Genomic DNA, 134,286 nt, shown 5'->3' with positions numbered 1-134,286 from the left:
CTGAGGATAAAAGAATACCTGATGTCAAGCAAGTAGTAAATGCAGGGGAATTTGCATGTAAACTGGTTCTGTGCATGTAGCAAACTATTTGCATGAATCTGTCCTCCCTCTGTATTGTAGCTCCATCAGTAAAAAAAACAAGAAATATGGAAAACCGAGACAAAGGAAGTCGAAATGACAAAAATAGCCAAGCTTGGAAGCACAGAAGGCCAGAAAATAAGCATCTAAATGACCAAAAGAGTAAAAAACAAAAGGTAGTGGCAGACAATTGATTTAACCTTTTAGCTAGATGATTTAACTCCTTGGTCAAAATTCAAGAGTAAAATCTATGTGATCTTTATCTTGATCCCAAGATTTATCTAAAAATATCATCACTTATTGTATATATATATATATTATTATATGTATATACATCTTTATGTATATTATATATATATCACATTTGTCTAAAAATATAATTACTTATTGTGTATATTATTATTACTATTATATATATATACATCTGTGTGTATTATATATATCACATAAATCTAACATTTCTAAATCTATGACTTCCAAATTATTATGTTTACAATAATTCTTGAATTTTTTTTCATGATTGTTAGGTCTATCATAAAGAGTAAAATCTATGTGATTTTTATCTTCATCCCAAAATCTATCTAAAAATATCATCACTTATTATATATATTAGTATTTATATATATACAGATCTTTATATATCATAAATTTAACATTTCTAAATCTATGACATCCAAATTATTATGTTGATCATAATTCTTGAATTTTTTCCATGATTGTGAGGTCTATGATCATATAGTTCAATAATTTAGTTGAAGTTTATTTATTTTTAATTTTTCCCAAAAGTTTAATTTTGATTTTAATTCAGAAGTTTAATTGGAGTTTAATTGTCCATCTTTAATTTAGAATTGGAGTTTAATTGGAGTTTTAATCCATCTTTTGATTGGAGTTGAATTTTAATTTTAATTCAGAAATCTAATATTTCTAAATCTATGAGTTGCGATTATTATGTGTATGATAATTTAGTTGAAGTTTATTTTTAATTTTTGCCAAAAGTTTAATTTTAATTTTCATTCAAGAATTTAATTGGAGTTTAATTCTTCAAAAAATTTTATATTTTTTAATTGAATAATTTGGGAATATCCATTATCAGCCTGAACTATACATACAATCAATGTGGGCTCCACGGTCCAGAAGGAAGGAAGCAAAAATCCTAGCCTGAAGCACAATGAGAAACACAACGTTCCAGTGTGATGGTAAAATGAGGTCCACATTCCAAAAGCAATAAACCAAGCGTGCAACGCATCCTCAAGGACCGAGGTGCAGTCGAAATCCCAGCAACAGTAAAAGGGTCAAGTGTCTTATATATATAAAAGGACCATAATTCTTGAATTTTTTTCATAATAACCAGGTCTATCATAATTAAGAGTAAAATCTATCTGATCTTTATCTTCATCCCAAAACCTATCCAAGAATATCATCAATTATTATATATGACTTCGAAATAATTCTTGAATTTTTAGGTTTATCATCATATAGTTGAATAATTTAGTTGAATTTTATTTTTAATTTTTCCCAAAATTTAATTTTAATTTTAATTCAGAAGTTTAATTGGAGTTTAATTATCTATCTTGAATTGGAGTTGAATTTTAATATTTCTAAATCCATCTTTTATTATGCCTATCATAACTCTTCATTTTTTTTTCATGATTGTTAGGTATATCATCATACAATTCAATAATTTAGTTGAAGTTTATTTCTAATTTTTCCCAAAAGTTTAATTTTAATTTTCATTCAAGAGTTCAATTGGAGTTTAATTCTTTAAAAAAATTAATATTTTTTAATTGAATAAGTTTAGGAACATCCATTATCAGCCTGAACTATACATGCAATGAATGTGGGGTCCACGAGCCACAAGGAAGAAGGCAGAAATCTCAGCCTGAACCACAATGAGAACCACAAAAGCAACGTACAAAAAACAACCATCAAAAAGTGCACTCCAATGTACAACATCCTCAAGCACGGAGATGCACTCGAAATCCCAGCAACAGTAAAAGGGCCAAGTGCTTCTTATATATATAAAGGATATATATATTACTCAGAGTGCTTGGAAACCTTAGGCCAGTATTTGAAATGAGGGATTTGGCAAAAATTTGAAATTCTTTCAAATTCCTATAATTATTTATATTATTTAGGAGATATTTAGTATTTAAAATATATTGTTGATGGTTGCAAAACTATATGGCTCTTCACCCACCACTCATCGCATTAACCACTAGTAATCACCACCGCCCCTTCTCCTCTCTCTTTTTTTCTCCACCATTGTCACCATCACTACCACCTCTGTCACTCGCTAGTATCAAATTTGCCACGTTCACATAGCTACCACTTCTCCCTTTTCATTCTTACTTCCTCCACCACTTTTCTTTTCTCTTTTTCAGTTACCCTATCTTTCCTCCTCTCCTCTTTTTTCTCATATTGATTAGGTTATAAAAAACACTTTACTAAAGTTGTATATTTAAAAGTTTCCATTATGGATGTATTTTTGGGATATTTAATGTTGTATTGCAAACATCATCCTCATTGTACTTTTCCAGTCACTCACCACCACCTATCGTCAGCCCCCATTCCTACACCTCATTTTTTCCTACTACTTCATCTTTCTTCTACCTTTTGCTATCTCTTTTCTCCCTTTCTCTTCTCTCTTCTTCCTTGCTACCACCTCTTCTTTTCTCTTTCTCTCTCTCACATCACTTTTTTTCTCTCTCATTTCTTCTCTTCTCTTCTCTATTTTCTCTCTCCCTCCCTATATCTCCGTCCCTCAAATGCTATTGAGCTACTCGTAAGCTATTTGTGAATAGCTTAATCAATTACTAGATTTGGCCGATCATTGATCGAGTTCGAATTGAGGTCGAGCATACTCAATTACTTAAATGAGAAGACAAGTTTGAATATTAGAATGCTATGCTCGAATACTCGATGAGCTTATTCTACCATATAAATTTTGTGTCTCTTTTGTATTTATTTTTTACTTTGTTATTTGTCTATTGGGGTTATCAAGAACCCCTTCATCAATTTCCTGAAATCAAACCTAACAAACTAATATTAGAGATTCAGACTCTAGCATCTGTGGCAACAATTATGATAACAAACTATCAATATCTAGTCTAAGATGTCGATTTAGCACTATAGAAAATGGAGAAAGAGCCCATTGGAGGTCAGTTCGAGTTTTGGGAAGAAGGGCAATTTATCCCATTAGAACTCGTTAAGGGTTTTTATGCAAAAGATGGTATAAGATTATTATATTCGTGTTGTTTAACCCGTTGGAATCTGTTGAATCGTTTATGAGTTTTGACCTATTGAAACCCGTTGAACTTTTTGCATCTTTGTTCATTGGTGGTTCATTGGGCTCCATTTAGACTTTTGTGATTTGTTGAAATTTGTTGGGACTTTTATGGAGAAAGTGAAACATATTTGTCATTTATCGATGTTGGATACACGTCAAGATGGAGATTTGTTGGATTTGCCTTAGTATCATGAGTTTTTTTGCCAAAATAACACTTTTGCTAAAAAATATTTTCAATATGATTCACTTTCAAAATTTATTCCCATAATGGTATTATTGTTGTCATCTAGTTATCCTGATTATCATGTAGGATAACAAGAAAGGAAAATTCTAATCTAGTTTATAGCTTTTAACATGAACTAAAAATTTAATTTTTTTTATTATAGAGGCACAAGAAGATTGCATAACTTTTATAATTTTCTTATAATTATTTAAAATAAATTCTACCACAAGAAGCTCGGTCAATGACTTGGCTTGTACTCGATTTGACCGAATTCAACCAAGTCTCGAGTAAATCGATTATACATTCAAGTCGAGTTTGAGTCAGGATTACGCAACTTGTGACTCGACGAGCTACTCGTCGAGTAGTATAATTAAATAATATATATGTATTATAATTATAAAATGACCATTATGGGTATAATTTATACTGAATTTACAAGATACTCTTCTTTACAATAAAATTTCATAATAGCAGAAAAGTAATAACATAATTGTAAAAGTACTAAAAAGAAAAAATGTCGGGAAAAAACGAAGAAAAGATGGAAAATTCATCAAAAATTTGTGAAATGCTTTAGTCTCTTCTTCTTTGTTCGAACCACCGAAACTAAACTTCTAAACCCCATCTCCGTCACTCTCAATCTCTCACTCGCCGCCGTTGCTCGCCACATCTGTAAGCCTCTATTGCCATTGTTGCAGAGCTAGTTGACCGCTAGGGCTGTTCAGCTAAAATCTAAAGAGCAAAGCAAGAAGAGTAAGGTGCCATCAGAGCTACTTTTGGGCCGATCGCAGACTAGCCACCAGAGCTGATTTGAGTTAAAGGTAAGCTTTTATTTGCCAACATAACTTCTGAAATTAATTGTTACTTAGAAAATATTTGTCAATTAAAGGAAAATTGGGAATTTGAAACAATATTATTGAAGGGTCAAAACCCTAATGCGCGAATTTCTGTGAAATTTGCTAAATGCTACTGTAAATGGTTGATTGATCATTGGTTTTGTGGAAGTTTTCTTGAGTTAATTTTACTTTTGTCAATGGCCGAAACCCCAATGAGATTGGTCACTAGTGCATATGAATTTATCTTGATTAATGAGTTAATTTTATCCACAGGAATTTTTTTTTTTTTTTTTTGTCTTTCATGGATCATTTTAGTTTTTAATGTTAGGGAATTTAGGTAAATTGGCAATTGGCAAGAGGTAGATATACTGCAAATTCACAAGCTAATGGATCTTAAATTGTCCAAGTGATGAAATGTTTCTACTTAGTACTTTCGGATGGCTTATGTTGTGGGTGTATGTATACATTCCACAGATTATATATTGCTTGTTAGGGAATAGTTTTAAAGTTGTATGAGTAATTGATAAAAAAATATTGTATTCTTGTATGGCTGACCATTATCAACTTGGGATGTTTTGTTAAAGTTGTAATGGTAATTGCAGCATAAAAATTGCAATCTGGTTGACACTTAAAATTTGTCCAATTGGACACTTAAAGAACCTTTGACAATTCTTTAGAAGAACCTTTGACTCACTCCCTAGAAAACTTTCAAGAAAATGCAAAGCAACACTAGACATTCAATGAGTTGCTCAAGACTAGAAGCAATGCCAAAGGAGTTGTTAAGCTAAATGTACTTGATTTTAGGCAGTTTTTGGTGGTGATATGCTAGTACTAATGAATGTTTATAATGGTTGTATGGCTGACACAAGTATATATATATATATAAATATTTACTTTTTTGGATAAATTGTAGGTATGGTAATTAGTCCTCCCGAGGTATCTTCTATCCCACGATTATCCGCTATAGATTCATCTATTCCATTCATGCTGGATACCACTATTTTTATAAGTAATGATACAACACTAACAGCTGGAGATCAAGCAATTGCTCCTATCTCAACAACAGGGTCTGTACCACCCGAAGAAGAAAAAGAACCAGCTATCCAAATAGGAGGAGACACACGGGAGGTGATTGAAGTTGAAGATGAATTCTGCATCCCTAAAAGAAGTAAAACATTTGAGGCTTGGGATGATTTTGATGAAATTGAGTAAAATGGATTGTACTATGTCATTTGCAAGCATTGCAAGAAAAAAATGTCAAGAGGCAAGACAAAACAAACAAGTAGCCTGTAGAGGCATCGGAATAGATGTTCAGCTCGAAAAACAAGCATTCGAAAGGGGAGTAGCAAACGAAACTAAATTTTCAACCAGCTGATGAATCTTTTTCAATTTTGCCATCCCTGAATGGAAAGTTTGACATAGAAAATGTTGGAGAGGCAACTGCATAGTGGATGCTAATGCACGAGTATCCGTTCACCATATTAGAAGAAGAGGATTTCAATCTTATGATGAAACTAGCGGTGCCAGAGTGGAAGAGAATCTCTCAAGCAATAGCAAAAAATGATTGTATACAAGTATATGAGGTTGAAAAAATTAAGCTGAGGAGCAAGTTGAAAAATGTGAAAATAGTGAGCATTACAACCAATTTTTGGAAGTCAAAAAACCAAAAGATCTAACACATGGTCATCACCGGACATTGGATTGACTTTGATTGGAAACTACAAAAACCAGTCTTGAGTTTTGTGCACATACCACCACCTCATCTCGGAGTTTAGATAGCATATTCAATTTTCAAAAGTACAAAAGAATGGGGCATTGAGCACAAGATTTACTCCATATCAGTTAATAATGCCTCGAACAATGATGTTGCTATTAGAATATTACAGGATGACATCTCTAGGTCCAAAAAGCTTTCTTGTAATGAAAAATTGTTCCATGTTCGATGTTGTGCACATATTTTGAACCTTGTGGTTCAAGATAACATTTCTGAGATTATGGACATCAACAAAGCCATTAGGGATTCTGGAATTTGTGAATCAATCAGAGGGTCAAGCCTTAATATTTGCTGAGATCGCTTAACAACTCTAGATACCAAGAAAAAGTTGCTTTACGATTGTAAGACAGGATGGAATGACACCTTCGAGATGTTGAATTGTGCCATCAAATTTAAGGATATTTTTCCCCGTTTCTAAGATAGATAGCAAAGTTACGATTTTTGCTGATCTGCTGAGGATTGGGAAAAAGCAGAAAGGGTTTGTTCGGTCTTGGAAAAATTTTGGGAGTGCACGCATATAATTTTTGGCTCAGATTATCCTACCAGCAATCTTTTCCTTCAAGAGTTGGTGAAGATAAAAAAAAGTGCTAGATGCTCAAGTCAATAATGAAGATCCTTTTATTCGGGTCATGGTTCGAAGGATGAAAGCTAAGTTTGACAAGTATTGGAGTGAATGTAATTTGATGTTGGTTGTGGCTGCCATTTTAGATCTAAGATAGAAAATGAGGGTTGTAGACTTCACCTGCCCTCAATTGTATCCACCTTCAGAGGCTTCTCATAACATTTCCACCATTCGCCAAGTGATCTTTGAGTTATACGATGAGTATGTTGCTTTAGCGTTGAATCCAATTGGAGGGTCAATGGCTTCTAGCTCTTCACAAAGGCAAGGAACAAATGTGACCAAAAGGACTGGATGGGATGACTTTGATCAATATTGTGACGAAATCGAGACCAGCGAACCCATAAAGTCAGAATTGGTTGATTATTTAGACAAGTCTCACCAAAAGATTGGAGAAGACCTCGATGAATTTGATTGTTTGGAGTGGTGAAAAATAAATCGAATCTCATACCCAGTATTTTCTGGAATAGCCTGCGATATCTTGGCCATTCCGATAACTATAGTTGCATTGGAGGTCACATTTAGTCTTGGGACTTGAGTAATTGACATGTATTGAGCAGCACTTCACCTATATAAGTGTTGATGTGTGTAGGAGATTGGTGTAGGAATCTTCATGGGGGCAAAAAGAAGATGAAGGTCAGCTTTATTGTTTTACTACCAAACTTCCATATTTGAGTTATTGAGTATAAGTTACTTTATTCTTTTGGGAAGTTATGTAACTTTTTTGTGTTTTGTCCTCTTTTCTTTTGGTAGGAAACTAAGATAATCAAAGAATTTGACTTGCCAAAGTTTTGAAGATTTATGCTACTGTTCATTTCTTCTACTTATATTAGCTCATAATTTGGAACTTGTTAGTTTATGAGACATGTAACTTATTATGTATTGTGGAGTATGTTTATATTTTGGAGCCTTTTTCTTTTATTTGCAATTTGAATGACTATTAACGGGGATGTGTGAACAGGTTGTTATCTTTCTATTTTCCTCCAGTTTGCCGAGTCAAGAAGCTCGATTGATCAGATTACTTGATTTGATAAGGCTTGATCTTCATTCGAGCTTTATTGAGTCGAGTCTCAAGCTTTTTAAGCATTTCTCGAGTCAAGCTCAAGTTCAAATTCTCCGACTCGATCGAGCTCGAGCTCGAGTCGAGTATAGTAATATTATAGTCAGAGCTCGATTTGATTCGAGTACATCTCTATTTAGGACTGTTGATGGAGGTTGGTCCAACCCGAATTTGGCTCGTCTGGCCCAAAAAAAAGGCCGATGAGTTTGCAGTCATTTGTACTTATATGCTGTCCAACCCGATGAGCCTAACCTTTTCAACAGCTAATGTAGTAATGTATAATGTACTTACATGCAGTCATTTGTCTTTGGCTATCTTATCTCAAAAACTCACATTTTAAGTCTTGCGATTGCATTTAACATTGCTTATTCTATTCCTCAATTTCAGATTTTGCCTTCTAAGTTTGCACTGTTGCTTAGTCGACACCAATATAGTACAATTATTCTCAGATACGAAACCTACCGATGGCCTATCACAGTCACTAATCATTCATTTGCAAATGGATGGGATGAATATTGCCATGAAAATATCATGAAAAAACATGACATGTTGTTCCTTTGACACAGTAGCAATCTCATCTTTGATGTAATCTTTTTTTGTGAGCTTCAGAAATAAGTTTACTTACGTTTTACAATTCTATTGCCAGATCTATTGTAGGATGGTATTGAGCAGATGCAAGGCAGGTATGTGCTTCATTTTACTCTATATATCCATTTTTGCTCTTCTTATTCTTAATACAATATCTACTGAATGAGTGCAGCTTGTGTGCGGTCAGTAGTATCCAACAACTCATAGGTTTATCAATGAAACTAGATTTAATCCAAAATCTAACTAATTCGGTTTGCTTTTATCAAATTTTTTCTTCGACTACTCCTAACACATTGGGAAGCTAACTTTACACTATCTTTTTTTGCTGCTATTGTTCCATTTCTTTTGATTGAATCTATGTTTTTCACTTCTACGATCTAACTTTCATTAATCATTATCAAAAAATTCCAAGGTTTGTCGATCACTACGTCAATGGTGATGTGACTCCAACTCTTCTCATCAAGACAGGAAACAAAGCCATCGAAATTGGTGTCAAAGGGAAAAAGTTCAAAAAAATTGGAGAAGTTCGAGCATGGACTACAACATAATGAAATCATTGTATTTATTCCCAAATCAAATACAACCTTTACGATTTTAATCTTCGAAGATAACGGAGTCGAAAAAAATATTTCCGTGGTATTACACCTTTCATGTTTATTTTGATGGTTAGAGTTCTGATCAACACATTCAGCCTGCATTCCTGATGCATCAGTATGGTATTTTATGATGCTAGATCAAGTACCTATGCACCAAAATATGCTCAATTTGCAAATTACCATAGGAAACTAGGGATATTCAGCTTGCTTCCTATCTTTTCATTTCTTCTATTTTCCTAACAAATGTACTAGCCATGTTTCCCTTTTTTTTTTTGTATCTTGCTTTTGATACCTATAAAGATGAAATGCTTTGATTATCTTCATTATCTTTTATCCTGAACCATTTCTTATCTAATTTTTTCCTATTTTATGTTATACTCTTTTAACTATACACCTTTCCTTGCTACTTTGATTATTTTCGTTGCTTGGCAAAATTCTATATACATTACCATGTATACAACTTATTATCTTTCTATAATATAAGCAAAGGTCCAATGTTACTATAACAACTTTCCTTGCTGACACGTGACATTTATGGGTGAATTTTGAGCTTTCTCTATAGACTTGACATTGCCTTGTGGATTTAGCATTACTCTATAAGGTTGAGTAGGGGAGTAAGTCCTTTGTCTACGGTTATAAGGCTGAAATATTTTGAATAGATTTTTTAAACTCTAGATTTTGGAGAGATATAATTCAATTGAAGTATCATTTACATGATTATTTCAACTTATATTTGACAAATTAACTTAAGTTTTAATCGGATTGCAACGTTATTATCATTATTATTTGAATTTATATTTATATTTATTTCAATATGAATTATCATTTAAAGTTATATTTGACAAATTAAGTTGTATTTGTTAAAATTCGTCGAATTGCATGGATTTCTTCAATTTTTTATATTTTTTGACATTTTGTTATTTTGTTAATGCAACAAAAAAGATTATTTAAAACTAATTTCATCTTATTAGAAAAAAAAAGATTATTACCGCTACTTAATGTAATGTGCATTTTTCTATTTCAAATTTATTTTAATTTGTTCATATTTAAATATTTGGTAGCATTTGACTTTATGTTCATATATTTTTGTTATCAATTTTATTTTAATTCATTTATACCTTAATATGTGTTTTTGTATTACAATTAATTTTTTCCTTTCTTAATCAAACGAATGCATTAACGTCTTAATGACAAAAATATGTGTATCTCTATTATATTTCATTAAAATGCTCTTTGTTGTTGTTTTCATGGTAATCATTAGGTTTGCATTTTTTTCTTATTTTCTATGTTGTTAGATTATTAAATTATTCAATAAAGCTTATTTATTATAAGTTTTAATTTGGAGAGAAAAACATTTTTCCAACCTTATTGCATTATTACATTATTCAATGAGCCAGCTTACAGATTTCTTGGTTCTCTTATTTTTCCTCTGCTTTGCTTGTAATAAGTCAAAAGTCAAATAATGCAATTATTGTTCAACTATTCAATTTTTTCTCAATTACCTAACCAGATTAGGTACTTATATTTTTTTTCAAAGTTAGGTTGTCCTTCACAAGAAAATCAACCTTTTGATGAATTATCAATTGTATTTCATCGTTTATAACCATTATATTGAAGACAAAGTACTAGCTTAATTTAACTTTCATAGACTAGCTTTTTAGATGAAATTATTATCAACAAACTAACCTTGAATAGTATACTACACACCCTTACATACACTACCAACCTTTATTGTGTTTCATTTTTTTCCTTTTTTATTTCCTTCTCGTTCTCACATAGCAGAGAGAAAGCTTCCTTCACTTTCTTGTTTTTTCACGTTTGGTAATACAATTTTTCTTACTTTTTACTTCAACAAATCTATGCATTTATATATTACTGTAGTAAGTAGTAACATATACTTTCTTTTACTAGTTTTGTGTTTTCCTTTTGCTGCATTACTTTTGGTACTCAAGATTTTTGCTTTGCCTGTCACTTTACTTTAGATTAGTCACTTCACTTATTTTATTTAGCACCAGTAAAACTTGTATAAATCAACTGGAATTGCTACCAAACATAATATACACTTTTCCTATCAATTTTATTTTATTTATGCTTTAATACTTACTTTTTATTACAACGAATTTTTTCCCTTTGTTAACCAGTAATATATTAAGATACTCTTTATAAAATATATTTGCGACACTCAATTCATAAACAATCATTCAAATTTTGTTACCCTTAAACACTTTAGGGTGGGCAGTAGCCAGGCCTTACTGGTATTCAACTAGTTAATCCTCTGAGCCAGCCCCGTTGCACTGTAAATTTGCAAGTGTCGACTCTCCTAAAAAATTACAGCTGCGTACATCGTTATTAACATAACACTCTAACAGCCAAAGGGTGTTACTGTTCATTTGCTTTTTTCGTCGTCGTCGTGCACCTTTGGCTGTTACTGTTCATTTTTTTTTTTCGTCGTCGTCGTCGTCGTCATTCTTTTTCTTTTTCTTTTTTCTTTTTTATTCCTTTTTTTTTCTATTACTACAAGGCCACGCGGCCTACTCCTTCTTTTTCTTTTATTACAAGGCCACGCGGCCTACTTCGTTAACTGGATCACTTTTTCATCTGTCATTTTTCTGTCCTCTTTTTCCTCTCTTGTGTATCATCTTCGCATCTCAATGGCCTGTGAACAACTTTTCCAGCTTCATTTTTTCCTTAATGAAGTTTCGTCTCTGCCGCTCATTACCCTATGGTTTACTGTTTTCTCGCTTTGCCCGTTTCGCTCTCTTTTGCTTGCTGGATATCTCGCTGTTGTTTCTTCTTCAACTGCCTTTTGTTTTCATTTTCAGCTGGCGTCTCTCAAAAAACTTCATCGGAATCCAAAAGGTGTTACTGTTCATTTGTTTTTCGTCGTCGTCGTCACGTGTTATAAGCATATCTTTAGTGCTTTTTTATTTCCATGCGATGCGCGGGTTGTCGGCTGAGGGTTATCTACACAAATCGCATTTTCTCTCCTGGCTTTCCTTTCCAAAACCTCCCATCCGCCGCTTCTTTCTCTTCTGCCTTTCCTCTCCTGGCTTTTCAACTTAGGGTTTCCTCTCTGCTTCCTATTCTCTCCGCAGCCGCCTCTGCTTCCTATTCTTCTCTTTACGAAACAAAAAACTCGATCATTTGCTTCTCCTTGGCCACCACTTCAAAACTTTTGATGTTTTCGCTTTCTTTTCTTCTTTTGTGTCTTTTTCTCCATTTTTAGCTACTTGCCTCTCAACTCCCGAGTCCAAGATTTCCATTAATCCCTAGCAATCGGCGTGATTCTTCTGGTTAGTTACATTATTTCCAGATCTCAAGATTGTTCAATTATTTCTAGGCTTTTGACATATTCATCTTGTCTTCTCTTTATTATATTTGGATAGGTCATTCTGACTTCTGTTTTTTGCCCATTTTTGTATATTTACAGTATTTTTATATATTTGCATGTGTTTTCTGACTGAAGCTTTTTATGATTTTTTTGTGTAGTCTTTCTTTTTCATCCTATAGACTATTCTTTACCGGATTACTGAGTCGATCAAGCCCACCATATTTTATTTAGGACCTATTAGCTGGTTTATCGTGTCTCCTATAATTTATTTTCCTATTTTAATGAATATTCTATACCATATTAGAAACAAAAAAGTAAAAGAAATGGCTTAAGATAATGCGATAAGATAAATTGAAAGGTGACGACCAAGGCTGTGTATGCCAAAAATTTATTATTGCGTATCAATGCCTTGTCAGTATGCTTTGATAGATACAAATGGACATATTTATGCATTTTTATCAGTATTCCCGCTCTAATTGCTGCATCTTCTAGATTGCACTATCCTACCATTCGTTTACTATGATGCAATTTACATGTTTTAAATTTGACGGTTGGATTTTTTGTATATGACATTTTCTGGGTCTTTTTTACCCCATAAATGGTTAGTGTTGCTAAATCTTTTGAAGCTTCTATCAAGACAAGTGTGTCATCTTGTGTTCTGTATATCTTTTAAAAATTCTTGTTCTTGGATTCTGTCTATCATAGTTTGCAACCAAGTGTGACAATAAATACTTTCTACAGCTTTTGTTCCCAACGGTTGACTCTGCACGTCCATTTTCAATGCTGGGTCTTAGGGATACAGTATTTCCTGGTATAGCTTATATTCTAATTGTTCTAATAGTTGTCAGTTTGCCATCCTCATTTTGGCTTCTGTGTTAGGAGTCCATGGCTGAGTTTTTTAATTTGATGTTTGATTATTTTTCATCCTCGACTGCTTATAAGTAGCACATGTATCTGGTGATGAGAGTCGTCATTTTGAATCCAACCCTCTCTAGAGCATTGCATTTTTTACAATCTAAAATAATTGTGAAGCTTTTCGTTTTCATCTCTAAGCTTCTTATTTGGTTTGTTGGTGATCCCTTGTGATGTGCGCATGATTTTAAATTGTATGAAGAAATACTCGGAAGTGTGCTAAGTAAAATCTGCATCTGTAATTTATATATCTCAGGGCTTTTGGCATTGCACTTTGATGTTTCTCAAGGGAAGCAGAACCAATATTTCAAGAGTGCTTTTGTAGGATACTCTGTTGGTTTGATCCTGAGAATAAGCGTTATGAACTGGTTTCAAGCTGCACAGGTAGGTGTTTTATGCATGTCCTTATCTTTGAAAGTAGATAGATACATTTGAGAAGTGTAAATTTGTTCCAGTGAGGAGGGTCCATACTTCTCATTTCGTTGATCCTTTTAATGGTTGTTTATTTAGGCTGCGCTCTTGTATATTGTACTGGTTGTCATCAGATTTTTGGTTGTGCACATCGCTTGGAATAGGGAAGTGAAACCAGTAAGTCTTTTGTGATCATGAATTTATTTTATAACTGTTTTTAAATGCTGAACTTCTTTCTTTCCTGGTGTATTATAGTGAAATGACTTTATGCATGTCTTTGGCAGATACTTTTAAATGGCCGGCTAGCTGCCTGGCTTATAGCTACTTGATTCTAAACTTTGCAACTATGACAATGAAAATGAAACTAGAGGTAGCAACCAGCAATACAGAATACATGAAGGTATTATAGTTTAATTTTTTGGATTATGAAATTTTTTCAGATGCTCTTCTCTGAAGGTTTGAGTTTTGCTTGCATATTTCTTATGTATGATTGAACGATATTCTGTAGATGGAAAGGGTTACCAATAGAATGTTTAATTTTTTGACTGAATTTTTTTATGAATTCTTCTCTGACGGTGCGAGTTTTGCTTGGCATGTGCATGAGTAAACCACATTCTATAGATGGACTGGGTTACCGATTGAACCTTTTAATTATAACAACTTTAAACAAGAAGAAAATTATAGTCTGAAGTTTTGAGTTTTATAATCTGTCATGCCACATTTTAGTTCAATCACAGTACTGGTTCTGAGTGCCTTAATCTTGTACATAAGTTTAATTTTATTGCTTACATGATAAGCTGTCATAAAAGTGAAGTCTGGAACAGCCCAACAGTATGCAAATTTTAGTTCGATCATCGAGCACTGGTTCTGACTTCTGAATACCTTCAGCTTTAATTTTGTACTTTTATTCTATAACTAAAAGTAGTTTTTTTTTGGCACTTTAATCCTTCTGCTTTGGTTGCTTTTATTCTGTGATTAGTGCGTTTTGGTAAGCTTGACAAACCGATCCTCCTGCCTTATCTTGATGTTGGCCATTTTACATCTTTTCCAACATTTAGTTGATGGTCGTGCCTCTATAATTGAGTCACCGGTTTCCTTTCTTTGCCCTTTTTTTTTATACGAGTAGTCATTTTGTTTCTGAGCTGATATTGTGATATATTATCTCGTCTTTTGGTTAACTGATTTGTAATAGATATGATGGGAGTTGTTTTATATGCTTTACCAGTGAGAAATGCGCTTTTAGATGGTGTTCCTGTTATTGCTAGGATTATGCTGTTGATCAAAGGTGATTCCCCCGTGTTGCTTTTGTTGGCTCCTGTAATTTTTTGAGATTGCTGACACCTTGTTTTTGTTGCTATAGTAAGAAGCCTGTTCTGCTGACATTGTTCCGTGATTTTTTAGACTGAAGTGGGATGAACCAAAGTAGATGCTACGGGGTCTGTTGAGTCCAATCCAATTATTATTGGTACTAGATTTAGATTGAAGCATTGATAAATGTGAGATCTGTTTCTATGTATATTCATGGTTTCTTAGTTAATTTGTGTTAGGCTATTGTATTACTGGTCACTGTGCTATCTTTTTTTCTTGGTACTTTTCCCTTTTGGACTTTAAATCACGGATTGTTTGCTAAGTCATAGCAAGCTAGAATGTTATATTGATTTTTTGAAAGGTGACATTTTTTATTAGGCATTTCTGATGGATGGTTAACCTCCTTTTCTTCAACTGATATACTTGAATTTTTTTTGAATTTTTTTGAATCGTCCAGAAATTTCTTGTTTTTGGTAGAGGATGGCGCCAACATTTTCTTGGCTTAATATTGCATTAAATAGTGCGATCCAGGTTTGAATTTGCGTATACCAAATTGTGAATTCAGTGGTTGGTTGATAAGCATTAATTCATTGATCTCCAAGGAAAAAAAATCCAAGGATATGGATAGAATTGAAACACTTATTCAGACAATGCTTAAGAGTGCGCAGTCTAAAAATATAGACATTGCCTGGGATTGCTTTAAGGTCCGTGAGATTACCTGCTATGTTTTTTATTCCTTTCTTTATTTACTAATCAATTTAATAATGCCAATTTCATCAAATAAGCAATTTGAGAAAAAAGGTTCAATTAGTCACCCTGGCAATCAAAGAATTATTTTCTCTAGGAAAAAATAATAGTGACCTTAAAATTAGCAAAGCAGCAAAGGCCGCGCATGCTAAAGGCCTTCCAAAGAAACATCCGGTAAAGCGCAAAGGGTACTCTCCAACTCCTAGCTGCTTCATAATTTTGTACGACTCCAAAACCTCTTCATATAAGACCAAAATAGAAGGAAATTTTTAAAAAAAGTGCAAAGGGCTGGTTGTCAAATACATGCAAAGTAAATATGGTCCTAAATATATAGCCATTTTGTTCATATGTAATTTCCAGCTATTAATCTTGAGCTTTAAATGAATAAGCAATTTTCTCATTTAGCATTCCCGGCTATTAATCATAAGGTGGGCATACAAGTTTTTATTTCTACCGCGCGAAGCGCGGTTTACCTCTCCTAGTTAATCCTTATCCATGTAGCTGACTGCAGAACAGCAGGAAGCCTTTGGCCCTTGCCGGCGACAAAAGCATTAGGGTTCTTCCACTTCAACAAAACAAATGAATAAATAATTCATACTACTATTACAGTCTCAGGAAGTAAAAGGACATGGCAAGTTTGGCGGGGACAGGGACGCCGTTGTTGAGAGCGAGGGTGATTCCGCTACAAGAGATAGCAGTACTTCCTATTCCTATGCTCCGGTCATCATTCTACTTGCTTTATAATTACAACAAAGATATTTCTTCTGGTAAGAAGAACTGTGGTTATCCTGGAAACGGAAGATTAACAAGAAGGTGTTTGTCAATCTCGGCTGCCCACGCAGGGTCACCACCCGGGGATTCCCAAGTCCGTGTGCGTTTCGCACCGTCGCCCACTGGAAATCTTCACGTTGGAGGGGCCAGAACAGCTCTCTTCAACTATTTGTTCGCTAGGTCTAAAGGCGGCAAGTTTATCATTCGGATTGAGGATACTGACTTGGATCGATCCACAAAAGAATCTGAAGAAGCTGTTCTTCGAGATCTTTCTTGGCTTGGCCTTGGATGGGAAGAAGGTTTATTTTCCTTTTCCTCTTCGTCTTCTTAATTGTCATCTGCCCTCTGGTCACCAACTTTAGTCGTTTGCTGTGTATTTTCTTCGTTGGTACTGTAAAATGCATAGGTTAATCTGCTAAAATTCTGATTCCAAGTTTTATTCATGGTTGCAAATACCACTTAACACTGATAGCATATGGGGGTGGGCAATGCAGGCCCTGGTGTTGGAGGGAACTATGGTCCCTATCGCCAGTCTGAAAGAAATTCTCTCTACAAGCACTACGCTGAGAAGCTTTTACAGTCTGGTCATGTTTATCGCTGCTTTTGTTCTAATGAGGTACTTTTTTATCGTCACAAAATTGGTTTTGTACTTTTTTCTTATTTGAACTGTCACGGGCTGGAGTTTTACCCACGTCACCCTAAGCTATTCCATTATCTTCTGACATAAACCCTCCACTATTAACCCATTGAAGATTATCTTGCAAGTTACAATCCTTTGACGAGATGCTCCATATCACGGGTCCTTAATAGGTGTCTAAGGGAAATGTACGCCATATCAGGAATGATTGATGTTGAATTTCATTACCACTAATGCTAGATGCAGTTATAAATCCCATTGAGGTCCTGGTTTGATAAGCCTGAACATGGAGGTTGATATTGCGCTCATAAGTTTTCTACAGTCCCTTTGTTTAGAGACGGGATAAAGCTTTGATGCTAAATGATGCTAAAAGAGCATTTTAGATTTTTATGGTATAGATGCTCGTCATATTTGCTTCAAATGGGTGGGGGTTTTTTTTTGGCAAGGTCTTGTTGACACAGGTTAGCTATATGTGTGAGACTAAACCTGCTATAGACTTCTTCCTGAAAATAGATCTCTGTCATGGTTTATAAACCACAAGCAGCTTTCTTCTCCCATGACCAAACTGATTTAGTGGAGCATCAATTTCAATGTCATTTTGTGCAAGTATTTTTTGTATAACAAACTGTAGGTATTTTCTTAGATTCTTTTTTCTTTTCTTTTTGCTACAGACTTTATAATGGTAAAGCATCAGTACATAAGTTTAACAAGATGGCAACTTTGGCTTTGAAAGTTTAGTACATTAATGAAACTTTTAAGAAGGGATTGTAAATTGCTTATGAAGCATGAAACATAATACTGGCATCTAAGGATGCAAGTATTAAAGAAAGTGAACTCATCTATTGAAGGAAAGAAGTTAACAGAAGGACTGAGATTTGCTTAGTGAAGTATCAGCTTCATAAAAATTGAGAAACTTTAAATTTAGGCAAGTTTAAGTAGTTAACTAAATAATATTTCTAGTGTTTTAGATTTGAGAGAATTGGCTCATTTGTTAGATGAAGTAAATTTTCAAAAGGCTGCTTCATGAAAATAAATTATCGAAGTGAATGCGGAATTAAGGCGGAGTCTGGACATGCGGACATGTCCCTAACCTATTCGACAGTCCTTCCAATGATGATTTGAGCATCAAACACCTAATACCTATTCAGTTATTCCCCAGTTGAATAAGCAAGGCTCTGAAGGGGACAATGGCCTCTCACTTAAAATTTGTCCTTAGTTGTTAAGATTATGAAAAACTTAGCTGAAAACTTACCAGTTGAGTATAAGCAAATAGGATACAAATACTCTATCAATTTCAACTATCAGTTAGTTGAAAGGGATTATAACTCTTTGAGCTTGACTTTGTTCCAAGAAGAAGCAGGAATAGGAATTGTTATTCATGTCTCTCTTTGTTTGACTTATTAGGAACTAGAAAAGATGAAGGAGATTGCGAAGCTAAAGCAATTGCCACCAGTTTACACTGGGAAGTGGGCCAATGCCACTGATGAGGAAGTGCAAGAGGAGTTGTCGAAGGGGACACCCTATACATGTAGGTTTCGAGTGCCAAAAGAAGGAAAGTTGAAAATAAATGACCTTATCCGTGGTGAGGTAAGTGATGAATAAAACTTACTTTTGCATGTCAACGGCTTTATTTTGAGTTCCTTTGGAGTTGTTGCTGAAGCAATTGATAGTGCATTTTATTTTTTCCCCCAATTGGGCCATTTGGGCATGTTGCAGTTTTGGTCCTCTATTTCATTGGCTAGTCCTAGCCGGACACTGATATTTCAACATGTTATCTCTTAAGCTATAAATCAAACTTGTGGTTGACATGTTACAGCAAATAGAAGTGCAAAATTTCATGAACATGAGGACCACATAGATTAAAATAAAAGATGTGGGGAAACTTGCTAAAATTCATTATGTATATATAAACCCATTCATTAGAACTGAAACATGGAGTGAGATGAAACTAGTTCAGGACTAAATGCACAAAAATTGTAATTTTTAACCTTTTGATTTAGACTATATTGGTTTTAAGTGTCTAAGGATTCAGCATTAATGATAAATCTATACTTGACCAATGACCATAATCCTTTTCTTCTCCTTCTACATTTTTGTTTTGGTTCTCTTTTCCTATGATGGTCTATTTGTTTTGCATCATCATTCTTCATTTCTAATCTTGTTTGATAGTGTAATGAAGGTTAGTTGGAACTTGGACACATTGGGAGATTTTGTCATTATGAGAAGTAATGGACAACCTGTGTACAATTTTTGTGTCACAGTTGATGATGCATCTATGGCTATCTCTCATGTTATTAGGTGAGACATTGCTTATTCTAGTGGAGATTTTCTACAATCAAAGCTGTTCTTATTTCTCTTCTTCAGTTGCTTGCTTGTTTATTTGCTTATTCTGGGAAGATTTCTTATTAAAACTTTCAATACAGAGCAGAAGAACATTTACCCAATACTTTAAGACAAGCACTAATTTACAAGGTACATTCACCTTCCATTGGTCCGCTTGATGTTTCGAACTCATTTACTCTATCAAAGTAAGTTCTTTTGCAAATGGTGACATCTGATGGGGGATGCTGTGTTTGCCGTTGTAGGCTCTGGGTTTTTCAATGCCTTATTTTGCACATGTTTCTTTAATTCTTGCTCCTGATAGGAGCAAACTCTCCAAGCGTCATGGTGCAACTTCAGTGGGTCAGGTTGGCCATTTTGGCTTCTTTCTCTGGTTTTTGAATGCCTTGTAATTCTTCAACCAGGCCTTGAGTGTTTGTGTAGTATTCCCCTGTCACAATTGTACTTTTATCTGGCAGTTCAGGGAGATGGGATACTTACCTCAGGCAATGGTCAATTACCTTGCGCTGTTGGGCTGGGGTGATGGCTCTGAGAATGAATTTTTCACCCTTGAACAACTTGGTGAGTCATATCTCCTTGACTATAGTTGGTCATTTCCATACATCTGGCAGCTTCATTTTGTGCTGATGTATGGCAGGATTTTGTACTTCTTCTTGTGCTTCCTTGATCAATCTCATTTACTTCCTGAAAGTCATACACTTATATGTTGCAAATTGAATGTTCCTCCAGCTGTCCTTAACTCTATTAGCTAGACATGTCTGATGAGTTGGACCTTCTCATGCTGTTTACAGTTCAAAAATTTACAATTGAGCGTGTTAACAAAAGTGGGGCGATATTTGATGTGACCAAGCTCAGGTAATATTTGCTTTTGGATTACTGATGCAAATAGCAACTTGTGCTATTATAGTTCAGGGGATGTCTTATTTATAATAATCTGGTTAAACACCATTTTATAGCTTTGCAAATTGTTTTGATTATTGTTTTATGGTTTTCCATTCAATATTTGTGGAATCTAAAGGTGGATGAATGGTCTGCATTTGAGATCTCTTCCAACTGGGGAAGTAATCAAACTGATTGGTGAACGTTGGAAGAGTAATGGTATCCTCACTGAATCAGAGGGGCTCATTGTGGAAGTAAGGGCTTCCTATCTTTCTGGTGCATTTTTTGATGATTCAGATCAAGTGTTTGTCATGTGCAATTTCTATGGAGTGGTATGATCAACGTTATATCTTGTGAATCATATTGTGTAACTTTGTTATTTATCCTAAAATTTTGTTCCTGTGTGCAAATTTAAAAGCAACTCTGTGGTCAACCTGGTAGCTTTCTAAGACAGCAATGTGTCGCTACCAATTTTGCATTATGGAGTAGTCAAACAAATGAATTTATTCTGATTATCATTGTAAGCTATGGTTAGTGAAAAGTAAGTGTGCATTACTATCAACTGCATGTTTAGTAGTACAAGTAGCTTCTCTATATCTATTGTGTTTTTCTAGGGATTGCATCATAATGGTTGCAATGTGTATTTGTATAAGCAGGAAGCTTTTCACCTCCTGAAGGATGGAATTGACCTGATAACAGATTCAGACAAGGTTCTTTCAAGCTTGCTGTCATATCCTCTATATGCAACATTAACAAGGTAAGTTGAATTCTTGCATGTATGTAATGAAGCTTTCTAGACATTGTAGTAGTATATGAATTCTGAATTTCTTACCTTTTGCTCTTATTTTCTTCCCAGTCTTTGTGTTTCCTATCCTGAGGATTGTTTATACGTTTCCTGTACTAAGTTGATAAACTCTATTCGTTATTAAAATGTTTTTTAGTTGCAAATTCAATTCGCCAACTCAGTAAAAATAAAATTGAATAGCCAGTTACTGAGGGTTAGGTATTGCTATCATGAAGTGTTGTGTGACTCAGATATTTGATGGATGCTATGACACTCATCCGGGCGATTGTGAGTGGGTCCTGAGCAAATTAGTTTGTAGCATGTGAAAGCAAATATTCTGTTTTGAACATATCAACTTGGATGGTGCTAATATATGGATTCAAAAAAGAATAATCTTTAGGTAAAAGGGAAACAGTATGTGAACTGCAGAGATGTGTTGATGTTAAGGTTATAGTTATATATTGGAGAGCCTTTAATAATTTTACGTTTAGTAGTAACAGGTCAGGAGCAGTGTTATTGATAGTCTTCTTTTCCATTGGAAACAAAAAATTGATTTCCTCTTTGCCATCTGCAGTGCTGAGTGTAAATCTGTTATCGATGATGGGCTCCCCGATGTTGCTGCTAGTTTGTTGGCAGCCTTTGATGGCGGTGAGCTGCTTGGTGCCTTGGAAGAAGGCCAATCAGGGTGGCAGAAGTGGGTAAAGAGCTTTGGTAAATCACTGAAACGCAAGGTTTGTTTTTACTATTGCATTCTTGATAAGAATTTACTGGTTACTGGTATCTTTGGTTGCCCAAAAAGTTTAATTTCAATATTTATGCGCCATGCCAGGGAAAATCTCTTTTTATGCCCCTCCGGGTGTTGCTAACTGGGAAGCTCCATGGACCTGACATGGGATCTACAGTCCTTTTACTCTACAAGGCGGGGAAGTTTGGTGCTGTAGCATCACAAGTTGAGTTTTTGACATTAGATCAAAGGTTTAATTTGCTGAGAGAGATTGAATGGACGTCCTTTCAAAGGGATCAGCCTGTGTTGCAGTCGGCTACCGGTGTTCCTTAAAGTCTACTGATCGATTAGTTTTGCCATCCATCTCTTGCCTCTGTTGCCTGTTCTGAAAGCCTGTGCTGTCTGCTCGGCTATCGTACTCTCTGCACGTCTGAAGCATTATAGCCTAGTTTCGGTCAAACTGTGCTTCATTTGCTGATAGGAGACATTCATCTCTCTTGAGCGCGTTATGTGGCTTGTTTTCTGGATTCCTCAACTTTTTCTTTCGTTACGTTCTGAAGAGGATGACGGTATTAGCACATGAATGAGATTCTTAAAGGCCTATCCATCTGTATGACGTGCACATCTGTCTGGCAAGTATAATAACAGGATTGTATTCCGTGCGCGCTCTACCTTTCTTCATTACTGCATAACCTTGATGTGCAGTATACGACGACCGCTTATGCCCACCTATAAAATTCTGGCTAAAATTCATTATACCATAATTTGCTTTCAAATAAAGAGCAATTATAATTGCCAAAAAATGAGCCTAAAAAATAAAGTTTGCTTTTACTGTAATGTTCCAAAAGTTTGCTCCAACTTGCTTATTTTGACATAGTAGAGGTATATCTTGTTGTATTGTATGGACAAATAATAGCAAAAAATTGAAAAATCAAGCACGTGAGAAATACAAAATCAATTCAATATTAACATAAACGATGTATGCTTCATAAAGCTCAAATATCATGCTATTATAATTACGAATGCATAGAATTTATCACCATTATTTCTTTTTCAAACAAGACATCATCATGTAAAAACTTTCATCTTACCAATTCACAATAAAACTTGCAAGAAATTTGAAATAGAAGGCTTTTCAATGCATAAAAAAAGCACAAAAATTCAGTACCAATGAATTACTAAATGAAGTGCAAGATTTAGTTATGCATTGAAAGTGAACTAAAACATCAGAATTGCAAAATACAAATTTTGCATTTAAATTTAAGACAAACCTCACAAAAGGAGAATTGACTTGCTGAGCCAAAATAATGGAAGGCTTAATGAATATCAAGGAGATCAAATCAAAATAAATAAATACACCTAGTAACAGAATGAAGAGGCAAAAAAAAAAATGATAAAGGCTAAATTAAATACAATTAATGAAAAAATTTTAAGTCCATAATTGGCAGTGTGAAACAGGGGAAAAATAGGAATGAAAAAATGGAACATACTAGATAGCAAGGTTAGGGAGATAAAAGATCTATTGTTTATATTTCTCTTAAAAAAAGAGATGATCATGAATCATGATTTTTGAACAAAGGAAGAAAAGAAATATCTATTCTTAGGCAAGAAAAACATACATTCAGTTGATACAGAGGAAAAAGGAAAAGATGTATTTGATTGAGTGGAAAGAGGAAAGGCTGAGAAAAATTAGGATGGAGGAAAAGAAGAAGGGAAAAAGCAAAATACTGAATTAAAGAGTTAAAATTGATGGAGCTGGAAGTGGCATTATAAATCAGTTGATTGTTACGATATCTCTCCATGATTAATAATAATCACCTAAAAAATAGTAAGAAAATAATTTTAGGATAATTAATTATAAAGAAAAAATTGGAAGGGAAAAAAGAAAGATGAAAAAAAAGGGAGATGAGGGTTGAAGGTAGAGGTAAAAAGAAAAAGAAGAGGAGAAATTGGGAGGGGAAAAGTTTATGACTTTTTCCTAACCAAAGAAAATAGTGGAGTAAAAATTCAAATTGTCACTTGTCAAAAGAGGAGTCTATATATATGGCAAGAGTCATCTACAACTACTTCTACTCCCTACTCTAACCTATTCCAATTAATTATGGGGGAGGTGACCCAACAGAGTAACGGGTAACTGACGGAAACTAAATCGCCATCAGACATAGGGGTCCATTATGCATCTTTTCCACTTTGTCCCTTACCGTCATTTTTTAATTTTCATTTTATCATCTAAACCATTAATCAACTATAACATTGTTAACATTGTGGGATGGTAATGTCGAAAAAGGCATTATACACTTAAGAGTTGACTGTACCAAATTCCTATAAAATAGTTTGTTTTGCTCTTTATCCCATAACATTATTTTTTATTAATTTGTTTGTTTGTTACTAAAATTATTAGTAAACTCTTATAGTATTTGATAATACAGGACAATTAATATCTGAAAAATTAATATTCCTAACATAATAAAAAAAATATTTTTATATATATGGGACCTGTTTGGCAAGCAAATTTTTTTTATCAAATTTGTCTGTTACAAGTTTTTTAACAATTTGAACTACAATAATCTCAAAAAACTTTTCAAAATTTTTAAACTATATACTTCAAAATATCCAAAAATTTACAAACTTAAAAAATTTTCCCTGCAACTTTTAGTGTAAGTTATAGTACAATTTTAGGTTAAATGCAAAAAACCCCCACAAACTATATACCCAGTTGCAGTTTACCCCATAAACTATAATAATAGGCAATTTACCCCCTTGAATGATATGTTTGGACAACACTACCCCTACTATCTTAAATCCTTTCTTCTTTTTTTTTCTCTATTAGATTTTTCAGTTTTTCCTTTTATTTATTTTCTCCTTCTCTCGTGGAACTAGCCAACTTCTCTCTCCGATGTGAAAAGACTTACATAAAAAATTTTAATATTTTTTAAACTGTTTTTAAATTTATTTATCTGTTAAATTCATTCTTAATAATTTGTCATAAACTCTTTATTATTACAAAATATATGAAGCTTATATTGTAAAGTGTATTAATCTAGTAATTCAACAATTTAAGCACCTATAAACTAATTAGGAGTTCACAGTTACTCAACTACGTATAATAAAAGTAACATATTATATATCACATAAAAAAGAAAAAGTTAGCAATTGTTATTTGTAGTGAAATAAAAAATAAGAATAAACAACAATAGTAGTTAATTTTTTTTTGTTATTGATACTACTAATAATTGATTAATCAATTTCTCTATTTTGTTGTTATATATTTGAAAAGTTCAATTTCTTAAATGACATTGGGTTTGTTTGGATTGAGCATTATTTACCCAGTTTTATTTGCTTAAATCATCATTACAATTTCCAATTTCTTATTGACTTCAACATTTGGACAAAAAATCTTGTATTCCATAGATTTTTTTTTTATAAAATATTGACATACAAAATTAAGAAATAAACAAATTTTGACTAATCTAGTCTACTTATTTAAACAATGTTTAAAGAAAAAAAGGAAGAATTTAAAAAGAAAATGATAGGGAAAAAAGAAAAAAACAATGTTTAAAATAAAAGGGGTAGATTTGTCCCAACATATCATTCAAGGGGGCAAAATGCCTATTATTATAGTTTAGGGGGTAAACTGCAATTGGGTATTTAGTTTGTGGGGTTTGGATTCCTGTTTTTGCCTCTGTTTTTGAAAAACGGTTTTTCACGTTCCAAATGCTAAAGTAAATGTGTATTTCAAAAACAATTTCAAAAACACCCATATCCAAACATTATATCAAAAATAACTCCAAATATACATAATATCTATATTTTGTATATTTCAATTATGTATATTATATATATATATTATATTAATATAAATTGAAATATACAAATTGTAAATTATATATTTATATATTATATATTATATAAATATTTATATACATTAATATTATACATAATATTGTATATTATACATAATATAATATAATATACATAATATGTAATATTGTATACATAAATGTATAAATATTTATACATAATATATTATGTACATTATATTATAATATATACATTATTAATGTACTTTCATTATTATGTACATTATTGTGTATAATAATGTTATGTATAATATATAATATACATAATATGTAATAAGGTATAAATGTATATTATGTATAATATATTATATTATGTATATTGTATTATATATATACAATATTATGTATATTATACAAATTGAAAATTTTATATTATATATTTATATATTATTTAAATATTTATATAATGAAATATACATTAAATATTACAAATTGAAATATTATATAAACACCATATTTATAATATTATAATATTTATAATTAATATTAATGTATATTATATATATTAAATAATTATATATTATATTTTTTTTATTCATATTACAAATATTTTATTTTATTTAAAATATATTTTTATATATTTAAAATATATTTATATAAATATTATATATTATAGAAATTATATATAATATATATATATTATATATTATACATTTATATAAATGTACATTTAAACATAATATATATATTTATGTATATTTATAATATACATTTATATTATGTATTATATATAATATAATACATTTATACATTTATATTAATATACATAATATTAATTTTACATTTATACATAATATTAATTTTACATTTATACATAATATTAATTTTACATTTATACATAATATTAATATATTTATACATAATATTAATTTTACATTTATACATAATATTAATATATATTTATAATATTTTAATTTATACATTTATATAATATTCATTTATAATTTATACATTTATAATAATATACACTTATACATTTCTAAATATATTTATATTATGTATTATATATAATATAATACATTTATATATTTTTATATAAATATATAAATATATTTATTTATAAATATTTGTAAATGTATTATAAATGCATAAATATATATTTATATAAAAATATATAAATTATTTATTATAATTTATAATTTATACATTTATATAATATTCATTTATAATTTATAATTTATAATAATATACATTTATGCATTTATAAATATATTTATATTATGTATTATATATAATATAATACATTTATAATATATTTTTATATAAATATATAAATATATTTATTTATAAATATTTATAAATGTATTATAAATGCATAAATGTATATAAATATAAAATTATAAAAATTATAAATTATAAAAATATTCAAAAATATGTTTTAAAAATACCTCTAAAAATAATCCAAAAAACATCTACAGTAAAAATTTTTCATATAATTTTTAAAAAACAATACGAAAAATAACTAATCCAAATGAACTAGTATTTTAAAAATAAAATATTACAGTATTATTTTTAATGGACTCTCTAAAATTTTAAACAAACACGTAAAAAGCTCAATTGCCAGACCGCAGACGGACCTTCATCGCAGAATTGCACTTATTTTTTCTTGCAACAATCAGCTGTACAGTAAAAAGAGAATCAGAGACGGAGGAGGCGGTCTTTTCCCACCCTTCTCCTCCTTGTGGGCTGTGGCTCGGCTGGTGGCTGCGTTGTGGGACAACAATGAATTCAGGTATGACCCAGATATCGCACTCGCCCACTGCCAGCAGGCTTAATTCCGCTTGGATTGGGAATGGGAATTTAATTACGCATGGGCTAGGGCTAGGACTAGGGGGAGAAGCAGCAAACAATAGCAATAGTAGAAAGAATAGAAACAATGCACTTGTAACCATCATGAGAGACAGAAGCAATAACAGGAAGCCGCTGCAGAAAGGCCGGAATCTCAGCATCGAAGCCATTCAAACGGTTCAGGCACTCAAGCGGGCCAGAGCCACTAGTAGTTGTCCGCTGGAGCCTGCCCTTGAGACCACTTTTAGGCGCTTGCTCAAGCTCGATATGATAGCCGTTCTACGCGAACTCATTCGCCAGAACCAGTGTTATTTGGCTCTTAAGGTTTGCTTCTTACTGCCTATCCCTTTTTCCCCTTCCCCCTTCTTTTTTTATTTTGTTTTGGATTTTTGTTGTTGTTGTTGTTGGAGGGGGGGGGGGGGGGGGAGGAGGGGGTTTATGCCCCTTACTAAAACGTGCCTATCTACTTTTTTCTAAGTGGATAAACAAGGCTATACTTGATAGAGGATGCACCATACAGATGATCAGATAGCATAATCTGGGGCCGAAACCAGAATAACTGTATTTATTATGTTGTGGTTGGAGGTATCCTTTATCCCATGGCGTGAGATAAAAATTTAGGGATCAACTTGTCTTATATTTCCAATTCACTCAAGTTTTGGGTAGCCGAGTTGGATCAGATCCCAAAAGTACTTGCATTTTATGCATGGAACCTCTTAATTATTGCTTGCCCGAGATAATATAAAATTTTACTGCCCAAGTGCAAAACAGCAACCTACAATTTTGGAAAAGGCTCATCGATTGAATATGATTTCACAATTTTTAATTACTCTTTAAGCTGCTTGTTTGGTTCAACCATAATATATTGTTTTTCAGCCAAAACAAGATCAAGCAAGAAGAAAGAATGTACTGACTCATCTCTCTGTTTTATCAGCCGAAAAAAAGGGGCCTAACTTGAGGCTCAAATTTGAGTGAAAACTGGTTTACCTTCTTGCTCATTTGCGCAAAGAAGAAAAATTACGAAGACCAGTAATTTTTCCCCCCTTTCTTGGTGTGAGATTCTGGGGTTTTTTTTTTTTGGGGGGGGGGGGGGCTGTGGGGGTGGGGGGCTTAGACTAGTATTGGGTGCCTTTGTTTCTGAAAAATGGTACATTTAGCCTACAGTGATATTGTCTGATCTATTAGTGTCCTTCGTTTCCTGAATTAGGTTTTCGAAGAAATTCAGGAGGAGTATTGGTATAGGCCTCAAATATCACTGTATGCTGAATTGGTCTCACTTTTGGGAAGCAATGGTTTGCTTGAAGAGGTTGAACTGCTTTTCATTAAATTGAAGAAGGAACCTTGTTTAGAGCCTGATATTAACGGTTTTAATGCATTGCTGGAGATTTTAGCAAATTTCAACCTCACTGGACTTGCAGTTGAGTGCTTTTACCTGATGAAATCTATAGGCTGTGACCTGGATAAGTTGTCATTCAAGATATTAATCAATGTTTTAGAGTCAAATGAGGAAGCAAGTCTTTCAGCTTTTTTTCGACTGGAAGCCCAGAAATATTTTGGTCAATCTCTAAATTTTCAAGAGAAAGGAGAGGGAGAAGGATATTCTTTGAGCTCAAACTGACTTGGTTACTCTTGCAGGAGCTGCTAGATGCAATCTGATAGCACCTCCCATTGCAAGTGTTTAGCATGTTCTACCCTGTCAGGAAAAAGTTCTTGCACTTTTTTTTTGTTTAGCGGCTAGGAGCTATTTAAATATTTGTAGCCAAATTTACCGGTGACTTTAAACTCTTTACTTATGGAGACAAGTGCAATGGTTATGCTTTGCGGCTAATGCTTTTCAAACCATGAAATTTAATTTGGTATTGGTTGCAAGTGCACGAAATGATGCATGGCATCTATATCTTGAACAATAAGTGCCTGAAAATACTTAAATTTCAGGATGCAAACAGATCAAAATGATTGTAGAAAGAAGAAATGGGAAAATAATAGAAAATAGCTAACCCATGGTTATGTGAGCAATATATGCCATCTCCCCCACAATGGTCACATGATGGACAGTCATGAGGTTGACATGCATATGCCCTTCCTGCCATAAAATACACTGCATTTTTTGGTCTTTCTTTGCTGTATCTCTACATTGATCTTGACGTACACTTTAGAGTGGGTGGGATACGACTTCTGAACATAGCTTACCTCCGTTTGATAATGTCAAACTCAAGACCATTTGTCTGACCAAATCTCTGTTTTATCAGGGAAAAATTGTAATAAGGGCTGCCCATGAGTCTGATGCTGCATCGCTGATTCTATACCCAGTTTCTACACATAGTTATCCATCCTGTTTTTGATCCTTTCATTTTTCCTGCAGAGACTTCACCATTCACCCCATCATTGGTGATTAGGACTTGCACAAAGTATGAACTTCCTGTCAACTCCACATTTTTCCCTGGATTAAGATCCACCTACAATGGGCATTGCATCTGAGACATATGGTGTAGACTAATTCAGTCCAAGAATTTGTTAATTGAATTGGTTAGTAATAAAACCAAATAATTGATACCATTAATAGAATTGGAACCACGTTTTCTGCTATTGCTGCAATTTTTGTACCAGGTGACATCCCGCATTGTGATCAAGGAACTTCCACCAATGCCCATCGTAATTTGGGGCAGAAATCAGTGGCAGTTATAGTGATAGGTGGGCCACGTGGCAAACACCACAAGACATGGTTCAAAACATCTCACCTGAATACAGCCTCCACAGGTATTTCCTCTATTCAGCATGCTGCTTGGCCCAGCAATACACTCTCCCATAGCTGGTTTTCTGGAAATCTTTGTAGCTGCAAAGCTGCTGGTATTACATGGAGTATACAATGTAAAGGGAGTGATGAGTATACAACCCTTGCGATGTTCTATGGCAGAGAACCAAAGACCTTATCCATGGACTATGTTCCATTCTTAAGTTGATCGTTTGAAAAAAGAGGAAGAAGGATTAGATATTCGACATCTCTCTCAACTAAACCAGGCAACTCTGGCTAAGGTTGGTTGGAAGTTATTGATTGAGGATGGGTTGTATGGAAAGAAACTTCATTTTAGAAAATATTGCAAGGAGGATGGGGACTCTTTGAGTATGTTGATGTCATATACCTGGAGAAGCATAGAAGGTAACGCTGAAGTAGTAACACGGCAAGGAATGAGGTGGAGACTTGGTAATGGAGAGACAATAGGATTTTGGATTGATTAGTGGTTGTTCAATGTACCAATCAGTGAGTGGATGTTTCAATCCCAGAAGAACAGTGCAATAAAAGGGCGGTGGAATAAATGATTGGAATTGGATAATGCTGCAGGGACTACTCCCTTCATGTATCAAAGATGAAGCTCAGATCCATTATTCTCATCCAGAATCCTGATATTTTGGATTTTCTTCGATGTTGCCTGTCTGAATCAGGAGCATATACCGTCGAATCAGCTTATGATCAGCTTAATGGATCTAATAGGAATCTAAATGAAACTTAGCGTTGGAAAAGAGTGTGGGAAGGAAGGGGATCAGAAAGGTGCAATGTGTACTGCTCTGGCTCTAGTTGCACAATCGATTGATGACCCGTAACCTTAAATTTCATATGCATTTGATTGATACTGATATTTGTCCTAATTGTGCAGGTTTGGAAAGCAGGTCTCCGTGGGAATTGTAGATGGGCAGCCAGTGTGCGGCAAATGCTGGTCAAGAAGAAGGATCGGCAACAATTCTTTGAATTTTTAATTACTAACCTTTTGTATAGTGCTCGAGTGGAAGTGGAATCTAGATTTTCGTCATGTCATTCACCATATTCGGCGGTGGAAGTATATTCATGAAAACTAAATATGCCGTCTACAGGTCATCCGGAGTTGAGATTTTCGTCATTCTTTTTGGGGGTTCTGCCGTCCGCGCCCACACGATGCATTTTCCAGAAAGCGTGAGTCATGCTTAGCCCATGAAATATCAACAACAGATTCAAAAAAGCTGCTATTAGTTGATATCTCATATTGATATTCCAAGGGTTTTCGGCCATATATAAAAGTTGTTAGATCACTTCACTCATTGTCAATTGATTTTGAAATGGCAGTTCATGTTCTCTAAAATGGTATTAGAGCTGGGCTTTGAGTTTATTTGTTACCTTGTGAGTTGTAGTTTCACTCGTGATTCAGTTATCTTGTTTATAGTTTCTCTCGTGACTTGGTTTTAAGCCCATTTGTCAAGTCACGATTGTAAGGGGGTGTTAGTAGAATTTTTCACATTGATATTCTAAAGATTTTCAATCATATATAAAAGTTGGTGTTAGTAGAATTTTTCACATTGATATTCTAAAGATTTTCAATCATATATAAAAGTTGTTGTTAGACCATTTCACTTGTTATCAATTGGTTTTGAGATGGAATTCTAAGTTTTTCAACAATTAAAAACCTACTCCACTTAGATGAAAATTTTCAAGCATGGGAAGGAAGGAATCAAGTTAAAAGTGTTAGTAGAATATTACACATTGATATTCTAAAGATTTTTAATCATATATAAAAGTTGTTGTTAGGCCATTTCACTTGTTATCAATTGGTTTTGAGATGGAATTCTAAGTTTTTCAACAGTTAAAAACCTACACTACTCAGATCAAAATTTTCAAGCATGGGAAGGAAGGAGTCAAGTTAAAATATGGATGGCTCGGCAGTAGGAAATATTGTTGTGGCGGAGTATTTTGTATTGATTAAAGGTAGATGGATATTTTACTTTTGCAATGCGTATTTGAGAGACACAGATAACCTACTTTGGGAAATCAAACGGTGTGTTAGCTTGGGATCTTATTGGCATTAAACAATCAAAGTATTTTGTATTGATTTAAGGGTAGATGGATATTTTACTTTTGCAATGCGTATTCGAGAGACACAGATCACCTACTTTGGGAAATCAAACGGTGTGTTAGCTTGGGATCTTATTGGCATTAAACAATCAAACTTTAGAATGCCATATTAGTCGCTTCTTTAGCGAAGCAGACTAGGTGTTGATGCTCTTGCAAAAACATAATAAATGTTGGGAAAATTGTTCAAAACCATTCTCATATTTCGTTGAATGAAATTTTTCATCATTCACTTTTAAAATATTAACTTTGTGTTCCTTAGAAATTTAATATCGCAAAATTTGATTTCAACTTAAGTTTTTGATCATTTTTTAGTATAAAATTACCATGTAATCGATATGCAATCATTTTTTATGTACAAAAAGGTTAGATTTCACTTTTTTTTAATGGCAAAAATTGACTCAAATCTCACTTTTTTAAGAGAAAAATGAATATGATTTAGGCCAAATCCTACTCGTTTAAGGGTAGAAATGAATATAAATTAGGTCATTTGTTTAACCATAAATGAGGTCTAACCTTTTGTCCCTAAAAAATTGATTATATGCGAGTCACGTGATTAATTCAGGGTAAAAAGTGGTAAAAAAAAATTAAGTTGGGACCAAATTTTATTGATATAATTTTGCAAAGAATATAAATTTATCATTTTAAAAGTAAAGGATGAAAAAATTCATTTAACGAAATATGAGATGTTTTGAAAGATTTTTCCATAATTGTTTTGAGTCCCTGAATTAGATTGCATCTTTTTTTTGATCCAGTGGATTTATTTAGTCCCCGTTGTTACTAGAAGACCTAATGGGGTGTTACATTTAGAATTAATTAACATGATGGTTGATGATGCGGAAACTAATACATCACTCGGTCTATGAGTGAGTCACAGATTGGGTCCATCCAAGTTCTTGCCTAACTATTTTATTTTACATTTGTTTAACAGAAGAACTCCTACAAAAATAGCTTTTCTATAATGGATCTGAGGAAGAAGAGGATAACACCATGCTTGAAAAGGGAGAAATAGATGAAGCCAGATTTGCAGAGAAGATTAAATTGAAGTTCCCAAAACCAACGGTACCCATGGGGGACATACTTGAGATGTGGAAACCGTGGAGGAAGGCACTCATACTCAAGAGTACTGGGTAGAAACGTTGCTTTAGAACTTTGGCGCAAAAACTTTAGGAGATGTGGTTGCTAGACCAAGAGTTTGAAAGCACAGATCTGGAAAAAGGATTCTACATTGTTAGAGTCAGGTTAAAGGAGGACTACCACAGAATCCTAGATGGAGGGCCATGGATGATACAGAGGCTCTACGTTACTGTGAGAAAATGGAGACCATATTTTCTAGCAAAACAAAAAAGAGATAACTTTGACAATGGTCCATATTAGACTATTAGGTTTGCCGGTTGAGATTATACCGAGAAATTCCTTAAGACAGTAGGCAACAACATAGGAAAGATGGTCAAAGTGGATGAGAATACTCTAATAGCTGAGAGAGGGAAATTTAACAAAATATGCATAGAGGCTGATCTAACCAAACCCTAGATTCCATATGTCTGGATAAATTAGGATCTTCAAGTTGTAGAGTACGAAGGGCTATACCAAATCTATTTTGGATGTTGGCAATATGGCCACATTACAGAGCTCTGAGGCTAAAGCCTGGAAATGAAAGAGCAGAAGGAATAGAGAACCAGAGTCCGAAATCAGAGAGGAAGGTGGATGGAGATGAAGGATCCAAAAGCCTGCCATTTGGGCCGTGGATGGTTGCGAATGGAAGAAGAACAAGAAAGGAAGTAAAAGGTCCAGCAAACCACGCCGAAAGATCTAGGCTCAAAGTAAAGGCCCAAAAACAAAGAGAAAGTAAGCCTAGACCGTCTGGAATGAAGAAACATACCCAAATGCTAGATTGGATGAAGGCAGCTAGTGGGAAAGGGAGGAGAAGAGATAACAGAAAAAAGGATCAGGGAATGGAAACTACTGAGCAGATACTGGGGCAGGGGTCATGTTTTAAAGCTCTATAAGCAGAAGAAATAGAAAAGGAGCAACAAGAAGAGAGTGACCCCCAGGGAAATTTTATGAACTAAAGTAATTAATATACCGGGATCACCACAGAATTTCTCCTTCAATAAGGGGAAAAAGAGGAAGAATACAGTGCAAGGAAGTAGCTCAAGAAAAGGGAAAGAAACAAGGAAAAGTGGAGAACAGGGGAGTCAAGGCTTTTGGATGGGTAAAAAAACACTAAGCCCAGTCAAGATAAGTGGGCTAATGAATGTAAATGGAGGGATTATAGCACCCAAAAAGCTTTTCAAAGCTCGGGAAGGAAAGAAGTGTGAATTAGAAAGAACAAAAACACCAATAACGAGGAGATTAATGGGGAAAACAGTAAAACCTAGATGTGCTAGTAAAAGAGATTAGTGGAATATTCCCAATGGAAATGACCTATGGCATAGAAGAATTAGAACTAGGAGGAAATATGGCGGTTAGCCTGGAGCAATAAACAAATGATAGAACATTAGCATAATAGTTATAGCGGAAACTCCTTTGGAGGAACAGGTCCATCCGTCGGGAATGGAAGAAGAACAGAGCTATGAGACTATTGAGTAGGACACTACAGAGACGGTGGAGTTGGGCTGCTGACCTTAATAAAGTAAAGCAATTAAAATGAAGCTGCTGAGTTGGAATTGTAAAGGAGCAACAAAATAGGATTTTAGGAAGAATTTGAGAGAAATCCTGCAAGTGTATGATCTAGGGATTTTAATTCTTGTGAGGATCCGAAAATTCGTTTCTTATGTTTTTATTAGTTTAACTTACTTGCCTTGTATTTGTGATTGATTTGATGGTTGAATCATGATTTTTATTCTATTGCCTTATTTAACTTGGTGCATGTTGAGTTTCATAATGCATTAAGCTATGTGAACAATTAGTGAGATGTGCGCAATAAATTGGGTAAACAAGAGAAAGTTTTGTGTAAAAGGGTTATGGTGTTATAAGGTGTCAAGAGATAATTAGATATGGGTTTGATATTTTAGTGATTTAAAAACAATAAATAAGGATTTCATCTTGTGTTGCCACATGTCAAGCATCCATAAAATCTTGACCAAGACCAAGTTTGATTTTTATTCAACCCAAACTTCCATTTCATTCACATTTCTTCTTCTTTTGGGTAGCCTTGGATGAAATTTTGAGGAGAAAAAGAGGGAGAACAACATTAAATTTCTAGTCTTGATTTCTTGTCTAATTAGTAAGAAAATAAGAGAGGAAACCCTAATCCACTTCGTAAATCTTTGAGACAAGTTTGGGAGGAAGTTTTTGGAGAAGTTCTTGAAGGAAAGAAAACTTTCCAACTTTCTTGATTTCCTTTCCATTCTAGATTTTGGAGGTAAAGATGTGAAATTAGTTAGGTACCTAATTTTTCTTTCCTTATCTTTAAGTTTAATTGATGTATGATGTTATAGAAGATAAAAGAAGGATCTTTATGAAAAATTTCATATTTTTGTCAAATTATGTTGTAATTTTTAGTTTTGGTGTGTAATCTATTTAGTTTAGTTTAAAACTTTATATAGGATTTCATGTTTTTTAAGTTATACTCTAAATTTTCAACTTTGATGCATAAAACATATAGTTTAATTTAGAGTTTTTATCAGTGAATTTTTGATGAATTTTTTTACTAAGAACATGAGCCAAATGCTTCTTGACATGTTAGTTATGATTTATTGAATTTTTGCCATGAATCTAAATAAGAAAAGTTAGAATTTTGGAGAAAAGATTGTCAAGTCCTTGTTGAAAATTTTGTTAGGGTTAACCGAGAGAGCAAGAGAGAATTTCAACTTTATTGCTAAAATTTGTGTCGTAATTTTGACATATTTTGTCTCAAGGCACTTGACAAGATTTTGATTTTCACATATATGTTGGATTATTGAAACAACGAAATTTACAAGGAAGAAACTGATTTGCTCCAAAATGTTTTATTTCTCAAAATTTTTAATTTTGAATCTCAAGAGTCTTGCCACGTTTTTTTTTAAATTTCGTGACTAGAATTGACCTACTTTTACTCTATATTTTGCATGAGGCATTGATCTATCATGTACGTAATTTTTCACTGAATTTGAACAAGAAAATCTTGTGAATTTTGAAGAAAAATATGAGATATGTTTGTTGAAAATTTGACAGCTTGAGTAGTGATTTAAAAACTCAGGTTTAGTCACTTTTGATCTTAGATCTTGATGTAATTTAGAGGCCTTATTACTTTTAGCATGCTCTACTATATATGATCGCAGGATTCAAGAGTGGCCAAGGAGGCAAACTTGTGATTGAAGTGTAAAGATTGCGATAAGTCGGTGAGTGTTCCAACTGCATGTTAGGACCATGTGATTTACTTGATTGATGTTTCATGTGGCTTGTTGTTTGAAATTGTTAGATATCTTGACTTGTTATTGAAAAGTCGAGTGTATACTTTATCGCACTCGACTTACTATGTTTGCTTGACTTGATATTGAATAGGTCAGTGTGTACTTTATTGTACTCGACCTAATTTGACTGAACTCTTGTTATCCTGTTTACAGTGAACTGATATACATGTGCATGATTTGAAAGTCGGTTGAAAATGTTATCTCATCGACTATACTCGTGATTAAGATCCCAAACCTTATCGGCTAGTTAGTCAAATCGAGCCAACAATAGTTTGATCGAGACAATTGACAAACCATGGATCCTATTTCTTGTTTAATCCACTGAATGTGTCCTCTGAAATCAATATACTCAATTATTACCACTCATTTGACTTGAGGTGTTTGGGCCCAATAAAGGGGGATGATCGATGGATGAAAATTGGCATCAAGCAGTGATCTACCGGCATTATTTATTATTGCATTTCAAACGTTGATGGAGTGTCAACGGACTCGAAAAACGCTACTGCTGAACTAGCTTGCAAGAGCCAACTGTATCCTTTTAAATTACAAGTGAAATACTGAACGAGACTAAGCGTTATGCCTGAAATCTGGTAGGAGCCACCGTATCGATTGAATCTGCACTTGAATCCTGAATGGGACTAAGTACTCTATCTAGAATCTGGCGGGAACCACCGTATCAGTAGTTGTATCCTTTTCTTACTGTGTTAAATTATTTATTTGAATATGTAAATTGTTAATGACTTCGCTTGTAATTATTTGTTTTCTTTGTTTTAAGATTTTGATATATGTGATTGTTATCTTGTCAATCTGATTGCATGTTTTTCTTGAAATTTCACTTGATTTTACTCATTCTTTTAGTTTGTTTTCCTTAACAGGAGTTGGAATTATGGATCCAAAAAATAGTAAGTTCAAGAGTTGCAGTTTTTGATTTAAGTAATTACCACTGTAGTTGTACTTAGTGAATTGATTGAACAATTTGTATGTCGATCCATTTAGTTATGCACATAAGTTTGAATGTTTTGAAAAGTTGGATGATTTGTAATGTTTGATTGAGAAGTTTCATGTTTACTTTGGGATTAATATTATTTTTTAAGATAATGTTAGTGAGTAAGTTCTGACGAGAGTTGGATAAGCGGTTCGCTAAACTTTAGGTTACGCTCTAGGGGGTGATTAGGTGGTCACAATCCTTGTAGAGACTAGAACACCTAGTTTCAAAGCAGGGAGGATAATCCATATGTCTAGACTGAGTAGAAGATCCTCTGTAGAGGCACAAGATTTCTCAGGTGGAATTTGGCTATTTTGGGATCTTGAGAAGGTAACAGTTGAAATTCTAACAAAAAATAAGCAAATCACTAATGCAGTTATTAAGGAGAATAAGAAAAATGGCTATTGTCTGCTATATATGCGTTCCCAGATGATGCTATTAGAAGGAAAATAGGGAATTTCTTAGTTGCAGTGAGGAGTGTGATTAATTTTCCATGGCTAATTATTGGAGATCTAAATGAAATAGTGAAGGCCTTGAAGAAAGAGGGAGGAAAACCCTTTCAATAGTCGAGTCAGATAACACTAAGAGAGTGTCTGCACTGTTGTGGATTGATAGATCCAGCGTTTACTTGGAATAATGGAAGAAAAGAGCAGCAAATGTAAGGAAAAGGCTAGATCGGAGCCTGTGTAACTCTGACTAGCATATGAATTTTTCTAATGTTGAAGTTAAGCACTTGATGTGCACACATTCAGACCACCATCCACTCCTGCTGGAAATGGAGAGAGAACCAAGAAGGTTGAAAGAAAAAAAAAACAGGAAAGTTTAAGCTAGCCTAGTTCAGTCATCCAAAACTAGCAAAATAAGTTAGAGAGAGCTGGAAACAAACAGAAAGAGATTTGAGCATGAAGAATGAAAATCTTATGAAGAATCTACTGACATAGAATAGGAGTTGTTTGGGAATATATTCCATAGAAAAAGAGATGTCTGACTAGACTAGAGGAGGGCAAAGGAAACTCGATGGGGGCCCAGATACGAAACTGGAGAAATTGGAGAGGAAGATATTGCAAGAGTATAACTCCACCCTAGACCAGGAGGAAACATTTTGGTATCAAAAGGAAAAGGTCAATTGGCTGAAATATGAGGAAAGAAATACGAAAGATTTTCATACTATAGCAATCATTAAAAGAAGAAAAAGGAGAATAGCATGCCTGAAAGATGATAAAGGAAATTGGCAGCACAATAGAGGAGTATTGCAACAGATGGTCAGGAACTATTTCTAAAAACTATATGAGATGGAGAATGCTACAAGCAGAAGACAACATATTAATAATAGGTTCCCATAGATAGAGAGAAGAAGATTGTGAGTTTTGAGTAGAAGGGTGGTGCCAAAGGAAATCAGAACAGCCATATTTAATATCAAAGCAGACAAGTTGCTGGGACCAGATAGAATATTCCAGGATTCTACCAAAAGTTCTAGAGCACGGTCAGTGGATCTATACTAGACTTTGTAGACTCCATATTCAAAAATAGATACAAGCCTAAGGAAATGAATGGTGCACTAATTGGTTTAATTCCTAAAATCCCCAGCCTAGAGCATATAAAACAATTTCGGCCCATATCTTTATGCATTGTTGCTTATAAGGTAGTGACAAAAATCCTTATGGATAGAGTGAGACCATTGATAAAGGATTTAATAGCCCTAAATCAGTGTAGTGTTATCCTGGGGAGACAAATTGAGGATGACGTGATAATAGCACAGGAGATTATACATTATATGAGAAGAAAGAAAGGAAAGAAAGGATATGTTGCAGTAAAGGTAGATTTGCAGAAGGTGTACGATGAACTAAGTTGGGGTTTCCTAAAAGAAACATGGAGATGATGCAAATTCCTATAGATATATTTGACTTGATCATGAGTTGTGTCTAGGCATTATCAATGGAGGAACTGTGGAATGGAGAAAGAACTCCAACTTTCATTCCTAACAAGTGACTAAGGCAAGGTGACCCCATTTCAGCTTACCTTTTTGTGCTTTGCATAGAGAGATTGGTGCACCTAATTTGAGACAAAGTAGAATAAGGAAGCTAGACACCAATTAAGATTTGAAGAAGGGGGCTAGAAATATCACATCTTTTCTTTACAGATGATCTCAAATTTGATACGGGCAATGCTAGCAAAGCTCTGTGAAGCTTTAGGAAAGAGTATGAGTTTGAAGAAGTTTAAACTGTACTGCTCTGAGAATGTTATTGGGAATGTTATTGCTACACTAAAGAGTTACTAAGAGATTGTATTTAGAAATTATAGAAAAAGTGAATATGAAGCTGCAAGGGTGGAAAAGCAAATGCATGTCTTATGCTACTAGAACTATGGTTGTAAAAATAGTAGTATCCACAATCCCAACACATGCAATGCAAACAACGTTGTTACTAGCTATGATTACCAACAAAATAGAAAAAAGTAGAGAATTTATTTGGGGAAAAGGAATTGAAAGAAGAAAAATGCATATGGTAAACTAGGACATTCTCACACAAACTAGGAGTAGAGGAGGATTGGGGGTCAGAAGGTTGAAAAGTATAAACAGGGCATTGTTGGCCAAAACCAGTTGGAGTATTTGAAATAGAAAGATGCGCTATGGGCCAAAGTAATTAAAAAAAGATATGGGGGAGATAACAGATTCCCAATGGAGAAGAAAGTTAGGAAGTTGCACATATGGAGGAATATGGTAGAAGAGGGGAAACTCATGCTTAAAAGGTTGATAAAGAGGGCTGGAAATGGGAGAACTATCAATTTTTGGACTAATCCATGGGTCTTACAGAAGCCAATAATAAATAGTACAATTAAGGAGGTGCCACAAGAGGAGTATATGAAAAAGGTGAGTGACTATTGTATTAATGAAAACTAGGATTGGACTTTATTAGCACAATACTTGAGTCATCAACAAATGGAGGAAGTTAGGGCCATTAGAGTAAATGAAAACCCAACAAACAAAGACAAACTAACATGGAGACTTGAACCAAGTGGGAACTTTTGCAGCAGCATATGAGATGGATAGGCAAATGGAAGAACTATAACAAGTTGACCCCAATTAGGAGAAGATATGGAAACTCAAAGGCCCAAACAGATGGTAATTTCTTCTGTGGCTAGCAAGACATGGTCAATTATTAACTGATGCAGAGAAATACAAAAGACATCTTCATATAGATGGGAATTGTTAGATGTGTGGAAAAAGGAGAGAAAATGCAATTCAGGCCCTGAGGGACTGTGATTGGGTTAGCAGGATATGGTATACCAATTAAATTGGAGACAGTTTAAATCGAAGGAGCTAATACACTGGATTGATTGGAATGTTAACCAAAAAATGGTAAGGAAGCAGAAAAAGGTATACTAGCCAATGTTGTTTCAACAAGTGACCCATTTAATATGGACAGCAAGAAACGAGAAAGTGCACCAAGAAATAGTAAGAAAGATGAAGGTACACCGATAACATCTAGTACAACAGGCCCTAGTGGCATAGGAGTTGAACTAAAAAAAAAGAGTTCCAAGTGGCTAAAGAGATGAAATATATCTATTGGGAGAAGCCGTCACAAGGATGGGTAAAAATGAGTGTTGATGGAGTTTCGAAGCATAATTTAGGAAGTGCCAGTGCAGGAGGCTTACGAAGAAATGAGCTAGGTTAATGGATAGTAGGATTCAATGCAAATATTGGAAAAACAAGTAATGTAGCAGCAGAACTATGGGCTATGCTATTGGGAATCCAATTGGTAGTGAATGAGGGGTACAAGAAGGGAATCCTAGAAACGGACTTAGAAGTAGCCATAATACTAATCAGGAAAGCAACAAAAGATAGCCAACACTAGAATCTAATTGAGAAGACAAGTATGCTAACAAAAGAGTCAAATTATCAAATAGTTCATGCATGGCGTGAAGGGAATATATGTACAGATTACTTAGCAAATATGGGAAGAAGTTGGCTCCAACAACGACTAATTTTAGGGACCCTCCGCACCAGCTCAAAAAACTATTGGGACAAGATATTTATGGTGTTGTTTTACCTAGATTAGTCGCTATGTAACGGGCTCGACCCTCCATTGTAAGGAAAAAAATAGAAGACCTCCTACTTAACCCAAAAATAAAAGAAAAAATGTACTCCAGGGAAAAAGAATGAGGAGAAAAATCTGGGGGAAATGAAAGTGGACCACAAATGGAGATGGGCCTTCAGAAAAGCGAGCGAGAAGAACTATGAAAGTACTAGTACAACTACAAGAAAAAAGAACAAGAACGCGTTACTTTTTTTTAACTCCATAGAGACTATAGTTTGTCATCGTCCACTGGATATGGGTTAGGGTTAGGGTTAGGGTCATTCTTTAATCAAATCGATCCTCAGATGGGTAATCATCTCTTTTGATTTATAAATAGTGAAACAGGTGCTGCGGCTAGCATATTTCTTTTGCTGGTTTGGGTTTTATTCCCCTCCCCCCAAACACCCAAAAAAAAGGTAATTAAGCAGTAGTATTTATGAAATGGAGCTCTTTGTGGTGGTAATTGTGATCGCAAACAAGAAGAATAAGTCAAAAAAACAACTATTTGGGATTCATAATTTGATAGTTTGGGGCCTTGAAATTAAGAAAAGTCTGTTCGTCATCGTCGTCATCGTCATCATCAGAGAAAACACTAAGCAGCAGAGCAGCTTGGGGTTATTTGAATTAGAATTGATAAAAATGTCTCTGAAAATAAAGACGATGGTGGACAAGTTTGTGCAGGAGCTAAATGAGGCTCTGGACGCGAACATATAGGACTGACTCATGAAAGAGATGGAGGTGCAGAGTTACATTGAGGAATGGGAACGCAAGGTCGCCGAGCGTGAAGTCGCTTGGAAAGCCGAACTCTCTCGTCGTAAGGTACTTTACCCCAACCTCTTACCACCCATAATACCCCCACCGGCCCAACCCTTCACTGTAAACTTGTACATCACCTTTTCTTTAGCATAGCATTCCCTACCCCAAGTTCATCGTCATTTGTTGATTGCTTTCTTTATCTCCAATTCATCATGTTTTGATTATTCTTAATTCATTTCCCACTAATTGGTAATTAGCTATATGCTTTTCATTTTATTCTTTTCTTTTTAACTCAATCCCATTCTCCTGCTTTATAAATGTAGTAACAATTTATTGATATGGTCTAGTAGGTATTAGATTGATTGCATAATCAGTTTCTTTGTCTGTCCCTCCCCCCACTAAAAAAAATTGCTTTTGTGTTTGGGTTGATAGCATCAGTTGTATCAGGTGGTAGGTTTATTGTCCTTTTTGATTTAATTGGGTTTCAAATGACAATAAGGATATATTTAGGATGCTTATTTTTGGACAATTTTTTGGCTGATTGTTGATTGACAACTGGATTGGAGTGGGTTTAGGAAGCTCATTATAGTATTGAATTTGTTAAATGGGATGTTGTAGAAAGATCCAGACTTGGAGAGGGATATAGAGTAATAAGAGGACCGTTTATATGGTGATATTTTGGTGGTTGGAATGGAGATGAGTATGCTATGTTGGCACCATCACCTATAATAGTCGACTTTTGCCCTCTTTTTGGTTGGTTTTTGGCTGGTGTTGACGTTATATTTGAACAATTTGAACTGTAGAGCTGATTGATACTTTTGTTGGGTACAACTCACCAAGTCACCTTAATCTAGTCAAGGCTGCTGATGAGATTTTGGCAAATGCTGCAACTCAGAAAAAGAAAAAGAAGTGAGAGAGAACAAAGCAATAGAAAAATGAAAGAATAACATGTATTTCATTCTGATGTGAATCAAGCTTTGAAAGTGAATTTTATTGAAATCCTATTTGATCCTCTAATACATGATCTTTATTGCAACATTGATTGCCAAACATGAACAAATGGCCTATTATGTGAGCCTTGTTTCACCAACATTTCTTTCTTTTCTGTTCTTTGCTTCTAAAACTTCTAAAGATATGCAGTTGTTTTGCTTGGAAATCTTTTATGTCCTGTTTCCCTGTCTCTTTTCCTCCTACAACATTAATCAATTGCTGAACCATTCAATAAGAGATTATATTTTGATCTTCTAGCTAGACTTGGTTCTTGATGCTAGTAATTTGAGGCTCAATTTCTTCTTCTATTACCCATTCTTTATTTAATTCTACTAAGAAGCCTGGAATGAGGTTATATGGAATCTCCATAGACAAAGCTTTGAACCTGGGTAACACTCTATGAATCTAGAGTCTACATGATTTTTGGGTTGAGGCCTCGAGCAGACAATAGTTGCTTGATTATTTCGCAGACTATGCACAGGCTGAAGTTTACACATGAACTCACAGGAGCTTTATGAATTTCTTCTACATAGGATCTACCCGAAAACTTGGATTTTTCAAGAAGCATATTCCTTAATTAACTATTGGATTAGTCTAGTGGATTGTAACTAAATGAGCTTGTTTTCATAATAAACCTACTACCGATAGTTCTGTGTCAACTAATATTATGAAACAGTTTGTGAAGTGGGGGTTGCTAGAGGTTCAAAATTGTTGATAATAGGAATTTAGATTGAAGCCACTCATACATGTTTTTCCTTCCATGAAGAGTTGGACTGGTTGAGATCTTGGGAGATTCCAAGTCAAGAAAGAGTCAAATCAAGCCTTTATGTTGACCGCTACAAAGGCAGAAACATTTTTGTCCAATTATAGTAGTATTCTTTCCAGAGTCTTTCATGTCATGTAATAATTTTATACTCTTGGATTGCCTAGCGCCGAGCAATTTGGATTATGATGGGTTGTATGAGAGCCCATCTGTTCTTTCATTTGTCTTTCTATACTACTAGTCCATTACTTCATATCCATGTTACTTTGTCATATCGAAGTCAATTTCATACCTTGTAGCTCAATATTTATTTCCACCACACTATGGAATTTACTGTGAGAGTAGTTTTTAAGGTTTAGCATTTCTTTAAACTTCTTGCTTAATGATGTTTCTATTTCAGGTGGAGATTGCCCGACAAGAAGCTAGATTAAAGCTGGAAAGAGAAATCCTTGAGAAAGAGAAAAGTGTGCTGATGGGAACTGCATCAAATCAAGATAATCAAGATGGAGCTCTTGAAATCACAGTTAGTGGAGAGAAATGTCGCTACCTTAGGTTTGCTAAAGCAAAGAAGTAGTATGCTAGGGGTCTAGGTTCTGCGCATTTATGAAATACATTATATCTTGTACATCTACGGTTTTTAAATGTTCAATCAAGGATAGGAAAATGCTTGATAAAGGCCAAGTTTAGTGTGTTTGGTTTGCACTTTATTTACACATACTGACTTGTTTGTATTATCAACATATTTTTTAGCCACATTTTTATCTCACATACATCATATTAAAAAAGTATTGTAGTGTTTTTTTCAATAAATTATCCCAAATAATCTTTTATCCAAATTTTTTCATCCAACAGTTGATCTCATTGATAAGAATAACACCACTTGGAATTACTTTTGTTGTTAAGTTGTTTCTTCTGCTATGGAGAACATTGACGATTGTTATCCTGGACAAAGTAAATGTTTGTTTGGATAGATTATTATTTGGAATAATTACTGTAGCACTTTTTGTGATATGATATATGTGAGATAAAAAGGTGGGTTGAAAAATATGTTAATGATATAAGCGAAATATTAATTGAAAAATTTTTTTAGATGGCGTGCAATGGCTTCGTGGTTGCTGGACTTCCTGATTATGGGACAGAGTCGAAGAAAGGATCTTGCCCCCAAAGAAGTACCTTCCAGCTCCACTAACGCATTCACCTCCACTGTTATTTCTTACTTTTCATGCTTTGAGCATGCTAAGTGGCTAAGACTCATTTGGCAAACGTTTTACGATACAAAGTTTATAACTAGTTTTCAATCGAGGTCTCATGGTCTTGTAATAGTTTAAAATAAGTTTTCCTTTGGAATGTCTGTAAGATGGAGTACCATATGAATTTTTCAAAAGCTTAACAGTACCCTGAGTTATAGCACCTCTATTGAAATACTACTGCTACATATGTTGTATAACAATTTTGAATGGGAAGCAGAAAAATTGAATAGGCAATTGTTTACTAAAACTTGAGATAACTGAGATATGCCGATAGAGATGATCAAATAACAAAAGGAAAGGGATGGCCAAGATAAGGCGATGAAGATGATCTAATACCAAAGTAAAGGTGCTACTAAGGATCTATAGAGGATCGATAGAGTCGGGTAAGATAGGTCAATGAAGTATCCAATTTCACAAGAATTGGCTTGGATTATTGCAATAAAAATGACCTAATACCAAAAGAAAAGCTTAAGATCCAATAGAATGGGATTCGGAGGTAGTGATAGGTCAATAGAATTACTTGCTAAAGAAAATGAGCCCACATGATTGGTTTATGTGTATGTGAATTAATGATAGGATACATCCAAATGGAAAAGGTATAGGGTGCCTTGGTGAGTCCCGTTCCACTAGGTTTCAACAAACAAGGCTCAAAGGTGTTTTGAGAGAGAAATGCAAATTTAGATTTTTGCGGCAGCTTTTGAGAGAAGATTAAGCCATTGGAGTGGCCTAATTTGAGAGATTTGAGTATTTAATGTGAGATCCTCGAATGGATGCAGCAGCACGATTGAAATGAGAGAGAGGTTTTGATGAAATGAAAACACGAGATCATGAAAAGAAAGGATGACTCGACCTTATCCTTTATATTGCAAATTCTTTTATTTAGCTCTAGGTGGGAGGGAAAAAGTTGGGATTTGTTTGGATTGAGGCTTATTTGTAAAATATTTTTGTTTGTTTACATGATAAATACGTTTCTTTTAATTTTTTATCATTTTAACTCATATACATCATCATATTATAAAAAAAAAGGTTATAATAAATTTTTTTAAAAATTTTATATAATTTTTAAAAATGTTACCATTTCTCGGCAGAGAGGGCATTTTATGGAGAAATTTACCAAAGGGTGAAAGGGTCCTTTACAAGCCATGTTAATTTCCTTGAATAAATCTTATATACCCTGACAATGTATGCACTATCACCGTTTGATTCATGACATGTGTACAAAAGTTGAATTTCAAATTCAAATTTTACATAGTTGTCTTTCATCCAACGCTAATAGTGTATACACTGTAAGCATAAAAAAGATTAATCCAATTTCCTAATGGTCAGAAATTGGCTAATTGGACTACATTGAACTATATGGTTTAGGGGTATAAAATGGAATTAACCCTTTTTATTTGTTATTTTTAACTTCAAATTGAAAAGCCTGCGAAGTACTCCCTCCCTTTTTTTATAACTGACGTTTAAGGTTTTGCACACAAATTAAGAAAAGTTTTTCATTGTTTAAATCTGTACACTACTTTCCTTTTATACCCTCATTAATTGTCCAATTCACCCATGTTTTCTCTCACTAGAGTACTAAATGGTGCTGTTTTACCAGGCCAAAAGCAATGCAAACTAACTCCCACCAAACTAGGAGTAGTAATTAAGAACCATGTATTGGAAAAGAGAGATAAAAGGGTAAAATTGTGAAAAAATAATTAATACTGTATGGGAATAATAAAACGACAGATAAAAGTACACTAGAACAAATTTCTTAAACGTCAGTTATAAAAAAAGGAAGGGAGTAATATACTACATTTAATATATATAGACACGCACACATGCACGCACTACATTGCATTTAATTTTAGAATTAATCTTTTTTACATTATCATAGGAATTGGATGAATGCCATATGATCTGAATTTAAATTAAATATCAAATTATATAGATATATATGTATATATATGTGTCATGCATCATTCATTTGAATTTAAATATCAAATTTTATATATGCCCACTAATTTATACACTATCAGTGTATAAAAATAAAAGATTTACCCTTAATTTTAATGTTTGGGGAATCCTCCAAGAAGCTGGTCACTGGTAATTCGCAGCAGTATTGGAGTGGTGTGAGTGTGGTGCATCGGCTCTCAAGATTACCGACGAGAAAGTGAGGTGTCGTGGTTTGCTGCAGCTGTAGGATAGATCCAAGGAAGTAATCAACCATTTACATTTAGCCCAGTTACCTACCTCATTGTTTGACAGGTGGAAAGAAAGGGAGGGAGGATTAAGTGTTGGCGGCGACATGGAGAGCGCCGGAGAATTAGTGGCATTTCCATTGCTGACGATGCCGATCGAGTCCAATTACAGGGCTTGCACCATACCTTACAGATTCCCCTCCGACAATCCCAAGAAGCCCACCCCGACTGAGCTCTCCTGGATCGACCTTTTCCTCAACTCCATTTCTTCTTTCCGGTACTGGGTTTCTTTAGTTACTCTTATAATCTTTTACCTTTTCACTAGAGATTTTATCAGCAATTCAGCAGCACCTACACCTCTCCTAACCCTCAACTCACCGCATTATTTGACAGTACTTCTTTGTTAGGAGTGAAGTACCCCTAATTGCCCATTCAATTATCACCACCACCACCACCACCACCACCACCACCACCATCACCATCACCATCACCATCATATTTGGATTCCGGTGTCCATTTTTCCTTTTCTTTTTTTTTGGGGGGGGGGGGGTTTATTGGTTGATGGGGAGGGGGATTTGGTTGAAAAATCATCCATGCATTTTTTTCTGAATAATACTGATATACTAAATATAGGAGACGGGCAGAGAGCGATGATACAGTATTAGATGCTCCTGCAAGGGCTGAGAAGTTTGCTCAAAGGTACCCCTTATAATCATCATCATTATTTTCATTAAATTTGTCTTCTTCTCCACCTGCGTTCTCTGTGATTTACTTTTCCCTTTTCAAGAGTGTTGCACATTTGTTTGCTGTATTAATAGCCATGGTCTAATTGCTTGAAAAGTGCTGTTTCAAGTTCTTATTTTGCACACCAATTTTACTGACGGCTCATTTCCCCTCCCCCACACATCACTTCAAAATCTGCTTTTCCTTCAACCCCGCCCCCTCTTCTCACCCTCAAGGTATGCGGAGATACTGGAGGATTTGAAGAAAGATCCTGAAAGTCATGGGGGACCACCTGATTGCGTAGTAATGTCAACCCGTCTTGACTATTTCTTCACATTTAACCTACATATGCACTTCTGATGCAACACAGAATGTTTAACTGATACAAAAAGCTGTGAATTTCTCACGTTTCCTTTTGATTCTTTTGTAGCTTCTTTGTCAGCTTCGCGAGCAGGTCCTCCGAGAACTGGGGTTCAGAGATATCTTTAAGAAGGTTAAGGTGAGAACGAGGTTTTCCATTCATTGAAGGCCTCTCCTTGCGTCATTCATGGGAGTTATCGCACTCCCCTGTGTCTGCTTATTATCCTATTCAAAAAGTTGGGTTATCTTCTAAACCAACATAGTGCACTCTGCTAAGCATTCATTTCCATTTTAGGATGAAGAAAATGCCAAGGCAATATCCTTGTTTGAAGATGTTGTTCATCTTAGTGATGCCATCGAGGATGAATGCAAGCGAATGGAAAATTTGGTTAGAGGAATATTTGCAGGAAATATCTTTGATCTTGGCTCTGCACAGGTAGATTGTGCTTTTAGGCAATAAATTCATATAAACTTTGAGGTTTTTGTGAGACTTTCTTCTCGTATGAACAATATCTGAAGGAGTGAGCATATGTACGATAATTGTTGATGTTGACTGTCAGTCTCCATGCTTTCATAAGTAATAAGACCCCTTGGATGTACATCCGAATTAAGTGCTTCTTGAGTTTGTAACTTGAAAACCATAGACTTATGCATGTGTAAGTTCAACTTAAGAGGAACATGAAAAAAAAAAAGGGAAATAGATTTTAGTTTCAAAATTCAGCAACCGTTGATTGACAATTTTTACTCTTGAAGCTTGCAGAGTTGTTCTCAAAGGATGGTATGTCTTTTCTGGCTAGTTGTCAAAACCTGGTCCCCCGACCTTGGGTTATTGATGATTTGGATGCTTTCATTGCAAAGTGGAGCAAGAAACCTTGGAAAAAAGTGAGCACTTTGAAATGGTGGAGATTCCTTCTTCCCCACTGATGGGTTTTCTTTTGTCTTGCTAATTATGGTGTGCCTGCACTAATCTTTTGTCCGTAGTGCAGGCTGTGATCTTTGTGGACAATTCTGGTGCAGATATAGTTTTAGGGATATTGCCATTTGCAAGGGAGTTACTGCGTTGTGGGACACAGGTTTCTTTTAAGATCCTATCGCCTCAATTTCTTGAAGTTTCTTATGTTTGCCGGAGATTCTATTACTTAGGTGAATGAGACACTAATTGGCTTTTAATTTGAATAAAGTTGCTACTCAGTGATGATTATGTTACTTTGTACAAAGCTGTTTTTTTCCAGTTCTGAAATTTGACTCTGGATATCGTATATGAACTTATAAACATTTTGAAGAGAAAATTGAAGAGTTCTCCTAAATTAGCAACTTGCCACTGTGAAGATCAGGCCCTTTGGATCCAGATTTAGGGGTTTTGTGTCTGCCTTTGCACTGAATATTAAATAAGTTAGAAAATCTAGACCATTTTTCCAATGAGAATCTGCATTATGGAACTGTTCATGCTGTCTAAGGATTGAGATCAACAATAAATTGGTCTTCTGGGAGTTATTTTTCGGTCTCCATATGTCTCTTGGGCTCTGTTTTAACTGAATTATAAGAATCTTCTTGGAGTTCTGTGCAAGTACTAGTTTGTGACTTTCCATATTCTTCATGAGTAATGAAAATTTTTAAAAAATTTATACAGTTGATTGTTTCATCAGAGTTTCAGAACGTTTGACCTTTATAGTCTTATAGTCTTATATATTCTGCTGTGGATAAATCACATATCATTTGTCGCTTGTCAACATTTAAAAAGTGTACTTAAGGAGCCCTTACCTCATGCTTGGTGTTTCCTGAATTCTATTGGACTTTGCTCTATCACAGTCCTTGTCACCTATTAAGCCAGATGCTCTTCCTAGATACTTCGTTCAATTTTATTTGTTGTTTTAGGTGTGTTTAACAAATTTTTATTGGATTTCTTTTGGTTTTTCTTTTGCTACCTTTGTTACCCTATTTTAATATGTAAGCAATACAATGATCTTTTATATACTTTTTTCTACTTTTATCACATACACTATTTAGTTATTTGTGGTTTGTCACCTATTAGCCCAACAATACTTATAACCTTGGTGTTTTTTCCCCCTATTAAATCGTCTTTCCAGCTATGTGGTTAGAGGCATGTGATAAGAGCGTGACCTTTTCCAACTTCAATCCTACTAATATAGTCACATGCAGTTTCCCACTTCTTTATAGCTGTAGACCATAAATGTCTTAGTTGTTGCCTCTTTGACATTTGTGACCTTTAGTCACAATTGTTAAGCAATGGTGTCTTTGGCTAAAATCACAGTCATCATTGTGTTTCAGATTCGGCTGGAAGTACCTTCAGAGCAATTTTATTCCAGCCAAAGCAGTTTTTCTAATGCACAAATTACCCTGAAAAAAAGTTTACACCTTTATTTTTAGATCCACCATAATTCTCGCACAAATTGTGTCTCTTTCTTAATTCACTGCCACTTTCTCTCTTCACTGCCACTTTCTCTCTTCACTGCCACTTTCTCTCATGTCTCTCAGCCACTGAATATTGATACTGAAACCACCGACATAAGATTTCCAACAGGGTTAATATTGAAGCTATGATGAATGTTGATAACCAAAACTACAGCACCATCGCAAGACATCATACAGGGAAATAGTAAATGAAAACATTTTGTTATTGTAAACTAATTATAACAAGATTTCTTTAACAAAATTATTGACTTGTAAACAATAGAATGAAGATGAAGCCCATAAGCAGCTGAGGACATGAAAGCAGTTAAATTCCAATGGACCTTAATAGACAATTTCAAACATCAAGAATCCTCCATGATAATTTGGGGGAAAGCTATTATGGGGGTTTGTTTTGAAGTGCATGGTGGTGAGGTTAATGCATCTGTGAAAAGGGGACCATGGGGGATAGGTAGTAGCAATGGTAAAGGGGGTGAGGGGGGAGTGAAGCTATTGGAGAAAGGAGCAACTTTAGCAGAAGGGGCCAAGGTGGAGGGGTTAGGGAAAAGAGATGAAGTTGGGAGGGGAAGGTAAGCGTAGAGACTTGGGGGATTGGAGGCGAGACAACAAAAAGAGAGAGATGGAGAGTGGCGAAAAGAAAAGGGAAGGGAACAGTGGAAGTCCCAGAGAGTGGTGGGTTTGGGGAGGGGGGGAGGAGTAGGGGAGAGAGAGAGAGGTAGTGGGGCCATAACTATTTAATTTTTTGTAAGGCAGTCTAGGCTGTTTGTGCAAAATGGCTCTGGCAGGAAGATAATTGCTCTAGACCTTCTGGTAGTATCTCATCGCCAGCCCTGAGTTTCACATTAACTTTCCGTTTGACATGTCCTCTGCTGCAATCCTCTTCTATTGGGCTTCAAACAGGTTTGCAAAATAGTAGTGTTAATCATGTCCCGTCAGTGGTGGAAGTCCTGGCAACTGGTGGGTTTGTGGAGGGGAGGAGGAATAGGAGAGAGAGTGTAGTGGGGCCATAACTATTTAATTTTTTGTAAGGCAGTCTAGGCAGTTTGTGCAAAATGGCTCTGGCAGGAAGATAATTGCTCTGGACCCTCTGGTAGTATTGCATTGCCAGCCTTGAGTTTCACATGAAGTTTTGGTTTAACATGTCCTTTGCTGCAATCCTCTTTTATTGGGCATCTAACAGGTTTGCAAAATAGTAGTGTTGAATGTCAATCATGTTCCTCCAGTGGCTACAGACTTCGTCTCTGCTAAACAAAAGACTGTAAAAGAATTTAAACGTGTGAAATTTGCACGACACCCTAAGACATTGAATATGTGATACTTCCTAGCCTCCTTGATTCCAAGGAATTTAATTATCTGAGAATCACAAAAAAAGCATGGGACATTCAAGGATATTGGAGCTTAAAAACATATATATCTAACTATTGACACCTTTGACTGGTAATTTAGGGGCTAAATTATGGTTATTTTATGACATTGTACGTACTGTATTAGAATGAGTTTGGAAATAATATGATCCAATTGTGGACTCCGAATATGTTGATAGCTATAAAACATTCTAAAATAATGTAAGTCTACTTCCATCTAGTGTAAGTTGATCCTGTATTGTCATTCAAATACAAAACTTCCGCTGATGATGATAAGAAAACTGACCAACCTTGACTCCTCTATTCGTGAAGCAATATTTATCACTTAATCTCCATCGTTTAGTTGTTAGGAGGCTGCATGCAGTCACCTCTTAAACTTCTATAAGGAGGTCCCGCATGGCACTATTATTATGTTCTACGGTGGTACATATTGTGGTTTGTTAGTTATAGATATTTTACTTGTTTGTGTGAGAGGAGCTATAAATCTCTCAATTTGAAGCATTATTATCCGTCCTTGCAGGTTGTTTTGGCAGCTAATGACTTACCTTCTATAAACGATGTGACATACCCTGAGCTAATTGACATTGTATCAAAGGTGGTTAAATATTTCATGTTTCTAACATTATGCTCCTACCAATCTTCAATCTGATGCTGACAAATTGAATTGTTCTTTAACAGTTGAAGGATAATCAAGGGAAGCTTGCAGGAGTAGATACCTCAAATCTTTTTATTGCTAATTCTGGTAATGATTTACCGGTAAGAAGCGAATGTTTTAATGTTTGATACACTTCATAATTTTTAGTGACATTTGTTTGCTTGACATGTTGCTCGAATCAGATTCCTCTTTATTGTTGAACTAGGATTTCATATCATGGCAGGTAATTGATCTCACAAGAATATCACAAGAGCTTGCATATTTGGCGAGTGATGCCGAACTAGTTATTTTGGAAGGAATGGTATGTGCTGGCTGTTACAGTAACGTCCTTTAAACAAAAATTATATGAAAAACATGATGAGTCCAATATCTGTTGATTTCCTTCCGTGGTTAATTCCTTTGAAAGATACTCTTAAGTTGGAATGTTTGCTCAGATTGTTCTGGGTAAGCTTTTATTGCAGTTCCGTTCTCTTCTACATTTTGGTGAACTTTGATGTTGCTTGACTATGTGCATATTTGTCTACATGTATATAAATATGAGAAGAAGACTGGATTAATCAGATATTTAACAAATCTGACAGAAATGCTCATGTTCAGTGTAAGCTTATTTAAGAAAATTGGTTGCTTTTACAATAGCTGCATACATTTTTATGACTAATATTTGCAAATTCAAGAGACATGATTGTTTGTTTTAATAGCTTACCTTTGCACAAAATGTGTTATATTAAAAAGTTCACTTTCCTAAACTTGAGTGTGTTTTCAAGTTATGTATTGCGAGTAAATTGGTGTACGAAATTATTAATATGTGATGATAAAAGAAAAAAAAAGTAGTTACAAGAATTTAACTAGTAATAAGGTGATCTCTGTGTTTTATATTCAAAAAGATATTGATGAGAGCAAGTCAACATGGGAGTTATGAAAGTTGGTACACTTGGATGTATGCGACTTTTTGGTTTTAGGAAAATGAATAATACCCACTGAGTCTGTAAGTCATGCTCCATTAGAAGAAGAAAAGCGTCAAAATTAAGTTTACTTATGCTTGGAATGTGGTTTTCCATGTTTGGGGTCAGGAAAAATGCTGAATACTTTTACCTCCAATCAAGTTTGTACCCTAGATGTCCATTGCAAAGTGCAAATGTTACGTCAGCTATTAGTTCGATTATTTATGTCTTTAGGATGGCAAAAATGATTAAGAAAGGAATATCATGGGAAGCTGCTATTTAAATTCTAAGATTCCCTTTGTCACTGTGTTGCATAACCTTCTTTGATTCTGCTTGAGTTTGGCAGTTTGTCATGATCTCAACACACCTAAAAACAAATAATTTTGCTTCAAGTTGACTTGTTTTCTTTAGCAGCTGTGGGTGTTGGCTTGTGTTTGGTTTCTGGTTTTCTTGCTCTTTTGATATTTTATTTTTCTTTCAGGGCCGTGGAATTGAGACCAACCTTTATGCTCAGTTTAAATGTGACTCCCTCAAGATTGGAATGGTAAATAACTCCATTCATGAGCACCTAGGTGAAAGAAAAAGGAGTGTGAGCATTTTTTTTTTTTTTCTTTGTATGATATAGACGCTAATATTGTTTACAATTTCACTTTTCAGGTGAAGCACCCTGAAGTTGCTCAGTTCCTTGGGGGAAGGCTGTATGACTGTGTTTTCAAGTACAATGAAGTTTTAGGTTAATAACATATTCTTGTCCGTGTACTTCCATTTTATTTTGGTTCACAAACATGCGCAGATGATGATATTACTTCCCCCTTCTCTCCCTGATAGTGTACTCCTAAATATGGTAGGACGAGATTTCGTACTTTAGATGCAAGTAGTTTCGTGCCTGCAAATGTGGCCATGGTCGTGCAAGCATGATATAACAGAATGGGTTGTTTTTATATTTTGTAAATTGCGGGTTGCTCGCACTCCAGGATATAAATACGGCCTTCGTGAATTGCGGGTTGCTTGCGCTCAAGGATATAAATACTACTAACCCAAACTTAAAAACGTTCACAGGTTTTCCTGTTGGAATATATTTTTCAACTGCCATCTAATATGGCTCCTGAGTTCCGCGCACCCAATTCTTACAGGACAAAGAGTAACACGATCAAATGCTTGCAACTCGTACCAATCAAGCACAAAGTAGCGGATGGAGGCCTCTCCAAAACGATTTCAGTAAATGATAAAAATATCAAAATACAAATCTAAACAAAAATGCAAAACCAAAATTGAAGTTCGATGGATGCTATCTGATTATCTGATCGGTAACTAAATAACTAAAAAAAAAAAAAATGCGTTAGCTCCTAAACAAGAGCTCAAAATAATAGACCGAGAAGGTGAAAAATCATTGCTGCCGCTGGACCTTCCCAACAGAATGCAAATATATTGAGACAGAAACAACACTGCAAGCACAGGAAATTCATTAGTAATGCTCGCAATGCAAGTGAATTGCATAAGTTGAATCAGAATCCAGAGAAAAAATGCAAGTGAATTGCATAGGTGGAATCAGGATCTTACATGGAACCAAGAAAGAATGCAAGGGAGAGATGAAATCCAAATAAAAATACAGACACAATTGCTGTTAGCAGCATTGCAACTGAAGTAGCATAAACCTGCCAAAGATATGTCAGAAATCATAAAACGGAAATCAAATATATTCAATGTAGATACAGAGGCTAGGTATGATTTGAAATATGTTTTAACAGTCCGCTTGTAAACTTTCAAGACTTGGCCAGCAGCAGCATCAAACAGACTAATGATCCTGATGCCAAGCAGTATGGGAAATGCCCTTCCTAGAAGAACTCGAGACTTTCCAGTGTAAAGCTTCCATGATTGATCGGATACACACATTACTATTAACACACAGGCATACTAAGCAATACAAATGGCCTTGTTACGTTAACATTTTCCTCTATAGGTTGTAGTTTTTCCATCAATTAAAAGACTGGGTATGCTTTTAAATGACAGAACGAAACAAGATTTCTGCAGGTCATGCATAAATACTCATCCTGATCTCAGACAACTGACTCAATTGAGATGAAATTTATTCTCAAAATCTCCATTCCAAATGTTTATTGTCAAGCACCAGAAAGAACTTGACTTCGCAGGAAAACAAAGCATATTCTGGTAAACACCCATCACAAATTTATGTTTCCCCTAATGCAGACATAACTGTGTTTCATTCTTCAACCAAGATTTTCGTCCCAGCAAATTACCTCCAACATAATTCATATAAAAGCACATCCTTGGCAAACATACTCATATGCAATTTCCAAGAAAAATATATTGTGCAATTCAGTTATCTACCTTCACGATGTTGTCCGCATATTTCATGACCATTGACACAGCAATTCCACTACATGGTAAATAGTCAATTAGTGAATGGTACACATACGTAATCAAACAATTAAATATAGCAGAAGTTAATTATAAATAAAAACAGAAGAAGATGAACTTCTGAACATTGAAAATGACCTGCTTCAAAATTCATGAACTGTATCAGGTCATATAAAAACTTGGTGAATTTAAAAAGCAGCCATCATTGTCCACAACAAACAATTTTCAATCTTACACTCCGTGCCCCCAACTTGTCCATTAAATGCTCAAGAACAACAGGCTTAAGCACTATTCTCAGTTTGACTTGTAGAAGAAGAGGATTACAAAACATTATTATACATTGACGAAGAAAACAAATCCTAGGTAACAAATATAGAAGGCCAAGACAAAGTAAATCATTGCTTCTGATCAAAAACTAAAAACAGAAACAGAATGCCAAAAGTTTATGGTTATGTTAAGTCTACGATGACATTAGTCTCCTTTTCCAGAATCAGATGCCCACCTATTCAAGCCTATGCAGACACATCTAAGCAAGCAATTACTTTTAGCTGACAAGCAATTCGGTTACCAAAACAAACATAACCCATTAAAATGCAGAAAAAGTTCAGCCAACAAAAACCTCTATTTTCTAAACTACTATTTCATCCTACACTCCCTAATTGTTTACATCATACACAACAACAACATACATCAATAAAGTCCAGAGAAAGTTTAGAGCAATGTGAGATACCTGAGTGCATGGTTGAGAATCATGAGAACTGTAATTAATGAATATCCATGAAAGAATCCCCTGTAAAAGAGGCACAAGGAGAAACACGAATTATTAATGTAATTATAAAAGACATTTATGTACAATGTCCTCAAAAGTCAAATATCCAGTGATTATTACATATTAAAACCACTTCTTACTTTTACATTATAAAAAACAAAAGCCCTTACTTTTTGAGATGCACCATTTCCACTAAACAAAAGATGCACAATTTTTTTCTTCTGAAGGAAAACTTATGAATTCCAAATATCCAAACAAGAGAAGAGCCATCTATTTTCAATGATGAGGATGCTCTTTTTCAATATGATTATGCTTCCAAGTTACATAAATAATACCATATCTACTCATCAGGCATTCACTAAGTGAACATCAAGGTAAAAGATGAGAAATGCAGAACGGACAATACTTGTTAGCCACTGCATCAAAATCTTGAACCAGTATTGCAATAGCATTGAAGACCATTCCAAAGACATACAACCAGAAGTTCTGCACATTGATGTTCCTTGAAGGTCGTTTTTTAATGATAGCCTGCAAGAAATTCAAACTTATAAGGTAAACTCCACTCCCTTGTTTTGGTTTTGATTATTCTTGCCAGGCACTTAGAAATCTTCAGAAATTGATCATTTACTAGAATCAATCCCCTCATGCAAATGATAAACTGTTTCAAATAAGCAAAAGTACAGTTTGAAAGAACCATTTAGCACCCCCCCAAAAAAAATGCCAGCAACACTACCTCTGTGTACACTCCAGCAAAACCACTAAGAAGAGCCATAACCTGAAAAGAGCCATTCATGGTCATATTACAAAGCATGAAAATTTTAGTAAGCTTTTCATCCTTTAGTTGAATCCTGGTGTTCAATAACAGCAACTTACAATGGCCATGAGCCAACCTTGAAAGGGAGTTTGAAGAACATGGTCAGAGCTGCACAAACAAGGTCATACTCTAAGGAGACTGCAAATAAATAAGAACAATTCGATTTACTCCAAAACAGAAAAAGGAGAACAGTAGTAGAGCAAAATGAGAAAGCAAAAGACATTTATCTCTTCCTACTGGCTATTGGCACTTACCTAGGATTAAGTTGTGCAGTTGTGCACCCAGCACACAATAAGACAAAAGCAGCCCACTGAATCTCACTTAGCCTGAATAAATCAATGAAGATTACTGATCAAAGAAATCCCAGAATCCGGTCAAATTGCATAACTTATGTGACAAAAGGAAAAAGGAAAAAAGAAGAACTCTGGTTCAACTACTCCCTAATAAAAAGAAGTTAAATCACCAGAGACATGCATAGAAGACATCATTAAGAGGTCAACAAAATATCTTGTGAACTTTGTTCCAGAACTCATTTGCTAAGGTTTTTCCATTTCCCCCATCAATATTCACAAGGTCCCCAGATATGTCAATAGAAGGGGGAAAAAACAAATAAAAAAATAATGCATTTTCATGTTCTCAGCAACAGCCTGTACAAATTTAGGTTTAGGATAATCTTAACTTGTTCCAGAACACGTTTGCTGAGTTTCTTCATTGCAACACAGATATTCATAAGTCCAGCTAATATGTCCATGGTAGAAAAAACAATCACATGGACAAACCAAAAGATGACGCTTTTCAGTCTCCTGAGGTATTGCTATCCATACTTTCCCCATGAAAACTTTCAACACTTTCTATCTCCAAAGTGATGGAAGGACTTACTTTTTCTTCAGAATAATTCGATACAATACACCGGTGCTGATAATGTTAAAATTCTTCAATATCTGATATCCCGGAGCATCAACATATGCAAAGATGTAATACTGCAAGACAGATTCATGTTTAAGCAAAAGAACATCCAAGAGCCACAAAGCCAAACCTATAAGAAAAAATTATTGAAAAAAAAACCTGCCTGTAATAAATTCTTTATGAGGTAAAGAGCAGCAGGAATAGGGTAAACACTAACTTCATCCAGCGTTGTACTCAACCTAATCGCGGAAGAGTAAACATGATGATGACAGACAAACAATGTATTCATTAAATTACAAATGTAAATCAGAACAAACAGCATAAGATTAACAAAGTTCAAACACAACAACAAGATGTCGTATATTTAATTTAGAACAAATGAAAAAAAAAAACAAGGGAATTCACTTACATAAGACTCATACAGAAGGAAGCCAGTAAACCCGTGCACTTGATAGGAATTTCTAAACTATTTATAAAAATAAAAGTCAAAAAGTTTTGATTACTGAATTTTTCTCTAGATGGAAAGTCACGAGACTTGCATTCAGAAGATCATTTAACAGTGCAGAAACAGAAATTTTAAGAGATTTAACCCTTCCATAATTGCTATTCCCCGAAAGCCAAGTTTAGGGTATCAAAAACTTATAAACTTGCACATTCACTTATGTGGTTGTTATTTGATCCCTCCAAGCCAAGCTGCTCAGTTTTGCATGGGGCAATTACAAATTCTAGAAGGAAAAGGAACATGCTGATGTATATCGACCACACATGGTACATCAAAAGGAAGTCAGGGAAAAAGAAACCTGTTATCATCAGTAACACCTTCATTTCTCCAGATTCTTGCCAAGGCTGCAAGTGAAAATGCACACTTTAAGGCCTCTACCTAATTGGAAAAGAAAAAAGGAAGAAATTTAGGTAGAATTCTGAAATTCTTTCCCAGCACATAAGGTAAAAGAAATGAATACCAAAAAAAAAAGAAAAGGCAAGCACGAAAAAGGCTGAATTATTTTCATGGGTTAGTGACAGGATAGTAGATGCCTTATGGTTTCCTCACCAGAAAATTGGCAGTGGTAACACTGTACTCATACTTTCCAGCTCTTTTGGACCAGACAATGAGTATAGCTTGTGAACTCGTAAGGACAGTCAACGCAAGTGTTACAATTGACCTAATATAATCATCAGTGAGAAAATGGGAAGACTTCAAATTGCGCGTACAACAAGAAAAGAAAACAAGAAGATCAGGCGAGCTACTGACTTGCGTTTCCACTTTGATAGTTCGCCGGAGCCTGTTTAAATCAATAGAGGAATTATTGATTGAATTATTAGAAAAGAAAACAATAGAGGCCGAAACAAAAGAGAGTGCGAGGCATTGAAACTTGTGGACAAAGGGAGGGAGGAAGTGGGGAAGAAATTTGACCAGTAGAGATAGAATCGGATTTGGAACCACGCAAGCTCTCTTCATCATTGTTGTGAGAATGAACTTCCTCTCCAGCTTTGTCCTGATGGTAAAATTATAGTAATCGGTTACTACGCGAGCGGAAGGAAGGAATAATCAATCAGGAAGTAAAAATGATAAGAAGAAGCATATTTGGGAGAGAAGAGAGGTAAAATCCGAAAGTTGAAGAAGCTGAATCACAAGTAAAACGAAGACAGACTAATGATAATGCTGGCTGATCGAAGAACTAATCGACTAGAAAATAAAAATAAATCAAGAAAGGAATCGACAAACAAAAATTGGGGAAACCGAAAGCAACGAAAGAAATGTCAATCGAGTGAATGGCGATGGAAATTAGGGTTTTGTTTCTATAGTTAATTCTTTTGGTTGGGGATGCCCAAACCTGCAGATCCTTGATTCTTCTGTATTCCATTTGCTAAATATCCAGCAGCATAACGGGTCCGGGCATCAGAGACGTGAATGTATGGAACCGACGATTGTCTGCCGTCGTCCACCAATTTATTTCTCAAGACAGAGTAGTAATTTTCACTCAAATCAAATCCCCTAGTGGCCACAGCAGCAGCGGCAGATCCTTAATCCTTTCTTTTCTTTCCGACTTACCACCTTCACTCTCCTCTTTCTTTTTTTTTTTTCTTTTTTTTAAGTATAATAATAGCAGAAGATGACCCAGCAGCAATTGGGTAACACTAACGCCAATGCTACTACTTTCTTCTGTGTTTGGATCGTAAATTATTTGAGATATTTTTACTGGAGCACTTTTTGTGATGTGATGTATGTGAGATAAAAAAGTAATTGAAAAGATAAAAAGATTTATTGAAAATTGTAATGGTGATGTAAGTAAATATATTTGAGCAAATAATCTCCTGTCCAAACACACTTACATGTTAACCTTTTTTAAAAAAATAAATAAATAAATAAATTCTCTAAATTTTAACTAGTAGCAGTATAATTTTACTGAATTTTAAACTAGCATATGAATATTTACTCATTTCTAGCTGTAGAGTGTTTGGGCATTTCGTTACTTGAAAACATTTTTTTACCATTATTTAAATATATTTTTTAGATTAATTTTTTATACACTGATAGCATATATATTTTTATCATTAGATATATGACACATAATTCAAATTTGAATTTAAAACTTAAATATTGCATATATGTCATATATCCAATTGTAATAATACATCGTCAGTATATATAAGATTTACTCATATTTTTTAACTATTTTTTAATTTTACATGCACTAAACTAACATACTATAATAAATAATTTTTTTCAAATAATAATTAGTTACTTTTTAAAATGGAGGGCATCCATCTTGTTTGGCGTAATAAAAAGTTGTTAGAATGAAGGTTTAATTCCAATAAGCTCCCTTAAATTCATCTCTTTTTTCACCTTGACCCTTCAAGGTTCACATAATTAGGGGGGATAAACTGTATAATATAATTATGGTAATTTAAAGTGAAAAATGAAGCAAACTTTTTTTTTAGCCCCCATGAGGTTGGTCCAACGGTAATAGCGATCCTTAGAGACATAGAGGTCCCGAGTTCGAAACTGCTCCCTGCCACCTTGTGACTCGCTTAGACTAACGCTGATGAGGTTGAGACTAGGGCTGCAAACGAGCCGAGTCGAGTCGAGCTTTGAGCTAATCGAGCCGAGCCTCGACTAAATTTTACCAAGCTCGAGCTCGACGAACCGGCAAATTTCGAGCTCGAGCTCGACTCGAATCAAGTCGAGCCGAGCTCGAGCTCCAGCTCGAACTCGAAAAAAAAATAAAAAATAATTATTTTATTTTTAAAAAAATAAATAAAATAATATTTTTTTCTTAATAAATAATAAAATATTAAGGATATATACGTAATTTTACTATGAAAATAAAAAATAAAAATATATATATATAATATACGTAATTTTATTATTAAATAAAATATATATATATATATATATACCCAAGCTCGCGAGCTAACGAACTTAATATTCTGAGCTCGAGCTCGAGCTCGAGTTTGATTCGAGCCGGCTCGAGCTCGACTCGAGCTCGATTAATATCGAGCTCGACTCGAGCCGCTCGCGAGCGGCTCGATTGGTTTGCAGCCCTAGTTGAGACGTTGTCCCCGATTTAATGTGCCGGCTCGGATCCATAGGACTCGGATCAGATCAGGGCATGGTCTGGATTATCAAAAAAAATGTTTTTTTTTTTGGAGTGGGAAGTGGCGGTGTTAACGTGTTTTTAAAAATAAAAAAACAAAAATAAGAACGAAAAGTTAAAGTCAGGGGTGACCCACGCCAGCATCTAACATCCTAAAACCGCGAATAAAACAGGCTGGATGACCGCTGTGACTGCTACAGCTCACCGCCCTTTTTGTTTATCGATCGATCGATCGATCCTCTTGTTTTTGAGTCGTGTTGTGTTGTGTACTTGTGCTCTCTCTCTCTCTGTGTTGTATTGTTTGTTGTGTTTCAAGAATAGACTCGATTTTGCTGTGGCGTAGCTATAGTTGTCCAGGTTTTTTCCGGGCCGAAACCCAGATCTTAGTTTTGGTCGGTGGCAACAGCAGCAGCTAAAGCTTAAGGTTTGGAGTAGCTAAGGAGGGAATCAAGATGGGATCTCTATTTCAAAGCTTTCAACAGAACAAGCAGCGGCAGCAGGGCCTTCCTCTGTCACACCGCCCCGCAGACTCCAACGTCGTTAAATATACCAAGCACAACCGCAATAGTAGCAGCAGTAATAATGAAGTACAAAGTGAAAGTGGGCCATTGAGTGGCGGAGGCGGCATTCGCAAGAGACTCTCCTCCCTGTCCCTCAAGATGCAGATGCAGCTACAACCGTCGTCGTCCGCCATGATGATGATGATCTCCTCCTCCTCCTCCTCCTCTTATCGCTGGTCGTCATCATGGGCCGGGGCATTTCGCCGATCCAAATCTACGTCCTCCATGGGGACAGCAGATCATCATCAGTATGGAGGAGGAGGAGGGGATTCCATAATAAGGAAATGGTGGGAGTGGGGATGGGGGTGGATCTTGTCCAGGAAGCCCACCTTCGCAAAAGATCTGGAGATGAACGAGGCAGAAAGTGCTGCCCTGGGTAGGCAGAGCAAGGGCAGCTGGAGGCACATCTTCTACAAGGTCAAGTCTGAACTGGGAAAGCTCGTAGGTTCTTCCGACAACGCGGGGCTTCCTCAAACCATCCGTTACGGTTCCTCCTCCAAGAATTTCGACCGGGTCCCACTTACAACCACCCAGTACTAGTAAGTAGTACGAGTTCAGTATATGGAAACTAAACTAAGCTGCTGCATTTTGCATTTGCCTATTGTATTGCTCCATTCCTCCCCAAAATCAAGAAAGCCATCCATCCGCCGCCGTCACCCCACCTCCTCCACTCCAAGCTGAATGAAAGATATTTTTCTCTGGTTTGCCATCGGAAGTTTTCGATTCATTTGCTGCTGCAACTACTACTGTCTGCCTGCTATAAAGTATGTAAGTACAATTTGTTGGTAATTGATGGTTTTGGAATGGGGTGCTGATCAGGGATATATGGATGAGGGCAACACTACTACATACGTTGTGATTATTCATTCCATTTTGTTATTTGTAACTTTCGTCACTGGTGGCGATGATCATTTGTTTATTTCATCCAAGATTTTCTTTACTTGATGTTCCACCTCCATCTCCATCTCTCTGTCTGTGGTGATTCTCTCAGTTTTTTGGTGGTTAACCGCCAGTTTCATTACTACTACTAGTATTTACCGATCAATGTTGCAGCTCGCTTTACGTTTCTTTTCTGGCTGGCGCTCTCTCTCTCTGCCTCTGGCTGCCACGTTATTTTACTTATGAGATGGACATGGACTGGATGATTCCTTGCGCGCCAGACGTGGGAGTGGAATGTGGAGAGGGAGCGTAAAATATACTTACATAGTAACTACGAGTTTATTGTCAAAATAACTCTTCTTTTGAAGAAACATATACCTTCTTTTGAAGAAACATATATCGAGTAATCTAATTTTAAAATTTATTATCTTTATAACCTTTTTTTTTCCGTATAGGTTCCATGTGTGATAGGATAGAGACAGAGACACATTCTATCTCTCTTTTCTAATTAATATCTTTCCTGATTCTCTCTCCGAACTTTCTCACTTTTTTTTTCTTTATTATTGTGTGTCCTTTCATTATTTTTTCTTGTCAAATATAATTGTTAAAAGTCAATATTTATATTAACAACATCTAATATTTCATTATCATTCTTGATATTGTATCTGTAGATGAAAATATTCTCTTCGAATTGATAATTTCAAGATAAATGAAGATTATTCTCTTGTCTTTTCTATTGTGCAGTTTTTGGAACATTCCTATGGCCTTCAAAAAATTTTGAATACTAATTGCTTTGACAAATGATTTCTCACACCGTGTGTTTTATAAAATGTCTAAGAGGAAAACTACGTAGCAACATAAATTCATACTCAATATAAGCATGTTCATTTGTAGTACCTCTCTATCACATAATCAAATAATCTCGTATATTTAAAGTATTTTTGCACATTTATTCAACATCAATTAATGGCTTGTGTTACTTATGAGAAACTTTAGCATTATCTTAATTGCAATAGTTTGATTACTTTTTGTAAAAGTTCTTTTTAAGGAGTAGGAAGCATAACATAAACAAATATGATAGCCTTGAAGTTTTGTAACTTTTTCTTGTTATTGCTTATAATGTTCATTGCAATTTTTTGTATTTTGCAAGTTTATTTTTGAAAAAATATATGTAATAAGTTGGATACATTTAAAAAAAAAATTGCAGAGAGCAATAATAGCAAGGTCAATAATGGTAAATTTTATTTTAAATAATTATAAGGAAATTATCAAAGTTATGCAACTTTCTTGTGCCTCTATAATAAAATAGTTTAAATTTTTAGTTTTTATTGGAAACTATAATAAACTAGATTAAAGCTTTCCTTTCTTGTTATTCTTCATGGCAATCAGGGTAATTAGGTGTCAACAATAATATCGATTTGGGAATAAAATTTGAAAGTGAATCACATTAGAAATATTTTTTAAAAAAAGTGTTATTTTGGCAAAAAAAACTCTAGTAACTACTACTACTATGGGGCGACTTAAGACTTGGGGGTGGCCGCGAGACGGTTGTGTCGGTGCCCCCCACTAATGCTCGTGACGGTGATGCAAATCTCTTGTATCCTCCAAACTTCTGTTGGATTAGCTAAAACCAAATAGGCGAAGGCGGGGTGCCCGACAAATAACATATAGTATTATAACTAACCTATGAGGAGAAGGCGGGGCGCCCAACAAATAATTTAGTACTATTGTGGTGACAAAAGCACATGGCTCTATTACCCAATTATTCAGCATTCCCCCCCTTCCCCTCTCCGTCCGGAGCACTGGGGTGGTTATTATATCTTGGCGGCGAGGTGCCGCCGACGACGACCACGACCAACGCTTCCTAAAGTGAAAAAAGAAGGGAAAATCGTCCAAAATGTCCCTCACATTTTGTAAAGTGACTTTTTTCGTCTCTCACATTTCACAAAATAAATTTCTCCATCTCTCAAATTTCAAAAAATGAATATTTCCATCCCTCACTAATTATGTGTGTGAGGGAAACCCTAAAAAAAAAATATGTGTGTGAATACATTTTGTTTAAACACATGTATATGTCTATTTGATTTTGCTTAATAATACGAATAGCATAAATATATGTATGTGTCTATTTGATTTCACTTAATAATACGAATACCATATATTATACATGATCATTTGATTTCATCTGGTATTAGGTAGTAAAAAATCTTGCATTCATTGTCAAGTTGGCCAAAAAAGCTATTTTCGGTCAAAATACAATAAGAATATGCAAATTAAGGATCTATTGGTAAATACTAGTCATAATCATACAAAAAGAGAAGATAGCCCACAAATTGGGCCCAATTACATACATGTGCTTATGCTATTATTATTAAGCAAAATCAAATAGACATATACATGTGTTTAAAAAAAATGTATTCACACACATAATTAGTGAGAAATGAAAAATTCATTTTTTGAAATGTGAGGGATGGAGAAATTCATTTTGTAAAATGTGAGGGATGAAAAAATTTATTTTATAAAATGTGAGGGACGAAAAAATTTATTTTATAAAATGTAGAGGACTATAGATTAGATTATGTAAAATATAATTTAACAAATTTACCCTTCAAAAATGATCACGTGCCTTGCACATGATGGATTCCGGCCAAAAAATGATCGGAAACCTAGTTAAGGACTAAATTTGACCGATGTGAATATGTAAGGGACATAAAATTACACTTTTAAAAGTGAGGGACGAAAAAAGTTATTTTACAAAACGTGAGAGACGTTTTGGACGATTTTCCCAAAAAAGAACACCCCATATACAGCTGCTTTTTGCTTCCCACCGTTAGGGGCGGTCCCGTCACGATTTGGTTGACCCAATTCGCATAGAATAGTCATTTTGTGACCGTATTTGCCTCACCTATCATTGAGTACCCGTTAAATAAAGTCACGCCAACGGATGTCCATCTCACCCGCTTATTATTTATTTTTTAAAAAAAATTATTTATATTAATTTAATTTTATATTTTATATTTTATATATTTAATTAAGACTTAATAAAGATTTTTTCTCAAAAAAAAGTCTCAGAAATAAATATACTAAGAGAATACAAGAAATGGAATAAAATTAAAATATAAGTGCATCTTAACCCATCAACAATTTAGAGGGGCAAAGTGTAATTGTAAGAGATAAGTATACATATTTGGAGTTCACTAAGGGTACGTTTGGTTCTACAGAATTGGAATTGAATTAGAATTGAAATTCTATAGAATTTGAATTCTATGAATTAGAAATCCAAATCCTTGCAATTCTTTCGTTTGAAAAATACATAGAATTGATATGGAATTTATTTGGAATTCCAAATTTTTTGTTTGGATGAGAGACGAATTCATTAGGAATTAGAATTGTTTTCATAAAACATTTGCTTACATAAAATTTTTCTTTTTTTATATAATAATTTCTTTTTTTTCTTACATTTAGCTAATTTTTATTAAAAATTTAAAGGAAAAATGCAAATTACTTTCTTTTTTGGCAAAATATCAGCCAAAACCCCGAAATTTACAGTTGAAGAACGGAAAAGAAAGAAAATTTTAAAAGAATCAAGAAAAGTAGTGGTAAAATGAATCAACTACTACTAGTATAGAACTGAAACGTCCAAGTTCCTTTTCCTTTTTCATCCCCCCAAGACACCCTCCCCAAACGCGTGTCATTAACTCTCCCATTTTCCCTTTCTTTGTTTCCTTTTCTCTCTCTCAATCAACACCACAACCACTTCGTCGAGGCACCACCTTGACCACAACTCCGTCGGCACCTACGCCACCACTGAAAATTATGGACTGAATTCCCAAAACTCCTCACCACACTTCTTATAAGACCCATACATAAACTCCTACTTAACTGGAAAATTAAGATACTAACTATAAAAGAACAAAAATCAGTGAGCCAAAACTCAAAAGCCTTGTATGATGGCGGAGCTGGCTCAATCCGCCGACGTCTACGCGCCGAAGACTATACAAGTTTGGAGAGCACTATTAAACTGGCTGGCTTTCTTCTTCCAGATCTTCGTTCAGATCATCAGAGGCACGTCGTCGCTGACTCAGGTCCTGTCTTACGTTGGCCTGCGCCACTCCTCTCTTCTCTCTTCTTCATCGCCTCAGTTCAAGCCTTTAGTGATGGGTGAAGGCAGCACAAGTGAAGGAGGCGGCGGCAGGAGCATTAGATATGGCGATTGAATGGAAAGAGAAGAGATGTTTGAGTTTTTTCCATCACTTTTATAGTTGACCCATTTTTTAGATTTTGCCCGTACAAGACCCGCGTGTTGACCCGATTGAGGAGTTCAGTCGTGGAATTAGAATTGGAATTCTTTGGTCCAGCCAAAGAATTGGAACCATGGAATTCGATCGATTTGGAATTGCAATTCGATTCTAATTCTACATAAAAGATAGTATTCAAACACAAGAATTGAAATTGGAGCTCCAATTCCAATTCTACACTCCAATTCTGTGGGAACCAAACGTACCCTAAGGGTTTCGCGCAAACAAAATTAAGGTAAATTAAGTGAAGAAAAATAGGAAAGCATTATTGTAAATATTGGATAGGAATTTTTTCTTTTAAATATTATTTAACTTGCATTGTAAATATATTAATTTTATTATATTTTAATTATCACTTTTTATCTCATATTCACCGCCACCACAGTATATATATATTATATATAAAGAAAAAAAGTGGTACACTATTATTATTTTTTTAAATTAAAAACGGGAACAGAAGAAAATAGTGACGGATTCTCCTTTTATCTTCTTGCGTCTGGTTACTGTTAGTGGTCGGAAATGGTTGGACGGTGATGGAGAGTGCTTCCGAGATTGGAGTGGAGATACCGGACTTGGTGTGACTTAGCTGCTCTGGGCTGCGGCCGGTGTACATAGTACTACTAGAACTACCGCTACCTTTGTTATGGTATGGCTTTAGGCGCTAACACAGCTGTCTTCCGGCACCTCCGCATAGCATTCAATGCTTCTCTCAAAAATTGCCCCTCTTCTTCCCCAAATCTTCGTCAGACCCTTTTTATCCACCGCAGGCATCACTCCTCCAACGCCACCTGTAGATTTCCACGCGTCAAATTCTTCGCTGTGCCTGCAAATGCCAAGACCGCCATCACGGAGGAAACACCCCAGTCTCACTATGTTCACCCCTCAACATCCACCAGTGAGTGCTTCCCTTTTCTTTTAATACACACACACGCGCACACTTCTGAACTTTTTGAAGGATCTGTTTCCAGGCCATCTCAATTAATAATACTACTGGCAGTAGTAGCATCTGATGCGAAAAACAAAACTTGTACTGCTATTTGGGACCAAATTCTTCAGGTTGGGCAGAATTTGCGGAGAAGGTTTCCGGCGAATGGGATGGATATGGAGCAGACTTTAGCAAGGATGGGGAACCCATGGAATTGCCCGAATCAGTAGTCCCCCAAGCCTACAGGGACTGGGAGGTGAAGGTTTTCGACTGGCAAACTCAGTGCCCCACTCTGGCTCACCCAACTCATTTTCAACTCACGTACAAGTTGATCAGGCTACTTCCCACCGTTGGCTGCGAAGCTGATGCTGCCACTACATATAGCCTTCTTGAGAGGAACATTAATCTTCTTCTTGCTAATGCTGCCGCTGCCAGTCCGGCAGCCGCCACCGCCTTTGCTTATCAATCCAATGGATGTTACGTTGCTGTTTGGCCCAAGGAGAATGGCGGATCACTCGTGCAGCTGGAGTTGGAGCATTGCCTGATTCACCCTCGAGACAGGGAATCCCGGGTGCGAATAATTCAGGCTGTCCGGATAAAACAGCAACCACCGGCAGAAGATGGTGACGACCAAGGAGAGCCGATGAACATGATGCAATTGGAGGGAATCCAGGTATTCTGCGAGCAGTGGTATGGTCCCTTCAGAAATGGGGAGCAGCTGGGTGGTTGTGCCATACGAGACTCTGCATTTGCTTCTACTCCTGCCTTGACCAGTTGTCAAGTCACAGGCGTATGGCAAGGCCTCCCGGCAACTGCCACCTTCCAACCGGAGGAGGAGGTTAGATTAATTTTGCTACTGACTCTTGCTGGCTGGTATCTGTGTATGTGTCTGTAGCTTTCGTTTCAGTTTTCAAGCAGATGACATTCTTATTAGCATCTGTTATGCTGTGTCAGAGGGCGAATTTCCGAGAACTTGTGGTGGATGATGATGACAGTGTGCCTTTGTCGGTGTCGAGAGACGGCAGTAGCCTCATTCTGCTACCAAAGCAACTCTGGTGTTCGTCAAATCAAGAAGAGGAGCAAGGAGAGACTTGGTTCCAAGTTGGATGGCTGTTGGACCGGGGACTCGCAATCACCTCCAAATGCTCCTTTTCGGCTGATGCAAAGTTGAAGGCAAGTGCCAGTAATTTCATTTCCTCTTTTATCCTATCCTTACTAGTACTTGTCCGATTACTTATTAGCACCGCCCCTCCCTGCAAGTTATACTCTTTACTTTCTTTCTTGTGTAGGAAGTTGTAATAGCATGCGAAACTGCCAAGGAGTTGATGACAAACTGACATCAGGACCTGCAACCTCTAATTGGCACAGCGTCAAAGAAAAAAAGAAAAGCCCTCCGAATTGAAGCATCCGTCTTCAATTAGACATAATAGGAAAAATACATTACGGTTCACTTGCGCCTTTGTTATTCTTACCATGCGCGCAGGGCAGAACTGGTTCAGCTTCTGGTACGGTCATACTACAACATCATCCAGTGTCAACCATCAGGTCTCCGTGTCGCGTAAACGGCATTCCTTCTTGCCCGTCGCAGTATATTATTCTTCTCCGTGTAAACAGCTTCTGGTACTTCTTCACTGTCTATATTATTCTTGCACCCTAAATATATTTTTCAATTTATTATTTTATATTTCTAACTAATTTTTTATCTCACATACATTACATCATAAAAAATATTATAATAACTATTTCAAATAATACTTTATCCAAACACTCCCACTAATTTTTCTTCATCAATTAACACGTGAGTAGAACTTGTTACGCATTTATAGATTCCACGCTTATTTTATTCGATTCTGAGAGTGGAAAAAGCTCCCCGTTCTATTGCTGTCCATGTGAAGCACAAAAACATCTACGAAAACAACACACCTCAAAATTGGAATTGAGAAAACTAGAAGAAAAATTTTCAGAGTTTGGAGCCATTTCTGTCGATTACAAAACCAAGCCAAGTACATAATCTAAAAAATGGGAAAAAACAAATCTAGATAAGAGGTCTGCACATCAACCTCCTCGAAGAAGAATAAGCACAAAGTTTTTATTTTTCCCCCTTCAGTACACCGGCATAAATTAGCAGCGGAAAGCAGCTGAACTAGCCCAATAACCAAAGTATCTCCCATGCTTACAACATTCTCCCCAGATCAACAGTTGCATCATGGCGGGGCAACAAGGATCAAGCTCCAGACTTCATCTTTGACAATCCAAATCTCACGCTGCGCGATCAAGCAGTGGATCAAGACTTTACACATTGAGCTCAACATCTTTACCTCCTTGGCTCGCATAAGGAGAATATTAGAACAAACAACAGATGTAATTGCTCAAAAACAGAATTGCGGGCAAGTGTCCTATGATCTACCTGTATAATTACATTGACTACCAAGGATGCCCTTACAGCTTCCTGATCTTTCGTTCTTCCATAACAGTAGAGAATAGGACACTGCAAAGACACAAGTTTGACTAGAAGTAATGAATGAGGTGTCTGACTATAGTAACTAATGATCAAGGAGCTCCTGCAGCATCTCTCATGCTAATATTGAGACTGTTTCGCATTGTTCGTCTTCCAATGCCTGCATTGCCTTTTTGCATCATAGCAACAAATTCCCCATAATCAATCCTTCCATCCTGAAATTGTATACAAGCTTAAGCACAGTAATTGTACATATTACAACAAAATAAAAAGGAAGAATAAGGACAAAAACAGATTATTTAAACCACAATTAGACTGACAGGAGAGATTACGTTGGTAATTCTTACAAAATGGGGAAGGGAGGGGCCCAGCTCATCAAACTAAATACCCCAAATTTCTGGGATTTATCTCACTGGGGGAAGAAGATGGAAGGAAGGCAGGCTCAAATGCTTATTCACTTTTGACCTCGATTATCTTGCCATGTACATACTAAATACTTATATACCCTAGGAACAACAAAATAATTTCCATACGAATAAGTTAAGGGAAAGTAATGGTGCTACCAGCAACATAAATTCATCCTTTTTTTCATCTGTCAAATTTTCTTCCTTCTCTACCAAACATAGCATGAATGTCTCTCGCTTAACTAATCATATTGCTCTTGCCAGTAAGGAAGAGAATGGAGACAAGAGGGAAAGATTTTGTTGAACAAAAGGCTTCATAATTCCACCAGTCATTCTCCACATGACACTAGAGATGCCAGGAGTGCCAAACTTGTGTGTCCAAGATGTAAACTTGTTACAAGTTAGTCAAAGATTAGCATAGCCAACTGTGGAAGGTAACTTTAAATGAATAACTAACACTGTTAGCACCTTAGTTCTAAACTACAAGCAATTTATAAACTGAACAATGAGATCCACATTCTCTCCCCAAGTATCAAACTTACATTATCTTGATCAACTTCTCTGATAATATCTTCAAGGAAAACATCTGTCATATTATGTTCGGCACAAGCTTGCTGGAGTTCATCAACTGTAATATAACCACTTCCATCCTTATCAAAATATTGAAAGGCTGCCATGAGATGTTCCTCGCGTTCTAATTTGTTAAGGTGAATTGTTGCTGCAATAAATTCTCCATAGTCGATGGTCCCACTGTTATCCACATCAGCCTGCAAAGTAGAGATTTCTTTTTTAATATTCAGTGTGAGCATATACTAGCATGACGATAATCCAAATAATAGATATTAGTTCACTAGTGATAGATGAGGAATACACTATTACTAGTTAGCTTTCCTACGAATTTTGCAGTGGTTTTTAAAATGCTAAAAATATGAATCCAGGCCACAAGAAGCGTGAATTTCCCAAATAATGGTCTAAAAGTTACACCAGGGGATAGAAAAAAGTTACATTATTTGCTATACGTTTCAGCAGTTGTGTTGCTGACTGCACTTGCACAAATACATAAAGCACAAGAAGAATTTATAAACCTACATTCAAAATCCATATTTCATGACTCACATCATGGATTCTTACAAGGATACATATTACCATTCAACAAAACATATGGATTCCAAGCTTCATAATTCATTAGAGCACAGATTAGAAACTTCCTATGATCATTAAGTATGGTTAAATCTTTTTCTTCATCTCAGCAGGTTCCTAGCAAAGATCCCAGATAAAAAAAGGAACAATGAAATGAAATAATTTGTCCACTCCACAAGTCGAGCACAGATATAGAACATAATACACGCTGGGGAACAGCTTCTCACCGCATCCATGAGGTCACGTATTTCTATATCTTTCAAGGTAGATCCATATTTTCTCAGTCCAGCTTTAAGTTCATCAAATGTGATCGCACCACTGTTATCAGTATCCATTGCCCTGAACATCTCTCTTAAGCCAGCAATCTCCTCTTCAGACAGGCTTTCTGCTATCACCTGGGAATAAATAAAGCAGATGTAGATTAAATTAACCAGAATGCCTCTACAGTTGCCCACCATGGCTGGGGAACAGAGAGAGAGAGAGAGAGGGAGCGCTATTGCAAGCTGTTTTTAACAGTTGGCAGGTCATACAAATATAACTTGTTTTTATGTGGACATTATGATGTTTCTTGCAAAGATATGGTTCTGTACTGCTCTGAGATAACAAATCAATGATTTTCCAAGTACAAATAAATGCATTTGACATTGCAAGATTACTGGGTCAACATCTATATCATGAAACAACTTTATTGCACATGAATTATTTTAAAAATTCATGCACAGATTGTAACACGAAAGAAATAAAAAATTGCTATTGTTTCTGAGGTAGGCCCTTTCGCACAGAGAAAGCAAAAATTGCACTGTAGGCAAGAAAACATTTACAAGGCCACAGTCCAAGAGATGCTGTTTATATACTACATACCCGCAAAGCCATCTTCTTCAATTTATTCATTGCAGAAAAATTCTTAAGACGAGAAAGTACAGCAGGATCTAGAGCTCTATCAGGAGCAACGCCGTTTTCACATATCCAAGGATGACCTATCAACATTAAGGTAAAGGCATAAGTATCACATAAACATTTCAGTAACTTGTATTATCACTAGACACCCAAAGGTTAGTTACGCGAAGTACAATAGGTACAGCAAAAAATACTACTAGCACTATCATTTGTATGAATACACATATATGTAGATGAAACATATAGAAAAAGGCACAGCAAGCTTTTTGCCAAAGGCACCACACATGTTTCAAAAGAATGTTAACCGCTAAAAACCTTAACCACGACAAAATTAATCTAATGCCTGAAGCCACATTTTAGCATCTAGAGTGCACACATCAAGCGCATACTTCAATCTCTTCAATCAAGCATATTTAGTACAGAAGGCAACCAATTACATCAACTAAACTATACAGGGAGTTAAGCCAACTGCAGACAATATTGATACCTAATGCAATCCAATGGAATATGCACATTCATCATGTCAAACAAATAGTCTTGGTTACAAAGTAATTGCATTGACCAAAATGCTGGACTAAGTAAAAGAACTGTGAACAGAATCATTCACATAGGACAATAAAAATAAAATAAAATTGGCTGCTAACACTTCATGAATACAGACTTACATAAAACTTCATGAGCAGTTAAGCGCTCTGAAGGTCGCATGCATAACATCCTCCGGATGAGATCTTTTGCACTGTCAGATATTAATGGCCAGGGGTCCGATTCAAAATCAATGTGTCCCTTCAAAACCGCATCAAATATCCCTTGTTGTGTTTCTGCAAAAATTGTAGCATGAGTTTTTACCATATAGTACAGAAATGAACACAACTGTCTAGTATGGAGAAGGAAATGATACCAGCCCAAAAGGGTGGAACACCACTAAGCAAAATGTATAGAATGACCCCTGCTGTCCAGACATCTGCTTCGGGACCATAATGCTTTAGAAGCACCTCAGGGGCAACATAATATGGGCTTCCAACCACATCAGTGAATACCTGGCCTGAAACAAAAGTCAAAAGATAGACAAAAGTCAAAAGACCATATGCCTTGAAACATCCTGCAAGGTTGGTCACTTTTAATGTTATCATACAATAATCGACTCTGAAAGGAGATAGCAGGACAAAATTGGAAGAATGTCTCATAAAATTTTGTATCTTCTACTTTTGTTTTGGATGATTTAGAAATCAAGATTTCATTTACCTGGCTTGAAGAAAACTGAGAGTCCAAAATCAATGGCTTTGAGAGAGAAATCATCATCCTTGTTAATCAACAAGAAATTCTCTGGCTTTAGATCTCTATGCATCACCCCAAGTGAATGGCACGCTTCAACAACCCCTACAATAATTTTAGTTAATTGTGCTGCCTTTCTCTCACTGTAGTGTCCCCTTTGGATAATACGGTCAAACAGTTCACCTCCAGCACATAGCTCCATGACAATATGAACATACAAAGGGTCCTCATAAGCTCCCTTAATGGTAACAATATGCTTCTGGCCTGCCAAGTGGTGCATGATCTGAATCTCCCTCCTAACATCCTCAACATCTTCTTTGGAAATTAGCTTCCTCTTGGAGATTGATTTACAGGCATATTCAACACCAGTGGAAACGTCGGTGCACAAATAAGTGGTACCAAACTGGCCTTGTCCTAGTTTACGTCCTAACATGTAAAGGTCACGGATATTAGCAGTCCTGTGACCTAATACATAGTAAGCTTGATTGTTATTGGCACGACTCATGATGGTCTCCTTCTTGGGACTAACAAGGGCGAAATTATGATTGTGGTTTTCGTTTTGGGGTTTTGGGTGGTGAGGATCCTTGGACAATTCTTGAGCAACAAGGTGTTGAGACGCTAAGGTGGTGGGAGAGAAGTTGTCAGAAGAAGAATGGTCAGAGTGAGCAGCGGTGGAGGTGGAGGAAGGGTTACGCTTGGGGTTAGAATGGTCTTCGGGAGTTGCGTAGCCCTGAAAATGCTTGCCTCCAAAAGATCCACGGCATGTATTGCCCATGAAACAATCAGAATACCCTCACCCCCACCCAAACTTGTGAGCCTCAGAAAAGGTATTATTACTTCTTAACTGCTGCTGTAACAGATTAGCTGTCTCCTCCTCATCCAAATGTTTGTTGTTCACTTCAAACTACAGACACTGTAATACACGAGTAAATCACAAAAAATGAGGACGAATTCGTGACGGGAAAAATGTTGAACAATTCATTCCGTTACTCTGTGTGTGTGTTTTTTGGGGGGTTCTGTTCACAATATACAACACAAACGAAGAAAAAAGAAAATTTTAGAGAGAAGAAGCAAGGAAACAGAAAAAATATAAAACGATACAATAAGTAGGGAGAAAAAAAATAGAGATAGAGAGAGAAGGAACAGAAGCAGACATAAGACAAGAAGAATTAAGCGAGAAATGGGAGATCGGATGAATATGCAAAAGCAAATGCGTAAAGCAAAAGAAGAGGAGGAGAACATTTCAGATTCCAAATCGACAAAAAGGACCAGCTTCAACGTTCATAATATACAAAAAAAGAGAAGCAGAAGATGGCGCACACTTTTAACTTCTGCGCGAAAGATATCACCTGAGCTGATTGCGGAATCCCAATTCCAACGCCAGCACAGGAGAAGAGAGCTAAGAGATCTAAAAGGTCTAATATATAATTTTCCCAATCTTATTAAAAAAAAAAAAATCGGAAGGAGAAAAGAGAAGAATTAATTAAAGCAAGTACCAGCTGTGCCGGAGCTAACGTCAGACAAATCAGCTATCAGAAGTCAAGGAGAAGGATGCGAGACATAGAAGATATGCAGATTAGAGAAAGAGAGAGATTAGGAGTCAAACAAACAGACCTTTGAGGAAAGTTTAGGTCGATCGACGTATCATGTGCCGGCGGGATCACGAATGAGAGCGGAAACTACGACGACGATCGTATGAATCTGAATCACGATCATCATCAGAACCAGAAAAAATCAGGAGGACGACGACGATGATGATGGTTAATATCCTTCAGTCCCTATCATTTTCTCCATATCTTCTTTTTTTTAAAATAATAAATAAACAAGCAGAGAAATCTCACTCTACAAATAATAAAAATCTACTCGACTACTCCATTATACATTAAGGTGCACCTGTTATTGCCTGTTTTATTTTTTCGCTTTCAGTCAGTCAAAATATATATATATGCATAAATATATATATATATAGTTGAAATAAATAACGGGACTTACTTGCAAGCAAAGAGAACATGATGATACTGCTAGTCTACACACAACCCCTCCGTCAATATTAAACTTGTTGCTTTTCCATTGATGGCTTCTTTTATACCACTACTCCTAATCTTTTTCTGGAAAGGCACCCAATAAAAAGGTGGGACTAGGATAATTGTTAATGTCATGATAATGAATTTGGTGCTCAGTTGTTTCCAAAAGTTTGAATTCATTACATTAGGCCTTAACTTTATTCAATTGTTGACAAAAGTTTGAATTCATTAGGCCTGAGTTTATTCAATTCAAAAATGAATGATGATTTTTGAACTGTAAAGTCACTCCCCCTTCCGGTCCTTTATGTCACTGAGCTCTCCTGAGATTTTAAAAATTACATCTAACTCCCTTAATTTGATAGTTTTAGTAACAAAATCTTAAAATAATATTGACCCGATCAAATTTTTAAATGATTACTCAAAAGTACCCTTGTGTAATGAGTTTTAATTTACTTTCACATACAATTATAAGATTATCTAGTATTATTATAAGGAAAAGTGTGCCAAATTTTTTATGTTCTTGTCTACTATTTGATAAACAAATATAATAATAATTTTATTACTATCATGGGATAATTTTAATGGTATTTTATTATGAATTTAAATTTATAATATAGAAAAGAAAATGTTGAAATAATTCATTTTAGAGTTTATGAATTTTTCAAATAGTAGGATTATCATAATTTAGCAATGATTTTGGACCATTTCTTTTTAATTTATTATTAATTTTAATACCAAAAAATAAGAAACAAAGATTAGCAAAAACATTGGATTACGTATAAAGTTAACTCATCAAAAAAATCACTAGTTCTGCATTCGGTTACAAATGAAACTAGAGGTAACAGTAGTAATTCTACAACTTTATTGGCAAAAAATTTAAACAAAAGAAGAATAAGAAGGAAAAAGAATGAAAACAATATAATTTTAAAAATCAGTCTAAATATGAACACACCAATAAGGGAGTCATTTCATTAAAATATTTAAGGGTAATATTGTCATTTTAAATGACTAGAGAGGTATGCGTAATTTCTAAAATCTCGAGGGAGCTAAGTGAAATTGTCAAAAACTTCAAGGTAGGTTTCCGAAATTATCCCTACTTTTAATTCAGGCACATGATTTAGAGAAAAAAAAAAAATCTTGTAACAGGTGAGAGACAAGCTTTTTATCCAGAGAGAGAGAGAGAGAGAAACAAGTTGAGAGGTAGCCTCTTTCCTGCCACAATAAAATGTCACTTGCCCAGAAACATCCATGTCCACATTTAGATTTCATTTATGTTCGGGCGCTCACCAGCCTTGCTTTGCTAGCAGCCTTTTGTTGTTAATTATGACTCCATCGACGACAATTTTACAATCTACCCTTGAGGTTTTGGCGGTGCTCCTAACTGTTAGTATTATATCTTTGATTCGTTCAACATTATTGTTTGTACATTCAAGCCGCCTAAATCAATGTGCTGAAAGTGGAGCCAAGCAAAAAAGAGTAGGAATTCTGTCCGAGAGAGTAAAAAAAGAGTAGAACCACTAAGCAAGCTGAGTGTCCACTGAGAAAAACAAGGGACTTAAGTCTCTCTTTAGTTTGTAAGTGAGGGGTTCAAATTTCACTTGCAATAAAAAAAAAAAATTTAAGGGTGATGTCAAAACGTCCTTTTGATTTAGCTACTAAAATAGAATAGGTTATATAATTAGTAACAAAAGAATAGTGACTAGTCTATTTGTTTGGATAGAGGATTATTTGTCAAAATTTATTTGCTTACATCATCATTACAATTTTCAACACACCTATTTATCTTCCCAATTACCTTTTTATCTCACATGCATCACATCACAAAAAGTGCTACAGTAAAAATATCTCAAATAATTTACAATCCAAACAGAGACACACGTGTTATAGCGTATAACATCTAAATAAATAAGGGTATGAAATAGTATATTAATTTGACTCAAGATTGAGTTTTTGACTTGCATAAATTAAAGTTAATGGATAAATGCTCCCGAGTTTTTGACCCATAGTGTGCTATGATATTTTGCTTTTTTACGAGGATCAATAATAATACTACTCTTAATAACTGTCTACTGAGAACTAAACAATACTCGAGGTCTACATAAGAAGGTTTTAGAGTTCTATAAAATTACTGATGCCCATGAAAACTCGTATTTGATACGTTAGAGGTCTGACTATAAACAACATTTTCTAAATCAGGTGCAAACCCTGCCTGCTCAGGGAAAGAAAGAGTTGAGTTCTTTTTTATATTTTTTATTGCGCCACCCATGCGTAATCAGCAATTCTAGTTCCCTTAATCTTGTACTGGTATGACATTGTCCGTTTCAATAGAAACATGGCCCACCAACGGATGTTGGTGCAAGTGGAAGAGGTTTGCATCCCTTAACCATGGTCTCGAGTTCGAAACCCATCGGAATGGAAAAAATAACTTTGGAAGAGTTTTCTCTGCAAGGGATCCGATCCGACTCGAACAGGATTAGTCGCAGATCATAAAACGGATGCGAACACCTGTGGATTGTACCAATAAAAAAAAAAAAATCGAAGCATGGCCCCATTCAGGGCAGTCTACGGTCATTAATTCGGTCAAGGTTGGCAACCAAAATCGGACATGTCCAATTTTCACATTTCGTCGCGTCATCCAAATCTAACCCAACCAGTAATACGTTGGACTTAGTTAAAAGTTAAAACCACGTGTGTTTTGCCCAAGACAAAAGTACGGGGCTAAATCTCGTATGACATCTCAAAGACTATTAGTACAAGATTATCCACCTTTGTTTCACTTCTCATGCAAGTTTGTTTGCGCTTGGTACTGGACGAAGGGCTAATTATATTGTAATACATCACCCGTATAGCTAGCACGCACTCTCTGATATAAACACCCCTCTTCCCGGGCTCGGGGGGCCAAAAAAAGCCATCATATTCATGTGAGCTAGCATGCGTTTCGTCCCACTAATAATTGTTTGGATAGTGTATTATTTGAAATATTATTTGAAATAATTACTGTAGCATTTTTTGTGATGTGATGTATGTGAGATAAAAAGGTGATTGGGAATATAAAAAGATGGGTTGGAAAATATGTCTATGATGTAAGCGAAATATTATTTGGGATAATTGGGGTATCCAAACAAACCATTGTAAACTTTATCCTCAAGGATTTAGCAGGACAGGGTGCATAATGCATATGGCCATATGGGTGCGTAATGCATCAATATGGTTCGATGGTAGTTCAATCATTGTTAGTTTTCTGTAATCTTGTTGAGTCACCTCCTAAAATATATTAGTGTAGGAATAGATGTAAATGATGACAATTTATCCAAAAAAAAAATAGCAGAGCATGGATTCTAGAAGTGCACTCTGGAAAGCAAAAACAGTATCATGATATATAGTAGCATTTTCTCAAGACTCAAAAGTCTCAACCAACACTCCGGCCCGTTTCTTTCGCATCAAGAGACTAGATTATGCATCAACTGATTATGCACAGCACAACCTTCTCAAGGAGAAACACAGACTTATTTTCAGAGTTAACTTCCTAGTCTTTCAAACTCTATCTAAACAATAATGTGGCATTCAAAGCTTTACACTTTTGATTCATATACTTTTGATTGAACAATGAGAACCTGATAATTAAAAGAAACTTATTGACATAACATATCAGCTATAACTTGAGAAGCCACCACCATGCACGGTTTCATTACCTCTGTTTGCCATTTGACTCTTTGTTCACATCCTAGCAGCTTAACGTTGTGGTATCTTTAACATGCTTGCTAAGCCCTCCTCCGCTAGTAGGCCTACATTTTTTCAAACACAATTAGGACACAAAGCTAAAAATGAATTTGTAAAACAAAATCACAATCATTAAATGAGGCAACAAAATAGCAAAGCAGGAGACTTTCACAACACATAAAATGGACACTGCAATTATCTCTTTCCACCCAAGGAAGCAGGCACACAATTGCATGTAACCTCATCATTGTCTTGCATTGGTAGTTTCATGGTAAAGAGAGATCATTAACATTTACTCTCTTTTTTTTCCCCCTTTTTTTGTGGACGGGGGAGGGCGGGAGGAAGGGCGAGGGACATGTATTTGATTTCTTGATCCTTCCTACTCTTCAATGAAACAAGCCTCCATAAGGAAAATCAACAGCCCTTTTTTTTTTGTTTTTTTTGGGGTTGTTGGGGGATGAGAAATCTGAGGAACAACATTGCCATTTAACTAACAGTTGAACATATTCTCCAGGAGTTAGATGTACAACAATCAATTGAGGCACAGATGATCAAATTTCCAGCTAGATGCTAGATTTGGCAGTAGCATTTTCAATTTCTATACCCCACGCACAGATAATCCAAGAAAGAGCACAAAAGCACTGAGAATGGAACGTAAACAAAAACCAATACTTACAGCCCGCTTAACATAACACCTTGATGCTGACATAGAAAAACCACTGCAGACTCACAACTGGCCCCACAATAGTCATTCGAACAGGAAGACTTCTAGTAAACAAATTGACAAACCCTGTATAGTTCTTTGCAGCCTTAAAATTTACAGCATGTGAAATCCAACCCAACTAATTCCATTTACAAAAAAAGTTCATTTAAAAACAGGTTTCAATTGTCTCCTTTTTTTTTTTTTGGGCAACAACAATTGTATAATATATTCCATCATAATTTACAGAGAAGGAGAAGTCTAAAGATACTTGTGTTAGGGATTAGCAGGTATACAAATCTTACTAGATCAAAGGAGTGCTTTGATACCACCCTTGAATTTTTTTCGCTACAGGTTGGATTTGAATCCTCACCTACAGTTTTAGAAGGGACTTAAGTCCCTCCATGGTGGCCACTCAAGCTTAGTAGTTTTTACCTGCAATACATGCCCCATTTTGCAAGTGAGTTTTTTGGATATTTGTTTAAAACTTTTACTGTAGTTTATGTAGAAGTTTTTAAAAAAAATTTTGAAGCGTGTGTTTTTTTTTGAATATTTTGAAGTGTATAATTTAAAAACTTTGAAAAGTTTTTTAAGGTTACTGTAATTAAAGTTTTTAAAAAACTTGTAGAAAACAAACTTGACAAAAAACTTGGCTGCCAAACAAGACCATAGTTTCAGCCTTTCTGTTGTAAAGGGATGACACAATAAAGAGATCAACAGGATTAGAGATCACGGTACGAACAGCTCCAGCTGCATTAGCTAGCTAAACATGTCACACTAAAAGTTGTCGAACTGTTCTTCGTTTCTCTTTTGGACAATGTTCTGATATATAAAATCCACCGAATGTTCAAATGTTGAAAACATAATCATAGAAACTGCCCAAAGATTAACCAACTCAAAAGTTTAGGCCTTGTTGGATTGCGATTTTTCGTCGGAAAATTAGCGTCGCAACAGTGTTTAATGCTTATCACTTCATATTAGCTGTGCTCTGAGGCGCTATTAAAATTTCTGACACTTAGAACTGAAAGCCTGAACCTGGGTGAGCTCAACAATGTGACTATGAGCTCAATGCGCAAATCCTCGCGACAAACTCAAATTTGAGTTTCATATTCATGAACGAGGGATGCCCACATGCTCATGACTTTGCATTCACATGACAAATCCAAAATTACAAGTCAAGATGTAATTGAACCTTATTCAATGTGTAGCATGTGACTCTGTGGGCAGGAAAACTTCTTTTGCTTCCTAAGTTAAATAAGCAGGCCACATTTACACAACGCCAAATTGAGTACTAAAAACAGCACCGAGAAAGGGCAGGTCCAACTCCGGACTTACTCTTACTTATCTGAAAAATGTGTCTATGAGCTGTATTACAATCCATTACTTTTTAATCCAAAATAACTTGGGCTGAGCGTAGGTTAATAGATCAAATTTCTTGGCCTACATTCTAAAAATTCAGACTACCGGATTTGATTGACCATAGGCCCGTATCTTCGAGTCTAATCAGTTTCCCCCAAACTTCAGCTACCCAGCCCATGTTTTCCATCCTTTTCCATTTCGCAATTCCTTACGGGGATAATTTCAGAAATCTTCCTTGAGGTTTTTGACAATTTCACAAAGCTCCTCTAAAATTTCAAAAATTTCACTTACCTTCCTTGATTTGATAGTTTTAATAACAAAACTTTAAAATAATATTGACTTGGACAATTTTTTAAATAAATATCCAAAAATGGCCTTGTATAATGAATTTTAAATTATTTTTCTATACAATTATATGATTATTTAGTATAATTATAAAGAAAAAGTACCAAATTTTTTATGTCCATATCTACTATTTGATAAACAATTATTTTAATACTATGATATGATATTTTTTATGGTATTTTATTATGAATTTAGATTTATAAGATAGAAAAGAACATGTTGAAATAATTCATTTAGAGTTTATAAATTTTTGAAATAGTGGGATTATCATAATTTAGTAATACTTTTGGGCCATTTCCTTTTGATTTATTGTTATTTTTAATACCAAAAAATAGAAAACAAAGATCAACAAAACATTGAACTACATATAAATTAACTCGTAAAAAGAAAAATCACTAGTTCGACATTTGGTTATAATAGAAACCTAGAGGTAATAGTGATAGTTCTACAATTTTATTGATAAAAAAATTAAGAAAAACAATAAGAAGAAAAAAGAATAAAAGAATAATTTTAAAACTCATTCTAATTATAAGCATATCAAATAAGAGAATTTTATTAAAATATTTAAGGGTAAAATTATCATTTTAAATATAATTTTGCTTTCAAATCTCAGGGGAGCCGAGTGAAGAGAAGGTTTCTGAAATTATCCCATCCTAATATTAAAATAAAGAAGAAAAAGACAAAAAGAGCAGAATAAATTATATTTTTCGTTTGGTGGCAGGCAGGCACCGAGCCAGCGAATAGGTGATTGATTGATAATGACACCAAAAGATAATTGACGTGGAGCGGAGGGAGTTGAGTTGTGTTGTGGCTCATTCCAGGGAGCTTGCTTGTACTGTAGTCTAATATAGTACTCCGATAATTACAGGTAATTTAGCTACGTGGTGGACTACTAGTACTTGGTGTGTATGTGTATATATAATAATTTAGTATAGCGAGAGCGAGCGACTGATTGATTTTCAAATTTTTGAAGGATGAGCCAAAGCTTTGCTGCCTGTTCTGTTCGGTTTCTTTCTTCTTGACAGCTGGTAGGTACTCATCATCGTCGTCATCATCATCCTCCTCCTGCTCCTGACCTCCTTCCTGCTTTGTGTTAATTTATTAATTTATTATTAGGCCCTTTATTTATTTTTTCTTCTTTTGGGGCCGAGAGAGAGAGAGAGACCCACTTGAATCAGGCGACAAAGTTTTGATTGGGAGGATGTGTTTTCCGTTGGTTGGGCAGCAGCAATACAAAGGAGGAAAGGAGTTGCGTTTCTGCTTCCCCCAGTCAGACTCTTAACAAAGCACTTCTGCTGCTTTGCTTAACTTAGTACTACTACTACTACTACGTTGTACGTACTATTTTATCCTCTCTGTCTCTCGCTCTCTTTCTCTGTTTTTGTTTTTCTGCTTGCTTAATACGAGTAGTAGTTAAATAACAAAATCATCCCCCTACAGGCAGGCGTAGAGTCATGTATAGGTAACAAAACAACATACTTTGCACTACTACTGCTGCTGCTGCCGTTACTATATACTTATAAACTTTGAAAGTTGGGTGGTGAGGGCCAGTGATCATCAAAATTCTACTGCTCACAATCATGTCAAAGTAGGGATTAGCTTTTTTTTTTTTCATTTCATATAAATATACAATAGAAAACAAAACAAAAGCAGCACTAGTCACAATCATTATTACAGGGTGAAAAGTGGGGAGGAGCAGTACTGGAATTAATATACTAGATAGTAGTATTATAGAGTACATGCCGGATGGCCTAGACTCGGATTAAGGCCTTTTTTTTTTTTTTTGGCTTTTTGATTTTGGATTTTGGTGTTTGTTGGATCTCATCCTGGTTCTGTTCCACCTTCAGTTGGCCCTATCGAATCTTTTCATCCCCCTCCCTCTTTCTCTCTTTTGTTTTTTCGATCATTATTCGCCGCCCAGTTCTCACAATCAATCCTTTCCAGCAGCATCCAACTAGTTCAGTGTCAGGACAAACGAGGAGCGGAGAGATTCAAGACCCCAGGTAAACATTTTTTTTTTATATTTCTAATATTTGCTTGCTGTTTCTTCTCTTCTCTTCTCTTCTTTTTTTTTTTTTTTTTTACAGGAAAAGAAAAAAAAATCTGTCCTTCCTCCATCTTCTTTCTGTATACTGCTAGTTTTCTGTAATCTTTTTCACGTTTGTTTTACGATGCTTTACTATTTATGATTGTGCGTTGGTTTAGAAATGATACTAAGCACTACTATGATGCTTCAATCCCCTCGTCATGCTTTATCTGCAACCTTTTGTTTCAAAATCTTCTCTCATGTTTTATCTGATTATGAATTTGAGGCTCTACTGAAGATTTTGAAACTACGGCTTACGGATTCTGTATTGTAACCTGTTATGATAGTATATGCATATTGCTTGGTGCTTACCTGTGACGCCCTCCAGTGGTTTCCCTGTTCTTCTTCATTCCTTGAGCCCTAATATAGACAGTTCAAAATCAGGTTCAAAGTCCACTGGCTTACTTGCAGCAGCCACAGCCCTCTTTATCTTCAAATTTGAAGTTTTTCTATTCATTACTCTTTAACTTGGCTGCCACATTTTGTGTGCGGCATTTCAGCAAGGAGAGATTTATTTGCATATTCTTCGCTCCATAGCTTAAAATGCTAGTCTTTCTGTGACATTTTGAATCTCTGACATATTGACGAATGTTATTTTTGGGTGTTGTTCGTTGTTTGCTTCGTTTGTTGTGTGTCTGCACATCACATTCTGTTGTCAAAAGGATGAATGCCGATCATATATCGTGGATTCATGGGTTTGTCTAGTTTCAAAGCTCTGTAGTTTCAGGCTTGTAATTCAGTGTCACATATGGGGTGTGAATTATAATGGGCATCTTTCTGGAGTCAGTCATTATGCTTTTGCTGGTGAATTAGGATAGTTATCTGGACTACCGGTGCTGAGAAACTGCATTCCAAGTTTTCACTTAGTTTGCTTCTTTTGCAGCTAAAAATTATGTCTTGGTTCTTATTTCTCTAGTGTCAATTCTTGAGTTCAGCAGCAGTTTTCCTTTCCTCTCGTTATCAAGTTTCATGAACTCTAGTCCTGTAGAAATGACAAAACTCCCCTTCCCATGAAAGGGTTTGGGTGGTTCAATGGATACCTCTCTTAAAAGTTACAATATTAAACCTCTCAATCACTTTTGGCTGTCTTGCTGTTGAAGGAAGATGAGTGGAGCAGTCCTTGTGGCTATTGGCGCTACAATCGGTAACCTATTGCAAGGATGGGACAATGCCACAATTGCTGGTAAATCTTTCTCATCATCTAGTTATGTCTTCGCTATGCATGTGTGAACGTGAATGTATATTCTTACTAGACGCCTATTATTTAGCATTAGTCACATTTTGCGAGGATTGGATTGGTTTGTAGTCCACACTTTTATAAGCACTGCACAATTTATTTTATTTAAATTTTATATTTCCAAATATGCAAGCACCTTTTTCCAAATCTTATATAGTTTTATAACTGCATGTTTTTCCCCGTATTTTGTTGTTGAAACATAAAATGTGTACTTGTCGCTTTATTCTTGTAAAAAAAATGCAGGGGCTGTACTATACATAAAGAGGGAGTTCAAATTGGAGTCAGATCCTACTGTAGAAGGTTTAATCGTGGCCATGTCGCTTATTGGTGCCGTATTGGTTACTACGTTCGCTGGCGGTGTTGCTGATTGGCTTGGTCGTCGTCCTATGCTTATAGTCTCGTCTGTCCTTTATTTTGTGAGTGGTCTTGTGATGTTCTGGTCCCCTAATGTGTATGTCCTGCTTTTGGGAAGGCTGGTTGATGGGTTTGGAGTTGGCTTGGCTGTTACTTTAGTTCCTATCTACATATCTGAGACATCGCCTCCAGAAATTAGAGGTTTACTGAACACTTTGCCTCAGTTTTGTGGTTCTCTTGGAATGTTTTTGTCATACTGCATGGTGTTTGGAATGTCATTGATGAGCTCGCCAAGCTGGAGATTAATGCTTGGTGTTCTTTCGATTCCTTCGATTGCTTATTTTGCTGTAGCAGTGCTTTATTTGCCTGAGTCTCCTAGATGGCTTGTTAGTAAAGGGCGGATGATTGAGGCCAAGCAGGTTTTGCAGAGGCTCCGTGGCAGGGAAGATGTAGCTGGTGAGTTGGTTCTTGGTGTCCATTATCTGTACAAATATTTGTTGAAGGTTGAGATAATGCAATTCTTGACAGAATAAACATGCCTTTATCTTTATATAAGATATCATTTTTTCAGTAGTTGATATGTCCAAAACTTTGGTCTACACTATGTTTGTTTCATTTGCTGAAAATTGCTATCTCGGATGATTGGTCGTCAATTTATCCCCTTCCTTTCTTGTTCTTTAAGTTTGGATTCAGTGAATTTGTTTTTCCGATGTGGGTATTTGAATTAAGTAACAAACAGGTGATGTACTTAACATCCTGAAGGAATGATCAATTTTCCAGTGAAGAAGAAGAAGAGTGCATTTCTTTTGTTAACAGTATTATAAATTGAGAATTGAGTGAATAGTGTCTGTCCTCCATGGAAAATGGCTTGATAAGTGACAAAATTTGGAGAAGGCAGAAATGTTTGATAATGCCTTGCAATTAAGATGGTTTGCTGGAGAGAAGAATTTGAATCTACATAGCCGATGAATTCATGGTTTTGAGTTGGAGTCCTTGTTGATGGGAAAGGAGGATTGAGTTTATGTTCAACATTTTTCCTTTTTAATTGATGTACCATACTATTGAAGCATAGAAAATCAGAATCACGTGAGAGATAAATCCCCTTACCTCTCCCAAGCACTGAGGCTGTGCCCCTGCTTTTCAACTTTTGACTTGAACAATTTTCTCTGCTCGTTCCTCCTTTCTATACAATTTATAGGCATGGCTTCTCCCCTCCATAACAAAACGTTATGCTTTATGGTTGAATAGCTGCAAAATATTTGTTGTATAATAGCCACAAAAATTTTTTCTTTTATCAACTGAATTGGTTTTGAGAGCGTTTCGGCCTTTGCACTGACTTGACAAAGATAACTCACCGTTGTACATAGGAAAATTTGTTGAATTTTTATTCTTACTTGTCTATGAGTTCTATATTCTTTTCAAACAGGTGAGATGGCATTGTTAGTTGAAGGCCTTGGCATCGGCAGTGAAACACATATTGAGGAGTACATAATTGCCCCTGCTGATGAACTTGCTGAAGATCAGGAGCCGAGTGCAGACAAAGAGCGGATAAGGTTGTATGGTCCTGAAGAAGGAAAGTCCTGGGTTGCTCAACCTGTTACTGGGCAAAGTGTACTTACTCCGGTATCTCGACAAGGAAGCTTAATAAACCAGAATGTTCCCCTTATGGATCCTCTAGTTAGCCTCTTTGGAAGCATTCATGAAAAGCTTCCAGATACTGGGAGCAAAGGAAGCATGTTTTTTCCACACTTAGGCAGCATGTTTAGTGTAGCAGGAAATCAACCTAGAAATGAAGAATGGGATGTAGAGAGTCTTGGCAGAGAGGGAGAGGATTATGCATCTGATGCTGCTGGAGTTGAATCTGATGACAATTTACAAAGCCCACTAATATCACGTCAGACAACCAGCATAGAAAAAGACATGGCTGGACCTCCTTTACATGGAAGTATTTTGAGCATGAGGCAGGGTACTGCTATTCGAGGGGCCAATGGGGAAACATCTGGTAGTACAGGCATCGGTGGCGGGTGGCAGCTTGCATGGAAGTGGATAGAGAGGGAAGGTCAAGATGGAAAGAAAGAAGGAGGGTTTAAGAGAATTTATTTGCATGAGGGTGGTGTTTCTGCATCCCGCAGAGGTTCTGTGGTCTCAGTTCATGGTGATGATGTGCCTGCAGGTGGCGAATTCATACAAGCTGCTGCTTTGGTGAGTCATCCAGCTCTATATTCAAAGGAGTTATTGGATCAGCATCCTGTTGGACCAGCAATGATTCATCCATCTGAAGCTGCTGCAAAAGGGCCAAGTTGGAAGGACCTACTTGAGCCTGGAGTTAAGCATGCATTGGTCGTTGGAATTGGAATTGAATTGCTTCAGCAGGTAACTATTTCCTGCAAAAAATTCAGACATTTTGGTTTCTTCTATGTATCGTTTAGTTGGGGGATTTTCATTCTCATATCTGTTCTAAGTAGATATTCAATTCGTAGCAACATTTGATGACTAGGGTCTTAACACTTAGTGATATATGACTTTTTCAGTTTATCAGCATTGTGCTTTACGTTGTTTAGAAATTTTATGAAGTAACTATTGTCTGTCATTCTTCCTTTTGTCATACAACATGTTTGTTTTGGATTTGTTCCGGAAAATTTTCCATTTGTGTTGTCAGTAAAATCAACATAGAGCACTGTTTATCAATCCCCTAAAACCATTTCCAGGTAAGATCTTCTTCAATAGAAATATACAGGGAGGCTTTTGGAGCACAGTCATTTGTTACAGTTTATTAGTGTTGGTATTTGTGTCATTTTCAGGGTTTAACTTGCTTCATCATGTGCAGCTCTCAGGTATAAATGGTGTGCTGTACTACACTCCCCAGATTCTTGAGGAGGCAGGCGTAGGAGTTCTTCTGTCAAATATGGGCATCAGTTCAGCATCTGCATCTTTGCTTATCAGTGCTATTACTACTTTGTTGATGTTGCCGTCCATAGCTATTGCCATGAGGCTTGTGGATATAGCTGGCAGAAGGTAGGTTCTTGAAACTTTTGTCAGGCATTTCATTTCTTAATCATATACTAGGTCGTTTTACTTGTAGATGTGAGATTGATCTTCAGAGCATATTGATTTAAAGACATAATGTCGGTCTTTGTTCTAAAATTAAAGTATCATCTCATGTCAGTGTCACATTCAATTCAAAAGCACTCTCTTTATCTTCTTTTTTTTTTGTTATGACCAATAAATTTTAGAACAAGATAAATGGATTTCCATGACTCCAAAAGTTGATATGTTCTTGCCAAATAAGGAAGCTTACTTGCATCTGACTGTGTGTAAATTGACTGTCAGCAAGGAAGCATTTCCTAGAGGAAAGTATGAGCAGTCATATAACTGAATGACGAAGTTAGTCAAAGGAATTCTCATCTCTTGCCTATAAGAACATAAAAGATGCATTCTATTTCCTCTCTTTGCTTGGTCTTTCATCCCTTTTTTTGGCTTGGTGCGCACGAATGGATCGTTATGAGTATTTATGATAGCAATACATCCTGCTTAACTTGCACTTCATCTTTTTGATATTTTAGTTTTTTGCCCACTGTAAGTTCAAAGTTATGAGAAACTTTTGGAATTCAAAATGAAATTTGATAGTGAAACCTTATGCCCTGTATCATTCTCGTTTGTTTAATTTGTCCAAACGGTGGTGTTTATGCTTCTGTCATCAGAAGTTCATAAAAGTTGATTTTCTTCATCTTCTTGTGTACTATGTACTTTTATCAGTCTTGGTTCTTTCAGTTTTCTTCGCATTTGTTTTTTTTGTGTGTGTGTGTGTGTGTTTTTTTGGGGGTTCATTATGTGAATTTAATTAACTTATTTTTAGCACTTCTCACCCATAATAAAAGGTGCAACGAGTCGTCGTGATTGATCCATGTACTTGTGCATATTAGTGGCTTGAAACTTTGAGAAGACATGGATAATAGTAGTAATTTGCATTTGTGACTACGAGTAGCATCTCTCAAAGTTTTTCCAAATTTCCAATGTTGTTTCAGGAGTTTATTGCTCTGGACCATCCCTGTGCTTCTCATGACACTGGTGATTTTAGTGATCGGAAGTGTAGTTAACATGGGCAAGGTTGGAAATGCAGCCGTTTCGACAGTTTGTGTGGTGCTCTACTTCTGCTTTTTTGTCATGGGATTCGGTCCAGTTCCGAATATACTTTGTTCAGAGATATTTCCGACGCGGGTACGCGGGGTCTGCATTGCTCTATGTTGCCTCACATATTGGATCGGAGACATCATCGTAACGTATACGCTGCCTGTGATGCTGTCTTCAATGGGACTGGGTGGTGTTTTTGGGACATATGCAGTGGTGTGCATCATTTCCTGGTTCTTTGCGTTCTTGAAGGTTCCAGAAACTAAGGGCATGCCTCTGGAGGTGATCAGTGAGTTCTTTTCTGTGGGTGCAAGGCAGGCCGTTGCTATTGCCAAAAACAACTGATGATTAAGGGGAGTGGGAAATGCTACCGTTTCGAGTCTTTTGATTCAAATAGTGAATTTCAGTTTTCCAGTTTTGGTTGGTTCTGTCTTTGTAAAATAGAAGATGAGACTCTACGATCAAAGTTACAGTAGGGCTTTAAAGGAAAAAAATTTTTTTTTTTGGGGGTAAAGTTTTACAAGAGCTGATAGGTTATCCCATACTTGTAAAGCTAGGTGTGCTAAATGGTGAATACGTCCAGATTATCAATGCCCCATATTATCAACGTCAAAAAGCCCAATCTAGTCTTAGGGATCAATGATTTATGCAGCTTCAGGATTGCTGGTTCTTCACTTTGAGAGTACTTTCAATTTGGCAGCGAAGAATGGGACGGCTCTGCTTCTCCGCGCTGGTCTGGTCATTTTAAACGCAAAGATTTAATTTGGTTTTTTTTCTTTTTTCTGGGTGACTAGTTATGTTATGTGTAGTTTGTGAAATTTAGAGTGCAGTAGGGAAGAATTTAGGGTGGAATTTGAGAGGTTGAGGACCATAAAAGTTGGAATAAACTAATATACACCGACAGTCAGTGTGTTCACTGTTATCGTTAAATTCATGATAAATGTGTAAAATTAGATTTTAAATTTAAATTTTGTATAGTTATTATTCATTCAATATTGATAGTTTATATACTGTCAGTGTAGGAAAAATTAATTCATAAATTAATATGTATTTTAATTAGGACAATTTTTGTATACACTGTCACTATGTGTGTGTGTATATATATGTATATATTTTTTTTACATTAATAAGTTTAAATTATGTCACATAGCACGAATTTAAAATTAAAATTCAGATTGTGTGTATGCAATATATATTCAAAGTTGTTAATATATAAAAAATCAATACTCTCAATTACTAGTGAACAAGAAAAATAACCAAATGTAGAAAAAGCATGCAGAACAATTATATTGCCCTCTAGGCGTCTGAATAGAAAATGAGATGTTAGACTTGCATGCTTCAAATTCCATTTCTTGAAGAAAAACAAAGAAGAAAATAAAACTTTTGGAAGGCAAAGTTTAGATTTAGATATGTGTTAGCTTCACTTGATTCAAATCTAGAGTCACTAAAGTTATCAGTATCCAAATTCAAATCTATAGTTATTGGATTTATGAGTATCCAGATCCAAACTCAAACCCTCATGGGTTCATAAGTTTTAATATTCGATGAGTATCTATAGGTATTCCTTAATGCACAATTAAACATCAAAGTCATAATCAATAAAAACACATAAAATCAATAAATTAATATGTATTTTAATTAGGACATTTTTTTTACACATTGTCACTGTATAATTTTTTTTTACACTAACAAGTTTAAATTATGTAAATTATGTTACACAGCATGAATTTAAATTTAAAATTCAAATTGTGAAATTAAAAAGATATTGAGGTATCCCACGTCAAAAGCGAAAAAAGGAAAAGAATGGTTTATAAGATTGGGTTCTTTGGCTATTGAGTAAGTTGAGTTAACCATTTTGAACTAGTAAATTTCGACTCAAAAGTTACTTGGACCAACCATTAGATCCAGGTCGCAATATATATATATATATATATATATATATATATGTATTATCATTAATAGTGATTGAGACCATATAAATTAATTACAAGAAAAAGAAACCTAGGGATCCTAGTGTCTCATTAAAACACCTAGGGAAAGAAACCTATTTTTTGTATTTCATTAGGACACCTAGGCAAAGAAACCTAGGGATAAAACAAACCTAGGGATCGCATTTGTATCTCATTAAGACACCCAGGAATCTTATTTGCCACTAATTTTTAAGACACCTAATTTTTACAGTCTTTTTTACTAATATTTGTTATTGATTGGATGTAAATAGGGCAAACTTGAAAATTTAGAGCGTAAAATGTCTAAAATTAAGAATTTAGAGCGTAGAGCGTTTAAAACTGAAGTTTAGGGTGCAAGTGAGAAAATGATATAAGTTTGGGGGTGCAAAGTGAAATTAATCCAAATATATATGTACTCATAAAATACTTGTTCCCTGCAGGCTTCTGGCCCTGTAACATGGTAGACGAAGAGGGAGGGTTTTGAAGGGGGTTTAGCTTTGGAGGCGGACATATAAAACTCTTTACATAGCCATTGGAACAATTTACACACAAACACACAGAGAGAATATATATATATATATATATATCCAACACCGAACCAATCATTTCTTGTGGATGGCTTCTTCCAATGCCATGACGATGATGAAATCTTCGCAGCAGCAGGTGATGATGATGAAGAAGAGGAAGAGGAAGAAAGAGCAGCAGCTGAGCCTGGGGGAGCTCAAAACCCTAGGGGAGCAGCTGCTGTCGTCCAGGTCCCACATCAACAACCTCCCTCGCCTCCTCAATTTTATCAAACACCCCCGAGAGGACTTCCACCCTGCCTACGCTCTCGAGTCCCTCCTTTCTCTCCAATCCTTCTTCACTCCCCTTCTACCGGACCTCTCTGCCTCCCGCTCCCGCTCCTCCATCTCTTCCTCCGACGCCTCCACCACCACCGCCGCCCATCTCATTTACTCCACTTGGCTCCGCTCCAAGTTCGACGACTTCCTTCAATCTTTATTCTCCATCTCTACCTCTGCCCTTTCCGACCCAACCCTCCGGGTAATAATTTACTACACCATTTTCACTACTACTGCTGCTCCTACTCTAATTTTGTTATTTATTAATTTTGCTTTCCTCCTTTTTTTTAAAAAAAAATTCTGAATTTTGTTTTGGTTCTGATATTAGGAAGTTGTGTTGGAGACAATCATGGAGTTTGTCAAGGTAGCCAATGCCGGCAACTTCCACTCTTCTATCTTCCACCGGTTCCTTCATGCCATTGTAAGTAATCCCTAATCATATATTGCTATCCATTCTCTACTTCTACACTTCATTCGCATTTGAGTTTCGCTCCCTCTCCCCCTGCTACTTTCTTTTTTCCCATATATTTCTTGATCTCTATTGGCCTTTTCATCTTGGAATGCTGATCATTTCTTGTGACGTTACCTTTTCTGTTTTTGCTTTGATTAATCAGTACCATTCATCTATTTCCCTTTTTTTTAAAAAATTTTTTTTGTGGCACTTGTAGGTTCACTCTACTTTGGGAGTTGGTGATATACTGTTAGAGTTGCTGGCGTCCAAGTACTTCAAGTATATTGATGTCCGGTATGATGATGTCTATTCTTCTTGATGACTTGACATCTCCCCTATGGTTACTCTGTCTATGTATTGCTGTAAAGGCATTCATTCAAACTCTGTTGTTAATGGTGAAACACTATTCACTCTTTTAGCCCAACCTTTCCGCAACTAAAACAATGCATTTGATTCCTACGCATTTCTATGCATTTTTTTTTTTGGGGATATCTGTCATCTAGCATGATGCCAAACATACCAATGCTTACTTAATAACGTTCACGCATTCTTACTTCAGAACATTGTCTTGCATTCCAAGCCATGTTTCTGACTTGTTATTCTCTTCTGACAGTTATTTCACGTACATAAGCTTGGAAAAGATAGCACGAACTCTGGAGCCTGAAGATTCAGCTGGTACTTATTAATTTTTGACAGTTATTCTCTTCAATGGCCCTTTTTTTCACTAGCATAGCATTCAGTGCTACATTTACTCTGTCTCACTTCCAAAAGGAATGCAAAACTGGTACAACTTTTTTTTTCTTTAATAAACTTCCTTGACCTGTTTGTCCTTCAGATGATAAAGGTGCAACTTCAGAGTCTGCTGCTGGAAATCGGTCAAGGGCAAGGTATCTGTAGATTATTCATGTTCCTAGCCGTCTTAATCAAGGCAAATCAATTTGATTCTTGCTGTATTGCTAAGATCATCCTGCACAATAAATTGAGCTATGGCATTGTATAAGCTAAATGGGAGCTATTTTCATTTCTATATGCTAATGCTACTCATACAAGGTCACTTTCATTTTCTTGTACTGTTGAACTTGCTCTTTAGTTGGAATATGGTGCAGGCCAGATTCCTTGGCTTCATACAAGAGATAAGGATCAAGAATGCAGGGTCCAAACTTGCTTGCTTCACTATGAACAGTTGTTGCAATGACATCTCTTTGATGTTTTAGAGTCTAGGCTTTGCTGCCCTTTCTGTGTCTTTTGTATGTATGTGAATCTGTGGGTCTCTGTGTTGGTTTTTTATGTTTCTGGTTTACTTTTAGAGGGTTTTGGATTACAACAATTTACATTGGGGCCCCCCCCCCAAAAAAAAAAAAGCTTGTCTGTGTTCCTTTTTATTTGTTTGTCGTTGATGTTGCGAGTTTGCATTTGCGTCAAAGCCAATACTGGCACAACTTAACAAATGTGTAATCTCTGTGAAATCTCTGTGAACCAGGTAAGCGTGCTTTTTTTAATTAGTTTCGACTTGGGCTTACTTATGTTCTGAACTCACATAATTGGAAATCACATGATTATAGGATTTGCACTATTACTAAATCTTTGACCATGTATATTTGGTTGTAGCATGGAGGTCTGTATTCGGATCATATATCATTTGCTATCGCGCATCCCACCATTAGAAGTTTCAGTTGTGGAGTCTAATTATGAAATGTGGAGTTGTGTTGGTAAGTTCATTCTTTAATTTTTGACCTTGACTATTAGTTCAAAAATTTCTTTCCCTACTCACATTATTTTGGTTAACAGTTTTTTGTGTCTGATGTTAAAAATATGTCATGTATGATGTATTTCTAACACTAATCTACAACATTGAAGATCTTTTCTATTTTGTAATGAATTCAAGATGCTTCATAGTCACATCCCTTGCAGATCCTAATACTTTATTTTAAATTTGAGTTGCATTTGATTTGATCAAATCAAGGTGTATCGATTTTCTGAAAAACTGGATATGTTGTCCTCACCTAAGCTTTACAGTTTTTTGCATTAAATCTGTATTCTTTGAATGAAGTAATTCAATTGATGTTATATTGGTATTGACCTGTATCCAAATTGATAGATATTTTTACTAGAAAATTCGACAAGAAAAACCATGATCACCTTTCAGATGCAGAGGATAAACAGCAGAAATTAAGATTACATGATCGCAAGGTTTGTACTGCGATGAACCTTTAGAATTTTTCTCACTCATGTAGCGTCCATTTTTAATACTTAGATGAACTCCTTTCACATCAAACCTGTGTCACTTTATATTGTCTTTGACCTGAGTTTCCACTCTTTTGGCTCTATCAGGGCTTTTCTGCAGCCAGTGTTACTAAAAAGATGAAATTAAAGTTTAGTAAAGCATGGATATCATTCCTTAGATTGCCGCTTCCACTTGATGTATACAAGGAAGTAAGCAGATCATTAGCAATTTGATGTGTATTTTGCATCTTAAGAGTGTTTCTTCTGGATGTTGAGCTCCTATATGTTCTGTTTCAGTTTCTCTGTTGTGTAGAAGTATGGAGTTTACTGTCACCAGATGTATATAATCTGATACATATTGATCTCATCAAGCAAATGCTGTATGGACAAAAAGAGTAATAATTGATGGAAGTTCCTCATTTGTTATATTGTTGCCATGTTGAATGATAATTCTAGTTATCCCCGGTGTTCATACTATTCACCTTTCCTGATTATAAGGGGCTATGGACAAAAAGAGTAATAATTGATGGAAGTTCCTCATTTGTTATATTGTTGCCATGTTGAATGATAATTCTAGTTATCCCCGGTGTTCATACTATTCACCTTTCCTGATTATAAGGGGCTGCTACTGTTATCTGAAACTGGCTTTGAAGGCTCTCACACATGTCATTGGTTTGATATCTTTTTGGTTGCTTTTCTTGTATCATTATATTGTTTGTTTGAATGATTTGATTTGCATTAAAATTCATGCTCTCTTGCTCTTGCTTTGTGGCTTAGGTTCTTGCTACTCTTCATCAAGCTGTTATTCCTCACCTGTCTAACCCAATCATGCTGTGGTAATTTGTTAAGAGCTTTTTATTTACATTTATGTTCTGTTACTCTTTTACCGTCAATATGTCCATGATAAGTTTTCCTCATAAATTGCAGTGATTTCTTAACAAGATCATATGATATAGGAGGTGTTGTGAGTGTAATGGCTCTCAGCAGTCTCTATATCCTTATGACACAACATGGCCTTGAGTATCCAAATTTCTATGGGAAGCTTTATGCACTGTTGGAACCTTCTATCTTTATGGCTAAATATCGAGCAAAATTTTTTGAGGTACTCTTGTATGTTTCAGGTTTCAGTTTTGTTTGACAAGTGAGTTTATATGAATTAGGCTTAGAAGGATTAGTAAATAACTGCTTGTGTTTTTACGAGTATGTTTCATATGATGGTGAAATGGATGTGCGCTGGTAATATAATTATGTAAGGGCTGAAAGATTAAATGAATTAGGTTAAATTTTTTCAGGTACTCTTGTATGTTTCAGGTTTCAGTTTTCTTTGACAAGTGAGGTTAAATGAATTAGGCTTAGAAAGATTAGTCAATAACTGCTTGTGTTTTTTACAAGTATGTTTCATATGATGGTGAAATGGATGTGCGCTGGTACTATAATTATGTAAGGGCTGAGTGCTACATTTTGCATATTGTGCATCCAACTGATAATTTTCTCACTTTTTTGGCCTTGCTTGGTGGACATAGGTGTTGTTCCTGGAGATGGTTGTGCAAATTTGTTACAAACACTTATTTTCCTTGGTCCTCTTGACTTCACCATGCTTAGTGTCTATTGTGATGATTTTGTTCAGCTTTCCCTGTTTTAATGTGTAAATTTTTGCAACCACCTGTCTGTGTCTTAGATGTTACTAATGCTTTGCAGAGGTGACCTGCAGAATCTGCTTTTGAGAATTACTCAGAGGGAAGGAGCTAGGCAGTCTGTGTTTTATTTTTAGATTTATTTGGAAGTTTTAGCATCATCAAATAACTGATGAGAAGGGAATCCAACAACTTTCTCTTCTTGGATTTTGGGAGTTTTTCTACATTTTAACGTAGCCATGTTATAAACTTGTTCAGAATTTAATTATGATTAGTAAACATGCAGCATGCAGTTCCTCAGACTTAACTATTTCACTAATTTAGATGATCACAGTCCTATTTGTTGCTCTGTATTCTTCTCTTTTGTTAGTATGGTGATTTATATATTACAATCAATATTAAAAAGAGGCGAACTGGAGAGATGGAGTCATGAGCAGTGTTATAGTGGGATATGTATGTTAAGGGAGGAATCTTGGAATGATGGTACATTAATGAAACTAGAGTTAGTGACAGAAGGATGCAGGGAAAGGAAAGGTGCTTGGTTATAAGAGGGAGAGGAGAAGGTTAGATGTGGGTTTGAGAAGAACGAGTTTTGTGGCAAAGGAAGGTGACAAATGTTGAGAGAGTAATGTTAGTCATGTGCCTCCATTCAACTCTATGTGGTATGAGTCACTCATTGGAGGTGTTTGTGTCATGGTTGATCTCAATGGGAAAGAGTAATAGAGACATGTCATCGTGATGCTAGATTTTAATGACTAGAATAGTGTTTTGCTTGGATCACTGTTTAGATTTGTTTCTTTTATTATGTAACCCTCTTACTGATTTTGAATTCTGTTTGCAGCTTATTGATTCTTGCTTGAAATCACCGCTTCTTCCAGCATATTTGGCTGCTGCTTTCTGTAAGAAACTGAGTAGACTTGCACTTTCTGTTCCACCTTCAGGAGCATTAATCATTATTGCTTTAGTCCACAATCTTCTTAGGAGACATCCTTCAATCAACTTCTTGGTGCACCAGGTAAGTATACAATTTCGCATCACAAGTCACTTGCATTCAATTGCCACACTGATTATTCTTATGAACCATGCAAAACTTGGTGGCAGGAAAGGTTTCTAATGTGGCAATTCTTTCATTCAATGGTATCTGCGTAAATACTTCCTTATGAACTGACACCTATATGCTGCAGGGGTATGTCAATGAGGCTGGTAAAGAGACTTCCGCAACAGACAAGAGTGGTGTTGACAGAACAGATGACACGGATTCTGCGAGCAAGCAAGGCATTGATCAATTTGATGATGAGCAAAGTGATCCCATGAAAACTAATGCTATGAGTAAGATTTGAATTTATTAGGTCTATTCTATAGAAAAGCAAGCTAATTTTGGTTTTTTTTTTTTTTTTTTTGGGGGGGGGGGGGGTGGGGGGACTGGTTGCTTAAGAGTTTTTGTTGCAGATTATATGTAGACCACTATTTTCCTATCTAAGCTTAGCATTCCTTGACTTTCTACCCTTGATCCATTGTGTGCATTCTATAGAAAGTCATCTGAATTTACAAACAAAATAGTGGATAATACCCTTTTTCCCCCCTTCAATTATGCTAACAACAATCATTGGCCAGGAAGCTCTTTATGGGAAATTGATACACTCCGGCATCACTATTGCCCACCAGTGTCAAGGTACATGTTTCCAATCAAGAATGCAATGACCTCGTCTTTGATTTTTAATAAGGGAATCGTTAATGGCAGTCCCACTATCTTTTTTCTTGCACTAATGGCAAAATTTAACAAGAACACCTCATTTGTCTCACCATTTTGCCCATGTTTACTAGAAATAATACAACCTGCATCTATGGCAGCAACACTTATTTGCAATTTAAATGACTGGTTTACAAAATTCAAGAAAACATTTTGCTAGAGAATGCTAAAATTTAGTTTTTGACTGTGTAAATTAGATTTAACGAGTTTAAGACTTGCATATAGCACTTTGAATGATGTCCAAAATTAAATTTCAGTACAATGTCTCACACAAAATGTTAGTTGAACCACGAGGACATGTAACAAAGAGAACCACTATAATGGAAGTAATGTTTCAGGTGAGTTGCTGCAAAAATGATTTGTTTTTAAGTTTAGATGCTGATTAAAATACTTCTGTCACCTAAAAGAAGTATTTGAAATTTTTAATTGATAGGAATCAAGAAAAATTTTAAAAATATGATAATTAAAAGATTAACTCACTTCCTTTCTCTACCTAATACACATTTTATAGATTTTCATAAAGAGCTGTAACTTTAAGTTAGTGAAAAAGAAGAGTTACCTTTATCATAATAGGTGAGGGTATTTCTGTCGGTGTAAAAGTAAACTAATGGGGAGTGCTGATACAAGTTTGGGAGCTCAATGCCATTTAATATTCTCTTAACTGGTCATTGTTCTTGTGTACTAGATTTGTTTTGTCCCTCGAGAGTGACTTAACAATTAGAGCCAAAACATCTGAAGTTGCTGTGCAAGATTTCAGTTCTGGATCTTATGCAACTATTTTTGGCGAGGAGGTAATATGGTCAATCTTTATACTTGAAAATCATGCCATGGATCCTTTAGGTGGCCTCAGAAATAAGGCATCTTATGTTCTCCTCATTTTTGTTGCTTTCTTAATATTTTAACAAACATTTGTAGCATCTGTTTCTATGTGCTTATCAAGTCCTTGCACAAGCACTACTCAGAATTGCTAAATCTGGCGGTGATTGTCTTCTATGCGATAGCAATCAGATCATTGCTGTTAGAGCAAGCTTTGGTGTCTATATAATAAAGTGTCCCGAATCACTATCCTTGCTTGCAGATTAGACGCAGGGTCAAACAGGTGCCTCTGGCATTCTATAAATCTACTCCAACCTCTTTGTTCTCAGAATCCGATTTTCGTGGTTGGACTTTTGATCTCAATGATGGGGAGCCTGTTGCTGTCAATGATGAGAATGGAACTGTGGATACACCCAAAGAACATGACCACATTTCTGTGAAACGTCAGTGTCTAGTACCTGTGTAAAGAAAGTACTCTTTCGCCAAAAGAAAAGTTTTGCTCATTGCCGTTGCCTCCCTTAATTTTTTAGTGCGACTTGTTGCTGCGGGGGGTATAGGGTTGCATCATTGAGCAGTTATTCAACTTACTAATCTGTTTCACATCAAAAAATGACGACTTGCCAATCATGCTTGGCGACTATAGGTTGTAGTTAAGTAATTTGGCAGTTGGTACCATGGTTTGACAAGCTAAAGTATATTAGGACAATCAATTGCTGGTTGTATACAAGTGTGTGTGTGTGTGTGGGGTACAGTGGAGGCTGATAGGATTGGATTTGCAATTTTTACTACACTGTTAGTTGAATTGTGCTGGGTTCGCCAGTATGTTGTATCCATGCATATTGTTATTTGATGGTCTGCATTTTTACAATTGGGGCAGTCCTTCAAATTGTATTGGAGAACACAGTTCAACGTTTACATTGCAGTTGCATTGTGTTTAAATTCTATTGGAGAACAAAGTTCGAACTTTTTTCCCTTGTAATGCTAATTAAAATAGCATTTGTTACGAGTTGCCATGGTGGCTGCGTTATGTCTTGGGGTGAATAGGTACGAGGGCAAGAGACGCATGGTTGGCTTAAAAGGTTCAATAGATATTTAAAGCTGCCATACTTTCGTTGCCGACTCTCGACTGAAGGCCTTGGATAGATTTTATTTATTTCTGTTTTATGCAGTTAGTTGTCAAGTGGATGCTTCACAAACCTGCGATGACTTGCCTCATCTGTAAAACCTCCGATGCTTCACAAATGTTGGATGAATATATACACTATTTAAGTATATGAATTAATAAAGACGCTGAAGGTGGTGTTACCTTAAATGTAATAGCTTTGAACTATTATAAAAGGGGTGAGCCAAAAAATGAAAGAGGAAAGAAACTCCAAAAAAAAAACAAGAGAGAACGAGCGATGGAGGAAAACGTGGAACTCAGGGGCAAAGTATGCGTTACCGGTGCATCTGGCTTTCTGGCTTCTTGGCTGATCAAGCGACTGCTGCTGTCTGGTTATCGAGTAACCGGGACGGTCAGAGATCCAGGTAGCTCTTTCTTTCTTTTTATTTTTATTTAAATTCCTTTTTTCCTTTTCATTGTTTTGGGCTGGGAATGGTATGAATACATTCCAGGAACTGAGCATGCCAGGATGTAATTGAATGGCGGCGAGTCATGTATGCCTTGGTATCTGTTGTGAGTTTGTGACATGAACAGAAAATGCCAAGAAGGTAGCACATCTTTGGAGGCTGGAGGGAGCAAAAGAGAGACTGGTGCTGGTGAAGGGCGACTTAATGGAGGAAGGCAGCTTCGATGATGCAATAATGGGCTCTGAAGGTGTCTTTCACACTGCTTCCCCTGTTCTAGGGCGACCAGCATCCGATCCCAAGGCATGTAAAGTTTGATTGTGGATGCCACTTTGACAGCATTTATTAACTCAATAATTCTCATAACAAAATCCTCAGCAGTGCTGGCGGCACTAAACTAACATTGTGGACTGCAATGAACTAGCAAAGCAATTTCAGTGTAACTGTTACTTGAGAGTAACAAGAAATGGGGAAGAAGGGTTTTTTTTTTTTCGTTATTGCGTTCCAAGTTCTTTTCAAGTGGGCGTTGCTTTCTTATCGACCTCCTCTCAAGACTCCTAATCTAATCCTAATATGGCATAGGCTGAAATTTTGAAACCTGCTATTGAGGGTACGCTAAATGTGCTGCGTTCGTGCAAGAAAAATCCATTTCTGAAGCGTGTTGTTCTGACCTCGTCTTCCTCAACTGTGAGGGCAAGAGAGGATTTTGATCCCAACGTACCACTGGACGAATCATCTTGGAGCTCTGAGATACTCTGCGAGAGACTTAAGGTACGTACCCTCATCAGCAACTCTGCATAAATCAGTTTGTGAATTTGCAACAGCACTAAGAAACACAGATTTTTGGATAAAAAAAAAAACATGCTGTGATATAATGCTTAATTTTGCATGCTCTGGCAAATGCAAGAAGATCTGGTATGTTTTATCAAAAACTCTGGCGGAGAAGGCTGCCTGGAAATTCTGCGAGGAGAACAAGATTGACCTGGTCACCGTTCTCCCCTCATTCGTGATTGGACCTAGCTTGCCTCCGGAGTTATGTTCCACAGCGGCCGACGTCCTTGGCTTGCTCAAAGGTAGAGTACTAGCTGCTCTCTCTCATTCTCGTGTGCTATTTGCTGTTAATCGTAGCATATCCCTAAAGCATAATGGGTAGCATACACTATATAATAATAATACAGGGGAGACGCAGAAATTCGAATGGCATGGAAGAATGGGATATGTGCATATTGACGATGTTGCGCTGTGTCACATCCTGGTGTATGAACGCAGGAATGCTCAAGGACGATACCTCTGTTCTTCCACTGTCCTTGACAATGATGAGCTCGCCTCCATTCTATCCGCTTCCTACCCTGCCCTGCCTATACCCAAAAGGTTTGCTTGCTATTTAGTATTCTACTTAGTTACTACTAGCTTACCTTTGTATCGAAATGATTCCCATGCCGTACCTCCGCCCGTTTCAGGTTTCACAAGCTTGATAACAGACCATCTTATGACTGAATACATCGAAGCTGGAGGGCTTAGGATTCAAGAACTTCAGGTCCATCCGGGAAATGTTCGATGACTGCATCGCATCCCTGGTGGAACAAGGCCACCTTTCTTCTTCTTGATCAACGTCTACTCTTGGCCATGACTACAGTCACTGCAACAAGTCAAAAGACCATTTTTTGACCATGTCTACTCTTGGTTCAGAATCCTTTTTTTTTTTTTCCTTTTTTCCATAGGGCTTTCCAGGTTTATTGTGTCTTTATTTGCGTTGTTATAGTGCAAAAGTCCTGTGTCTACCATCCCAGTTGCAACTGTGTCCTGTTTGAGGCTCTCAATTTCTAAAGATTGAGATAAACGCTATAACTTTTCTAGTCCAAGAAAGGGTAAAAAATAGAAAATGTTGGAGCCTAAAATTGCCATTTGGGAATTTAAAAATGTCTTTGCAGGAACTCTGGCGCATCCTCTCCTCTCGCAACAATTGGGACCAGACATCTTATTAAACTAATCTCTGTTACATTTTGCCCTCTTTGCACTGCTTAAAAGTTAGAACACAACGTAATTTTTACCAAAACAAAATGGAGGGAAAAAAAAAAGAACTACTAATTGATGAAATATAGAATCACAATCCAAGTGAAATTTTATGCAGCTTAGGCAAAAAAATGTTTTAGGATTCGTTATGGGTACTGAACTGTCTTTAACTATTAACAGTATGTGTCCATTTAATTACTCAGTACTATAATCTACAAAAGAGTAACGACCACCCGTCTACACTACTAAGGAGGGAGGAAGGGGCTCATATAGGGGGATGGTCGCAATTCATCTTCCTCTCCACTCGAAAATGCATCTGTTGGTAGCAAACTGGTACTTTTGACTATCCTGTGTGATAGTTTTAGGGAAAAAAAAAAACTTAACTTTGTAAGCTCCAGTCACACACTCCTTACAGTGAATTGGACGATAAACTGCCCATAATGCCTCTGCATGCTTTTATAGGAATCTTTTTCACATCACTAAACCCACTTTATCCGAAAATCGTGTCCTCTTCTACAAAACTGCTCAGAGACGAATAGAGGTATCTGTCAGTCAATTAACTTCAAGACATGATCTTAAAGTAAAAAAGAAGATCAAACATCTTTATTCTTTCTTTGTTCAACAATTGTGGGCCATCAGGCATAAACTAATAGCGGAAGGTCCATATTCAGCTTCTATGTTTCTTTGTGGCTTCCATCAGTTATCTGGTGATGGATGCAACATACAGGAAGACACTTAAAAACAGTGTTTGAACGTGTGAAGTAACATACAAAAATAGAGATCCCTTCAGTAACCTTTAAGGTATTAGCCCTTTAAGCTTGCTTTTGTTGAAAAGAAATTGGGATAAGAGCAGATGCTTGTTACCTCTAGGTGCGTCCAATCCCAAGCAGCTGGAGGGAATCAGGACCGACAAGGAATACACGTCTTGGGGTTTGATACCGGAAAACTACTACTCCTTTATACGAAGCCCGTGGTATCCCATCCTACAAAAGGAAAGAGAACAGAATAATGGGGGCAAAACTGTAGGTGGTTGAATACAGAAGAATATGTAGACAACTAAAGAACATATGTATCAACATAACAGATAGGCTGATTCATTTCTGTTTTTCAATGATACTTCACTTCTGTTGGGAAAAGCAGAAGAATTGATGTCGTAAACTCACAGGAATCAAAATTGGGTACCATTAACACAGCAGAAATAGGAGAGATTAAACTAATACAAGTTTATGAATGAGAACTCAAGAAAAAAACTGCATGTGTTTTCAATCTTAGAAATGTGTACGAGGTGTATTTTCTGAGTCTTTAAACTAATTTGACCACATACCCTCCAGACATTCAAGTTCTGATATAGCTCTACTTCAAAGTTCGATCAAATAGATATATGGACACCATGGAATTAAAAAGGAAACTTAAATCCAAACTTCAAAGTTAGGTAACACCATGGAAATAAAAAAGAAAACCAAATCCATATTATTACCTTCCATTCTTCAAAAATACCAAATTGGCGGGCAATGAATTCAAAATCCATTTGGTCTCTGTACTGAATGCGCACATCACCATCTATGTTATATGCTTTTAGAACAGCATCAGCTCCATACACAGGTTTAGCATTTTTAACCAGTTCAGCAAAATGCTTGACATACTTGTCCTGAAAATTTTGATTTACAATCAATAACTGAGTACGGAAGACACTAAATATCTCTATGTAATTTTGTCCTGTATTTTTGCCTTATGAAACAGATTTCAGTTTAAGCTGTAATTAATACCTCCATTAGATAGCTCAAGTCCATAGACTTCCAATCAACCTATGGCCAACAATAGAATAATAAATATACTATCAGAGAAACTGAGTCTGGTAGCAGCCGCTAAAGAAAGTGAAAACGAAGAACAAAGCGATGACAACAGATACATACCTGTACATCATTCAGCTTAATAGGTTTAAGATATTGCTTGAAGAATTGCCCCAAACTAGACCCCTGTAAGTAAATCAACAAGACTTCAGAAAAAAGATCATATGCCAAAAGGAATGGAAGAGTGGGAAATTTTATAAAAATGAACTGAAAGAGGAAAGTTGCAACATCAAATGAGAGAGATAGAGGAAGGCCATGATTACTAAACATCTAGTAGTGTCAACTCTACCAGTAAGGCAACAAAAGAATCAAATTAGCTGACACTATAGAGGTAGGTAGCTCCAGCAACTTCTTCAGAAGCAAATAAGATGACAATTTACAGCATTCAGAATCAAAACCAAGTATCTTCGTTATGACCACATCTGTCCTTAAAACAGAAGATAGACTTGATCATAGATGACAATATATCCAGAGAAAAACTCAGCCATGGCTGACAGGACATCACCATCCAATGCATTCTCTTTATCACCAGAGACAACCTGAACTGTGTTAAACAGAAGAAATCTGTAAAGTTCTCAGATATACTTACATGCTCACCGAAGTTGTATGTTCTACACACTTCTGGTCGAACAAATTGTCGACCTTTGTGATTCTCCTTTTGTCTCAACCAATCATCCCAGTAAGTGAATGTTTGGTCAAGAAAATGCTCAAAAGATTGCACCCTAATTTTTTATTGTGATATAACTAAGGAGGAGAAGTTAAAAATGAAATAATGCAAGTCCCTTTCTGTAAGTGTCATGTTTAAACATAAATATGTAGAAGGATATGCCTTTGGCCACTTTGGAGATAATTCATCCCATGTAGATATAGAAAGCATCCATCCAAGACCCGGGAAAAAGTCTGAGCGGTAGAGCGCGTCTGCAAATAACATAATGGGTTACAAGCAGAAACGGAAAGCTCTGTTTACAATAGAAGTTGATGATAATTCATGTCTGAAATGCATTAATCAAGTTAATCAGAGAACAGGAGCTCCACTCAACGATAAAAGCACTCAAACAGCCCTTGAAATTATGGTTTCCAATAACAGCATTATGCAGTTTAATCCAGCTAAACTTCTTATTCAAGCTATGTACTGTTGAACAGTCAACAAAAAAAAAAAAGAAAAAAAAAAGATAAGAATCTTACAAGGATCTTGCACAAACTGCTTTTGCCCATTGTCATTCCACGAAGATATAGCCATAATTGACCTAGTGTCAAGAGTTTAAAGTGCGAGTAAATTACAGAAATTATTACACTCGAAAAGAATTTGATCTTCAAAAGAAACTAACTTGTCACTGTCAAGAAGCATTGCTCCAGCCTCAAAATAGGCAAAAAAATCTGGGGCAATCTCCATATCATCTGCAGTTCGCAAGAATTGACTCTTAGTGAAAGCAAGACAAGAGAGTAGAAGTATTCAAAAGGAGATGTCAGCACCCTCAAGTATGATGACTCGGCTGAAATTGTGCTTGTAAAACAATTGATCCAATGCCCACTTGTAATGACCTATAACATCATCAAAAGTAAGAGATACACTTATATGTCATTTAAAGAAGACATAAAAGCAGCCATACGTGCAATCTTGTAGTAGGCAATTAACTCCCCAGGCCTATCTGGGTGGACAGGTTCATAATCCAAGTGCTACAAAACAGGAATCATCAAAACAGTTAGAAAGCAGACTCATTGAAAGAGTATTCTCAGAGTTTATTAAGATAATAGGATCAGGCCAATGATGCAAATTAAAAGGACAATCTTTCCTTCATAATCTTGACAAATAAACTGTGTCTCAGTTTCTATTGGATCACTATTCAGATGCATTACTATCAGAAAAAGGTGCTAAACTTTTAAGGGGAATGCCTACAAAATCACAGGCCCCTAGTATCAATTCACTTGAGAGCTGTATATATTCAACTTATAGCCAAAGCCGCCACAAACAACAAATAACAAGAAATACCTGCATGTATGTCAGCTGATCATAACTCAAAGCCCTATTTTTAACATTTGGATCTGAACCATCCTGCTCATAGAAAAGAAAAAAAAATGAAAATTGCAGCCTATCTCCACAAGTATCATCAAACACAACATATCAAATAGAAGAGACAATCTCCACCTCATCAATGTACCTGTGATATGAAGAGAGGAAATTTTGATGCGACAGACTTTTGATATCTGGTTGACATGAAGAACATACCAATAATGGTCAGGTAAAATCCCGTACGACTCTTTTACTTAGCAGAAGAATAATGCTTGGGCACCCTTAGGATTGAAAGGAAATGAGAGGAAAAGATAATGGTGGAAAAAAAAGTAAAGGTGGTAGTATTACTTTATTTTTTGATTCGATAGATGTGAAAGGCAAATAGAGGACATGTTTAAAAAACTGTGAGATAGAAAGGCAAGGAATCAAATAGCAAAGTTTCTGTCTAGAAAGTATATATTTTAAAACTATTAATCAAAATGTTCCTTTCCCTCGCAGTACACATACTTTAGGACAAAAATGAACTTAACATTTAAAACTTATCTTCTCCATCCCTTTCCCTCCTCAAAAAATCAATCCAAAATAAAATACATAATCCCTCCTTTTCCTTGCCTTTCCTTTTCAATTCCATCAATCCAAACAGTAGCTAAAAACACAAACATACTTCAGGATAGATTTGATGGTCCTTTCAAGGTAATCAGCACGATTGCAAGCCATTACTACAACGGCTGCTACTGGCACCTGATTTATACAAAGAAGAAAATAGTTGGAATACAGTAAGCTATGATCTCTAATCAAGTAGGCTATAACAAAATTTTCTTATTTCACGGTGAACCTGCACATTGCTAATTAACTTCTTCAGGTCCTTCCCTACAACAAGAGAACATCAGTGTCACCCATCATGCACAAGCCAATAAACTTATTCACATAAATAGGTGTGAGGTCGGGTGCTTATTGCTTTGAAATGATATATGAGATGATGTAATGTCTTGACCAAATATGGACCTAATTTAGGAAATCAGAAACAAAAGAACAGAAGTAGCTCCATGTATGTACTGTTTTTGACATGATATTCTAAGAGACAAGGGTTCATTTAAAAGCTATAGCAGAAGTGTGAAAACCTTTTTTTTGGTGGGTGGTGGGGGGGGGGGGGGTTGGATAAGTAGAACAATTTACGTTGTCATCCCATTTAGTTATGTACTTGTGGATCAGACATATACAGGATTTCAACTGCCCTAAAAAATATTTCATATTAGTCCAAGGCACTCCCCTACAGATTCATGAAAGAAAAAAAACACGGGGATGAAAGAAAAATGTCAGGATCACATAGCTCTAATGGGTGTTGTCAGTTCTCCCGAGAACATCATATAGCTCTTTATTAGCTGATCTATCATTAGCCAAAAGAAAATTTACTGTATAATGGCACCGTCGCCAAGACACAAAGAAACATCAATAAGTAGTGTGAACATACTCTCAAGATCTTGAACAAGTGCCCTCAATTGTCTGCATTCCTGGTCCTGACGCATCTTTTCTTCTGAAATGATAAGCAAAAACTCAGGTCAGGCAGGCCAAATAAAAATCCCACATCTCTCTGATAATTGAAGGAAGCAAATATCATAATAATGCAGTATCCCATCCCTTTAACAGTTGAAGTAAGTCAGACTTCAAACCATATACAAGCAATTAAGTGCTATTAGGATATGGTTTCTGCAAAAGGATGAAGAGGAAACACATAATGTGAAACCCGGCTTCCTGTTCTTTCCTTCATCACAAATTATAGCACCAAAAAATTGAACTTTCCATGCATGATGCAGAATATTTATTTGTCTAATTCCCAGTGCTGCTTATACTACAATAGTGTTCCTTTTGCAAATGTTGGTCGATAGGAGCATACAACTTCCAACAACATAGAATGGTTAGAAACAAAATAACAAAATATTAGGATTGAAGAACATGTATGCCTGTATGTCAGTGTGTGTGAATGTGTCTTTATAGCATACCTTCAAGGGCCACAATCCTTCCTTGTTGCATGCTAATCTGATCAATCAGTAATCGTGTCTGGCTAGTGCAATGGTTTTCTGCTTCTACCTAATGTAATCAACAAGCTACCATGTCTCAGGTACATATGTTCTCCCCAGTTTTAAGCAAGGGTAACTATTACGCATTAACTGACAGTAATGTGGGAAAAATGCGAATTTACTCAACAAACAGTCCATGTGCAAAATGAGAGGTTTAGCAATTTGAGTCATTGAAATATTGTCGAAGTCAAACAGAAGACCCCAAAGTAATTAGTTTCCAACGTTAAACTTAGTGATAAAATCAGCAAAAGACACCATGTGAATAAGGTGGAATTTTGCAATTTGGCACCCCCTTCCTAAAGGATTCTTCTCCACACATTTCAGTTAGTTTCTTCTTCCCTGAAGGAGATTCAAGTTTCAATCCTTTAGACCTTGAAGCCTTTATTGACAGCATTACGCTGTATCCACGTGAAATTAGCAGAGTTTTAATACCTAGAAGCATCCATGAGTTCACCTCCAAGTAAAAAGTAGTATAGACCCCATTTGCCATAGTAAAAACGGAAATATGGGATGCATGAGCTTACACGTACGGGCATGATTTAATAGCCAAATAGTTAAAATGAAATGGAAAATCCCTAAAGAAACAGGATATGTTCAAGAGGTATGGAAGAATATGGAAGTGAATTAAGAGAAAGGGCATACATACAGCAGCAGCAAGACGATCAGCATAGTCAGTCTGGGTGCCAAAGAGCCGCATCTGAGACCCAAAAAAGGGATAGATTCCAATCACATAACCACGGTGAGCATGTTCAATAAAAAGCTGAAATCGTCATTAAGGAAATAGGAGGAGTAATGAAAAGAGAAAAATTAGGGTTTATCGATAACAGAAATGGAAGCAATGTCGGCAGAGAGAGATAGAGAGAGGGACCTGGACGTAGATGAAAGGGATCACAGCAAGCAGGAGAAGATAGCGGATATCGCACCGCCACCACTTCCCCATTTCTACGCCTAAAATCGAAAGAAGCCCCGATTAGGTAGGTTTGGGGCGCCGGGTCTACCGAGCAAGGCGGCAGCAGCTGGAAGCAAAAGCAGCCAAGTCTTTGCGGCTTTTGCCACCTGACCTTCTTAATAAACCACCCCACTTACTTAATGATACTACCATTACATGACTGACAAAAAAACTATATATGGATAATCTCTTTTTTTTTTAATTTCTTTTTGTAATTTACTCTTAGTGGAGTTTTCCGGTGGCTTCTCGGCTTGACTTTTGATCTTTTTTGGGGACGTCCTCCTCCTATTCTGCGTTTCTGGTCGCCACCGCTGCCCCGTCCTAGTCAACTCTCCGGCCTACTGCTAGCTAGCGTGTTCTGTGGGTGTGGGGAGTCAACAAGAGACTGATCAACACTTTATTTATCCCCACTCCACTTTTGCAGCAACGTATCCGATGGCGTTTTCCTTAATGGAGTCATAACTCACAAGTCGCAGGACAAGTGCGTTTGGATTGGAGATTATTTGAAATAATTTATTTTTATTAATATATGTAATATAAAAAGGTGATTGGAAAATGCGTCGTTGATACAAGTAAATTAGTGCGTGTAAATAAGGTGAAAAAATTATCAAAAACTTAGATCAAGACCACTAATTTAATTTTAATTTTATAAGGAACGCACAATTAATATTTTAAAAATAAATGAGAAAAAATTTAACGTTTTGAATGCATCTACGTGCAGCTATTTTTCTATGTACAAAAAAATTAGATAAAAAAAATTTGGAATAGCTAGGATTTATCTAGGAATCACATAGCACCCATTAGAAAAAATTGACATAATTACTATAGTACTTTTCTTTGGCAGTATAATTACTACCTCAATAACAAGAGATTAACTTGGTTTAACATAAGTCGTTATTTGGAAATACATTACTGCTTGTACGAACAAAACCATACAGTATATTAGAGGATAGGATCCTCTGTTCATTTTTCCTGTTCAATGTAAAACTACGTAATTCCATTTATTAATATTGCTTATGTGACACACAACATTGAATACATATTTATGTGGTATTTGGTAAATGGATTTCAAATGCACGTAACTGTAACTCTGACAAACTCAAGAATCTCATCCTCAAATGCTTGTCTAATTTCATATGAATCATGCGGCGTGAAATTCCAAAGTAGAAGATTATGGGTACAATTAAACATAAACAATCATTATTATTTACGGATATTACTGAATTTAAAATCCATTTATCAAACATCCCCTAAATATATATTCAATATTATGTGTCACATCAATAATATTAATACATGAAACTATATAATTTTACATTAAATAAAAAAAATAGATAAATATAATGGACAGTATCCCGTCTGATACATTGCAGTCCAATTAAAATTCCGCTCATTTTGCCACCATGTCCGTGTCCATGGTCATTCCCGTCCGGTCCTGCGAGCTAATACTACATGTACATTGCGGTCCAATTAAAAGTAAGGAGACAGACAGAGAGGCAGGAAAAGGAAACGAAAGGACACATTTTTGATACATGTGGTACACTAGTGCTGCTGCGTTCCTAATAGGACTGTCAAGGACGTCGAGCCAGTCCGAGTTCTGTCAGTCCAGCCCGAAAAAAGCTCACCAAACCTATGCTTTGATGGGGATGGAGGGAGTGTGGAACTAAATATTAGGACCAAATTAAATGTAAGTTGGGTTTGGGTTATTCTAGACTCGAGCACAATTAAACTCTAACCCATATATGAGTATAATTATATATACAAAAAATATATAATAATATCTATAATTTATAATTATACATATTAGGATATAAAATATTAATAATTTATATAAATTTGTATTAATTCATAATTATAAAATATATCTTATATATAAGGTTTAAATGTATAAAACTCTAACGAACTATTACACGCGTTACACTTTACACCCTATAGCATACTAATAGGCACTTTACACATTTGGTCGACTAAAAAATAATTCAAAAATTAATTTCATCAAAGCAATTGATGAAATGACCAATTTATTCTCCATTAAAAACTTAAGTAACAAAAATGTTATTTTGGTGGGAAAGATTACTACTTTAAATAGACTAATTTTCACTTTATATCAAAAAGTCTATTTATTAACACAAAAAAATACTGCTTTGTTTTGAATGAGAATTAAGACTAGTGAAGTCAAAATGAGGGCAAGGCATGGAAATATTAAACGGCTATTGTTGCAATTTTAGAATCTCATAATTTTCTTTAGTGCATCATAATGCCATAACTTCATATAATCAGCAAATTTTCACTTGAAATCTTTACAAGAATAAAATTAGAGTAGCATCCAAAATTTTTCATATGAATTTAGCACAATAACTACAATAAAGTTGCAATACCGAACCAAAATTAAAAATCACATATTAGTATTGGACTCCAAATTAAACTCCAAAATTATTTAAATTTGCTCGATAACAAATTTTTTTTTCCCTAGGCTAACTTCAAATATGTAAAAAAAAAAAAGGGTTACTAAGATTCTTGAATTGAATTTATTCCCTTTCTTCTTTTTTTTCCTGCTTCTTTTGTTTGAGTTGTAATTCAAAGTAATAATATATTTTATTGTTATATGTTTTCAGTCAGAATTTTATTATGAAGTGAAAAATAATCTATTTAAGGTGACAATTTTCCCTACCAAAAAATTATTTTTGTCACTTTACAAGCTTTTAGTGGATGATAAATGGGTCATTTCATCAATTATTTGGATAGAGTTAATTTTCTTACTGTTTTCTAATTGACTAAGGATGTAAAGTGCCTATTAAATAATTTAGGATGCAACTAATGCAACTAATGCAATAAATTCGTGAGGCTTTTTTGCATTTAATTCTATCTATAATTATGTATTTAATTATGACTTTGGATCAATCTCAATTTGAGCTCCAAACTCTTATAATATAGCAATGTGAATTAAGTTTAATCCTTTTAATGTGAGCTTAAAGTCCAAAAGCTCAATATCCAACCATTCATATAATTTGTGAGTCGAGTTTAAATTTGTTAAAATAACTCAAAAAGCGCAATTGACACTGGTCGGTACTCGACTGCTGTGCCCGTGCCCACATAAAATGAATTGAAATCCAAATCCCTGATAATAGCTGTCACCAGCCCATTTCCCTCCCAAACCACAGCGCAGAGAGATCCCCACACACACACCCACACTTTTTTTTTTTTTTTTAAAAAAAGAACTTCTTGGAGAGTTTCAGAAATCGGAGTAGGGACTTCCTTCTCCCTTTCCTATAAATTCACAGATCAGAGAAACCCTCTCCTCACTCGCGGCAAACGCAAACTCCCCCCTTGCTTCCCTACCGCTGTTCCCTCCTCTTCCCAGTCCCCTTCCCCCGCCTCAACCATTTCCATTTCTGGCGCTATACTTTTATTCCCCTCCCGGAGGAGGAAAGTGACTTTATTTTATAAAAAAAATTTACACGCAAAAATGTTGATTAAAACAGCAGTAAGAGGAGGAGGAGGAGCACAGACACTATTGCCGCTGCTTCTTCTCCTCCTCCTCCTCCTCATCGTCCCCTTCAACAATGCTGCTGCCGCCTCCAATTCCTCGGCTAAGCAGCAGACTCTCCAAACACAATCGGACTCCTACTTCAACCCAAAGCTTCCCCCCAAGTCCCTCTCCGCCTCCAAGAAATTTGAGGGCTCCTCCGACTTGGTCGACCTTCGCTACCACATGGGCCCCGTCCTCTCCTCCCCGATCAACATCTACCTCATCTGGTACGGCCGCTGGGCCGCCTCCCACCAGCTCCTCATCAAGGACTTCCTCCTCTCCATCTCCACCTCCGATCGCCGCGCCGCTCCCTCCCCCTCCGTCTCCCAGTGGTGGAGCACCGTCTCCCTCTACACCGACCAGACCGGCGCCAACATCTCCAGCTCCGTCCTCGTCGCAGGCGAGTACTCCGACACCCGCTGCTCCCAAGGCACCCACCTCACCCGCCTCTCCATGCAGCAGGTCATCGCCGCAGCGGTCCGATCGAAGCCCTTCCCCGTCGACCACAAGAACGGCATCTACCTCATCCTCACCTCCGGGGACGTCACCGTCCAGGACTTCTGCCGGGCCGTATGCGGCTTCCACTACTTCACCTTCTCGTCCGTGGTGGGCTACACGCTGCCGTACGCCTGGGTGGGCAACTCCGGGAAGCAGTGCCCGGAGGTGTGCGCGTACCCGTTCGCCGTGCCCGGGTACATGGGGGGAGGCGGGCCGGGAGCGCTGGCCCCTCCGAATGCGGACGTGGGGGTGGACGGGATGATAAGCGTGATCGGGCACGAGCTGGCGGAGCTGGCATCGAACCCGCTGGTGAACGCGTGGTACGCGGGGGAGGACCCCACTGCGCCGACGGAGATCGGGGACCTGTGCGAGGGGCTGTACGGGACGGGGGGCGGGGGTGGGTACATCGGGCAGGTGATGAGGGACAGAGAGGGAAGGACGTACAACGTGAAGGGGAGGAGGGGCAGGAAGTTTTTGGTGCAGTGGATCTGGAGTCCTGTTTTGAAGGCCTGTGCCGGTCCGAATGCGTTGGACTAGGAGTCCCGGAGAGGCGACGCGAGTCCCGTCTTCTCCTCTCCTCTGCAATTGTACTCACTACTATGTAGAGTTGTAGTAGACATTACTACTACAACTTCAGTAGCAGTCATGAGCACTTTGCTACAGTATGGAGTACTATTCTTTTTAAGTCAGTCAGTCAGTCTGGTAGTCTACATTCATTCTTTCTTGATTTGCCCGCCGCCTTCCTGCCTGCCGGGGAGTTCCATTATCATTCAACACTGGCGACTATCATGAATTGTGAAATGACGGTGGGTTACTAAGATGAAGATGGGATTATTGATTTTTTTTTTTTTTTGGTGGTTTAGCTGCTGGGTTTCTTTCTGGGGATCCTTTTTCTGTTATTAATCACAGGCAGATGTATGTATGTATAAAGAGGCAAAATATATGGTACTAGTAGAGTACGATTTCATGATATTTTCTGTGATGCTCCACCGCACCAAGCAGTAGCAGTAGTAACTGTGAGGAGAGTAGCAAGGCATGCCGGAGAATTTTATTGGCTTTCTCGCCACCCGAAACTGTGGATCAGATTAAGGACTTTGGATAGTAAATTATCTTAAATAATAATATATTTCGCTAGCATAAACATATTTTTTAATTTATTTTTTTGTATTTTTAATTATCTTTTTATCTCATATATATGATATTATAAAAAAATATTATAATAATTATTTCAAATAATATTTTAAATAATATTAGTGTGTTTGGATAGTAAATTATTTGAAATAATTCTATAAAAAAATAATAATGTTACACTTTTTTGATGTAATATATATGAAATAAAAAGGTGATTGAGAAATATGTTAATGATACAAGTAAGTCAGTAGTGTGTACATATGGTAAAAATAATGTGTAATTCAAATACACTGATTTTATCTGAATAAATCCATTTCAAATAATAATTTATTTGAATAATATTTCAAATAATACTCTATTTTAAAACTGTTTTTTGGTTTTCTAAGTATTATAAATATAAATATAAATATGAAGTCACCAATGGTTATTGGGGAGGGGTTTTTGGGTTGGTTGCCGACCCATGGCGCAATAAAGGGCAATGGGTCCTCCTGGAGGAGAGGGATAATTCACTTTGGACAAATGTTACAGACTGGTTGCAGCGAGTGGGGGGCAGCTGTGATGGAAGAAATGTTTTTTTCGGTGAAAGAAAGGAAGGGAGTACTACCCGCTTAAGTTGTCAGTACTAATAAGTAGGAGAAGTGCATCAAGTGCCAAACGGCTGCAACGCTTGTCTAACCTCCCTTTGTTGTGTGTGTCCAAGCTGCTACTTTTTCTTTTTATTTTTAATAATAATAATAATATTTTTTATGATTTAATATATTCTAATTTACTAAGAGAAATTTAAAGAGATCGTATCTGAGGAGGAATTAATAGGAATAAGAATCTAATGATATCAAAGAGTGTGCTCTGTCGAGCTATTACTCTTTGAAAAAATGGAGGGAGGAGAATTTGTTGAGCTATTACTCTTCGGAATGCTGGTCATACAAGGAAGGTGAGGAGACTGTAGGAGCTGCTTCTCGCCATCGTTCAGACCATCATATGATTCAACATGGGCCACCGGACTTTTATGAGCAACAGCTAATAAGAGGGTCCACCAGTCAATCTGCTGCAGCACAATATAGAGACGAGTGCCATCATATCCAGCAGAGCTACTGCTGTATCTGTATGTCGTAACAACCAAACCAGTCTAGCATAGCATATAATCAAATTTCAGCATTCACAGCCGCCTCTTACTCGATTGTGCCATACTACTCCCTTAATTTAGTTACGTGTCTGCATACCTATTAGCTCCTTATCACAGTCTCCTTAAACTCTCCCTCCCCCTAAATTAGAATAGAGTAAGTTATACAAATATATCATTACTGACACAAAAAAAAAAAAAAAAAGAGCCGCCTCTTACTCTTTTCTTTGATGATGAGACGCTACATGACAAATTTCACACGCTTGAAAATCCAATTCATTTCTGTTAATATCTATGTCCTACGGTAGTTAGGGTTGGCCCGCTCTAGGATACAAAGTGAGTCAATTTATACTCGTAAGGGAGTCAGTAGTTCCATACTTGGCTCTTGGACTGCGAACGAATCGCATTGCTTGCGAGTCTATCGTGAAACTTAAGTCGACTCAAGTTCAAACTGGAGCTCAAGTACCCTCTTGATTACTATGTTGGTGCCAATTGCATATAATCTCATCAGAGACTTTTGGTATTGATACAGCATTCTACGCAATCTTAAATTAATAAGAGAAATCTCCACTTCCACAAAAAATTACTCCATATGAATTTTTTTTTTTTTTGGCTTAGTTTCTTCTCAAACAGGAACGCGTTTACTCAAAAGTAAGCAACTAAAGATGTTTGGCAGAAAATGGCTCGAAAGGACAAATTCGACGCTCTCAAGTAGGTATCCGTATCGAACGGACTGACAAACTAAAAGTCGGGTCGAAATACACACACTTTTTGACAAACTGATCCCATACGCGTATGAAACTAACATGATGATAACAAGCGAGACTAATCAGGCTTCCTTGCAAACAATTGGAATTTCTTCCAAGTCATGTATAAATCTTTTCAGTTTTTAGGCAGCTTAACCTAAGGGATCGTTGGTAACTATTTCTTCATAATAACATCAGGTCTCAATTAATTACAAATTCCCCATACCCGAGCATGTAACCTTCTTATATATTCTTTCAATCCATTAGGACTGAATAAAGTACATAAATGACGTATCAAGTAATGTCCACAAGACTGGAGCAGTAAATCAAGCAGAAACCATCCTACAATAATATGTTCTAACATCGTACGTCCCCTCGCCCATTGAAAGGCCATGTCCTTTCCATCTTTTCCAAACAACAGTAGTATCACCCACCATCGCTTAGGACTTTTCCAGGCACAACAACAACTACCACTACTACTACTACACACGGTAATTTTTAATGTTTCAAAAGAGAGGAAGCCAAAAAAACCTTTTCAAGAAGTGAAAGTTGCTCATCAAAATCGTGATAGCTCAAATCTGATCCTAAATCAGGAAGTGGCAAGTTGGGTATGGCCTTCAAAGGAATTAGCAACTCCTAAACAAAGCGAGAGAAAACATTTTATTGAACATTCAGCATAGCATAGGCCAGTAGAATCACAACCAAGGAGATCCAGCAAATCCTATGGCAGAATGAAGTGCCCAACTCAAAACAGGAAAATCAGAAAGGAGCAAAGAATAATAGTAATATAATAGACAGCCTGGTCCTATCTTCCAAGTGCTTCTTTCTAAAGGCTTCTTTTTAACTTTCAGAAAGTCAAAGTTATCATAGTCAAAAAAGCAAAAAGAAAACTAATAAATATGTTACTTGTGAGCAATTAGTCCAACAGAGAAGACATTAGCAGTTAAATGTATATGAAACGACGTCTCTTAGTCATGTCATATAGCACCAATAACGTCCGTCTGTTTCTGAATTATTTGACAAAAACAAAAAGTTTCTGACACACACACTGTGTCTCAGCACCACCGATCTTGGTCATAATTCAAAATTTTAATAGTTCCCGAAATTGTTGGATTTCATTGCAGCTTCTAGACCTTTCAAGTCAGGTAACTTATCAACAATTGCAGAATAAAATAGGTTGCAGAGTAAAATAGGCTATCTAAACTTTTGACGTGAATAAGCCACCATACTGTATTTAACTGCAAAACAACTTCGTCAGAGCCATGAATTTAATGGTCTAGAATTCACCAAACATATTATTGTTATGGTAGTGCCTAGAAACTGTAAACAATATAAAAATCTTGGTAAATCCGAACTCTACGCTTTTTTTTTTTTGCCTTCTCCTCTCAATTTGATCAGGGTTATATGTGTCCGTACTTGTTAATCTATCATATAGTAATCATTAACAACAACATTTTTCCCAAAATATTATGACAAACTCAGACAGAACTTAATGTCAAAACATTCTCTGACAGGCACTGCTCTAATAATATATGAGACCGTTCAATAAAATTGGGAGACAAATGCGAGCACATTGAAGCATTTTGTCGCACCGAATCTGTTTTGCAAAGGAAAAGAAAGTTGGGAATGCTAGAAATTATGAACACAAAGATGGTAATAAACTTTCAATTTTTAATTTACCACGTCATATCTGGTCCCCTTCAGTCAGATACTTGTTCAAACCCTAAAATCAAAATCAGCTAAAAGACACGTAAGACAAAGGTCCAGATTTTCAGCAACAAAAGCTCAAAATAAGAAATTAAGAACACATTGAATTTAATTACTAATATGCTGAAGTAAGATATTACTGAGGCCCATATTAAATTGAAGGTCAAGGAACATAAGAGAGAGAAAAAATAAGAGGTTGGATCCATGCAAATTACCTTTAAAAAAGGTGCCTCCTTTTTCGTCTCTCCCTTTCTCCCTTACCCTAACAAAATAAGACAAAAGTAAAATAAAAGAAATATAGCACAGAACGAATGTATATAAAAAAACCAAAAAAAAAAGGAAGAAGAAAAGGTTAACGAATCAACTCTTTTTATTTTCCTGAATAAAACAAAGCCTGAAACTCTTTGCCTTCATAAAAGAAAGTAACAGATTCTTCATACTTGGTTGCAGATTTTAGTTTCGCATCCTGCAACAAAAAGTTAGATACAAACTTAAAAACAGAAGACAGACAGTTTTCTCTAAAGCCAAAAAAAAAAAATAGTAAGAGCATGGATGGAGAAACCAGTGACTTTGAGAAATAGAACAATCCCTCAGTGATTTTTAGTGAAAAAATTGGTATGTGTTTAAATGGGTTGCTTCTGCAATTTTGGTCAACCCGCCGGAAAGGCCTTCTATTCTGTTGTGGCGATTGCACCCACATCAAATGTGCGATACTAGCCTTGAGAAACATCCAACCATTAACTAATTTCAGGAATCAAAACAACCAATAGCAGCAGGAGTTCCTCCTCCATGTTTTGTTTATCTATACTGTTTTCCATTGCAATTGAATTAATCTTTTACTTGCTATACTGAGAGGAAGTAGTGAAAGTTTTTCTCTGTTCGCATGCCTCTTTCTTTTAGGAACAGAGGTCCTTCTGTTCATGGAATGTGCACTCAAGAAAAGAAAATAGAGCAAATAGAGCATTAGAACACAAGTTACGCAAGAGTTAAGTTATGCATCTCAGCCTGCTTGCTTCTTGAAAATTTGCAGCCAGTGAGGCACCAGCTATGGATGTTACTAGTTCTTCTGAAACTCTTGGAGCCGCAAATGACTGGTTTTAACATTTTTGAATTATGTAAGCCAGCCTAGAAGCCTCTTTAAAATCAACTAGCTAAACTAGGAAAAAAGAGCATGTTGGTGCCATAGGGTGACAAAGTTCTGAAATCTGAGAGACTTCATATGCTTCAAGTTAGTTCATCCCTAAACAATCTTCAAACAGGGCATATTAACTGAGACGTTTATTCACATGTTCGGAATATGGACGGAATAATGAAAAAGGAACAACAAAAACAGGATGAACACAACTATTTTGCTGTAGATACAAGTATTGTAAAGTAGATTTACCTATATGTGTTACAGGTTTGTTTAGTTTTAACATTCTTGATAGAGGACACAATGTCATCTTTTATTGCCTAATCTGGAAGCTGATGGTCTGCTGCTTCAACAAGTCTGCATCAAGATACTTTTCAAAAAATGGTATGTTCCCCCTTGTATTCATAGTCAATGCAGAAGTACTTCTAGTACCATAACGTCCCTGCGCATTAAAGATAAATTAAAGAATCTTTGAGTGCATTGAGATATTCTTCAGCATACGCAAAAAGACATATTTCAATGGTCATTCACGTGAACACTAGCATGCACGTACACAACGTGTGAGCCCGAGGGCGAGAGAGAGAGATTAACATAGGCAAATCAGCATCAACAAATATGGAACTCAAATGATAGTCCCACTCCAGAAAATATTTAGTGGTGCCATGCATTAACTTTTTAGACATCTCTTTTAAGGGAACCTCTCCTTTGCCATATTATCCATTGGATCCTTGAAACTTTGCTCCAATCTTTCAGCCTGCATTGATATAAACTTATGGTCTAATAAACATGCAAAGTAGAATGTTGCTTTGATTGCGGGACTATAAAAATGACAATACGCGTGAAAATTGAAAATAACTTCAATGAACAGACTAAAATTTAGAACACAAAAATGCACCAAGGAAATCTCCTAATTCAACTGCCTTTTTGCCTGAAATGTCTACAACTGTTCAAAGCTTCGTCTGTTCCTGATCAAACTGTTTTGCAAATCTCTTTCAAGATAACATGTATATATAGCTATAGCAAAAATTCTGTTCACATGATATTTCACAAGCGTTACTATCTACTTTCCTTCGACAGGAATACATGTCAATACTTCGTTCCAGCATCAAGCTTATCCTAAGTATTGGATGATGCCCTTAAACATATTGCTGCTTCTGTTTCACTACTTAAAATCATGGCATGATACTGCCCAAGGAAAATATTATACTTCAAACTTTTGCTGTAAAAATTCAGCAGTGAATTTTTTTTTTTAAAGACCAGCTGAAGAAATCAGGGAATAATCCAAACTGAAAAGATATATAGCCTTGTACTATTAGCTTGAGAGGGAGAAGATTCTGCTTCAGATAAGTTAATAATTTGGTGAAGATGTATCCCCTCGACTTTGGGTACGAGAAAATGAAATACGAGTAACAAGCAAGTATCAGAGAATATTCAAACTAACCTTAGGGCATGGGCTGGCCTGTCAGAGTTTTGCATTAGACAAGACATGAATAGCTGGAGAAACTGTGTAGCAATAATGCCGCTGTCTTTTGGTCAGTTGGTGATGCAGAGCATGGACATTGATCAAAGATGATCAACAATCAAGTTAAAACCATTATAGAGGGCCGCTTCTGCATCTGGTTCATTAGCAAATTCTTCAGGACTTTTCTTACACTACAATGGAGAAAGACAAAGAATGTGAAGCAAGCAGCAGCTCTGGCCTGGAAAGCGCCAAACTCTTCTTAAATCAACCCAAAAAAAAAAAATCATCGGAAGGGCTTTAATTCTACCTCACTTCCTCTTAAAATAGTGGCAGCCCACCACACACGTATAAATAGCAGGCGAAATTGGAGGGAATAAATGAGCAACCTTTACCATGCCCATGGTGTCGCCGTTATTATTCTTAAGAGTGAATGAATGCTAGTTTACTGGCAAACGGAAGTCCAAAATGTTTCATCTATTTTTCTTTTATAGAACGTAGAAAGCAAAGTGCATTGTGTAAATAAATTATAATACAAAGAAATACAGGGAAAAATTCCAGTTGAGGCAATAGAGCAAACGGGTGGAAGTGAAAAAGGCAAAGGTGAAGTATTTACTTTCATTAGCTGCGTGACCATACCGCTAGCTAGTACTTGAAAACTTTTATTTGTATATGCCCTGGAATTGATGAAGATGCAGGCTCATGAGATTGTAGCAATTAAAGTCCTGTTTCACCGGGAGGAAACAAAGACGTCGAAATGCATGCTTGGGGCATCCCAATCTAGTACAGCTGAGGGGAGGAAATAGTAAAGTATTTGTGGGGAAGGACAGGAGAAGGTTTTGGTATACGAACTGATGCCGATAAGAAGTCCGGCGAATCATCTTATGATTGGGATGATGGGGAAAGAGAGCCTCTAGATTGGATTGGAAAACCACATTGCCAGGGAAGTTGCGAGAGGTCTCTACTCTCTAGTCTAGCATCTCCATTGCGCTCACTCTACCGCAGCTGCGGCCTGCGGGTACACGCCCAGGCTAATTCCTTAAATTATCGATGGAAAAAAAAAAAAAAGGAAAATCGGTCAATTGTTGGTCTGGGCTTTTTTTTTTTTTTTTTTTTTTTTTTTTCTTTTTTTTAAAGAAAGTTGCCTCTTGCTGAGCTGAGCCAGCACGACAGGGTGTTTATTCTAAAGAAAACTAGCAACAATTGCCGGAGAAAAAGAATACTCGTAGGAACAATTGTTTTAAAGCATGGCATTGTAGTTATTTTCTAACAAGTTTTTATCTTTGTGATTTGAATAAAAATAAAATAATTAAATAATTATACTAATTGATTAAGCTCGCTGATTATAACATTCTAATAGATGAACTCGGCTCGTTTAAATAATCGAGCATGCTTGACCTCAACTCAAGTTCGATTAACGCTAAATCAAGTTGAGCAGTTGATCAAGATATTTGCAGCAATTGACAAGTAGCTTAGTTGGATTATACCCTGAGGGCATTAACCTCGTCCATCCTCGATTTCGCGATTGGGCGAGGTGACCTTAGCTAGTCCCATACCACCTCGGCTCATTGCCTCACCCCATAGGGTTGGCCTCTGTCTCCCCGAGGTGGTTTCACCTTGGCTCCGCCTTCTATTTTCGCCTTTGATATCTGACATCCTACTGGAAAAACTGACTAGTACATGATTGAATGACGTGATAGTACTGGGTTTGTTTGGATTGTAAATTATTTGAGATATTTTTACTGTAGCACTTTTTGTGATGTGATGTATGTGAGATAAAAAGATAATTAGAAAGATAAAAAACTGTATTAGAAATTGTAATAGTGATGTAAACAAATATATTTGGAGAAATAACCCATTATCCAAACAAACCAATGATCACCACTGAGGGAGCCTCGAGCGGCTGCTTGGCTCATCCTGCATTCTACCTAACCTCATGCCAACACAATCGGTCTCCCGACAGGATAGCCTACAGATCTAGTTCCCTATACTCCTGTCTCTCTCTCTCCATCACTAATTTAAATATCCCTCGTTCCGTTCCGCCCAGGTAGTAACTGATACTACTCCCGTCCTTTTTGTCCACCTTGGCACCTTTCTATCTTTGCAAACTTAAAAGTATCAAAGTTACACTTGGGGAATATCCCCGCTGTGATAGGTTTGTTCCCTGTTATGTTGCAGGCTTTGATCCAATTTGCACGTCGGCTGTCCGGATCTTGCTCGCACGCACGTTTATGTACATACATTACCTCAATTGCATCCCTATCTCTTCCAGATTTAGCTTTTACCACGTACACTAACCTGGATTATTGGTAATCTGGCATGTTTCAGTGCGATGATTTGATGAGATTTGCCGCCAATCGAACCCCCTACTCCAAAGTTAGAGTATTACTACTGTTCTATTTGTAATACTATTTAGTTACCAAGACAAAAAGGACTCGCAATCAAAAGTCACTGCAAAGATACCCCACGGCCATATGTACATAATGTACCTGCCTGCAAACGTAGCACCAGTTGCAGTTACAGAGGCGACCGTCCGCAACAAAATATATTCATTCAAAGATGAAAAAGAAAAAAGAAAAAAAGAAAAGATCCTCCTTGTTGTGTGCATTAATTAATTGACGAGTATTGTGCGAGTGCCAAAGCTGCCAACCGCCAAGACAAGCCCTACAGCTATATCTGCTTTAATTTTATTTTTTATTTAGTTAATAGCTATTGAATCTTAAGAAAATAAAAAAGAAATAAAATATGATGTTTGTGAGAAAAAAATAATAATATAATAAAAAATGAGACAAAGAATAACGCAAAAGATGACATGAAAAAATTTAGGTGTGTGAAAGTCCCCGACATCCACGTTACGTGCGAAGGGATTTGGATGTGCTAACCTTCCTAGTTAAAAAAAAAAAGAGAGATATTTATTATTTCCGGTTGTCTTTCCTCGTCTTTTTCTCCCCTTTCCCTGAATAAAACTAGTAGTGTAAAATAATATTAAAAAAAAAAGCCAATAACAGATATTAGATCGATATCATCCACGTCGTTTTGATTTGAAGAAGTCAATCTTCTTTTGGTTTTTTCTTGGGTTAATTACAAAAACTCCTCCTAAAGTATATTTATTCTTGCATGTTGTCCTTTAATTTTTTTTTCACTTTATTTTCTAAACCATTAGTTGACTCTAACATTATATGATGGTAATGTCAAAATGACATTATACTCTTAATAGTTGCATGTTGTAATTCCCCCAACTTATTTTGTTCTTTATTCCCTAACATCATTTTTTTTCTCAATTTGTCTATTTTTTCATTAAAATCGTTAATCAAGTATAATATTTTATAACACCTACACTCAAGACAAATAGTGTCTGAAAAATCAATATCCCTAACATGGTAATGAAAAAATAATTTATTTATAGATCTGGTCCAAAAATTATTATAGTAACATGTGAAATTATAGTAATGAAAAAACAACATAGTGACATGTGAAATTATTACTGAAAGTCCAAAAATGCTAAAATATATTGTCAATTTCTTTGTGTGAATGTACTGTGCATATCTTGCGCCCCTACTCTGCTTGGATCCCCTTTTTTGGAGTGTTTTTCAAAAACTAGTTTTTCAAATACAATAAATTTTTTTAAAAAAGTACTCTAAAAGATAATCTAAAAATTAGTTTAAATTTTTTTAAAATTTTAAAAAATATTTCAAAATATATTATAGAAACTCTTCTACTCTTAAATATCTCAAAATATTTTCTAAAAATATTCCAAAATATACTCTAAAAACTCTGCTACAACAAAATTTTTCAAAAACACCCAAAAAACAGCTAATCCAATTATATCCGTTTATTATATATATTTTATTGACAATATTTTAAAAAGAGAGAAATATTATTGCTTTGGACTTAAAAGTTTTTAAGGTCATTTTTTAAAATAGCATGATTAGATGCTATTAAAAATTGTTTGGATTGCTAAATTTTCTAATTTTTTTTGCTACGTCATAAGCACATTTCTCAATTATTTTTTAGGAATAATTTCAGAAACCTCCCCCTGATATTTCTGACTATTTCACTGGCTTCTCTCCAAGTACAAAAAATTATGCTAACCTTTTTTGAAGTTAATTATTTGTAACATTTAGACTTAATCGATAATTAAAAAGTAATATAATGTGAAAGCGGATTATATGATTTCATTACTGCCCTCTCATCTATTGCATTATTTACACATTAAAGAAAAATACTAAAATTTGCTATTTATCATTAGAGATCAAATCACATATAGCATCAAAAACTAGTATATCATTTTATATTTTTCACTCAACATAAGATTCATATTACTTTTTTCAATCACATATCCATTGTCAAACATGATCAACAATAAATAATTCAAAAATTTGCAACCAAAATATTACAGAGAACAAACTTTAACATCATAAACATTCATGTTAACATAATAAGGTTAGTTGTTGAGATTTTTATGGCATTAAAATTTGGTCTTTATAATAGTTTTGTTACAGATTTTTAATTATTTGTTGCTGGTCATGTTTGATAATGGATTTGTAACAGAAGAGAGCAATTTAGATCTTACATTAAGTAAAATATAAAGAATGATATAGCATTTTTTATGCCACATGTAATTTAATCCCTGATGATAAACAGCAAATTACAGTATTTGCTTTAATATTTGGATGGGTATTAGATTAATTAAATATTTAGCAGATTAGGGGTAATGGTGGAATCATATTATCTGGTCTCTCTTAATATCATTTTTTAATCATTAGTTGGATCTAGATGTTACAAGATAATAAATCTCAATAAAAGTTAGTGTAATATTTTAAAATCGGGAGGAGGTCAATGAAATAGCCAAAAACTTCAGGGGAGGTTTTTGAAATTATCCCTAACTTTTATTTTTTCCAACTACCTTTTTATTTCACAAATATCAAATTGTTAAAAGTATTACAATATTATTTTTAAAATTTTTTTGAAATAATCATAAATCCAAACAAACACAATCTATAGACATTTAATAATATTTTTATACTTTATTATTTCACTAATAATTTTTATTTCTTCTCCTTATCATGCAAAATGAGTGGGATATTTTCCTTTATCTCAATAATTGTAATTATAGAGATATAATTTAACACACCTATATCCATAAATATACAATAATTTTCATTATTATGTTAGAGACATTATTGATATTTTTAAATATCATATGCCTTAAGTTTTTTTTTTTTGGAAAAAAACAGACAAATTAAGAGAAAAGTGACATTAGAAGGTAAAGTGCAAAATGCGCAGTACCTTAAGGGAATTTATTGGAATTAACCCCTAGGGGTATAAATGCCTTTTTGACATTTTCGTTATACAAAGTTAATGTTGACTAACGATTTAGGGGATAAAGTGACAAAAAATCATGCTGAGGGGTAAAGTGCGAAATTGATTAAACCTTACGGGGTGCTTTTGTTATTAACCGTTTTACCTTCAATAACTGTCAATTTGAAGAAGATATTTGGTGTATGCCGACACACCCAAAATTTTAAGGGAGGAAAAAAAAAAAAAGAGAGTAGTCACTAGTCATTGAAAGTTAAAATCATTTTTTGATATGATCCTTAATGCTTTTTTTTTTCCTTGTCAAATAAGAAACTTCTAAAATTTGACCTTTGAATGAATGGACGTATCATATAACTTACTAGTTTGGTGCAAATGGCGCCAGCATGTTTTTTTAGATAGTGAAGCTTTATAGTTTTACGCATATACCCAGCTCGAACTGTCACTATTATACATTGTGAGCAGCCAGTGAACAAGTCTTTCCTTCTGCAGAATAGACATATTCTACCTTTTTTTTTTTTTTTTTAGATCACTACATGGTGGTGGCAGTGCTACTACAGCTATCTTTCCGTTTGGATCCTTTTTTTTTTTTTAGAGAAAAATTAATGTAAAACTTTGTTACGGTGTAATATAGGTAAAGTAATAAGTTGATCGGAAAATTATATGGATTAATGTTTCCTACACTATCACCGTATACAATGACGGGGTTGGATGAATGTTACGTCATCTGAATTTGAATTTAAACGTCAAATTTTGTATGTGTGACATGTAATTAAACATGCTAGTATATATATTGTTAGTGTATAAAAGATTTATCCAGATTATATAAGACTAATATTCACAAAATATATATATATATATAACCGAAAAATTACAATCCAAACAAGTTAACAATAATAATACAATAATATTAATGTGTTTGAAGTTTGGGGAAAGTATCCAAACAATTTCTAGGCCAGGTCAATTTGACTCTCTCTCTCTCTCTCTCTCTCTCTCTCTATTTATCTGTGTATGTGTGTACGTAAGTGTGTATGGATGCAACTGATCTCACCTTCACGTCTACATTAATAATAATAAAGAAGCCAATTCAACTTCAACCAAGTAAGGTGTTTGACGGATATAAATTATAATAAAGAAAGAGCACGCAGAATTGCTTGCAAAAACTGGAACCGTACGTCATCCCAGTCAAAAGTACTAAGTAGGGCTTTTGCTGACCCCCTTTCTTTCTTTATTTCATTTCATTTTACAAAATGATATATTAGCACTCCTAGAAAAAAAATTCTCTATCCCTCCGTCCTCTCTTTAAAAGTATAAAAAGAAAGAATGGAGAACTTTTTGAAAATGCCAATAACATCTGCATTTCTTTCTTTCTTTTTTTTTTTGGCTGTTTTTTAAAAGAAGAATTAATTGCTGAGAGAATGAAAACATGACATGGTCAAAAAACTCTTGTGCATAATAATAAAAACGATTTAGACAGGAGGAGGATTGCTGAAGAGTCAATGGAGACGAGCGGGTGGAAGTTGATTTCTACCAAATGAAATAAATGAATAATAATTAAAAATAAATAAAAAACTGGAAGAGCGTAAATTGGGCGATGTTTTTTGGTGGGCACGACGTAATGAGCATACAGGACATTATCACACAGTATCATAGGATCGAAAGAAGAGTGATGGGTTGAGAAATTTTGATAGGGAGGCACGAGTCTATTAAATGATAGGAATGGGTGCACAATACGTAATTCAGGCGTTAAATTTTTTAAAAAAAAATTTGAAATTAATTAAAAATATATATATATAAATGTAAGAGAAAAGAATACTAATTATGAACGTTGAAATTTGGCGATAGGTACGTTGTGGACTGGAGATGGATGCGGAAGTGGATGAATGTTTGAGCGGTGAGGACATGAAATAAATTATGGGATAATTTCAGAAATCTCAAGTCAATTTCACTGAACTCTGAGATTTAAAAAATTACACATACCTCCCTTATCAGTGAAAATGATAATTTTATCCTTAAATATTTTAACGAAATTCCCTTATTTGGTATGCTTTTAATTAGAATGAGTTTCAAAATTATTTTTTCATTATTTTTGCTTCTTATCCCTCTTTCTTTTTTTTCTAATTTTCTCCAATAAAACTGTAAAACTACCACTATTGTTTCTAGTTTCTATTGTAACCAAATGTTGAACTAATAATTTTTTGACTAGTTAATTTTATATGTAATCTAATATTTTTCCAATCTTTTGGTACTAAAATTAACAAAAAATAAAAAAGAAATGGCCAAAAGCCACTACTAAATTATGATAATACCATTACTCGAAAAATTCATAAACTCTAAATGAATTATTTTAATAATTTCTTTTCTATCTTATAAGTCTAAATCCATAATAAAGTACGATCAAAAGTATCCTATCATAGTAATAAAATTATTATTATAGTTGTTTATCAAATAGTAGGTATGAACATGAAAAATTTGGCACCTTTTTCTTATAATTATACTAGATAATTTTATAGAAAATAAATTAAAACTCAATACATAAGAACATTTTTGGATATTCATTTACAAAATTGACCAAGACAATTATATTATTTTAAGGTGTTGTTACCAAAATTATCAAATTAAAGGAGGTAAGTGTAATTTTTTAAACCTTCGGGGAGTTCAGTGAAATTATCAAAAACTTCATGGGAGGTTTCTGAAATTATCCCATAAATTATTTAGGGATGTGAGGTTGAGTTTTTCAGCTCTTCTTCTTCTTGACGATTTCAGAGTTTAAAGAAAAACAGAGGAGCGTATTCCCGCACCGCATGAATGAGGCAAAGCCAATTGTAGCGAAGACGACTTTGTAAAACTAGTGCATGTTGGCATTAGTTTATTAGTAAATGATGACAGTCTATAAATGTGAAAAAGCAGACAAGAAATGAGGAATTTGGAATGGAAGAAGCCGGTAGTCAATCAGCAAACAGCCATCGTGCGCCGTTCTACTGAATTCTAGCGTGTACGATAAACTCCACAATTTTTTTTTCTTCTGGAATTAGAAAAAAAAAAAAAAAAAAGTATGCATGACCCTAATGACTGCAGGCAGCTGGGGGGAATTAGAATTGTGACCGGACCTTTAATTAATTATAATTCTGACCATTGAGTCAGAAACTTGATCTCCATCACTTTCCCACCCTCATATTTCGTGCCGTTGTGGGTGTAAGCATATATTATTATTAATTAATCATGGGGATGTGTATTGTGCCCCCCAAACAAAAACAATAACCCAAAAAGAATTTAAAAGAAGATGCTACTTACTATTCACGGAAGGAATGAAGATGGATGCATATATGTGAGGGATAATTTCAGAAGAAACCTTCCTTGAAATTTTTAACTATTTCATTTAGTTCTCTTGAAGTTTTAAAAATTATATTTGTCTTTCTTGATTTGACACTTTGGTAATCAGACCTTAAAATAGGGTCAAGCATTTAATGAATGCCCTAAAATACCCTTATCTTATAAAGTTTCTAATTAATTGTAAAGCAATTTGACACAATTATATATTAAAAAAAAGAGTGTCAAGTTTTTCATGTCAATATTTGTTAATTGATGATCAACTATAACAATAAATCTTTTGATATAACAGGCTATTATTTATAGTGCTTTATTAGCGATATAGATTCTTTTTAAGATAGAGAAAAAGCGCTATCTTTTTTTTTTAAAAAAAAAGTTTATAGACTATTTTTTAATAAAAGTTTATGGACTAGTTTAGTAATGGAACTACCATAGTTTAGTACTGATTTTGGGCCATTTATTTTTAATTATTCTTCATTTTGATACAAAAAAAGAGCTACTAAAAATTAGATGATATTAAAAGTTATCAAAAGAATTACTTGTTTAACGTTTGATCTAAATAAATATTAGGGATTACATTGATAGTTCTTCTATAATTATAATGAAATATTAGAGAAATGAATAAGAAGAAAAAAGGGAAAAAAAATATAAAATCCATCTTTTATATAAACATGGCAACAAGGGAGATTTATTAAAATATTAAGGTTAGTATTATTAATTGGGTTTGTATTATTAAAATTCATTAATGGGTTTGTTTGGATAGAGTATTATTTTGGAATAATTACTGTAGCACTTTTTGTGATATGATGTATGTGAGATAAAAAAAATAGTTGAAAATATAAAAATGTGGGTTGAGAAATATGTTTATGATGTAAGCGAAATATTATTTGAAATAATTTTACTATCCAAACAAATCGAAGTCATTTTAAATAGGTAAGGGTGTTCGGTGTAATCTTTGAAATTTTAAGAGAGCAAAGTGAAATTATTAAAAATCTCAGGAGAGGTTTCTGAAATTATCCCTATACGTAAATGTAGGTTGATAAGTTGTGTTCCCTGCGGGAAACTTTGCGGAAATGAATTACTCGCTGCTGGTGACCGGTGAGATGGAAAATCAAAAGGCTCCGATTGAAGGGAGAGGGGGGACAACAAATGAAGCGGAGGAGAGAGAGCTAACAACGACGACGCTGGGGATTGGGGCCGGGGTTGAAATGAAATGAATGGGGGCCCCCAAAGCCTTTTGTAGTTGAAGATTGATGTTGAATACGAGGAAGGACCCAAGAAAGTGTGACAGGAAGGAAAGAGTGGACAACTGGCAAGGTGGAAAGAAAACATCCATTTGACTGGGCTGCTGCCGCTGCCCGCCCGGGGGCTTCTTCTGAATTTTAGTGCTAGTTAACGACTGATACACGGTGGTTTGACTTTGACTCCTTGGCCCCCTGCCGTGACTGAGTTTCTGCTCTGCTTTTCCTTTTTTTCCTGTAAGTCTAAAACTCTAGACAGCCAAACCCAAATGGAGATGACTTGGTCATTCATTTATTTACCCCAACACACATAGAAAGAGAGATTAATTAAAATGGTGAAGAAGTGAGGATGGATGATCCGATGATGCTTTTGCCCCCTTTTTTTTTTTTTTTTTTTTTTTTAATTTCATGCGGCCAATTCTCATATCCTTCTTCCATTCGTTTCATCTCTTCTCTTCTCATTTTGGACTTTTTGACTGCAGTTATCCCCCGCAATGGCCGCTGATAAATACTACTAGCATCATATCATAGTCTCCGGTAATGGGAAACGTCAATCAAATGCCTCTGAATTGTCAATTCCAATGTCACCGTTCAGACTACTAACAATATAATAAACCTTATTCAGAAGAGTCACAGAAATTATACGAGTACTGGTTTAAAATAGTCCAACTTACTATTAGTTCTGTCAACACAAACAAATAAAACAAAAATTAGGGAGGCAGAGAGAGAAGAGCAGTGGGGTCCGTTGCATTGCGAAGTTCTTTAACAACGATGCAAATGTTGTGGGCTTTGTTTGTTTGTTTCAAAGGAGAATAGCCGATTTAAGACTTCAGTTTAGGTGGAAGGGATCAGATTCAGAGGGAAAAAAAACAGCCAGAAGCAGAAGAACCACCACCGCACGAACAGCGCCAACAACACTAATCTTGATTGCGTTCCAAACTAGTAAGAAGAACTGAGAAGAAGCATTATTCATTTGGTTTGATGATTGATCAGGGCAGCATGCATGTGAACAAGTTTTGATCACCTATCGTCGTCATCTCACCAGAAATTTTCTTCTCTGCACAAAGACGACAGAACCGGAGGGGAAGTGTACCAGTAGGTAGCTGAGGACTGGTGGAGCTGGAGGACTTGAGATTTTGGATTACTTTTGGTAACAGCACAAGTTAATTTGGTATTATGGGGATTTGCTGGAGTTCTTCTTCCCCTACAGATAACCACAGCTTGACCACTTCCGCCAATATGAGTTCCGGTACAGCCCCCGCCTTCTTCTTTTTCCCATTCTTCTTTTAAGTCATAGCATACACGATACTCTCCTATTCTCAGTTCAGTGGATGCTCAATTACCTCGTGCCTGGTTCCTTTTCTTTCTCACCTTTTAATAAGTCTAAAGCCGTCGTC

The 134,286-nt window shown here is 35.7% G+C and overlaps 14 protein-coding genes across 20 annotated transcripts in view; 11 read left to right on the top strand and 3 right to left on the bottom strand.

The window, feature by feature from the left end:
- Positions 1–16,264: 16,264 nt before the first annotated feature.
- LOC113783022 (glutamate--tRNA ligase, chloroplastic/mitochondrial-like) lies at positions 16,265–22,570 on the top strand. Of its 2 annotated transcripts, XM_027329028.1 has the most exons (12): positions 16,265–16,836; positions 17,032–17,153; positions 18,579–18,761; positions 19,354–19,472; positions 19,598–19,646; positions 19,760–19,861; positions 19,973–20,075; positions 20,306–20,369; positions 20,533–20,647; positions 21,050–21,150; positions 21,752–21,908; positions 22,007–22,570. In XM_027329028.1, the coding sequence occupies exons 1-12, from the start codon at positions 16,395–16,397 to the stop codon at positions 22,232–22,234; spliced, it is 1,785 nt and encodes a 594-aa protein (XP_027184829.1). In that variant the 5' UTR covers positions 16,265–16,394; the 3' UTR covers positions 22,235–22,570. The 2 variants fall into 2 exon arrangements, with proteins under 2 accessions (XP_027184829.1, XP_027184830.1); XM_027329029.1 differs by lacking the exon at positions 18,579–18,761.
- A 4,786-nt stretch (positions 22,571–27,356) lies between these two features.
- On the top strand, positions 27,357–31,873 carry LOC113783684 (protein THYLAKOID ASSEMBLY 8-like, chloroplastic). 4 transcript variants are annotated; one of them, XR_003469948.1, is made up of 3 exons: positions 27,357–27,873; positions 28,757–30,075; positions 30,157–31,873. XR_003469948.1 is itself a non-coding variant. In XM_027329886.1 (2 exons), the coding sequence occupies exons 1-2, from the start codon at positions 27,484–27,486 to the stop codon at positions 29,165–29,167; spliced, it is 801 nt and encodes a 266-aa protein (XP_027185687.1). In that variant the 5' UTR covers positions 27,357–27,483; the 3' UTR covers positions 29,168–31,873. The 4 variants fall into 4 exon arrangements, 1 of the variants encoding a protein (XP_027185687.1); XR_003469950.1 differs by having other exon boundaries at positions 28,757–30,306; positions 31,203–31,873; XR_003469949.1 differs by having other exon boundaries at positions 28,757–31,096; positions 31,203–31,873.
- A 10,649-nt stretch (positions 31,874–42,522) lies between these two features.
- LOC113782796 lies at positions 42,523–44,966 on the top strand. Its single transcript, XM_027328719.1, is given in 2 exon segments — positions 42,523–42,702; positions 44,793–44,966. Coding segments are annotated over 2 exon segments (354 nt in total).
- Positions 44,967–47,718: 2,752 nt separating this feature from the next.
- Positions 47,719–55,234, top strand: LOC113782970 (uncharacterized protein At2g17340-like). The gene is made up of 12 exons (XM_027328959.1): positions 47,719–48,099; positions 48,456–48,521; positions 48,782–48,848; positions 48,976–49,044; positions 49,201–49,341; positions 49,659–49,787; positions 49,892–49,978; positions 53,220–53,294; positions 53,378–53,455; positions 53,578–53,655; positions 54,777–54,839; positions 54,953–55,234. Exons 1-12 carry the CDS (start codon positions 47,930–47,932, stop codon positions 55,031–55,033), a joined length of 1,104 nt encoding a protein of 367 aa, XP_027184760.1. The 5' UTR covers positions 47,719–47,929; the 3' UTR covers positions 55,034–55,234.
- A 192-nt stretch (positions 55,235–55,426) lies between these two features.
- On the bottom strand, positions 55,427–61,206 carry LOC113783859 (CMP-sialic acid transporter 2-like). Its single transcript, XM_027330101.1, has 15 exons — positions 60,999–61,206; positions 60,578–60,659; positions 60,416–60,446; positions 60,215–60,326; positions 59,964–60,043; positions 59,327–59,402; positions 59,137–59,237; positions 58,512–58,583; positions 58,317–58,365; positions 58,177–58,218; positions 57,850–57,971; positions 57,405–57,464; positions 56,645–56,693; positions 55,856–55,950; positions 55,427–55,740 (listed from the first exon to the last, which is right to left on the bottom strand). The coding sequence occupies exons 1-15, from the start codon at positions 61,026–61,028 to the stop codon at positions 55,683–55,685; spliced, it is 1,059 nt and encodes a 352-aa protein (XP_027185902.1). The 5' UTR covers positions 61,029–61,206; the 3' UTR covers positions 55,427–55,682.
- A 1,744-nt stretch (positions 61,207–62,950) lies between these two features.
- LOC113782979 lies at positions 62,951–64,343 on the top strand. Its single transcript, XM_027328969.1, has one exon. It carries the CDS (start codon positions 63,215–63,217, stop codon positions 63,860–63,862), a length of 648 nt encoding a protein of 215 aa, XP_027184770.1. The 5' UTR covers positions 62,951–63,214; the 3' UTR covers positions 63,863–64,343.
- A 4,610-nt stretch (positions 64,344–68,953) lies between these two features.
- LOC113783350 lies at positions 68,954–71,101 on the top strand. Its single transcript, XM_027329460.1, has 4 exons — positions 68,954–69,394; positions 69,556–70,262; positions 70,379–70,597; positions 70,714–71,101. The coding sequence occupies exons 1-4, from the start codon at positions 69,148–69,150 to the stop codon at positions 70,759–70,761; spliced, it is 1,221 nt and encodes a 406-aa protein (XP_027185261.1). The 5' UTR covers positions 68,954–69,147; the 3' UTR covers positions 70,762–71,101.
- A 230-nt stretch (positions 71,102–71,331) lies between these two features.
- On the bottom strand, positions 71,332–77,456 carry LOC113783663 (calcium-dependent protein kinase 26). Its single transcript, XM_027329867.1, has 8 exons — positions 77,210–77,456; positions 75,566–76,508; positions 75,222–75,365; positions 74,989–75,141; positions 74,288–74,403; positions 73,654–73,821; positions 72,829–73,053; positions 71,332–72,097 (listed from the first exon to the last, which is right to left on the bottom strand). Exons 2-8 carry the CDS (start codon positions 76,368–76,370, stop codon positions 71,975–71,977), a joined length of 1,734 nt encoding a protein of 577 aa, XP_027185668.1. The 5' UTR covers positions 76,371–76,508; positions 77,210–77,456; the 3' UTR covers positions 71,332–71,974.
- An 8,106-nt stretch (positions 77,457–85,562) lies between these two features.
- LOC113781971 (monosaccharide-sensing protein 2-like) lies at positions 85,563–92,042 on the top strand. Its single transcript, XM_027327874.1, has 6 exons — positions 85,563–85,746; positions 86,930–87,012; positions 87,310–87,876; positions 88,847–89,793; positions 90,248–90,435; positions 91,446–92,042. Exons 2-6 carry the CDS (start codon positions 86,934–86,936, stop codon positions 91,891–91,893), a joined length of 2,229 nt encoding a protein of 742 aa, XP_027183675.1. The 5' UTR covers positions 85,563–85,746; positions 86,930–86,933; the 3' UTR covers positions 91,894–92,042.
- A 1,936-nt stretch (positions 92,043–93,978) lies between these two features.
- LOC113748458 (nucleolar complex protein 4 homolog) lies at positions 93,979–102,128 on the top strand. Its single transcript, XM_027292024.1, has 15 exons — positions 93,979–94,541; positions 94,668–94,760; positions 95,008–95,084; positions 95,404–95,465; positions 95,626–95,677; positions 96,399–96,499; positions 96,889–96,980; positions 97,122–97,223; positions 97,791–97,849; positions 97,941–98,115; positions 99,489–99,662; positions 99,832–99,976; positions 100,262–100,319; positions 101,083–101,188; positions 101,476–102,128. Exons 1-15 carry the CDS (start codon positions 94,113–94,115, stop codon positions 101,677–101,679), a joined length of 1,929 nt encoding a protein of 642 aa, XP_027147825.1. The 5' UTR covers positions 93,979–94,112; the 3' UTR covers positions 101,680–102,128.
- Positions 102,129–102,613: 485 nt separating this feature from the next.
- Positions 102,614–104,676, top strand: LOC113782589 (tetraketide alpha-pyrone reductase 1-like). Its single transcript, XM_027328471.1, is given in 7 exon segments — positions 102,614–102,740; positions 102,910–103,082; positions 103,362–103,550; positions 103,687–103,852; positions 103,958–104,150; positions 104,240–104,271; positions 104,274–104,676. Coding segments are annotated over 7 exon segments (993 nt in total). The 3' UTR covers positions 104,387–104,676.
- Positions 104,677–104,876: 200 nt separating this feature from the next.
- LOC113783230 (alpha-1,3-mannosyl-glycoprotein 2-beta-N-acetylglucosaminyltransferase) lies at positions 104,877–112,087 on the bottom strand. Of its 3 annotated transcripts, none has more exons than XM_027329306.1 (19): positions 111,600–112,087; positions 111,374–111,428; positions 110,654–110,741; positions 110,125–110,187; positions 109,489–109,523; positions 109,318–109,394; positions 108,802–108,847; positions 108,633–108,695; positions 108,253–108,319; positions 108,116–108,184; positions 107,971–108,040; positions 107,828–107,889; positions 107,470–107,560; positions 107,232–107,325; positions 106,706–106,768; positions 106,559–106,597; positions 106,270–106,440; positions 105,657–105,775; positions 104,877–105,313 (listed from the first exon to the last, which is right to left on the bottom strand). In XM_027329306.1, exons 2-18 carry the CDS (start codon positions 111,398–111,400, stop codon positions 105,659–105,661), a joined length of 1,242 nt encoding a protein of 413 aa, XP_027185107.1. In that variant the 5' UTR covers positions 111,401–111,428; positions 111,600–112,087; the 3' UTR covers positions 104,877–105,313; positions 105,657–105,658. The 3 variants fall into 3 exon arrangements, with proteins under 3 accessions (XP_027185107.1, XP_027185105.1, XP_027185106.1); XM_027329304.1 differs by having other exon boundaries at positions 111,378–111,428; XM_027329305.1 differs by lacking the exons at positions 111,374–111,428; positions 111,600–112,087 and adding an exon at positions 110,954–111,043.
- Positions 112,088–114,971: 2,884 nt separating this feature from the next.
- On the top strand, positions 114,972–116,679 carry LOC113783463 (protein EXORDIUM-like 5). The gene has a single exon (XM_027329602.1). It carries the CDS (start codon positions 115,147–115,149, stop codon positions 116,242–116,244), a length of 1,098 nt encoding a protein of 365 aa, XP_027185403.1. The 5' UTR covers positions 114,972–115,146; the 3' UTR covers positions 116,245–116,679.
- Positions 116,680–133,639: 16,960 nt separating this feature from the next.
- Positions 133,640–134,286, top strand: part of LOC113781981 (probable serine/threonine-protein kinase PIX13) — a 3,750-nt gene continuing 3,103 nt past the window's right edge. Inside the window, exon 1 of the mRNA XM_027327883.1 lies at positions 133,640–134,138. Coding sequence (XP_027183684.1) covers positions 134,066–134,138 — 73 coding nt within the window. The 5' untranslated portion in view covers positions 133,640–134,065. The remainder of the gene's footprint in view (positions 134,139–134,286) is intronic.

Source organism: Coffea eugenioides, chromosome 9, assembly GCF_003713205.1.
Source record: "Coffea eugenioides isolate CCC68of chromosome 9, Ceug_1.0, whole genome shotgun sequence".
Classification (NCBI taxonomy): domain Eukaryota; kingdom Viridiplantae; phylum Streptophyta; class Magnoliopsida; order Gentianales; family Rubiaceae; genus Coffea; species Coffea eugenioides.
The sequence above is the reverse complement of the archived record's forward strand: the minus strand, read 5'-3'. Positions and strand labels throughout refer to the sequence as shown.

Excerpts from the sequence above, each read along its gene's own strand:
- LOC113783859 (XM_027330101.1), bottom strand. The coding sequence starts at position 61,028 with ATGGAATACAGAAGAATCAAGGATCTGCAG. Across the intron at positions 58,584-59,136 it reads CGAATTATTCTGAAGAAAAA|GCTAAGTGAGATTCAGTGGG; the intron begins GTAAGTCCTTCC and ends TGATTTATTCAG. Across the intron at positions 57,465-57,849 it reads TTTGATGCAGTGGCTAACAA|GGGATTCTTTCATGGATATT; the intron begins GTATTGTCCGTT and ends CCTCTTTTACAG.
- LOC113783463 (XM_027329602.1), top strand. The coding sequence starts at position 115,147 with ATGTTGATTAAAACAGCAGTAAGAGGAGGAGGAGGAGCACAGACACTA.
- LOC113783230 (XM_027329304.1), bottom strand. The coding sequence starts at position 111,671 with ATGGGGAAGTGGTGGCGGTGCGATATCCGCTATCTTCTCCTGCTTGCT. Across the intron at positions 108,848-109,317 it reads ACCATCAAATCTATCCTGAA|ATATCAAAAGTCTGTCGCAT; the intron begins GTATGTTTGTGT and ends CATGTCAACCAG. Across the intron at positions 108,696-108,801 it reads TTCCTCTCTTCATATCACAG|GATGGTTCAGATCCAAATGT; the intron begins GTACATTGATGA and ends TTCTATGAGCAG.
- LOC113781971 (XM_027327874.1), top strand. The coding sequence starts at position 86,934 with ATGAGTGGAGCAGTCCTTGTGGCTATTGGCGCTACAATCGGTAACCTA. Across the intron at positions 87,013-87,309 it reads GGACAATGCCACAATTGCTG|GGGCTGTACTATACATAAAG; the intron begins GTAAATCTTTCT and ends AAAAAAATGCAG. Across the intron at positions 87,877-88,846 it reads TGGCAGGGAAGATGTAGCTG|GTGAGATGGCATTGTTAGTT; the intron begins GTGAGTTGGTTC and ends CTTTTCAAACAG.
- LOC113783684 (XM_027329886.1), top strand. The coding sequence starts at position 27,484 with ATGAATTCAGGTATGACCCAGATATCGCACTCGCCCACTGCCAGCAGG. Across the intron at positions 27,874-28,756 it reads AGTGTTATTTGGCTCTTAAG|GTTTTCGAAGAAATTCAGGA; the intron begins GTTTGCTTCTTA and ends TTCCTGAATTAG.
- LOC113783022 (XM_027329028.1), top strand. The coding sequence starts at position 16,395 with ATGGCAAGTTTGGCGGGGACAGGGACGCCGTTGTTGAGAGCGAGGGTG. Across the intron at positions 19,473-19,597 it reads GCTATCTCTCATGTTATTAG|AGCAGAAGAACATTTACCCA; the intron begins GTGAGACATTGC and ends CTTTCAATACAG. Across the intron at positions 20,370-20,532 it reads TTTGATGTGACCAAGCTCAG|GTGGATGAATGGTCTGCATT; the intron begins GTAATATTTGCT and ends TGGAATCTAAAG.
- LOC113783350 (XM_027329460.1), top strand. The coding sequence starts at position 69,148 with ATGGCTTTAGGCGCTAACACAGCTGTCTTCCGGCACCTCCGCATAGCA. Across the intron at positions 70,263-70,378 it reads CCTTCCAACCGGAGGAGGAG|AGGGCGAATTTCCGAGAACT; the intron begins GTTAGATTAATT and ends ATGCTGTGTCAG. Across the intron at positions 70,598-70,713 it reads CGGCTGATGCAAAGTTGAAG|GAAGTTGTAATAGCATGCGA; the intron begins GCAAGTGCCAGT and ends TTTCTTGTGTAG.
- LOC113783663 (XM_027329867.1), bottom strand. The coding sequence starts at position 76,370 with ATGGGCAATACATGCCGTGGATCTTTTGGAGGCAAGCATTTTCAGGGC. Across the intron at positions 73,054-73,653 it reads TACGTGACCTCATGGATGCG|GCTGATGTGGATAACAGTGG; the intron begins GTGAGAAGCTGT and ends TCTACTTTGCAG. Across the intron at positions 72,098-72,828 it reads GAGAAGTTGATCAAGATAAT|GATGGAAGGATTGATTATGG; the intron begins GTAAGTTTGATA and ends ATACAATTTCAG.
- LOC113782970 (XM_027328959.1), top strand. The coding sequence starts at position 47,930 with ATGGAGAGCGCCGGAGAATTAGTGGCATTTCCATTGCTGACGATGCCG. Across the intron at positions 48,849-48,975 it reads GGGGACCACCTGATTGCGTA|CTTCTTTGTCAGCTTCGCGA; the intron begins GTAATGTCAACC and ends ATTCTTTTGTAG. Across the intron at positions 49,045-49,200 it reads ATATCTTTAAGAAGGTTAAG|GATGAAGAAAATGCCAAGGC; the intron begins GTGAGAACGAGG and ends TTTCCATTTTAG.
- LOC113748458 (XM_027292024.1), top strand. The coding sequence starts at position 94,113 with ATGGCTTCTTCCAATGCCATGACGATGATGAAATCTTCGCAGCAGCAG. Across the intron at positions 95,466-95,625 it reads GGAGCCTGAAGATTCAGCTG|ATGATAAAGGTGCAACTTCA; the intron begins GTACTTATTAAT and ends TTTGTCCTTCAG. Across the intron at positions 97,850-97,940 it reads TCTAACCCAATCATGCTGTG|TGATTTCTTAACAAGATCAT; the intron begins GTAATTTGTTAA and ends CATAAATTGCAG.
- LOC113782979 (XM_027328969.1), top strand. The coding sequence starts at position 63,215 with ATGGGATCTCTATTTCAAAGCTTTCAACAGAACAAGCAGCGGCAGCAG.